Source organism: Carassius auratus, unplaced genomic scaffold (assembly GCF_003368295.1).
Source record: "Carassius auratus strain Wakin unplaced genomic scaffold, ASM336829v1 scaf_tig00215270, whole genome shotgun sequence".
Classification (NCBI taxonomy): domain Eukaryota; kingdom Metazoa; phylum Chordata; class Actinopteri; order Cypriniformes; family Cyprinidae; genus Carassius; species Carassius auratus.
Window position 1 is genome coordinate 168,486 of NW_020528018.1, and position 144,179 is coordinate 312,664.

At 36.7% G+C, this 144,179-nt stretch overlaps 4 protein-coding genes and 2 pseudogenes across 6 annotated transcripts; 3 read left to right on the forward strand and 3 right to left on the reverse strand.

The window, feature by feature from the left end:
• Nucleotides 1–3,189: 3,189 nt before the first annotated feature.
• On the forward strand, nt 3,190–32,062 carry LOC113094179 (regulator of telomere elongation helicase 1-like; annotated as a pseudogene).
• Nucleotides 31,988–68,543, forward strand: LOC113094187 (cytoplasmic polyadenylation element-binding protein 1-like). 3 transcript variants are annotated; one of them, XM_026259889.1, is made up of 12 exons: nt 31,988–32,120; nt 50,415–50,520; nt 51,203–51,400; nt 53,839–54,041; nt 54,179–54,452; nt 57,713–57,826; nt 57,910–57,999; nt 59,194–59,318; nt 59,391–59,589; nt 60,414–60,508; nt 60,595–60,675; nt 68,172–68,543. In XM_026259889.1, the coding sequence occupies exons 1-12, from the start codon at nt 32,076–32,078 to the stop codon at nt 68,316–68,318; spliced, it is 1,677 nt and encodes a 558-aa protein (XP_026115674.1). In that variant the 5' UTR covers nt 31,988–32,075; the 3' UTR covers nt 68,319–68,543. The 3 variants fall into 3 exon arrangements, with proteins under 3 accessions (XP_026115674.1, XP_026115675.1, XP_026115676.1); XM_026259890.1 differs by lacking the exon at nt 31,988–32,120 and adding an exon at nt 48,318–48,697; XM_026259891.1 differs by lacking the exon at nt 31,988–32,120 and adding an exon at nt 49,699–49,911.
• On the forward strand, nt 35,436–40,804 carry LOC113094186 (uncharacterized). Its single transcript, XM_026259888.1, has 14 exons — nt 35,436–35,846; nt 36,375–36,473; nt 36,564–36,647; nt 36,768–36,830; nt 36,910–37,050; nt 37,133–37,469; nt 37,581–37,866; nt 38,361–38,594; nt 38,749–38,834; nt 39,011–39,115; nt 39,458–39,651; nt 39,801–39,965; nt 40,047–40,291; nt 40,602–40,804. Exons 1-14 carry the CDS (start codon nt 35,614–35,616, stop codon nt 40,622–40,624), a joined length of 2,295 nt encoding a protein of 764 aa, XP_026115673.1. The 5' UTR covers nt 35,436–35,613; the 3' UTR covers nt 40,625–40,804.
• Nucleotides 40,927–43,293, reverse strand: LOC113094189 (uncharacterized). Its single transcript, XM_026259892.1, has 3 exons — nt 42,756–43,293; nt 41,726–41,980; nt 40,927–41,563 (listed from the first exon to the last, which is right to left on the reverse strand). The coding sequence occupies exons 1-3, from the start codon at nt 42,789–42,791 to the stop codon at nt 41,054–41,056; spliced, it is 801 nt and encodes a 266-aa protein (XP_026115677.1). The 5' UTR covers nt 42,792–43,293; the 3' UTR covers nt 40,927–41,053.
• Nucleotides 68,544–68,704: 161 nt separating the features above from the next.
• LOC113094194 (synaptic vesicle glycoprotein 2C-like) lies at nt 68,705–70,304 on the reverse strand. The gene is made up of 5 exons (XM_026259895.1): nt 70,137–70,304; nt 69,719–69,843; nt 69,441–69,536; nt 69,150–69,309; nt 68,705–68,858 (listed from the first exon to the last, which is right to left on the reverse strand). The coding sequence occupies exons 1-5, from the start codon at nt 70,247–70,249 to the stop codon at nt 68,705–68,707; spliced, it is 648 nt and encodes a 215-aa protein (XP_026115680.1). The 5' UTR covers nt 70,250–70,304.
• On the reverse strand, nt 70,296–72,232 carry LOC113094180 (synaptic vesicle glycoprotein 2C-like; annotated as a pseudogene).
• Between the last annotated feature and the right edge of the window lie 71,947 nt (nt 72,233–144,179).

Below are 144,179 nucleotides of genomic sequence, written 5' to 3' on the forward strand. Positions count from 1 at the left end.
CTGCAGCAAAGTCAGATTGTGCAGAAGAATCATCTGTTTCCTGTGGTCTTGTCCTGGTGTTCCTCTGAGACAAGGTCTTTACAGGGGATCTGTATCTGGGGCTCTAGTCTACTATACACAGTAGTCAGAGCAAGAGATACATTAGATTTCTTTTGCATGTCTGACAGAGTAACATTTAGCAGAAGTATTTCAAAAGAGTTAAACCTGTATCCTGTTTTCTGGGTAACATTGAGAATATCACTATATATTGTTGCAACACCCCCGCCACGACCAGTCTGACGGGGCTCATGCTTATAGCAGTAGTTTGGTGGAGTAGACTCATTTAGACCAAAATAATCATTTGGTTTTAGCCAGGTTTCAGTCAAGCAGAGTAAATCAAAACTATTATCTGTGATCATTTAATTTACAATAACTGCTTTTGGTGTGAGTGATCTAATATTTATGAGCCCAAACTTTAAAAATTGTTTTTGTTCATTTACTTTACATTTTTCTGGTTTAATTACGATAAGATTTTTTCTAGATCCTACATTATATTTATATTTTGACCTCACTATTCGGGGAACAGACACAGTCTTAATAGTTTTTACAGCGCAAGTACTTTTATCATTTAAGCGGGTGGAACAAAACTCATCACAATGGTTATTTGAGAATTGTCTTACTAGTCACATGGAGCGAAGTGTCCTGGAGATGTTGTCAGAGAGAAGCTCCGCTCCGATTTTGCTGGGGTGTAATCCATCAGCGCGAAACAGTCTAGGACGCTCCCAGAAAAGATTCCAGTTATTAACAAATAGCAGTTTCTGTTATTTACACCATGACAACAACCATTCATTTAAAGCAAAAAGTCTACTGAACCTTTCGTGTCCTCGTCGATACGTGGGCAGTGGTCCTGACACGACGATCGTCGCCGTGGTCGTCGTGCTGCGAACCGTCTCGATCAGGCTCCTGAAGTCCCTCTTCAGCGTCTCTGTCTGCTGCAGCGTGGTGTCGTTAACCCCGGCGTGAAGCACGACTGCTCTGGGGCTCTCGTCATCCTTCAGGATCGCGGGTATCTGCGCAGAAACATCGAGAACACGAGCACCAGGCAAACAGTGAATGTGCACTTTACCTCCGGCTAACGTAGCACTTACGTGTCGGACGATGGAGTCTCCGATGATCACAGCGTCGCGTCCTGTCTCGCGGAGGGGAGCGAAGCGGTTCTGGATGGAGATCTCGAAGGCAGGAGGGGGAGAAGCCGTCGCCCGGGACCCGATTTTTAAAGGGGTCATGAAATGAGAAACCAAATTTGCCTTGATCTTTTGGAATATAAGAGGTCTTTGTACCATTAAAACGTCCTGCAAGTTTCATAGCTTAAGACGTCCTCCCCATTATAAACGAGCCATTTATTTAATCAAGCTCTAAATACAGCTCGTTCTGGATCCATGGTAAGAAGTGACGTCACGGTGCGAAGTGACGTTCCAACCATTTGCATATGACCGCCTCCAGCACAAGACAACTACGCTCATTTCGGATCGTTGTCGCGCTGCGCGCCTCACAAGTGTTCAGTCGACGGTGTGTACAGGAAAATTACAATGCCACGCAGATGTGCTGTTCCTGGCTGTGGACAAACAACATCTTTGAATACGCTGCCGAAAGATCCTGACGTCAGGGAAAAATGGATGCAGTTTATTTGTATAAGAGAATCTTGAAAATATGTCGCCTTTTCTAGTAGGCCTACATGTAATAGAAGATTAAAAATGTTGCCTTATCAATGCTGCATCTTCAAATATGGCCTGTGCATGCATTTTTGTCCGCAGTACACATCATTTCATTGAAATTAGGTAAATAATGTTGAACTGTTAGCATATTAAACTATAGAATAATTATGCAACAATAAACCGTTTTCAAGTGTCTCGGGTTACAATTTTTTTATTAATTCAAAATAGTTTCACTTTCCATGTGGACACGGGCTGATCCAGTCTTCGTTGTTGTGGTGATGGTTCATTTTCCTCTGATTCCTCATCTGATTCCGGCTCAAACATATAAGGTTTTATCATTGCAAGAGCCATCGCTTCGAATGCATCACTCGCTACTAAACAGTTACGCTCAATCCGCAAATGTTCCGTCAAATGTCGTTAGCCAATCATAACAGTGGGCGTTAACACTGAACTCTTAAAGGGGAAACAACCCAAAACAGACTGTTTGAATCAAAGGATGAGAAACAGGGTGGGAAAATGTCATAATTCACTACATTTTAAAAGTTTTTTTTTTTTTAACTATAGTAATACTATAATTGCACCTAGGGGACCATAATAATAAAATAAAAAAACCCATGTCATGACCCCTTTAAGTTAAAAATAGTCAATGAAAGGAATATGGTGACGGAGCTCAAACGCAGTACAGCCGTCAACAACAAATAAGTAGATCTCATCATAAGGAGCAAGTGAGTTTAAAAATAACTAAAATAATAAGTCGTACCTGCTTTACCTGGCCAACTGACTTTTCTGTAGTCTGCCTTCAGGATCTGGCAGCATAGCTGAATTAAACAACACACTTACGGTTCGTTACCATTGAACACAGCGTGGAGCACAGATGATCGATGTTGCAGTGACGTCAGATGGCGCTACGGAGCATGGAAGTGTCCACACCCTGGTGTGTGGCCATTGTGTTGTGTTGCACTGCACAAACATATTCATCATTATAGAGGTTTTTGCCCTAGACAGAAAAAAAATCCCAGATGATAGCAATCCCTAGCAAAATAGTCCCATTTGTCGACGTCAATGCCATTTCCTACGACTGCTGTGGATGCTTTTGTTGAAGCAGTCGTGCACGTTGCTGAGCAGGCGTAGTCAGGCCAAAACTGAAAGTAGAAGACCCTTCTTCAAGTCCTGAAATATGGGCAGAACAAGAAGAACCTCATTTATCAAATACATGTGGGTCTGGAATACTTGCCATAAATGCTTTCGTCAACTTGTTTCATCTGTGGTTCACATCGCTGTATTCATCAGGCAGGCAGGAGAGTTGTCTGTTGTCCATCATACGGCCACACCCTGCCGACAATGTTACACCTGTACCTGGAACATACAGGGGAACTACAAAAGGACATGACTGAATAAGTATGAAACTCACTCCCCGTTATGTGTCCCCCTAATAGCTTCAGTCAGGACCATAGAAATAATTGGGTTACGTTTTGAAGCGTTCTTTGCCACGAACATGTGGGATGTACATCTCATCTTTAGAATAACTGGAGCATTACACTCATTGGACTCTATGCTAGGAGGATGAGAGACCTCAAGAATACTGTTAAACACAAACAATACATTCTCTTATTGACAATATATCATTGAACTAAAAATACACGTCTGAACAGACACTACATAGAATAGGTACTGCCTCCTGGTTCAACTTCTGCAGCCCCTGGATCACTGGCTTAACGTCACAGTTAACGCTTCATTTACACATGTGGCTGATGCTGTGCCTCTCTCAACCCCAAACACCATCTTTCATCAGTTTTTTGCACTCTTCTCTTTAATTTCGGCAGTCTATAGAACTAGAAATGGTTCAATGGCACTGTTTACGTTCAGTGCCTCCAAAATGGCCGATGATGTGTGGTGAAAACCCTCTATAAACAAACATGGCCGCACTCATTTACTTTGAGCGAGTCATTGGCGGCCAACATTTCTAATAGCGGCTGGTGGATTTTGGCTCACTTCTCTGCGAAAAATAAAGAAAACATCTGGAATATACAGCGGGGAGAGTGTTCATCTCTACGGTTCGAACGAGTTCAGTGCTTAATGAACTCCGATGTAAAGGCTTTACGCATTATTTGTGAAAGTTTGTATCATCATTTGACTCTTATTCTTGTTTTCATGTGGCACACCAAGGCCAGATTATTTTGTTTACATTCGTTTCTGATGACAATTTCTAGTTCGTTAAAGTTTATTTTTAAAGTATACATTTATTTTTGTTTAGCTTAAAGTTGCTCAAAGCGTTTTTTAAAACATTTATTGTCACATGCAGCAAACATCTCCTCACTGTCCACTAGCTAACTTACCTGTCCCCGGAACACGCTGTTAAAAGACGCAGTCATAACAAATTGTTCCAGCCAATAACCACAAGAAGGATTTGGGGGTGTGGTTAGTGTGCGGATGAGGAGGAGGGAAGGTCTAGCTAGCCTCTGGATTTTTTTTATTTTTTTACAACAAACGTAAAGAAGAAGTGACGTCAATTAGAGTACCTTTAAGAGTGTTTTGGTGCTGCTCTTTACATGTGAGTGATCAGTGTGTTTTGGTTGATAATTCCTCATATTAAGCTCAGAGGAGTCAATGTGGACTTTCCCTTCACTCCATACTCGTGCCAGGAGGAGTACATGAGAAAAGTAATCGAGTGCCTGCAGAATGTAAGAATCTCAGTCAATCAATCAATCAATCACTTTTATTTATATAGCGCTTTAAACAAAATACATTGCGTCAAAGCACTGAACAACATTCATTTGGAAAACAGTGTCTCAATAATGCAAAATGATAGTTAAAGGCAGTTCATCATTGAATTCAGTTATGTCATCTCTGTTCAGTATAAATAGTGTCTGTGCATTTATTTGCAATCAAGTCAATGATATCGCTGTAGATGAAGTGACCCCAACTAAGCAAGCCAGAGGCGACAGTGGCAAGGAACCGAAACTCCATCGGTGACAGAATGGAGAAAAAAACCTTGGGAGAAACCAGGCTCATTTGGGTGGGCCAGTTCTCCTCTGACCAGACAAAACCAGTAGTTCAATTCCAGGCTGCAGCAAAGTCAGATTGTGCAGAAGAATCCTCTGTTTCCTGTGGTCTTGTCCTGGTGCTCCTCTGAGACAAGGTCTTTACAGGGGATCTGTATCTGGGGCTCTAGTTGTCCTGGTCTCCGCTGTCTTTCAGGCATGTAGAGGTCCTTTCTAGGTGCTGATCCACCATCTGGTCTGGATACATACTGGATCCGGGTGACTGCAGTGACCCTCTGATCTGGATACAGACTGGATCTGGTGGCCACGGTGACCTCCGAACAAGAGAGAAACAGACAAATATTAGCGTAGATGCCATTCTTCTAATGATGTAGCAAGTACATAGGGTGTTATGTGAAGTGTTTCCGGTTCCGGTTTACCTAATTAATGCAGCCTAAAAATCCAACGGATTTGGATATTAAAAGCATATTATTATGTTATGTGTATGCCAGGTTAAAGAGATGGGTCTTCAATCTAGATTTAAACTGCAAGAGTGTGTCTGCCTCCCGAACAATGTTAGGTAGGTTATTCGCCAAATTTAGGCGCCAAATAGGAAAAGGATCTGCCGCCCGCAGTTGATTTTGATATTCTAGGTATTATCAAATTGCCTGAGTTTTGAGAACGTAGCGGACGTAGAGGAGTATAATGTAAAAGGAGCTCATTCAAATACTGAGGTGCTAAACCATTCAGGGCTTTATAAGTAATAAGCAATATTTTAAAATCTATACGATGTTTGATAGGGAGCCAGTGCAGCGATGACAGGACCGGGCTAATATGGTCATACTTCCTGGTTCTAGTAAGAACTCTTGCTGCTGCATTTTGGACTAGCTGTAGTTTGTTTACTAAGCGTGCAGAACAATCACCCAATAAGGCATTACAATAATCTAACCTTAAAGTCATAAATGCATGGATTAACATTTCCGCATTTGACATTGAGAGCATAGGCCGTAATTTAGATATATTTTTGAGATGGAAAAATGCAGCTTTACAAATGCTAGAAACGTGGCTTTCTAAGGAAAGATTGCGATCAAATAGCACACCTAGGTTCCTAACTGATGACGAAGAATTGACAGAGCAACCATCAAGTCTTAGACAGTGTTCTAGGTTATTACAAGCAGACTTTTTAGGTCCTATAATTAACACCTCTTTTTTCTGAATTTAGCAGTAAGAAATTACTCGTCATCCAATTTTTTATATCGACTATGCATTCCATTAGTTTTTCAAATTGGTGTGTTTCACCGGGCCGCGAAGAAATCTAGAGCTGAGTATCATCAGCATAACAGTGAAAGCTAACACCATGTTTCCAGATGATATCTCCCAAGGGTAACATATAAAGCGTGAAGAGTAGCGGCCCTAGCACTGAGCCTTGAGGTACTCCATACTGCACTTGTGATCGATATGATACTTGATATCTTCATTCACTGCTACGAACTGATGGCGGTCATATAAGTACGATTTAAACCATGCTAATGCACTTCCACTGATGCCAACAAAGTGTCAATTCTATGCAAAAGAATGCTGTGGTCAATTGTGTCAAACGCAGCACTAAGATCCAATAAAACTAATAGAGAGATACACCCACAATCAGATGATAAGAGCAAATCATTTGTAACTCTAAGGAGAGCAGTCTCAGTACTATGATACGGTCTAAATCCTGACTGGAAATCCTCACAGATACCATTTTTCTCTAAGAAGGAATATAATTGTGAGGATACCACCTTTTCTAGTATCTTGGACAGAAAAGGGAGATTCGAGATTGGTCTATAATTAACTAGTTCTTTGGGGTCAAGTTGTGGTTTTTCGATGAGCGACTTAATAACAGCCAGTTTGAAGGTTTTGGGGACATATCCTAATGACAATGAGGAATTAATGATAGTCAGAAGAGGATCTATGACTTCTGGAAGCACCTCTTTAGGAGCTTAATGGTATAGGGTCTAACATACATGTTGTTGGTTTAGATGATTTAACAAGTTTATACAATTCTTCCTCTCCTATAGTAGAGAATGAGTGGAACTGTTCCTCAGGGGGTCTATAGTGCACTGTCTGATGTGATACTGTAGCTGACGGCTGAATGGTTGCAATTTTATCTCTAATAGTATCGATTTTAGATGTAAAGTAGTTCATAAAGTCATTACTGCTGTGGTGTTGGGAAATGTCAACACTTGTTGAGGCTTTATTTTTCATTACTTTAGCCACTGTATTGAATAAATACCTGGGGTTATGTTTGTTTTCTTCTAAAAGAGAAGAAAAGTAATCAGATCTAGCAGTTTTTAATGCTTTTCTGTAGGATATGTTACTTTCCCGCCAAGCAATACGAAATACCTCTAGTTATGTTTTCCTCCAGCTGCGCTCCATTTTTTGGGCTGCTCTCTTTAGGGTGCGAGTATGCTCATTATACCATGGTGTCAAACTGTTTTCCTTAACCTTCCTTAAGCTTAAAGGAGCAACTGTATTTAAAGTGCTAGAAAAGAGAGAGTCCATAGTTTCTGTTACATCATCAAGTTGTTCTGAGGTTTTGGATATGCTAAGGAATTTGGATACATCAGGAAGATAACTTAAAAAGCAATTTTTTGTGGTAGAAGTGATGGTTCTTTGATACTTGTAACAAGAAGTAGAATTTACAATTTTGGCTATATGAAGTTTGCACAGAACTAAATGATCTGAGATATCATCACTTGGCTGAATAATTTCAACACTATCAACATCAATTTCATGTGACAGTATTAAATCTAGAGTATGATTTCGACAATGAGTAGGTCCTGAAACATGTTGTCTAACACTAATAGAGTTCAGAATGTCTATAAATGCTGATCCCAATGCATCTTTTTCATTATCGACATGGATATTAAAATCACCAAACTCTTTAATAAAGTCTGTATGGTGCCCTGGTGGCCTGTATATGGTAGCCAGTACAAACATAACAGGGGATTTATCATTAACATTTGTTTGTCACCACAGTGTGCAACCCTGCATGCACTGCAATGCAAGCAACATTTATTGATAGTCTTAGAAATACTCAACGCCTGTTAAATGTTCTGCCTTAAATTAATACATTATTTGGTAACTGTAAATGTGTATATGTACATTTCTGAAATGCATAACTGATAACTGAATTGTATGCATTTTCTGCAAAGCTCCTTTGAAACGATATGCATTGTGAAAAGCACTATACAAATACATTTTAATTTAATTTAATTAATTGAAAATAAATACCCTCAAAAACTTTAAAAGATTCACCCTCAAAATTAAAACAAAACCCCTACTTTTACTACTAAGGTTATAGCCAAAAAAGACAAAAGTCTGCCACTTTTTGTTGTTTCCAAAAAGTTAAATCACTTTTTCCATCAGAGATAAAATGTAATGGCAGAATGACATTCTATTGAAGGTAGAATTACATTTTGTTTTACTTGCCCTTTGCTTGTGTATAATATGAAGGCTGTAGTGCTTTAATCTAATGCAATAAATATTTGAAAGTCTTCCTGTAAGGTCACACATGTTCTATTATTTTTCTATTAATAAGAATGACATGCACTTGTACTCTACCAGAAAGTCAATGGTGTTCTTGAAAGTCCCACTGGCACTGGTAAAACGCTCTGTCTGCTGTGTTAGCGCTGGGCTGGAGAGAGAACTTAAAAGACAAAATCTCTGACTGCAAGATAGCCGAGAGAATGGACGGTGTGGAGCTGTTCCCTGACAAACCAATGTCATCGAGGGGAACAGCAGTCACCAACAAAGACACTCCAAGTACTGTCCTTCATTTATTGATTCAAAATTGATACGATTTATTTTCATTAACATTTCTAAACATTGCTTGTGTTTTCAAAAGTTACATTGTTGTCGAAATTATAAACCAAATCATAGTGACAGTTGACATTACGGACAACCATATGAATTATATTTTAAGAACCAAGTTTCAATATCATGAGTTTTGTCTTGTCTTTGATTTTTTACTTTAGCTTATGACACGGACATCCCTAAGATCATATATGCTTCCAGGACCCATTCCCAGCTAGCACAGGTCATAAATGAGCTCAAGAACACATCCTACAGGTCAGCTATCTGAGTTAACATCACATATTTAAAGGGATAGTTCACAGAAAGATGAAAATTCTGTAAGTATTTACTCACCCTCAAGTTGTTCCAAACCTGTTCAAGTTTCTTTCCTCTGCTGAGCACAAATGAAGATATTTGGAAGAATGTTGGTAACCAAACAGTTGACAACATCTATCGACTTCCATAGTAGAGGAAAGTCAATGGGTGCTGTCAACTGTCTGGTTATCATAAAAGTTATAACTGATTTCTATAAATAATTATTATGTTCTCTGCATTCATAAATTATTATGTTTGTAAGTGTCCTTTTTGTGTGTGTGTGTGTGTAAAAACAGTTGACCACAAACAAAGAAATTCTTCTAATATGCTGATTTGCCAGGACACTCTTGAAAAAGAGATTTTCAATCTCAATTAAAAGAGTCTCTTCCTGGTTAAATAAAGGTTTAAAAAAAAGTTTGGTGCTCAGGAAACATTTCGTTTTAATATCATAATGTTAATATTTGTCTAAATTGTGATCTTTTTTTTTTTTCTCCAGGATTATTTAATCAATAGAAAAAAGAACAGCATATTCATTTGAAATGAAAAAATAAATTATAAAAATGTCTTGACTGTCATTTTTGAGCATTCATCCTTGCTGATTAAAAGTATTAATTTCTTTAAAAATATTATTAACAGATGGTACTGTTCTTTATTATAGGCCAAATATTTGTGTTTTGGGATCTAGAGAACAGCTGTGCATAGACCAGGAAGTGATGCGTCAAGAGAGTAACCACTTTAAGGTATGCTGATCAGTACCTCACTGTGAGTATGTGTGACGACAGACAGTTAAAATACCAGAGGCTGTATCTCAACACCAAATTAATGAAGGCATTTTGCCTTAGTTCAAGGTCCACATGTACAGGGCAAATGAGACTATGAGACTAACATTGGTGGCCTGTCAATAGAGATTTGTGATTGTATTAGAGACAATTTTTTCAATTATAATGGTTTTAGTTTGTTAATGTACGACTACGAGAAATAGCTGACTATGTTTTTGGGTTTGGGTCTTTATTTAGAGAAAAGCACTTACAAAGAAATCATGAATACTATCATGGATGTGGAGGATCTTGTGAAAACATGAAAAAGGAAAGGTGAGACAATATCCTTGCCTTGACTGAAGCACTGAAAGAAATAGTGGTGTCCTTCAAACTGCTGATGCTGCATCTGAATTAATTCCAATGGGAGTGTTTGTAAATAGTGACATTGCTCAGACTGTTTGTTCCCACAGAGTTTGTCCATACTACCTGTCACGGTCACTCAAACAACACGCTGATGTCATCTTCATGCCTTACAACTACCTGCTTGACCCAAATATTAATATATTTTTAATATATTTCAAAATATAAGTCCTGTGATCAAAGCTTGGTGTGTTGATGGCGTGGTGATGCCGCAGTGGATAAGACACATGCCTTTGGTGTGAGAGACCTGGCTTCGAATCCACTCTGACACACCAATGTGTCCCTGAGCAAGACACTTAACCTCTATTTGCTCCAGAGGCGTGTGACCTCTGACATATATAGCAATTGTAAGTCGCTTTGGATAAAAGCATCAGCTAAATGAATAATGTAATGTAAAAAACTGAATTTTCAGCATCATTACTCTAGTCTTCAGTGTCACATGATCCTTCGGAATCATTCTAATATGATGATCAAGAAACCTTTATGATTATTGTCAGTGTTGAAAACAGTTGTGCTGCTTAATATTTTTGTGTAAAGCGTGATACAAGCAACAAGCGCAACGTTGGGGGTTCGTATCCCAGGGAACACATGTTAGGAAAAAATTGTTAGCCTAAATGCAATGTAAGTCGCTTTTGGATAATTTATTTATTTACTGACATTTTAATGACATTGTATATTTAGTTTATATTTTAATTATTATTAGTTTTGATTTGCTATGTATAGTTCTAGGATAAAGTTTTTTATTTTAAGTGTTCCTGTAGCTCAAGTGGTAGAGCATTGCGTTAACAAGCGCAATGTTGGGGGTTCGTATCCCAGGGAACACATGTTAGGAAAAAATTGTTAGCCTGAATGCAATGTAAGTCGCTTTTGGATAAAAGCTTCTGCTAAATGGATTCATTTCATTTAGTTTATTTTATTTTAATTTAATTTAATTTAAATAAAAACACAACATTGAGCTGAAAGGAGCTGTGGTTATTTTTGACGAGGCTCATAATATTGTAAGTGTTTCGATTGTTGTTTGAGACATCATAGCTGTTCTATATTTTTGTTTGTTTTATATTCTATCTACTGTTTGTGTACATTTTTAGGAGAAGATGTGTGAAGAGTCCACCTCTTTTGACCTTTCCCCTCACGACCTGATTTCTGCCATATATTTTAAACATTATATATACAAGTGGTTTATATATTTGTGTGTATGGGTGTGTATATATTAGGGCTGTCACTTTTAGTTCGAAAATCGATTGCACAATCGATCGGACCAACCAAAAAAAGTTTCGAAAATGAAAATAGGGAATCGATTTTAACCAAATATGTACACTATTAATTTTAAAATAATTAAACAATTAAAAAATCTAAATGTAACAAAACTCAGAAACAAGCAGAAAAAGAAAATAAAGAATTTCCGAAAGTGCAGTATGCGTTGCGAAAGCTAGACAGAAAATACCAGCAATTTTACGCACTTATAAGACCAAGTGACGTTGAAAGTGACCTCTTATGCTGCCTTCACACCAAACGCGAATAGAGCGTCTGGCGTGAATGATTTCAATGTTAAGTCAATGTTAAGTAAAGTAGCGTTTACGTGCGTCTGGAGGTCTCGCGGCGCGGTAGACGCGAATTCGCCTCATTCGAGCATCTAGTTACAGATTCTGAGTTATGAAAAAGACCATTGCAAGCTGACAGCGACCGGCTTCTGTGGTGGAGAATTGGCAGTAATACCCCCACCTTGCGCAGCTGTACCTGAGTTGTACCTGAGTGGCTTGCTTAGTTGGGGTCACTTCATCTACAGCGATATCATTGACTTGATTGCAAATAAATGCACAGACACTATTTAAACTGAACAGAGATGACATAACTGAATTCAATGATGAACTGCCTTTAACTATCATTTTGCATTATTGAGACACTGTTTTCCAAATGAATGTTGTTCAGTGCTTTGACGCAATGTATTTTGTTTAAAGCACTATATAAATAAAGGTGATTGATTGATTGATTGATTGAGTGTCCCTGGGACATCAGTGCGGTTGGAGCGCGTCTTCTCAACAGCTGGACATATAGTGAATAAAAAACGCTCTGCTTCGCCTAGCCTAAGTGTCGGTTACGCTCAATAAAAAAAAGCACATGGCCTGTTCTCAAGTCCATTTAAAGTTTCATTTTTTTGAACAGTTGTTTGAAATGGATTGAATCATTATTTAAAATAATCTTAATTTTAATTGCCTAAATCATAAATGCAGCCGGGTTGAAGCCTTCAGTGATGTTTTTCTTTTGTTATGGCAGCTGTCCACTCTGCAAATATATTTGTTAGGGAATGTTGCACTCCTTTTGGTATTTGTTATTCTGCACGAAACTTCATGCCAATAAATAAGGATATATATTTATTGGATATATATATATATATATCCAATAAATAACTCCATTATTTTTATCCTTTGTTATTTCACAAGATTAAAACTGGACATCACCACAATTGCAAAAATAAAACGTAGGTTACTCTTCAAAAATGGAAATGTATATATTTTATTACCAAATTGAATTTATGAAGTTATTTGGAATACTTTTTTTCAGTAATGAAAATCATTTTTGCTGAGAACTTAATAATCTTACAGAAATTTTAATGGATCTGGGATCTTCCATTAATAGTTTTGAGATGCCAGCAAATAATCAAGGAATCACCAAGCCCGGCAGGTGAGTGGAGCCTCACTGAACCGGCGATCTGATTCAGTTTAGTGCTGGGATAGGTATTAGTGACCTTGATATATTGACTACAAAATCACCAATTTTAGATGCACAACAGCTAAACTGAACTGGTCATTTTCTTTCTCTTCCTCTTTTGAAGCTTCATATTTGAGCTTTTTCAAACGGCTAATGTAAACTTTGAGAATAAAACATCTATAGTGGAAGCCATGGAGCAGATTACAGGATATATAGCAGGGAGTGAGTATTTCTCAACTGATCCTCCAATATAATCTCACTTTCTGTTTATCGGTTCAACATTGACCCATATATGTGTATTTTATTTTATTTTTTGCAGGGCCTGGTGTCTTTCTGAACACCAGCGGACTACAGAAAGTAGCAGATATTATCCAGGTAAGAAGTGTAGACCGTGTTAAAAAGATAAGTGGACAATTTTCTGTATGTTTAATGTTTTTGTCCTGAATAAGTTGGTGTTTGGGGCTAAACCTACAGAGGACAGCAAGACATCACAGATGGGAAACGGCATGAAGGAATTTAAGGTTTGCTCTGACTGATTTTCACATTCATGGAGTTTTCTTTGTTAAATATTTGCAGACATCAGGTTTTAGTTGGAGTGAGTGATAATGTGATGTTGCAAATTTTATAATAAAAAGGAAATCAATTAAAAGGGTACATTTTAAGATGTAAAGACATTTATAATGCAGACCTGCCAACATGTACGCATTTTTCGTACTCTGCATGCATTTTGACCCATAAGTACGCTTGTACGATTCGCTGCTCTCTAGGTATGCGTCTCACATTTTTTGTTGCGTTTTGTTGCGTCTCGCATTTCGCCGATTTCAGTTTCTATGCTTGGGAGTATGACACTGATTCTGCTGTTGATCCACAGCATGTAAGTGGAGTGAAAAGCTGTCGGCCAATCAGAGCGGTGCATGTTAACCTGCCGCCCACCTGCCCCTCCTATCCACAAGCTTAGTTCGTTGGCAGTTAGAAAAGTGGTGGAATGGCTTGAAATCTAGAAGGTTTAAGATAGGCCAGGTGCTGATTAACGTAAATTAAAGGTAACAGTTAGGCTATGTTTAGCCTAATTGAATTTATGAATATTAAAAGTGACCTTGACATCATAACAAGCAGTCCAGCTGTGACTAGCTCAGTTCAGTTCACGCGTTCTTGTAGGCTAACATGTAAGGGTGGTGCTGCCCATAACGCTCGTAAAAGCTGTCACAAAGAACCGGCAAAAGTAATGATTATGAATATTTAATGAATATAATTAATAATAAACAAGTGTTTTCTGTATCAGTGTCGTGTCGACTGCAAAGATAAAGTTGACGATTCTGTCTCGCGATCTTTGCAGTAATGAACGCGCTAGAGAAATGCACATTCCATACGGATTAATGTTACATAAGCAGAGAGCAGTCTGTTTTCTTTCATTTTGAATTGTTCTGTTCAACCCTCTTAAGTCGGTTAACGCGTATACCCGTTATGAGTCATTTTCTCCTGATAACCCCGAAAAGAACTTAAATTACACTTTCAGATTTGATCGTACAGATAAGAGCAAAATCGAATCTGTAAAGGGTCTACTTTTATTTGTATACAGACATAATAACAACAAAACTTTGTGCACTTATAAAATAAAGATAAACTAGGTGTGCTGTCTGCCTTGTAACTGTAACTCCGTGAATACTCAACGAAGAGACATGAGAGAGATATCTATAGAAAGCTTGACATGTCTACTTTTAAACTAAAATATAAATATTCTGTGATAAAGTAATCCATATGAAAACAACACGATGTCCGTTTTTCACGTCTCCTTTCATTATCTTCTATTGTAACCACGCCCCCGCGCTGAACGCGCTATTCAGATTCTAATGTTAAATAAAGTTTTTATTTTTATTTTACTGTTTGCTTCGCGATGAGAGGAATAAGATATAATTCACCCCAAAATGTGATTTGGTTGAGTATTTGAGATTTGGATTTCCAAATGAAGCACTTTATTCAGCAGAGTAAAGGCGCGGTCACACTAGACTTTAAACGTGCGAAATTATTTCGGACGCCGCTGCGAATATGGGTGGGAGCAAGATAAAACGGTCTCTCCTCAATTATCACAACATGGATTAATATGTGCTTGTACTGTGTCTTTTGCGACGGCGACGAAAGCGTCTTATTATATTGTACTCTCTGTATCTCTCTCTATATAAATATATACACCCTAAGCAATAAAAAATTATAAAACGTCCTCATTCAAATGTATCATCTGTTCCGGTTGACACTACAAACCATGCAGATTCTTTTTTATTTTATTTTTTATAATCTTTTAAATATGTATTATATAAAATAGGACGCTGCGCTACAGCTAAAGTTATAGCGCTTCCTTCATTTTTGAATTTCTGTACAGAGGTCACGCAGTGACGTATCGATCTTCTACTGGTCCCACATTTTCACGTGATGCGAATTCGCAGGTCAGAGTTCACCAAATTTGAACTTTGGAACGCAGCGGAATGCGAAATTTTTCGCATAAGCTTGCGTTTCTGGTCTGACGCATTTGCATGCGTATGAATGGAAGTCAGTGGAGAGAAAAGTGCAGTGTGACCGCCCCATAAGTCTCTTATTATTTATTTACATACGTGTACTAGTTTTCACATAACGTGTGAACATTTTACTAGTTAGACTTTTTCCAAACTATAATTCCTGACTAAATGTATAATCAAGTGAAACATTATGAAGTTTCAATGACAATATACAATACTATACCATTCAAAAGCTTGATGTAAATAATATAAATGTAACAAATAAATGTAACTGTAACAAATGTAACAAACAATGCTGTTCTTTCAATTTATTCCACCGAAAAAAACCTGAAAAAAAAATATTCTCTGCTCTTTTCAACATTAATAATAATCTATTAATATGACTACAGAGATGTTTAGTTCTCTGGTGACGAGAAAAGTCATGATTGCCTCCAAAGGCAGCATTTGTTACTGTTGTGGAAATTCTAATTCAATAACAATTTGTAGAGGCTGAGAATGAAAAACCAAACAGACTTTTGTCTTTGTATTGCTTTAATTCTCTGCAGAGAATGATCTGGTTTACACACAGTTTCCGAGTCTGTATGCATAGAGATAACACACAGACTTACAGCCCACTTTTTATAGAATGTAAAAAGATACATTGAAGGACAGACTAGGACCTTTGAGCCAATCATGTTGCTCAGTGCACAATCACATCATAACACATGCACATCTCATGCACATCTCATAGTAGATGCCTGGTTACTCTCAAAAACTGCCCATCCCTGGTACACAGTTTCCCCTTAAATGTTGACATTCAACCTAAAGCAGTTATGTGCACAAGTTACATAAAATAACTTCATGTCCCTATGGACTATATATACTAACTTATTCATTGTATGTTTAAAAAGATACTTAAATGAGATTAATGCAATCAATGTCAAATTAACAAAACTAAACATTTCCGTAACACTCCTCCCTTTTGATCATTATTGATCACTTATACTGATTAAATGGATACATTTGTGAGCACATTACCCTTATAGTTTACATCAATCATGTAAATTCAAGATTTAAAACAACATTACTCTCATAAGGGTGAAAAAAAGCATTTGCATTGTTTTTTTATGGAACATAGTCATTCCTAACATATAAGCAAGCTATAAATAAAATAATAACTCTTATATTTGATTATATGTACAAATCTTAGTGTGATATTCAAACAGAAGAAACTTTCTTAACTTTCCTTCCGGTTGCATCATCTCATAACACGGACAATGACCTGCTTTAGACCCGCTTTATTCTACAGCATGTCATGCTTACTACTCTTCTTCTGTAGAGCTGCTGCAGGTGTCAGATTTTAGCATCTCATTGTCTTCATCATTTACATCAGAAGCACTCACATATACAAGTCATTGTACATTAACATCTGATGAACTACTAAAGATTTCATGATTGAATTTACAGCTTTTCTAATCATTCCCACTACACAAGGCCACATACACAGCAAATATAAATTCATGGCCAGTGCTGAGATGGCAATTAACCAAATGTATTCTTCTTTTTGTCATAAACCCTTAAACCAATTCCATTCCCAATCATCATTGGCATTTACTTCTCTAGCTGTTAACCTGTGAATTGAAGTAGTCATGTTTTGAATACAGTTCCCACAAGCACAAACACATCTCTGCCAGGAGATGCAGAGAGCTGGTTCAGGACAAATCTTGCAGTGCAGTCGGCCTCAGTCCTCGTGGTTCCTTCTTGATTCCAAGTGCCGGAATTACAGCATGGAAGAACTTCTCAGCTCCATTCCACAGTAGGGTTGTAACGTTATACCGGTATGACGATATACCGCGATATAAACATGTACGATTATCATACCGTGTACATTTGCTTATCTACAATATTGAGAGAAAATAACAAACACAGAATCTCACCTGCGCCTAGGCAACAACGTTCCACCTAAGGGGCAGTTCATATATCGCGCCTAAAACACGTGGAAAACGTTAGACAAGCTGCTTTCTAATTTTTTCACAAAGCCTTCTGGCACTAGCGCTCTTGAGGCGTCTGCCGTTGCTAAGCAACAATGACCCGCTCTCTCCATGAAGAAGTGGAAATTTCAGCCATGGATAAATGAATTTGCAACACTAAGAATCGCTTGCAGTAGCTCTGCTACTTGATTTATTTAAAAATGGCAATCCACATACAGCTATGATCAGCTGTTCCTTCATCTTGGCTGAGCTTTCAACGTTGTTAAGGGAAAGGTGAGGAACATGACCTGCGGTGTGCTCGCGGCATTATGAAAAGTTGAGATGTTTTTAACTCGATGCAGTACAGAGGCGCCTGGAAAAAACTAGCTCGTTTGCTACATTTGAAATAACGAACTTGAGTGCACAAAGGAGGCAATACGTGAACGGCCTTTTAACTGTTCTCTTGCTTCACCCACACATACAGCGGAGACAACATCAGAGACAGAGGCTGTTATCTCTAATCTCGATCCCACGTCAAACTATGAGTTAAAATTGGCACTAGTAGGCCTATGGGAATACTTTTTGTATAGAAAAGACGAATGCTTATTTGTCCTTGAAGGTAGACACAGTTTGCAAAAACTGTGGTCGGAAAGCGGCTGCAAAATGAGCAAACGCATCGAACATGTTTACCTATTCAGAAAATCATCATCCCGTGCAGATACAGCTATGTCCCATTTATAATTTAAGGTTAATGCGTTATGATTTCTGTGATGCGGAGTGAAGCAAAGAATCCAGACATGACAATGAATTTACAGCTAGCTAATTATTATTTTATTTATTAATGATAAATATAAGTTATTAAACTAATAAATAATCAGTGGTAAAATTTTCTTGTTTTTGATTAATGAAATTTGAATAAAAACATGCTTTCAAATAATTGTCGATAAGAGATTGATCGATTAAGGCTGAAAAAGGTTGGGCTGGGTGCGGCTCATGCACAGAACACGTGCGAGCGGCTGTGAGTTACATTGACCGTATCATCATTCATTCACAGTGTATTAATTAAGCTTTTAATGTGATTTAAAACTTTAAAAAACTTTAACTTTAAAATTACATTATAATAGAAAGAACACAAAAGTCATTCAACATGAAAAGCAAAAGAAATGTAGTCATTTCATCAGATAACTGCACTCTGCAGGGCTGCGGGACATAGGACAGATAGACTATTCATTCCTACAACTTGTTAATTAGTTTCTACTACTTATTAATTTGTGGCAATTGTCCATGTTTCGTTAATTTTGTTCCCTAAATAACCCATGATTTAACTGAAATAAGGGAACAAATTAATAAATCGAACGCATTATTAATTCATGAAATCTTTAATTTCCCTTCCCATGTTTACCACACACAGCAGCCTAAGAGATGCGATTAAAAGTGAAAGATAATAAAATAAACCTGAGAAATTAGAAAATTTAAGAAAAGAAACCGGTAAAAAAGAAAAAAATTAAGCCACATTAATGAAGGCTATATCTCGAACGGCAGAGGCATGGTCATCTATCATTTTCCTAACCCTGTGTTTTTTTTTTCTCTCTCTGTCTCAGCTGTTTCGATCTCGTTGGAGCCTGGAGCACACGTATATTCAGGCGATTCAAACTTACATCGCAGTCTGTTCATTATCAAAATAAAATACAGTCAACTAAACATTTAAAATGTTACACTGGTCAGTTTAAATAGACCGTACACCAGTCCTCTCTGCTGTTCCAATGATGTTTTTGCTCATATGAAGAGGATCGTCTTTTCTGTGTATGTGCAAGTAGTTTACATTATAAATAATAGTTTAACATTCAGATACATTGCAATTATGGAAACATTTGGATTTGTGCCGAATGAGACATGAGCAGTAATCTCCAAATAAATCTAGTCAAAGCCGCGCTCGCTCGTCCTCGTCTACACGCACGCGCTGTCATGACCTAATGCACTGTATGCTTCATTTGGGATCATTTTATTTTAAATGCCATAATGTCAGTTGAAAACATTGTAATTGTGTTTTAAAATACAACAACGAGCACCACAATACCATTTAAAGAGGCACGTTCAGCGGTCTCTGTGCGGGATAGGAAAGTCAACAAAGTAAATTGATCTCAAATGTATGGCGCTCTCTCTTCATTTTATAAAATAATCCTAATCACATCTGTTCATTTTATAATCCTTGTACTAGCATTTTATTCAGACTAAAGCCCCCCTCAAGTCCCTCGCTGTCATCCGTTGGCCCAAACTGACCTCAGATCACCCGCACACAGTGATGTTGCTGCGTGTTCAGCTCCCATACACCACTGTATGTTTGTTCACCTAAGTCAGCCAGACGTCCCCCTTGGCACGGGGCAGCTGGTCAATCACTTTACTGAGCTGTAGCCCTCTGGTGGCACTCGAACGTTCCTGCAGTGACTTTCATGTAGCCATGTAGCTCCTTCTGCCACTTTAACCTCGGTGTTATCAGCAAGACCTGACATCATGCAAGACTCCTTCCGCTGGCTTGGGCAGAGCATCCTTGACCTGCTAAGATATCTGACAGAGAACAAGAGACAACTTTCTGCTACACTTCAGCATGTCATCTTCACACAAGGCTGTAGAGGACAGTGGTTGTGATTCCAGTCCTACTCCACTGAAAGTTGGCCTGCCAAACAAAATATCAAATGTACTCAAGTTAGACTGTTCTTTTTGTCATTCTCATATACATTAACACAATGGGGAGTGCTTTTACCCAAGACAATCCTGTTTGCTCACAACACTTCATTAATTTGTTCTTTTATGTCACACCTGACTGATATTTTCATTTGCAAAAGGTGTGCTATTATCACTCATACATTATTATCAATTTGCTGATTTGGAAGTGGGTGTGCTGTTTGTGGCATCATTTGCCCTCTGTCCACTTTGCTCGTGGAACACATCATACATGATTGACAATACCTGTCTACAAAGAAAGGGAATCCCTTTGTTAACCAATATTGATTTAGCAAATCAAACATTCCCCCTTTACTCGTGATCTAGGCCATGTACAAGTTATGCATAGTGTGGGAAAAAGTGTTTTGGCAGACATGGTCTGTCTTCAGTACTCGGCCTGTTTTCAGTTTGCACTCTGCCTTCACCCATTGTTTCTTGTCCTCTGCTGTGGCAAAAGCTTGCATAGCTGTAAGATAATCAGAAGGGAGTGTGAATTAATCATTGTTAAATGTTACACAGGTAAAAGAAGGTTCTGTTCTCATAGCTGTGTCCTTCGCCGTGGTATCAGCTTACTTGTTACCTAAAATCACAAAACCATAACTTTTGGAATGTGTGACGCATTTGCAGATAGCAACTAACTTTGGTAGCAAAATTGCTTCAAACAATGCTGCTATTATCATGGTTTAAATCAGGCTTACCATCACACTTTAGAAATTTCCTGTGTTTCCACAATGCCCCAAAATCATAACAAACCCCAAAAGAATAACAATAATTTGTGTAAATGGTAACTGTTTGTCCATCAGCAATTTTGCAAGCCTCCGTCAATGATACTAACTCAGTCGCTTGCGCAGAGCAATGCGCGTGGAGCGGTCCAGATCTTATTGTTGCATATGCAGTGGTTGCAGCTTAACTTGCTCTGTTTTTGCCAATTATTTGGGTCTCTAGATGCTAAACCATCAATGAATAGAATTAAGTCTAAGGGGGGTTCTTTTAAATCTGGTCTTGGTGTACAGACCTGTTCAAGTGTGGCAACACAATCATGTTCTTTCCCCATCCTGCTTTGTAGGGAGCAATGTAGCTGGATTTAACACTGTGCATCTTTTAATTGTGATGTTTGGCATTTCTAATAGAATTGCATTGTACCTGAGCCACCTGGCCATTGACAAATGCAATGTTTTCTGTTCCAACAGGATCAGAGACACTGTGTGTGGCAATAGCAAAGTCACATCAGAGTACCCCACAATTTCCCTTAAAGCTAAAATACCTTTTTCTGCAGATGCAACAGCTCTCAGGCATTTTTGGCATGCCTGCTGCTACCGGATCGAGCTTACTCGAAAAATAGGCCACAGGTCTCCCCCATGATCCTGTAACAGAACAGAAGTCAGAAACCCATTTTCTCATCAACATTTTGTACAAAATTTCTTTCTGGGTCTTGGAGTCCCAGTGTTGGTGATGTTTGTAGCAATAATATATTCTCAAATGCACTCTCTTCTTCTGGAATCCAGATTAAGATTTGCCATTTTTAGTGGTGATGACCTAAAAATGTCACCTCCCTTTTTACAAACTGCAGTTTTGACAAACTGGCTCATGACCCTCAGCAGCCAAAAGTTCTTAAAGTTTTACAGTGTCTTTTTTGTATGTTTCTTCATCTTTTTAACAGGGAAAATAGGTGTACGCACAGGAGAATTTTCACAGAGCTCAATTACCCCAACTGCTCTTAATGATTCAAAAACTGGTGTTCACAGAGTCAGTAATCAGACTTTGGAGTGACTTGAACTGGTTCCCAATTTTTAACCAGCCCCAAGTCAAATTTAGATAAAGCCCAAAGTGTTTTAGGGAATTCTTTGAACACTGGGTGAGTCTCTACTTCCTCTTTATGAGAGAAAGGTTGTTGTCATCGTGTGATCAATTACACAGACTGTACGTACAGGGGTGTATTCCAGAAAGCAGGGTTAACTTACCGTGAACTAAACCCTAGACTCTCGGTTGATTAACCCCAAACCTTGCTTACTCGAGGTATGTGGTTCCAAAAACGCTACCGGGAGTAAGTTCATTCAACTCAGAGTATGTTACTGGTTAAGACTCAAGACATTCTCAACAGAGTGACGAATCGACGAGTCACTATAGAAACGGACGCTAAGAAAAAGCGCGCCAAGCTGTTTCTTTCTTCTTCTTTTGTTAATTAGTTGTTTACATTCTTAGTGCATATCGCCAACTAATTGATGGATGTGCAATCATTTTTATTTTTATTTCCATTTAATCTTTAATCCTTGAGAATGTAAATTATATTGTTTGTTTTATACTAATTATACATTAAGTCATATCAGATATGTATTTTGATTTAGAATTTAGACATTATAGAAAATACCACTCCATGTGTGAGATATTACCATAAATAAAATATATAAATATATATAAGTTAAACATGACCTTGTCATTGTGTTTTATAATTTATGCATACGTCTTAATACATAATTTATAGATAACTCTTATATATCCCAATAAAAGAAATAATCATATTAGAATAATATATTACCTTATTTATTACTTATATTAGCGCTTCCTCATTAACATATCATATATATATATATATATATATATATATATATATATATATATATATATATATATAAAATAGGCTATATTACATATTGTAATATTATATAATGTTTTGTAATATAATATAATGTTCTGTCACGCCCACTGATGGCTCGCTGAAGTGATCTAACCCTGGAACATAACCTGCTCCGGAGCAGGTTAAGTTCAGAGAGTGAGTTGCTATGACTACTAACATACCCTGGAAGTTACCTCCGTTTTTGGAACCGAAATTTGAGGTTATCCGCTTACTTAATCTTAAACATACCCGGGTATGTCACATAACCTGCTTTCTGGAATACCCCCCAGCTTTAACAGCAGTCCCGTGCAAACACATTCGGTATGCAGACAGTGTTGGATTGTGTTCAACCTTTTCCTCTGCTGTCTCCACCCAATTCACATGAAAAATACAAATTTTTACAAATAAACCAATGTCTTTCCTATGTTCTTTTTGGACAATGAGACATGTGGAAGAGAATCAAACAACATTTGCTGTTCATTTCTCAAATCAACAGCAACAGCGCATCTATTTTATGTCTCGATTAACCATTTCAGGTCTGTTGTTTCTATACATGAAACCATTTTTGTTCTAAAATTTAATGTTTTCCCAATAATATATGTGCTGAGCAATGTAAATCAGAGAATGGCATAATTCAGAACTAGGTGAAACTGTCTTTTGCAGCCTTGACAAGCTTTTCACATAATTCATCATCTTTCAGTTTACACTGGTAAATATACAACTGCCATTGTTGGATTTTGGCTAAATTTTGAATTTGGAACTGGACCACTTCCCAGTTTCACATTAAATCTATTTCTCACAAATTTTGAAGGCAGTTTTCTGACAGTAGTAAGCACTGCTTAAAGTACATGCAATTCTAATCTTTACACCTCACCTCAATGGTACGGAGAAATTTTCTCTGACCGTATAACCAGATGCAGTAGTAGACCAAACTAAATTTCCACTTAATTTTGGAATTGTATCTATTTCATCCTTTCTAATTACTGAGTTGCCAGCCCTTTCAATTCCATTAAGCCATAATCTATGTGGCATTTGTTTATAAGCTAATTTATGTGCCTAGGATGGCTTAGTGGAAGGATGGCTCAAGCCCTTGGCAAGAGACCACCACCCGCTACAGGGAAACAACCGCGCTCGGAATCACAAATCAATTCCGATAAGAAAAGGAGCCGAACCAGAGTAAACATCGGCACTGCTTTCAATCGCTGGAGACAACTGATGGACCTGAAAGAAATGAGGTTCGACTCCGAACTTGCAACATTTCTTTTGGATTGGTAAGTTAGATGCTGTTATTATTTCGCTAGAAGTTTGTTTTTATATGTTTGTGTATTTTTTTCGGGAAGTTATAACATAGAAATTTATCGAAGGCTGTTCGATAAACGTGCTAATGTTAACGATGGCTAACCGTAGCTGAGTTTGATAATTACCCATTTTTTTATATCATAACTAACCTGCTCTGTCTAGTCTGTTGGTCTCCGTGTCCTCTTGCTTCGTGGTTTTTCTGTGCGTGAGAAAATTGATGTGTGGCGTGAAAGCGTGTGAAAAGAGTCAATTGTGTGTGTCTCACGGTGAATGCTTGAGAGTTGGCAGCTCTGGTTACGTTGGTTGGCGCTAGCTTGGTCAACATCAGCTGTCTGATGTTGACAGAATGTTGTCTGTCAAATTAATTTAATTCAAATAATTTGTATATACATCTCAAAATGTAATATGAACAAAACGAATAGGAACATATTCACTGGTAAAGGTGAAGGGGAGTAGCTTGAAGATGTCATGTTTCAAAATCACTTGACATCACCCATCGTTCCTCTGGAGGCAAAACGACCTCTTATGGGCCTTTCACACAGGACGTGGTCTGCGCGGCGCTTGCCGCTGGGTTCAGCGTTGCCCTTCAGATACAACGCGATTTGCGCTGTGCTGCGCTATGGCGTAGGCGGAGTTTTAAAAACTTTTAGCGGGAGCTCTTTCATAGTCTGTTGTTCCTCCTTTCGGTCGGCAGCAAACATGTATCTGTCCAGTTGTAAGAATAGCGCTAGTCCTGCTGATGAGAATTAAGAGAGAAGCAAGGAAGAAGAGGCTGTGGGTACGACCTCAAACTTGTATCGTACAGCTCAGGAAATTCTGACACACAGACAGTACTAGCCATAGATGATGTCTGTGGTACTGGCCGTTCATCCATTTTGATTTCCGTGCTTGTTTGGATCCCCCGATTCTATTTGTCGCGCTGGTAATAGTCACAGAGCGCAGAGGCAAAAGTTGAACTATTTTGAACTTTGACCGCGGCGTGCGCGCAAGCACGCAAATGATGCGCACCGCTGCGCTTGCGCTTTGGTCGACGCAGCAACAAAACGTCCTTGCGTGGCGCAAGCCATTGAGATGAATGGGTTTTATAGCGCAGCGCCGCGCATACCGCGTCCTGTGTGAAAGGCCCATTAGGCTTCGGCTATGGCTGTAGGGTTGTTGTGAAGGTAGGGGTGGAGCATAGAGACTATGCCGTTTCTCGTTTGTTACTCTAGAGTACACCAATTCACTTTATTGAGGCATACTGCCCCCATCTGGTATGGAATGTGGAGTATGACTTGATTTTTTTGCCAGACATGACAGATGGCACCTTTAAATGTTGTCATTCAACCTAAAGCAGTTATGTGCACAAGTTACATAAAATAACTTAATGTCCCTATGGACTATATATACTAACTTATTCATTGTATGTTTAAAAAGATGCTTAAATGAGATTAATGAAATCAATGCCAAATTAACAAAACTAAACATTTCCATAACATTACAAAGAGACTTTCACTGATGCACTACTTAAAAAAGCCAAATCTGCAACTTTTAACAACTTAAACAATGCAAAAGTTTAAACACTATGCGTGGAAAATTATTTGAAAAAATTTTTATATTGATAACTGCTGGTTTTGCACATTTATTTAATATTTGATTAATTTATTTAGAAATAATTTTTTTCAGTTTACTTTTATATATTATGGAGTAACTAATAAATCTTAATTGGTGAAAGGATATTATGTGTATAATATGTTTTATATTGTTAGGTATCTCATAGTTTTCTCAAAGGTGTGTGTGCAACGGTGGAGCATACATTGGCGGTGGGCTGTCAGGTTCTCGCGTGCGTTTGGGGGGGTTGTAGTACTCATAAAATTTCTTCAAGGTTGGCAGGTATGATAATGTTACAAAATATTTTTTATTCAAATAAATGCAATCAAAATCAAAGAATCCTGAAAAAGGATTTCCATCCACATATTATTATAATAACTGTAAACATTGATCATAAATCATCATATTTTCATGATTTCAGAAGGATCATGTGACACTGAAGACTGGAGTAATGATGCTGAAAATTCAGCTTTGATCACAGGAATAATTACTGGATTAATGTCTGTTTAAAATAAACGCATTGAAATGTGCTTTTCTACTGTGTTTTTTGATCAAATAAATGCAGCCTTGTTTAACAAAAGACTTACTGACCCTAAAAAAATCTTACTGACCCTAAACTTGTGCATGTTGTAGTGTATGTCAGACGATAGTTCCTTTAATACTCGTCTGTCATCCACCCCGCCCCACTTGCTTCTGAATAACAAATTTGTGTCTGAAATCAGGTCCACATTCATCCAGTCACCAACAACTTCAAGACTAAACAGCAGACTGATTTATGTGCTTCCTCTTCTACAAAGAAACAAGGTTTGAGACTCTTATTCAACACTTTGCTACACCTCATGTGTTTTGCTATTCATTGCTATTGACTGGAGCACACATTCTGGGTGTTTTTATGTAATTTTTCAGTCATGGAGAATCTGAAATGTATTCCCCTGGTTTCACAGTCAAGGCTTAAGCCTAATCCCAGACTATAATGCATATTTGAGCTATTTAAACAGAAAGCAACTTGTCAGTGCTGTTGTTCTTGTCTCAAAATGCACATGCACCATATTATATTTAATTGTATTTAATTATAATATATTAAATATTTAATTTAATTTAATCAATCAGTAATACTTTTGATCAGCCTTACCAAATGTGGATGTTTTTTCCACTAGAATCAAACCTTGTTTTGTTATTTTCATTTAATACTGTGAAGCTGCTTTGATACAATCTGTTTTGTGAAAAGCGCTATACAAATATACTGGACTTGATTTGACCAATTCCTTACTGTAAATGTCTTGAAAAAATCTAAGACCTAATCATGGCTTAATCTGAGCCCTCTCTGCAAACCCAGGCTATAATGTGTATTATTGCTTCAATATTACATGTTTGGTCTCCTTGGTGGTGCACATGAAAACGCCTTCCACAGTGAAATGCTGAAAAAAAATTGATATTGCTCGTCAAACTTGTATGCCAAAGCAAGGAAAGATTGAAATGGTATGAGTATATTTTATAGGGAATGTGCTGAGTTACTGGTGTTTTTCTCCGGGGTTCAGCATGCAGGAGCTGCTCGGACAGGGAGTACGCAGCATCATTCTGACCAGTGGAACTCTCTCGCCGCTCTCATCCTTCACCTGTGAAATGAAAATGTTCGTGCTCTTCTCTTCTAGCTGTCCCTGCCGAGGTTTATGAGTTGATGCAGGTAGGATACTAATTCTCTGCTGATTTTCTGCAGTCATTTCCCTGTATCCTTGGAGAATCTTCATGTCATCCAGCCTGATCAGATTTCCGCCAGTATCATTGAAAAAGGTCCGGACGGCGTGAAGTTGAGAACAGCCTTTGACAGGAGGTGAGTGTTTCAAGTAGTGTAGTGTATCAAGGGCTGTTTAGTCACATCAACACCCTCTGTTTTATACTGTCATTTATTATTCACCCACTTTCTATTTCAAACCCAGGTGCTATTATATTAAATTTAATTTATATTTGACCATAGGCTGTCAAGGTCCAAAAAGTACCATAGAAGAAGTTTATATCAGTGGTTCTCTACTGCTTTGGCCATGGGATCCACGTTCTCCCATGGTCATTAAACCCGTGACCCAATTTTTGTAAGAATTTTACATAAAAAAAATTCCATCAGACTTTACTTAACCTGCACATTAATTTTAAGGATATGACTAATACTGATGAATAAAAAGTAGCCTATAAGGTAAGGCTGTTTAATAGCAGTTTTAAAATAGTTTTTGTTAAAGGGTTATTTCACCCCAAATTTTTTAATTATGTCATTGCTCACCCTCATGTCAATGCAAACCTGGAAGGCTTTCGTTCATTCTTGGAACACATGAAGTGAACACAAATGATCTTAATGAAAAACGTTAATAAAGAGATCGTAAAACTAATCCATATGAATTAAGTGTTTAAGTTCAAATTTTCTGAGGAGACTTGATCGTTTTATATGATGAACAGATTGAATTAGTCTTTTATTCACATATAAACATTGATCAACAGAACATAAACAGAACCTCAACTGAACCTGCTTGACGTGCAAGAACAAACCTCATTGGTTCTAGTAGAAGCTCAAACGTGCTGCGTAACACATGAGAATGAACCTCATTGGTTCTCACGTCAAGTGAACATGCTCAAGCTTCTGTTTACCATATCTGATGTGTGATGAATGTTTGTATGTGAATTAAAGCCAATATTCAATCTGTTCATCAAATTAAGCTATTGAGTCTCTTCAGAAAATCTGGCCACTCAATTCATATGGATTAAAAAGTGGAAGTTGTTTAGACTTGTCAATGGATGGACATAAATCTCAAAATCAAAAAAGATCTCATTTGTGTTCTGAAGATGAACAAAACTCTTATGGCTTTAGAACGACATGAGGGTGAGTAATGATAGAATGTTCAGTTTTGGGGGAACCATCCCTTAAATACAATAAAGTTAGTAAGTTGGTGTGAGCCACCACAGTCATTTAGCAATATACACAATGACACAAAGTAGAAAATAAAGTGGCATTTTGGGGTTACAGAAACAACAGTTACCATAATAAAAATACAAAAATAGCATAAACTAGCCTAAACTGTTAATGAAATGGAAACTGCTCCTGGTTAATAGAATGAACATCATAGCTGCATGCAAATCCTTCCCAGCTAACACAAGTACCAGTTACGGAATTTACTGGTACTTTTTGGTAATTTTTGTGCTTTATTTATAACCAAGTGATGTATAGTGTGTGCCACCGCAGTGCACCCTAAGAATGCAGTGTAATGGCTGACAGGACAGGAAAGTAATTTTTTCTGAGGTTCAAAACAAGTCAGAAAAATGGCTCTGACATACAGTAGCCTGACAACAGATACTGAAGCAGGACAACAAGTTTTTCTCAGACACGCTTTATTTAAACTGCGTCTGACAGAAGAGTCATCAGCTTTTATGCACGTCTTTCAAAATAAGTCTTGCAACAGAAAAACTAAATTACATTTCTTGTTGTTTATTTGACTGCACATCCCCACAACCTACTCACTCAGTCTTGCGACCCACGGTTTATATGACTCGGGAAAGATTAAATGTGAGCCGTTAGGAGGCTTGTAAACTGCTCTTTTGTTTTTGAAGGTTTGTTCCTGAAAACATGTCGTCTATGGGAAACACTCTTGGTAAGACTAGCACAGCAGCTGATCTTAAACTCTTATCAAGAATGATCTGATGATCAGCATGATGATATTCATATGATTGGGTTTGCAGTCAATCTGACACGGCTGGTCCCTCATGGACTGCTGGTGTTCTTCCCCTCGTATCCGGTGATGGATAAGACTCTGGAGTTCTGGAGGGTAAGTGTGTTCGGTCTGACCGTGTTAAAGATATACAGTATGTTGCTGGCGCTGACTGACCAGTTCAAATTGGAGATGATCATTTTAAGTGACGAGTTGTGATTTTGATTCAGACTGATTTCGAGAAAAAAAAAATCATGATGATTTATTGAACAGAACTAAAACAATGATTTGTTTAAAAGTTAGACAGCATGTTTCTTACTCTTGCTAGGTTTTAAAATGAATGAAATACTTTTTCTTTTCTTTTTTTTAAGTTTCTTTGTAAATTTCTGTACCTTGTTCATCTTTTGCCAACTTTAGAATTGAATTTACTATGCACCAATCGTCTTCACTCTCTCAGGCTAGTGGACATGCAGGTCGCATTGAGAAAGTGAAGCCCATGTTTGTTGAACCGAGGGGTAAAGGCACTTTTACTGAGGTAACCACTCAGTATTATTTGATATACAGAAGATACTAACAAAATGCTAGCATAGCTTGATGTGTACAAGCCCTCAGTCAGTTCTGCTCTAAAATTGGATTCTCTTGCAGGTGATTGATGGCTATTATGCCAAGCTGAAAGACCCAAACTCCGGCGGAGGAAGCTTCTTCGCTGTATGTAGAGGAAAGGTGAGACTATACATATTTGATGCAATAAAATTACTTTTATGAACCGACACCAGTAATATCAACACATTTCTTGTTTTCCATCTTTCCCCAAGGCAAGCGAAGGGTTGGATTTTGCTGACACGTACTGTCGAGGTGTTGTTGTCACTGGACTCCCCTTCCCCCCGATGATGGACCCGAGGGTGATGGACCCGAGTGAAGGTACCTGCTCTTCAAAATGCTCAACTGTGTTTCTTTTATGGAATGCAGATATTGTACCCATGTACCATTTTATGTTTCTGTTTTCATCCTTGTTTGCAAATAAAAGTTGTGGGCAGTAAATGCAAATAAATCCATAAATCACAAAATCTTAAAATCTTTTTTCAAAAGCAATGGTTTTATCAAATATGATATAATAGAAAGGAAGTCTCTTATCAGATAAAACATTTTAATAGATATTGTACAACTCCCCAATACATAGTGATTTTTATGTATTAATAATTCATTGAAAAAACAAAAAATATAACATGATCTTCAAATATTTTTACAAATATTTTACTAAATAAATATTCTTATTAGTATTATTTATTTTTTTTATTTTTTTTTGATGATCTTAATGATGACTAAGATCATGATGTAAAGGTTCTTATGGTCTGTGTTGTTGTTCAGTATCTGTAAGTTGTAATTTGGTCTTATTCTGAGACTGTTGAACCCAGCTGAACAAATGAAACATTGACATAAGATAATGCTTGGAGCTTATTCTATCATTTAACGGAAACAGAGCCTTAATTTTGAACTTATTGAACCAAGTCAGCAAAAGTGATTGTGTTGTTTTAGAGTCAGAAGAGCAGTCTGGAAGTGATGGGGATGCCCAAATGTTCATTCAATATGAGATGGACATTGACAGAAAACCAGTCAGCCTGCTGGACGTCCCTGATGACACAACCAACAAAGTGAGGGAAGACACCATGGTTGGGGAAGAAAGGGTAAGACAAGAATTACATCGCGAAAGAGATTTTCTTAGGCCCTGTTTACAGCTGGTGCGTTTTGGTCGATCGGATCACAAGTGGATGAGGCTAAATACAGGTCTAAATGGGGTCTAAAACTTTTGGCCTTGTCCACTTTCAAACACTTTTTTTCCGAACCAGTGTTACTTTCTCTCTACTGTTTATCATCTAATGAGATGTAATATAGAATGTCAGAGGAGCTCTTTTCCTAATGATGCTAATGTATACTGCCATGGTCCAAAAAAAAGTATAAAAAAGTAGTTCCATGCGAAGTTTGCTCCATTTTCCAGATCTTCTGAATTCAAGATAGCTTACTGTGAGAAAGACTTGTATAGGCACAAGACATCACATTTCTCTGAGGATTTTTTGCTGAATAAATGAGATGTATAAAACATTACCTCACAAATCATGATCAGGGACACTTTTGATCTGTTACTCAAATCTTTCTACTTTCTTCAGATAAGCTCATTGTGCAGGTCTGTAAGATTTATCACATGCTGTAACATAACTATGTGCTAATTTTCCCTTTATCTCATTTGTCTGTAACCCTGGAGGCGAGTCACTTCTCTTCTCATTCCCTCCAGCATGACAAACGTCTGGATCGTGAATCGAGAGTTGGAAAACAGAAAATTAAAGTGGTTCAACACAGGTAAGGCATCCTAACTGAAGTTTTGTGAGCTGTGTGATTTTTAGTTCCATTTGTGTATGTAGACCTCAATATGCTGTCAATAACATGACTATACAGCAACTGGATTATTTTAACAGATATTCATATTAAAAATGCATATTATTTTACAATATCAGAATGTACTATAAATATCTGTCTATATCTATCATTTATCTAATATATATATATATATATATATATATATATATATATATATATATATACAAACAATCTATTATTATCATTTAAAGTATTTTATTCATGTGATAGCAAAAATAAAGATTCAGCATCATTACTCCAGTCTTCAGAATGATTCATTAATTAAAAAAAAATAATAATAATAATAATAATCCCCTTTGATTGATAGTGCTTACCTTCTAATTTAGTTAGATTATCACAATAAATGGATTTGGACATTAAAAGGAACAGGCCATGTTTATTGAAGTAAATGTATTCTGTCTTCTGCTTTTTCAGAAAACAACGAATTCATGTACTGAAAAAACAGGCAATGCTATCATTGTGGAGCTGAGACGATGCCTGAGTAATGAGAACTTTAAGATCATCATGGAGGCGTTACAGTGGTACAAGACAACCGATGACCTGAGTAACTTTCTAGTTAATGTGGTTGAACCGCTCCTTCGAGACACATACGGATTGCTCAGAGGTGTGGAATCTCATCTTATCCTTATTATTTTCCGCATGTTCTCTCTGTACTTATGATTCTTTACAGCCTTTAACCACTGCCTACAATGGGCTGGATTGTTCACTGGAATCCGAAAGTAACTCACTCCCGCTAAACATTTACTCTTTGAATTATTACACCCGGGAGGGAACAATACAAGTTTACACCATTATGACTAAAAGTTTACTAAATAGTATTAGGTGCAAGGTGCTTTTTGACTCTGGTCAAGCGTAACCATAGCAGAATGGTGGGAGTGGCCTTAGATGGCAACATGCCTAGTGCATTATGGGATTTGAAGGTTTCCTACCTATTTGGCTAAAGGGAAGACAACAGAATTTTTTATTTTGTTAATCTAGTAGTATCTAGTTTTATCTTTTATCTTATTTAGCACCAATTAAAAAAAAAAATCCTTTTTTTTCTACTGCACAGTACAACTTATAATAATATATCTACTAACATACTTTTAAATACCTTCAATTATATTTAATTGTGACTGTATAAAAAAAAAGGCAGTTAAAGGCAGGGTAGGCAGGTTTTTTTCCCCAAATTTGTTTAAACTGTCTTTATATACCAATACATAATTAAAATGTTAGTACTCTGAAAAGGAGAGTATAAAAATCGTGTGTCTGTAGTCCTCTCGGGGCTGCAATTAAACACAGCTACTAAATATGATTGGCTGGGCGACTGTCCCTCTCTCTCGCTACCATGGCTACCACCCCTGCTGCTACAGGAGCTGCCCACATGCGCGCATCCACAAGAGGGGAAGAGGCACACAAGCTAGGAAGAAAGTAACTAAAAGTAAAGCTAAATAGTTTATAATTGTTAATTATAACTTGCAATTATAATATAATAATTCTACAGAATTTCTTTTTTTTTTTTTTACATATAAATGTTCAAGCAATATGCAAACTATCAAGTAAGACATTTATACATTTTTCGAAATACATAACATTTCAAAGAATCTTTACAGAAAGACATACTGTTGTGTTTATATGGTCAAAAACATCACTGTTTTAATAGTTGGTGCTAAATGCTTTAGTCTTCATACATAGAGCAAGCAAGCCAAAGGAAACAGTGGGAAATAAAGAAAAATCTGTAAGATGCCGATACTGGAGTAAAAATACCTTTGGAGAAACCAGACTAACCAAAAACACAGAGGACCAGTTCTCGTATATTCAGTCTAAACATTTGGTACAATGTCAATGGTAGTTAACAGTGTTACTGCATTGATTCAGCTGTAAGATTCAAAGCTGTAACATTGTTTTCTCCTGTGGCCCAGGTGATGCAGGCAGTGTTAGTGTGACTAGTGTTTTAGCACATCTGATCTCTTCTGGAAGCTGATTCCAACTGCGGGCAGCATAGTAACTAAAGGAGGACTCCCCTTGTTTTGTGTGAACCCTTGGTATTTCTAACTGACTCGATCCTAGTAATCCGAGTGGTCTGTTTATATTCAGTGAGCATATCTTTTTTTTTGGATGTAGTTTTTTTTTTTTTTTTTTTTTACTAATTCTATTTCTGTTATCCCACAATCTTCTGAATTTGTGGGGTAAACGGGTTGTAGTCATCACAACTGAATTATTATTATTTTATAACTGGAAAAAATATCAGGCACTTAAAACAGCTACTGCCTTGGTCCTACGCGGACCTGATTTCAACCTGACCCCCACCTGCTGTTAGCATTCCATTGACTCCCATTCATTTTGGCGTCACTTTGACATCGAACAACTTTACATCTGAGGCGTTTAAAAATTGACTAATGACTGCGTCATAACCTGCGACTCTCTGTTGCACAGTAGAGAAATTACTGTATGGACAGGAGGAGAAGCTCGCAGACAATCTTTTACTGTCTATGAGGCGATCGGGGGGACGTGGAGGCATAAAGTCAATTGAGATAATTAATCAGAATACTTCTAATTGACTTCACTTGTCTCCGTTGATTCCAATGGGGTCACTGTGTCCATTTCTTTTAATGTCTAAGGATTTTGCGAGGGGACTCGACTTCTCATCACACTGGAAGTAAGAATTCAACACAATTTCTCCATTGAAAGTTGGGGTATAAGCAGAGAATGTCTAATATGGTGAGAAGTTTCACTCTCACTACACTTCCGGCTTCAGAACTGGTTGCAGTTCCACTCTGATTCCATATGAGGGCGCTCACAGGATAAGTGCAGAATGAATGGAGGTCAATGGCGGTATACCCCTCAAAATCCACTTTTCTCAGGATATAATTTTTTGTCTAGTAATTTTAATGTTGTATTTGAAAGGAGATGCAAAGAAATTACACATTTCCGGATGTTAGATTTTTTAGAGTCACTTAATTTGCTTTAAAAAGTCTTTCAAAATGTCAATGACGTCATACACATCTTACGACCAGAGATACTGCTTTACAGCAATCCTTCAGTAACTTTGGTGCTTTCAGAGAATGTCTATGGGGCTTTCCAGAGCCGTTGGGTAACTCCTAAAAAACCCATTCAGTCTGTGGAAGGTGAATCAGTGAAGTAGTTAAAATAGAAACAAAACAATTTGTATGTAGCAATCGAGTAAGGGAAGAGTCCCCCTCCCAACAACACGTATTGTTATGCTGTTTGGTAGCCCGTTCAACCTGGCTGATTTTGGACATTAGCCAACTTGGCATTTGGCCAGCTTTCCCTCCCACGTGAACCACAGTAAATTCAGGTAGGCTTTGATAATTAACACAGTCCACATGGGTTAACTTTTTTTCGTCCTTGGGAAAGGAGAAATAGGACATCCCTTGCCCACTATTAGAACAATTTAAGTTTTGCACACCTGCAAGGCTTTTTTTTCCTTTAAAATTTTGTATTGATATTTAGCACTATTGAGCGTGACATTTATTTGTGCTTTTTTAAGGTGGCAATACTATACCATATGTATCCGGTATTTCTTAACACAAGAATAAAACAACAAGTACTCAAATTCAATTTATTTTCAGTGTAAATTTCACAGTACATACATTACAATAGGCATATAAGAGTGCCAGCAACCAAAAAAAAGTTGCTGCGTTGAAAAGAAAAACAGTCAGGTGAAAGGGACAAATTTAGCTGTCTAGCCCCATAGACTCCCATTCATTTTGCACTCATGGCGATCGCCCTCAGTGGAACTATGGTGGAACTGCAACCAAAATTCGGTACAATAGGACTTAAAGGCAGGGTAGGTAAAAAATGTATAAACAACTTTCTTCCAAATTTGTTTAAACTTTCTATATATATCAATGCATAATTAAAATGTAAGTACTCTGATAAAAAGAGTATAAAAATCGAGTGACTCTAGGCCGTTTAATCTGTATTAAACACAGCTCATTATTTCCATTCGGCACGAAACATAGGATTGGCTTAGGCGACTGTCACTCTCTCGCAACCATGGCAACCACCCTTTTGCCACACATGACCTGCCCACTTGCGCGCGCACGTTTGATTTGAGAAATTCAAGAGGCACGGATCCTAGGAATACCAAAACAATGGCAGAGCAAGCAAAATTCACAGTACCTTCCTATGCAGTTACTGAAGGCAAACCAGGCAAAAAAAGGAAGACCGTACCAGTACAAGAAAAGGCAATGAACAAAAAGTCTTTGGATAAACAAAGAAATAAAACGCGAGTTAATATCGGCGTGGCTTTCCAGCGATGGCGAGAACTGAGGGAACTCAAGGGGCTGAAAAGTGACTCCTTGATGGCTTTATTTCTGCTGGACAGGTAAATCTTTCTTTTTGTATTTTGATCATACATATTTTTTTGTTTATTTTTTCATGAAGCATAGCTAACATAAAATTACTTGGTGAGCCGTAGTAGAGACGATAAATAATCTCTAGGCCTAGCTCAAGATGATAGCTATAGTGTTGAATTGTGCATAATTTTGCTTTAGATAACTAAATACATGTTTAACAGATAGTAGGCCTAACGTTACTCCGCATCTAGGAACTTTTCTTAGAACTATATTTACCCTCTGTCTAACTCTTTTACCATGTTCACCTGTAAGTTTACCTGTAGGTTTTTTTTCGCCTTTGTTTTGTTTTTATATTCTGTACCTATGTTCACTGCTGTCTTTATCTTGTATCTGTGTGTGTCGTACACACTTTGTTGTATGTGTGTGTTATTATTTTGTGTCTGCAATGCAGTTGTGAGTTGATATTTGAGTGTATGTTACTCTGTTTATCTGTAATCAAGACATTTTATAAATGTGATGTAATTGTTGTGTTGATTTGTATAATTTTTTTTTATTAGTTATGAGAAAGACATATCAACGTCCACACCATCGAAAAGTGGATTTACAATGGCACCACCACCTGTATCCACTATTGTCTCGGAGTCGCTTTCTGACCGGTGAGACTTGTATGTTGTGTCGTTCAGTGAACGAGTGACAGTTTTTATAACAATCAACATATTTATCTGTTTTTATTGTCATTTTTCCAGAGATGATGACTTCTCAGTCCCTGGAGTTGAAGAGTTGGATAGTAGCAGCGTACAGGATAAAAACATTCAGGAATTAGATGCAAGGTATTGATTAGTGAGACATTTGTATACATTTTTTATCAAACTTCACTTTATAGTTATTGTCTCCATCATTACTTCAACCAGTGATGGTGACCTAAGATCTTATTTTTTATCTCTCTTTAGTATGTCATCACTGGATCTGGATGTCATCAGTGAAGATGAATTTAACAACATTAAAAACTCAGTGTAAGTTGTTGTGTTGACTGAATAGATGTTTTAAATTATATTGTTAGATTGAATATAATTTTCCAATTTAACTACATAGTATCGATTGGGAAGATGACACCTGGTGTCCTGATATGGAGACAAAGTCTGTGTCATCATTTGAAGAAGACGAAACAAAGGAAATAGATACAGACTATGATGACAGTGATGATGAGGACTATATCGCACATATTTGTGTGCGGTAGGTTCAATAATGTATGACTATTATATTGAAGTTATTCATATGTTTGCTAGATATTTTTAAAATATTTGTGTTACAACAGGACTGGCGGTGCACTGAAGACTCCGATTTGTCTGAATTCCCTTCAAACAATTAGTATGGAGGACACTGTGCACGATGCTGAAGACAACTCCCAAGACCCTACTATTGCAGACATACATCCAATCCCAGAGACTACTAAAATCATGGTTGAGGATGACATAATTGGCCAGCCAGCATCTATAACATACCACAGTTGTCTGAAGCTGCTTGCCGAATATCTTGTTCTACCTGTGAACATGTGTACTGCTAAGGACACAAACACAAATGCAGAGTGTGGGGCACATAAACCATTTGAGGTCAACATCCATTCCAGGGGTACAGCTGCAATTGTGGAATGGGTGAGTCTGAACTTTGTGTGACTGTATTGATAACATGTTTTGAACAATTTCAAATGTTTTAGATGTGTAATATAGGTTAAATATATATATTTAATTGTCTTTCTTTTTCAGATATGTTGTAATGGTCACACTGTTTGGAAATGGTCTTCACAGCCCAATTTTAAATATGGAATGCTTGCTGGGGACTTTATGTTGGCGTGTAACATACTGCTGTCTGGCAACAACTATGCCAAGATTTCACTTCTCTTTAAATTTATGAATATGAGGATGGTGGAGAAGTCATCTTTTTTCCGAATACAAGACTCATACTGTGTGGACACCATAAAGGAATTCTGGAAGGAGAAGAGAGCTGAAATCATTGCCCAACTACAGTCCAAAGGGCCTATTGTGGCCTTAGGTAAATTCACATACACACACAAATAAACAGGATATCTATTAAAAGAGAGTACAGAATATTTCAAAAGATGGTCGTTGATCTACCATGCATTTACAAGAGGCAAGGTGTGAATGATGACTAAACCTCATAGAATGTGATCCTCAGATTTGTATGTATAACCCTCTTTTTACACCTTGCCTCATGTGACCCTATTGACTCTAAGGATGGCAGTGTGGGTCAACGACAATCAGCACCACTGTCAAGGTGACAACCCCACTATAGGTGAAATATCAGTAACTAAACATCACTTGGTAAAATGGAAACAGACACTTTGATGTATAAATGTTTGTGTTGTTTGTTTTACAAAATCTTCAATTAGTAAAAGATACCGGCCTTATACAGAGCTAATCTCATCTACGGTTGCCCAGTGATTTTATGCAGTTATATACTGTATGTATAAAATGAGTATGTCATTGTTGAACAGTATTTAGTTCTTTTGCATTCCCTTATAAAAGGTGATGCTCGGATGGACAGTCCTGGATTCTGTGCACAGTATTGCACATATTCAACAATGGAAAATGAAACTAAACATATAATCAGTATGGTCAACATCGACAAGAGGGAGACCATGAGGAACTCTGTTGTAATGGAGAAAGAGGCCTTTCAACAGACCTTCGAGGCACTCCGTCAAGAAATAAACTTGACTGAAATTTGTACCGATGCTCATTCTCAAATATCAGCTCTCTTCAGTAAGTATCTTTACTATAGTCTTTATGGTTTTTGTAAAGCACCCCAAATTTCTGCACTCATTACAGACAAAATACATCACTCTGATTATGACATGATATTGTTTTGGGTTATTTTGGGTGAGTATGCATTAAATTCCTAGCTTTTGTCCTCCAGACAAAGGGAAATACAGAGACAGCGGAGTCCACCACACTCTGGACGTCTGGCATGGGTCCAAAAACTTGAGCAAAAAAATTCATGCAGTAAGTATAATAAATCCGCATCAGTAATCACATTTCATCTGATCACAATAAAAACTTACATAACAGCACCCTTCCATACCTTTTTATTTCTATTTTAAATATATTATTGTTTTTTTAATCCTGTTGACATAATCATAGTTTACCTAATACAAAAGAATAATTGTTTATGCATCCAGGCAGGGCAGCAAAAGGGGTGTGCCATTCTCCAGATGTGGAATAAAGACATCTGCAACCACTTCTGGTACTGCTGTAAGACGGCCGATACCTATGAAGAGTTTATTGTGAGTTTTTTCTTCTTTGATATATTTTTCATTTTCATTATTTAGAAAGAGCAGAAATTGAAGCATCTGTTTTCATAAACTAATCTAACTTATATAATCACCCGTTTTGGTTTATAGGTTTAAAAATGAAATAACTGATATAGTGGGTATTTATTGTACAAATGTTGTGACATATTATGTGTATTTGTTATTACTTTTGGCATTCAATTACATATATAATGCTTTAGTCCATCACTTTTTAAATCTAAAAATTACAAGTTTTTATGCTGTTTGTGTAAAATCTTGTTGTGACTTGTTTATGCAATTAGAATTTGAAATCTGTTTGTAAATGTTTTACCACAGGACATGTGGGTGGGAGTCCTGCACCATGTCACAGGAGAACACACGTGGGCTCTTGGTGAGTGTAAACATGGCCCCTTGCTGGACGACAGAGATAAAGAATTGATTGAGAGTGGTTCAGTGGCACATGAGAGGCTGGCTGAAATTATTCTCGATGAACGCTGGCTGAAGGTCGTCCCCAAGTATCTGAATTTCAGGTACATAAGCAACTTTATATAGCTCTATATTGTAAATGGTCAAATCAACTATGTGAAAGACATTTTACTGTAATTGACGTCGATATTACATGAACAAGATTATTATAAAAAAAACATATTGTATGTATTTTTATCTAATGTGCACTCAGGTCAACTGCAGATTTGGAGTCGTTTCACAACCACATACTGATGTACGCCAGCAAGCGCTTCAGCTTTTCCCCACCAGTTTATGCTGCTCGTACCATGCTGGCTGGCCTCGATTACAACCATCATCTCCATAGACCAGCCAGGAGAAAAGCTGATGGCACAATTCAGTAAGTTTTGAATTCTTTTTATAAAATAAATGTTACATTGTACACTTTTCACTAAGCTGATACACTTCTCTATATTGTCAGGTATGGCAAGGTGTACAACAAAAAGTCCAGGAAGTGGAGGTTATACTCATTGAAGGTGGAGAAGGACTACAGCTACATCTCTGACCTACAGCGTGCCATCCTCCTTCGACGGATATCAGCTAATAAGGGGATTCCTAGAAGCAGAACCAGGAGACCTGATGATCCCCGTCAACATGGTGTACTGTCTGGTGCACCTGCTCCATCAACACAGGAGCTATTGCAAATTCAAGTCAGCAGAGGGTTAGGTGAGTTCTTTAAATACTGGTACCTCTAGTAGTACCAGCTGTTTTATGAGCTATATGGATTTATTGGAAAAAAAATTAAACTTTATTATCCAAGACAAATGTAGTAGTAAATATGATTTTGGCATACTAAGTAAAAAAAAAAAAAGGTGTATAATAACGATCATTTATGGCCAAGCTAAACACACAATCAAATAAAACTGTTCTCCCATAATAGATTATATATATAACGTTATAATATTTAACAGTAATGTCTTTGTTTTTGAAATGTGGTAATCATGTCAGAGAGATAATTATTATATTCTTTGTATAGGTCAATCGCTGCCGAAACAATGAATAATCTCCACAGGACCATAGCTGATGTGATGCTACGTCCCAAGTCTGACCCATCTACCAGTCAAGATACCTCTGGAAACCCAATGTCTTATGTGTTATTGTTGATTGTGCTAATGTTTTTTATATTTGTGATTATAGTTTCTAGCTTTAGTAATACAGAAATAAAAAAGTGACATTCTACATTTGGTTGTCGTTATTGCAGAAATAATACATAAATTTAGTTTTGTAATCAAATGTGGTTTCTATTGCAAGTGTAAAAAAGAATTAATTTATCATTTTCAGTATTTTTTTTTATTTAAAAATAAACGAAGAAAACAGTATACCAAACAAAATAAATAATTTTAATATTGTACAATGTAAAACACAGAAACTATGTACATGTATTCATCCACACAATAGATGGACAGTTCTCTAAAGCACTCTAGACTCTTAGACTCTACTAGGAATAAAACCTCTGTACTGTTGCAGTGGATCAGGATAATGATCGCGTATCTTCCAGACGCAGCAACTTGGTATCATGACTCTGTGACCCTGTCCCAATGCTCCATACTGCCACACTACAAATTGCCTGTATGCTGCATGATGAAACTGTCTATTACTTTGTCCTGGTTCTGGATTATCAGTCAATGCTCGAATGTCATTCCAGATACGTCTGGCAAGGCGCAGAACACCCTCTTCCAAAATGTAGGCTTCCATGTGTGGCAGTATGGAAATACAATAATCGGGATGTTGTCCACAGCACTTTTGTTCTACAAATGTGGCCATTCCTCTGCACCGCTGGCAGACACACCAAGGGGGTTGCCCTGACACAAGAGGGCCTGGTGGAGGAGCATTTTCTGACATCCTTTCCAGAACATCAAACATAAGACTTGGGTCACGCGTCAGGCAGAGCTCCAGGACTTGATGTGCTTGTTCCAGGCTCAGTCCTCGAATTCTGGCCTGCAATGGAATATATAATTACAAATTATATAAAAAAATGTAAATATTGGTGTGATTACACAGAACATTTGTCAACATGATTCAATTTTTTATTTTATTTTTATATAGCTTCGTGTTCTCTGAGATGACTTGTGTGCACATTACACTCCAGATCATATATACCTGTTCACATGCCCTTGTTTGAGCTTGAAGATCCAAAACTCGACGCAGGTCCTCTTGTCCAAGAAGTGCTCCTTGCCCTGCACTTCGACCACCCCGTCCTCGGCCTCTACTTCCTCGGACCCTAGTTGCACGGCCTCTTGCACGACCTCCTCTGCTTCGCCCTCGACCCCGGACCTGTCCTCGAGCTGACGATGCGGTACTTGTCTCTGGAGTGTAGTCTTCATCAGAGTCAACAATGCTTTCATCATGGAAACTCTTACATGCAGAACAACGTATATGTTATGAATCTTACACGAAATTCATCTTCATCACAGTGTAAATGATGGTAATGGAAAAACGTGTATCATGCAACCTGTTTGTAGCTTTGCCTTATAGATAACTAGCTCGTTAGCGAATCAAAAAATATATATTTTAAACTTTACCAATATCAATATGCTAGCTTGATAGTGAGTACTAAAATACATCTTGTTTGTTTATCTTCATAATTATAAAGTTATTTTTATTACATGTGATTCTGACATGATGTCACTACATGCACTGTGCTCCTTCCTCTCCGCTCGTCTCAGGTAAATAATGCGTCTTCCAGCTCAGTGGTCGGAGTCGCGCGTTCATGTGTTTTGGGGGCGTGGCTTTGGAAGGAGCCCAGAAGGGAGGGGGTGGAGTGAATGGAAATAATGAGCTGTCTTTAAAACAGTCGTGAGAGGTCTACAGACACTCGATTTTTATACTTTCTTTTTCAGAGTACTTACATTTTAATTATGTATTGATATATATATAAAGTTTAAACTAATTTGGAAAAAAAGTTTTTTATACATTTTTTACCTACCCTGCCTTTAATAGGGAGTGGGAAGACTCGCTACTTCTGCTACTTCCTTAGCAGCAAGGCACGCAGTAATGGCGGCTCTGCTTTACTTCCGTGTTTCGCCGGATTACTGTATAAAGTCTGAGGTATAAATCTCAATCTGTTACTCGAGAGGAAAATGACATGCTTTTGTCCAAAGCTCTGTCTAATCCAGAGTAACCCTGTTACCGTTGATGTAGCCCACATGTCCTCTGTAGTACACATTCTGGCCTGCCGCCCTGGCCTACTCCATCTTCGGCCATGCAGCTGCACCTTTCGTTGAAGTTGGAAAAAAAATTAGGATATTTTATCAATTTTGGACAAAATATTATCCCGTGGCCAACAATAATAATATCATAAAATTATGATAATAGATTATGAGCAAGGTAACAGAATCTACAGTTTAAGGCAGTGACTTGTAAGCACACAGCACAAGACGCTTGTATGTAAAATCAACCAAGACTTTATTGAACTACTCTAATACACACAAACTAAACTAACGAAAACACACAAACATTAATTCAAACAGTGACAGAGAAAAGTGATTTTATTAATGGAGGGTGAATGGAGTCCCAAGCGTCTAGCGTTAGACACTATTTCTTGACCGCAGCCTGAGAGAATCAATCTACTAGCACTTCAATCTTTGTTTTCTTAAAGGGGGGGTGAAATGCTCGTTTTCACTCAATATCCTGTTAATCTTGAGTACCTATAGAGTAGTACTGAATCCTTCATAACTCCAAAAAGTCTTTAGTTTTATTATATTTATAAGAGAAAGATAGTCTGTACCGTTTTTTCCCGGAAAAATACGAGCGGCAGGAGGCGTGACGTGTGGGCGGAGCTAAAGAATCACAAGCGCGAGTAGGCTTTTGCGTTGAGAGCATCTGGAAACTGTGACATTACCGTGAGGAAAGAAAACATCATCCAAAACAAACCATGGCTAACAGTCAGATTCAGCCGTATATTTATGATCCAGAATCAGATCCAGAGGCTGAAATTTAACAAGAGCAGCAGCAGCAACGACTACAGCAGGACGTCTCTATGTAGTATGTATTGAAACTGTATATATTTGCTTAGCGGTTTTGGAAAATGACTAAGTTCCACTTTATGTCGTCTTTTTTTTTAAGGTGTACATGTGGAAAGTGCAGTTTGATGCCAACATCGCATGTTGTTTACTTGATAAGCTTAAGCGCCGATAGCTAAGTTAACAACACAGAGATATTTGAAGCAGTTTTACTCACCGCCTGCGGTTCCAACACACGATCGTGACCCTTTTTCGTTGGGACTGCATTATCCTTAAGAAATAAACGATATGCAAATCCGGCGTCAAACTGGGCCTTGTTTGTAAAACAAGCATCTTCGAAATGCAGGGAACAAACAAAAACACTTGCACAACTCCGTTGACGCTCTGTAAAAATAAACTCCATCCACTGGTCCCTTAATGCTGTTTTTTTTTTTTTGGTAATCTGTGCAGGGTTGTCTTGCCCTGGCAACCAAAAACACACTTCTTTTGTGACATTTCGCTCTCGCTCTGATCGGTGAATGTCTCTGCTCTGCTCTACGGGCACGCGCGCGCTCTTCCGGGAGAAGTTCCCTTAGGACCCATATAAGGAAATTCCGCTCCATCTAACGTCACACAGACCCATACTCGAAAAAAACTTTCCGAAACTTGTGACAAACCGGATTTTTGTTCCAAAAATACTCCTTCAAACATACAACTTAATTTTTGAAACTTTGTCCATGTTTAGCATGGGAAACCAACTCTTTAACAGTGTAAAAAACTCAGTATGCATGAAATAGCATTTCACCCCCCCCCCTTTAATAAGATTTGCACCAGTTTCATCTAGAATTAGGAGATATTGTGTACTTGCATTTAGATGCTCCTGTGGGCGCATTGCAATCTAAATGATCCCCCTTACCCAACGAGACTTAGGTCTCTGCAGAGCAAAAGTGGGCGTTTATCACCATATGGGTGTTTTCAAACTGCTGGGTGTTTCTAAATCATGCAGTCTAAATGATCCCCCTTACCCAACCCCACCCCTAAAGCTAACATCACTATTACATCAACCAATCATGTATCATGGTGTAAAAACACCCTGATCTGGTAACTCCCATTACATTCCTGCAGAGACCTATACTTGGCTGGAGACGGAATCTCTGGCACTGATTGGCTGGCAGTCGGTCAATGACCCGTTCTGAGGGACAGCACTCTTTTGGGATTGGTTGGTTGGCTTTGCTGGGTGGCACTTCATTTGCGAGACTTCCTGGATTGTGGGTTGCAATGCAACAGAGTTTCTGAAAAGTCTGGAGCGACTCTGAGAGGGTTTTCTTTGACGAAGTTCAGTGAATGATCTTACGGAAGAGTTGATGAGTTTTGAGTGAGCTCTTGGTGGTTTAAAGAGTACACGCTGGACGATGGAAAGGTCAGCACAAAACATTGGCAAGAGCCAAAGTCACTGCAAGCAGGGCAAAAAGCAAAGCAAAAACTGCTTGTCATTGGGTTATAAGTGTGTCCATCTGACCCGTCCTTCTTAGTGTGGCAGCCAATCAGATATTGTCTTGGGCGGGACCTACACTCCGTTCACTGGTTTTTGCATGTAATTAGCTTAATGTCCACGTGATCGCGTGTGCCCAAACTCCTGAGAGTTTATTTAAAAGCTTTAATAAGCAAACTTAATAGTTTAAATATGGTGCATCCTACACACATCTACTTTATATCCAAATTCTAGAAATCATTTACCCATCAAGTAGGTACCAAAATACATATACTTCCCATAGTTGAGGTGGAAGTAAATAAGGATTTAGCCGTGAAGTTTTTAACACACAAAATTAACTTGAGTAATATAAAGCATGCATAATACAGAGAATACACATGTATGAGGCAACTTCTGGTGATTAGTTCCTATAACTGAGGTAGAAAACCCTATGAATAGGCTGTAATGAAAGTCAAACACACAGAAAGAATTCCATGGGTTATATAAAACATACATGATACTTAAGATATATGTGAGGTAAATACTGGTAATCAATTCAGCTTATTGGAAGCAATTTTGAGACCGTTGTTTATATTAAACCACAAGTGGGTTAAATTCAGTCTATTGGTTTTGGAGACACAAGTCTCTGGAATTTGTAGCTTCAGAAAAAGGGGTGTTCCCTTGTTTAAGGTTTGTGATGATCCTGGGCCCTGGGCCTTCGTTTTTCTGATAAGGCTGTGGATTTATGCGTTGGGGTCACCACAGGGTTTCTTGACCATTTGGTCTTAAGTTTGGGGAACAAAGAGAAATCTTTTCCTGCTGTCCTGGCGTAGCTGGTATGAGATTAGACAGGCACAGAAAGGAAAGGGGGGGGTGACATCTCCTTTAGCCATCTCGGCACCATGACTGTTTTATGACACAAAAATGGTTCGATGGAGAATCGTTCAGATCTGTGGAATGCGGTGTTGGGTTCATTTAATGAAATGGACTGTTCAAGTATAATCCTACAGGGAGAATAATCCTACAAAGAGAAATCTTTTCCTGCTGTCCTGGCGTAGCTGGTATGAGATTAGACAGGCACAGAAAGGAAAGGGGGGGGTGACATCTCCTTTAGCCATCTCGGCACCATGACTGTTTTATGACACAAAAATGGTTCGATGGAGAATCGTTCAGATCTGTGGAATGCGGTGTTGGGTTCATTTAATGAAATGGACTGTTCAAGTATAATCCTACAGGGAACTTTTTCTCTTTGTCTCATTCATCAATGGTAACAATGGTCTGTGTTTGCTTGGCCTGAGGTAGCGCCTGATTTAACGTCTGACTTTCCGCTTGGCATTTTCGGTTAAAACTTCGATTGGGCTATAAATGTCTGGAATAAAGTGTTTCAACCCCTTATTTAAAAGTTCAGTTTACTGTTTTTTTAACCTTTAAACCAATCACATTTAATTTTGAGGTAAGAATTCTGGGGCATGTGAATGAGAGCTCAGAAAGTGCTGCTTGCCCGTTCCGCCATCTTGCCGAATCCCCTCGTTAGCCTATTTTTACAATAAACTGCTTCTACGGGGCCACAACATAAGATACAAGGTAATGGGGCCTTTTATACATTTTCGTGTTTCTTTAGAAATAATGAATGGACAAATGGAGTCTTTAAAGCTTCAGATGTAAATTCGCTGTAAAAGTGACGCCAAAATGAATGGGAGTCAATGGAATGCTAACAGCAGGTGGGGGTCCGCTAGCCAATGGCGGCACCCAGGGATGCTTCAATAAAATACAACTGTGCACAACCGGAGGCTGCAGTTTTAGCACCCCGGCCATAGGACCCTAGTTTTTTGTGACAGCACGATCTACCGAACTGGATGATATAGAAACAGTTGCAGTTTCAGGACCGCAGTTATAAGACCCAGGTGGTTTAGTTTGTACATACATAATTTGAAATACAGTTAATCTCATGAGTATTTTTATTAGATTTTATAAAATGTGTTTTTTATTCAAAATACATCAGAGGTTAAATTTAAAAAAATTACATATATATACATTTACAATATATATACATTTTTAAACATCTGAAATAGTGAAGTCTTAGTTTCTTGAATTATACTGACTATATTGATTAACCTCCTTAAGTTTAACTAATTTGCTTGTTATCAGGTAAAATAAAATTGGAATCAGAGTATGCAGTCACTAAATGATATAGCCAGATATTGTAATGGTTGTAGAGAGGCAAGACAAAACTGGAGAATCATTAAAGAATGAATTTATTGACATTTATATAGAGAGTTTAACATGTTCAACTGAAAGATATATCTCTGATTTAACACTTATGAAATGTTTTTGAGCTTTTTCACATTTGGCTCCCAAACTCTGGAATAGTCGTCCTGATAAAGTTCAGGGTTCAGACACATTCTCTCTGTTTAAATTTAGATTAAAAACACATCTCTTTCGCCAAGCATTCAAATAATGCATCTCATAATTTGTGACTGCAGTTGTATCTAAACAAATGCGCTTTCTTATTCTTTCGCTTGAGTTAAATGGGTTAATTTTACTTTGTTGGAGCAGCAGCTATGCTAATGATGTCTCTATTTGTTTCTCTGTTTCTGCTGGGATCTTCATCCCGTGGTAACTAGGATTTACACAAGCTCCAGTCTGGATCCAGAACACCTGAGAAGAGATGATGCTGACCCTCAGAGGACCTCAGATGATGCTAACCCTGAGTCAACAAACAGAACTAGCAAATATTGCTACAAGTGTGACTGCATCATATAATAATTGCTGTTAATAATGTTCATCGTCTGGCTGACTACGTCTTGTATTGATTTTTCTGAAAAGTCGTGTCATATGCACATAAACTGACAGTAACCAATTTTAAGCTACTACTAAATATTGTAGAAACATAATTTTCTTTAAAGTTGCTTTGTAACAGTTTGTATTGTAAAAAGCACTATACAAATAAAATTGAATTGAATTGAATTGTTCCGTGAGTTATTCATTACTGTGATTGATAACTGTAGCGATAAATGGAACAAAACATCTGCAAAGCCAATGCCAAAACAGCATTAAGTATATCTTTGCATCAGAACATCGTACAGATATGGGGGTCGGTTTATATTGGCAAGCAGCCTTGGAAGTATCATCAGTGGCAGCTTCCAAGCCACTCCCTAGCAGCAAAACAGAGTACCTTAGCAACCATTTAGTAAGTCTTATTTCTTTGCAACAGTAAATCCTATAACAGGAATTCCAATATGTTAGTCATACTAGTAGTGAATAGCTACATGCATTGGATTCCGTGATCACAGAATCACAGAAATTCCGTGGAGGGACTGGTATTAGTTATACTTTAGAGGAATTCAAATGTTCATTATATTTAATGTAGGTTTGAATAAAAGTAAAACTCATTAATTCTTCGCTTTTCTGCCTTTATTTCTGACCTGTGATCTTTTGAAACCTCAGTACACCACCTCCTCCTCCTTCCGTTCCTGTTCGCAAGTAAAACAGTCAGCAGCAGTCGTCTAGTGCTGGTCACCGTGACTACGAAGGAATGCGGCGGAGCTCCGCTGACGGTGAACCGTGAGAAGATGGTGATGCATCAGTTTTAATTTAGAAGCTTGTTAGGATATACAGTACATGGCTGAAAGTTTTTGGAAACCACCTTGTAATCCACAAGTCAGTAACCAGTTAATAAATCCATCTGCTCAGACTAATCATCTGAGTGAATAATTTGCTGCTTTCTTGATTTTCCTGAAATCAATAGAAACTCTGTGCAGTGTTTATCTTTCACATTTACTGAATATAATGTCTTACATCTGATGCCTGCCCACATCCACATGACGACTGTAGATTTGTTTCCAGAAACCGCTTCAAGCTGGTTTCGAAAACATGAACTTTGTTGAACAATCCTGAACATTTTCTTATTAGTTTTAGAACACAATCACTTTCTGTTGGTTTAGCAAAATCAAAAGCCAAGAACATCAGTATAAATTCACTGCTTTCATGTTGTAGCAACATCTCTTTTGACAGGAAATGTGTATTTTCTGTAATTGCGAATGTGTAACTACTGAATTGGGACTATGGAGTGGTGTATCTCCCAACATTCATCAGCTTCTTGTTCTCATGAAGCTCTCAGAAGAATACAGTATCTCACAATCCAGTTATTTTAGATATTTTAATGCAATCTGGAGCCATTCATGCTGTTGAATACACTGTTAGTAGTTTTTTAGACCATTTTATGATGTGCTTGATGGCATAAACCAGATATTCCTTCTCCTCTAGGTTAAAAATGAAATCCAGCTTTACCGACTCCTCTCTGTGTGACTGTGGGAAATCATGTGTTGTTTAAATATTATATCTCTATTTATTTATCATAAAGAGTTTTAAATGTCAATAAATCAGAAAGCACACTCAAATGAAGATGTCTTCTAATTTTTATTTAACTTTGATGTGTTTATATGGTTTGATATTTACACAGACAGGTGTGACCTGGGCAATTTATTTATGAAACGCAATTTCTTTTTTAGCGGTTACAAAGTAGCAAAGACTACTGGCTTTTTTCATGTTACAAACATTATACAGAAATAATTGTTATTAAAAAAAAATGTGTATGTTTAATTTATCCGTGTTTTTAGTTACTGAAATATAACCCTCGTGGCAACTTCCCGTGTGACAACTAGCCCCAGCCTCCACTGTCGTTTGGTCTGTGCGCGTGACCCTGAGTTTGATTCACTAATGCTGGTGTCACGCACCGGTTTAATCCAAAATTACTGAAACGTGTTCCGTTTTGTGTCCTGGAGCAGCGACGGCCTGACCTGTTTTAAAAAGTTAAATTAGCCTGTTTTTGTCTTTTTGAGCTGCATATAGACGCTCTCATGGATTTCTGCAGGGTAAGATACGGTCATGTTCTATGTGTTTGAAAGAGCTTTTACACACACTTTCACTTTTTTAACCTAATTTTGCGTCAACTCCAAACATTAGCAGCTTTTAGCTGTGTATGATGAAAATAGTACAAACACAATGTAGGCCAACACAAACCGAGACAAATAGCAAAAGGCGGTTTGCTGAAGAATTAACAAGATGATGAGCATTAAGTATTAAATAGAGAAAAAAAGGAGTATAATTAACGTCTAAATAGAGAGCTCACTAGGTTTTAAGACAGTGTCCCTTAACACTAAGTGGAGTTTTTCAAAGTTTGCTGTCTCAAAAGTGTTTATTCATAATTTTGAGGTATAGCCACACATCCTAGCAAGCTGAATATGCATGTGCAAAAAGTAAAGTACTAGTAATGTTTCACCTTAGTTAACTAGTTGCAAGTAGATCTAAAAGAAATGTTCAGCTAATATGGCAATTCAGTCACCCTCTTGTGCATGTGCACTGTTTCTTTTAACAGAGAGAGAGAAAACACGGCAAGGCCGCTTATGGAGATCATGGACCTCAAAGGGCCTTTGGGCTGTTCACAGGAGCCAACCCGCAGAACTATTGGAAACACATCCCAGGTGAGATATAAACACACACCAACACACACACCGATGCCATCAAGTGAATGTGACACTGAAACAGGCCATAATTGCCTAATTAATAGATGTTTCTGTTCTTATTCTGAACAGTACATCACTGCCAGTTATTCCTTCATCATCTTTAATCAAAGTCATATGTCCCATTGTCCCATGTCAAGATAAACTGACAATGAGCAAACATTGTTTGTTCATGTTAGCTCGGGTCCATTAAATAATACTGAAAAGTTGAATAATTAGTTAATGTTGAAGTTAACATGAAATAAGATTAATAAATGCTTTATTGTAAAATGTTATTACTGTACAGTAATAACATACTCTGAAGCTCTGATAGTCTGATGCTTTCCTCTTCTGCTGATGTCATTGAGCCCACACAGACTATTGGAAAATGTTAACCAGTCAGCAAAAAGGTATTTAAGAATTTCTTTAGCATCCTGGTATGTAACCCACACTATTCATTATCCTTTTGCTTAAAATCAAGACCCGACCTCAGTTTTTTTTCTCATTATGTGACAGAGTTCCGCTTTTACTCAGAAATATGTTGTATTACAAATGAAAAATTAGTTTTGAATGGCAAATGACATTTTCAAAAACATCTCAAAGAACAAAACATTTTTTTTTTAGTATAATGAACTTTTATGCAACATTTATAACTCTCTCATAGATGGTTCGGGCACAGCCTGCTCTCCGCTGGTCAGCAGAATGCGGTTTGCTCCAGAGCAGCAGGATCCTCTGGCTGCCGCGCCCAGTGCTGATGAGCTCATTCGGGGCCTGCTGTCTCTGAGCTTCCCTTCCTGGAACCAGCAGCCCTGGAGCCACCCAGAGTTCCAGTGGTCGACCCAGCCCTGCTCCCAAATGCCCCGTGAGTGAACCTGTGTGACGAGAGTGATGTTTAAATGTTGAATGGCCCACTCATGTCTGTCTGTTCAAGCTACTTTCAGACACTTTTTCAGAGCTTTGTCTCGATTATCTAGGAATATATATATATATATATATATATATATATATATATATATATATATATATATATATAAATAAAAAATAAAATATTTTATACTACAAATTAAAATATAAAACATAAAATATATAAACATCCCTTTAAACAAGATACATTTACTTTAGTTGAAAAACTTTTGCAGAGAAGAGAAATAATAATTGACTTGAATATTGTTTATATTGTTAATTTACAATCAGTGTATTTTTTATATAATTTATAAAATATATATGTAATGTATTATATACTTTTATATTGTTTATATGATTTGTATATTTACTTTAAAGTGCATCATGTAAATTGAATATTCTTCATTCAAATTCATTCGTTTAAACTTTTTTATGTAAATACTTAATCCTGCACCTATAGACAGTGTTTGTATTTATTTAAAAGTATTTTTTATTATATCATAATCCTCAGATAGTGTTGTTATATTATATGGGAAAACATTGAAAAGCAGGAGGGAAATGATTAAGAAATTGTTTTTGTATTTGGTTCAGATCTTTCAAGAGCAGTTTTGATGGATTTTTCTGGAAGGTCTGAACTGTAGTAATGTCTCATATCTTGATTTCTCACTCATAACTAATCATTTTCACACCTTTCACAGAGGAAAGAATGCTGGATTCATCAGCGTTGGCTTGCATTTCTTTTTGACTTTCCCTTTAGCTTCTCTATCTCAGATTACAAGCATAAATGCATGTCCATCCATGTTTTAAATGAAAGCCATGATGTGCCTTAGGTGTGTTCTGACCCAAATCCAGTAACAGAGAGATACACACACACACACACACACACACACAGACAGACAGACAGACCAAGCAGGTTTCTGATGTCTTGCTGTCTCATCCAGCACTTCTTTCATTCATTCAGTGTTTTCACAAGAGTAGTGTTATTTTCGGACAGAATTTCAGACAGATATACACAAATGATAAACATGCCACCATATTCACCGCACTGGTGTGCGAGAAGTTGGGCAGTTTTTAAAAAGTAGCTAATACTCATATTTTATTTTTATATTTATATTTCATAAATATTTTTGTATTATTTATTGGTTTAGACATGCTACATTTCAAAACTACTGACTGTAATTTATTATTTTGTTTCTTATGTTCATCATGGCTGCATTTATTTGACAAAAATACAGTGAAAACAGTATTATTGTCAAATAATTTTACAATTGAAAATAACTGTTGTCTATTTTAATATATTTTTATAAGGAATTTATTTCTGTGATGCACAGCTGTATTTTCAGCATCATTACTCCAGTCTTCAGTGTTACATGATCTTCAGAAATCATTCTAATCTGCTGTTTTGCTGCTCAAGAAACATTTCTGATTGTTATCAATGTCGAAAACATTTGTGCTGCCTGATATTTAGGGCTGCTCCGATCCAGATCGGCCGATCATTAATGCTCATCTCGTCAGTAAAGCCGGTTCTCTAATCAGCGGTAAATTCCATCAGGTTTGTGATTTCACATAGAGCAGTTGTTACTACACAGAGCCATTGTTAACTGAGAAGATGCGCAAATAAACGCTGAAAATGACTGTGGATTTGCGCAGCTTCTCATTTAACAACGGCTCTGTGTAGTAACAGCTGCTCTATGTGAAATCACACACCTGATGGAATTTACTGCTGATTAGAGAACCGGTGTCCTGACATTTTATCCTACCCTGTCAGATTTTCCTACCCGGGTTTACTGCGCACGTGCACATCAATATCGCATCCTTTTGTCTCTGTAAGGGTAGGTTTAGGGTTGGGGTAGGTGTAGACTTTAATAAAAACGCAATCTAATTGGTAGAAAATAATATTTATTGTTGGTTTCCTGAAGCTGTATCCCTTCTAGCTACAACCGCGAATATAACACATAATTACTGTATTTGCAGTACTGTAAGGGTATGATTAGGGTTGTGGTAGGTGTAGACGTTAATAAACCATAACTTTACAGTAGCAGTTTTCGTTGTGGAATTGTACTACCCACTGTTTTAGTGGGAGGTAGGAAAATCTGACAGCGTAGGACAAATCGACAGAACACCGGCTTTAATGACGAGATGCGCATTAACGATCGGCCGATCTGGATCGGCGCAACCCTACTAATATTGTTATGGAAACTGTGGTAATTTTTTTCTTAGGATTCTATAATGAATGTTATGCATATTTATGTATGTATGTTATATTTTTAAACACATTTTTGGCAATTATGTTTTCACCAAAATATGCAATTTTTAGGATAATTAAAATAAATATATAAAGTTGCTCAGTCAGTAAATAGCATGTCTCATAAAAATCACACTGATTCTCTCCTGCAGCGTTGGATGTCTTGGGTGCCTCAAAAGGCAGTGATTCGGGTCAGAAGCACACCTTCCAGGCCCTTGAGTCTGCATCAAGAAAACCACTGGAGCACTTCTCCAGCCTGAAGGTGGCGCTCGAACCTCACTCTCTGCTACACTCGGGATCCAGCAGCCCCATCAACTCAGAGAACTGCATGATCTCGTCTGGATCTGACCACCTGGTGAGCAACAGCATTCCCCTCTGATACCCAAAACCCTAAAGAGTGCAATGGATGATTTAGAAGATTCTGTTTCTATAGCGTTGGTGTCAGTTGTTCCAAAGTTACAGTAAAGTTGTATCTGTATCCGTGTCTTTTAGGGTTCTCTCAGAGTTTCTCCTCCATTGCCCCTGATGCTGCCTGGACTGCAGGTGGAGGGTGTGAAACTGGACACAGATGCCTGCTTAAAGCAGAACCCCCTGAACACCTTCACAAACGCTTCCAGTGCTCAGGTCGAGGGGCCACCTCAGGCCGAGGGGCCAGTGGTTGGGTGCTGGTCCACAGATCCTATCTGGCCCGGCTGGGACACTTTGGCCTTGAACAAACCCAAGTTCTGCATCGAGAGAGAGGCACAACTGCATAAACAAGCTGCAGGTACAGTGACATTAGCCACCCTGCTAAACAGAACAAGAGGCAGCATTACTCTTAAGTTGACTAAAACTTTTCTTTTAAAAAAACTGCTAGCCACAGCTCAGAAACTCAAAGCAGCTGTTCTGTGAAGCATTTTTGGAAGTTGAACAATTTTTGACTTGACATGCCATGTTATTGAAAATGTGATACAGTGTGAATGTAAATGACTAGCTGCATGTTTTCAGTATTTTACATCGTGTCAAATGAATCCTGTAAAGCCTACTGTATCATATTTATCATATGCAAATTTCTAAGGCTTCTAAATTATTAACATGATCAAAACTTTGCTGAAAAAAAACAATCTACTACATGTCTTCTGACATCCTATTGATATTTTATACCTTTTAAACATGTAAAACGCCTTTTAGTATGAGCTAAAAAAAATTATATTAGGTGATGGTTCATCTGCCTTTTTGATTTGAAATCTACTGATTTTTATGAAGTAAACATACAAATAATTCTAATAATGTTAGTAATATTTTAAGATGAACACTTGCTGGACTGAAACAACTTGGGTTTACTTCATTGTCTACCATATTAAAATGTATCAAATATGATCTATTAGATGCAATGTCTATTTGTTCATCTCAATCATCACTGTATATTGCATTGCATTATATGTTTTATCTCCATAGGAAAAAAAGCTTTGATCACAAAAAGAAGCATTTAATGTGATATTATTAAAACATATTATTTGGAAATATAGAGTGAAAACTGATATGAACATTTAGACAAACTATAAAAAGGAATGTGTAAAAAAGTATGTAAAAAATATGTTTGGTGTGATTGTTGCTCTGAAAATATTTTTATTTATATATATATATATATATATATATATATATATATATATATATATATATTAGGGGTGTAACGGTTCACAAAATTCACGGTTCGGTTCGATACGATTTACTGGTGTCTCGGTTCGGTTCGGTACGGTTCGGTATGTTTTAGATACAGCAAAAAGAAAAAATTGGCAGATACATTTCCTTGATTTAATTTTTTTTTTTTTTTATTAAAACTAACAAAGTATGTTTTTTTTTGTTTTTTTTTTTGTTTTTTTTTACATTGAACAATGATGGAGCTATTCTTTACCCATCTTCTATGGTGTTTTCTTAGCAGCATACTGTAAAGCAAAAACAGATCCTTATTAAAAAAAAATGAAAATATTATATTGTTGTAGTAGTTATGAACAAATACAAAGATTAAACTTTTTATGGAACTCTATAACTCTTTATATAGTGTGTTTTTACTCAATTGGTTCTCTATAGGGCTTATGTTTTTTGGAACAAAGCAGGAATTACAGTCTGGCTGAAATGGGCTCCTGAAGGAATATTGTAACGGGGCTCAATTACATTAAGCATGTTCTTAAAACCTGCATTTTCCACTACAGAGTAAGGCGCTCGCTCACTCAGTACGCGCTGAAGGCTCGTTGCAAAATGACTAAAGGGTCTTTCACACAGGACGCGGTATGCGCGGCGCTGGACCCTGGCTCAGCGTTGCCCTTCAGATACAACGCGATTTGCGCTGCACTATGCCAAGAGCAAAGTAGGTGGAGTTTTCAAAACTGCCCGTGCATACGTTCTATTTATAACAGTTCTTCTATCTAATAACGTGCAGGCCTGTTAATTGTATCGTACTGCTCAGGAAATTCCGACACAGTACAGTACTAGTCCATTTTGATTTCTGTGCTTGTTTGGATGCCCCGATCGATTGGTAAAGTGCACCCAAACACCAGACCTGTTGGTTACTGGAGGATCTTCTATTTCTGGTCTGTTAAACGCATTGGCCATTTTGCAACGAGCCTTCAGCGCGTGCTGAGTGAGCGAGCGCCTGACTGAGTAGCCTAACATAAACATATAAGTTGGTGTTTTTTTCTTCTTCGGGGGTGTCAGGGGCGTTGCCTGTTACGTCGTTTGGGTTATTGGGCTACTTTGTTGAACGCATATCATTATATTTAAAATTTTTTTATTTATTTTCCAAATATAATTAATTAGTCCAACGAACCGTTCGGTACATAATGCGTACCGCGTACCGAACCAAAAGCCTCGTACCAAACGGTTCAATACGAATACGCGTATCGTTACACCCCTAAGATATATATATATATATATAAATATATATAAATACTTTTTTTTTTTTTTTAGTACAGACCAAAAGTTTGGAAACATTACTATTTTTAATGTTTTTGAAAGAAGTTTCTTCTGCTCATCAAGCCTGCATTTATTTGATCAAAAATACAGAATTTTTTACAATATTGTGATATATTATTACAATTTAAAATAATTGTTTTTAAATGTATTATACTTGAAATTATTATTTATTTCTGTGATGAAAATCGGAATTTTTAGGATCATTATCACATGATCCTTTAGAAATCATTCTAATATGATGATTCATTATCAAAGTTGGAAACAGTTCTGCTGCTTAATATTTTTTCAGAACATGTGATACTTTTTTAGGATACTTTGATGAATAAAAAGTAAAAAAAAAAAAAAAAAAAAAGCTATGTTTTTAATATATAAATATTTTGTAATAACAATATACACTACTGGTCAGTAATTTGGGGTCAGTAATTTTTTTTTGTTTCTTCTTTTTAAATAAAATCAATACTTTTGTTCAGCAAGGATGTGTTAAATTGATAAAAAGTGATAGTAAAGAAAATATATTATTAGAATATATATTATTATAATTTATTTTTTATTTTGAATAAATGCAGTTCTTTTTACCCTTTTATTGATCAAATATATTAGACAGCAGAACTGTTTCCAACACTCATAATAAATCAGAATATTAGAATGATTTCTAAATGATCATGTGATAGACTGGATGTTATATGTGACACTGAAGGCTGGAGTAATAATGCTGAAAATTCGGCTTTGCATCACAGGAATAATTTTTTTTTAAGTATATTCAAATAGAAAACTATTATTTTAAGTTGTAATAATATTTCACAATATTACTGTTTTTTTCTGTATTTTTGATCAAATAAATGCAGGCTTGATGAGCAGAAAAAACTTCTTTCAAAAACATTAAAAATAGTAATGTTTCCAAACATTTGGTCTCTACTGTATATATATATATATATATATATATATATATATATATATATATATATCAGGCTTTAAAATGGTGGAACATTTAAAAAACACATCTTAAAAGCCGTGTGTTCTGTCTACAGCTGTTATTAATATTGTTGTGATTTTATGACTCACTGTTTCTCACAGCTGTAAATGAACCCACTTACACCTGGGAAGGAAGCCTTCCTCTACGCAACTACAAAAACCCTGTTTACTCCTGTAAAGTGTTTCTGGGAGGAGTGCCATGGGACATCACAGAGGGTGTGCTGACTGAAACTCACTTGAGATATAGCTTTTATTCTGTATTATGGTTCTGAACACAATCAACTTTTCTGTTTCTGTAGCTAGCCTGTTGAACACATTTAGTGTTTTTGGTCCATTGAAAGTGGATTGGCCTGGTAAAGATGGAAATCATCCACGTTTTGCGCCACAAGGTAACAGCAGAATTTATCACATAGTATTATATCTTATCTATAATTCAACAATATATGGACCAATATAGAAATATATTTGATGCTTGACCATATAAAGCTTTACGTATCATCTTCTGGTGTATTATTCATGCTTTTTCTTAGGAAACAGAAGGCTTTTAGAATCAGAATCAGAAAGAGCGTTATTGCGAAGTAGGCTTGCGCATACAAGGAATTTGTTTTAGTGAAATAAGCTTCCAGTGCACAGAGACAACAACACACAGAAAGAGAAAAAAGCTAATCATCATCACCATTTGTGTCAAACATATTTTTGCTGGGAAATTGTTGCTAAATTTTATAAAATAACAGCAAGTATAACTTAATTTTGTTACTAATATTTTGGAATCAGTATTAAGCACCTTTATACATAGTTTTTTGTTATTCTTTATATACTATTATAGATTTTATTAATATTTTTAAATTAGCTTTTTTGTAATTTTGTTATTCGCTTTTTTCATTATTATTATAATTTTTTATTAAGTTTTAATTCACTTTTACTTTTTATTTATTTCCAGTTATTAATTACATTTCAAGGTTTAGTAATTTAACGTCAGTTTAATTTATTTAATTAAAATTGTTTTAAAATTTCTTCAATAGTTTTAGATAACCATCATAACCCTACTTAAAATGCCTTTCATGATGACAATAAAATGATCATCAAACCATTTAATTATTAAATTATATAAAGTAAAAATGAGATTTTACCAAGAAACATTTAGTTTTTAACTGATATTTTATGAATATGATACACGCAGACTGCTTCCTAATTATTAAAATTAGATTTGATTAGCATTTTTAATTGTTCATAATAATTTAATTTATGCATATTAACATATTTGTGTATTTACATTTATAATATATTTATATTATTATTTTACCTAGTTTATTTGGTGCCATTGAAACTGTTTTTGATTACCATGAATCTAAATGAAAAGTCCCTTTAATTATTAAAGGATTTTAAATAATAGAAATTCTGCAGAGATTGTTAAAATACATAGATTGTAAAAATACAAAAATACATACAAAAAATATATACACACACAGTATGTACAGAATATAAATTATAAATAATGTGTGTGTGTGTATATATATATATGAACACACATATATACAGTATGTGTATAGTGCTTTGATTTGACGTCTTGTATGTTTTTGCAGGTTATATGTATCTGCTGTTTGACTGGGAGGAGTCAGTGAAGTCGCTCCTGCAGGCCTGTGCTCAGTCTGACGATAATCATGAGTTCTACTACAAACTTTCCAGCAGGCGGATCCACAGCAAAGATGTGAGAATAACATGCACTTAACTGTACCGACCCCTGACCTCTGACCCCGCTCTCTCACTCGCTGTACTGCAGGTGCAGGTCATGCCGTGGGTTATCTCAGACAGCAGTTTCATCCACCTCCCCATCCAGCATCGGTCCCGCAGTAAGACAGTGTTTGTGGGTGCTCTGCATGGGACGTTGAATGCAGAGAGTCTGGCCCACATCATGGAAGAGCTCTTCGGAGAGGTCATGTATGCAGGCATCAACATAGACAAGCACAAATATCCCATAGGTCTGTGCATTCTCCTCTTATCTACAGTGAAAAAATAGGTGTAGATTTTATACTGGCAACCAAAAGTTTGGCATAATTGGAATAATAATAATGCTTGGAATAGTCTTTTGTGTGTACCAAGATTGCAATTATTTGATCAAAAATAAGGTAAAAACTAATATTGTGAAATATTATTAGAATTTAAAGTTTTATATTTGAATATACTGAAAAAATGTTTCTATAATGCAAAGCTGAATTTTCAGGTTCATTACTTTAGTCTTCAGAAATGATGCTTCAGAAATCATTCTGTTACACTGATATGATGCTTAAGAAACATTTTGTATTATCATCAATGTTAAACACAGTTAATAATTCATAATATTACAATATCCTAATGGAAAATGTGATACACTACCATTCAAAAGGGGTATAAAAAAATAAAAAATAAATCAATACTTTTTTTCAGCAAGGATACATTAAACTGATCGGAAATAACAGTAAAGACATTTATAATTGTGTAATCATAACAGACATTTGTTATAGAAATCTGTTTCGATTGAATGCTGTTCTTTTGATCTATTTAGAATCCTGGAAATATATTTTTGTTTCCACAAAAACATTAAGCTGCAAAATCAATTTTTTACTGTATTTTTATTCAAATAAATACAGCCTTGGTGAGCATTAGATCAATTTCTCAATTATTCCAAACTTTTGGCCTCCAGTTTATTTTCATTCATAAATTGGTTGTATGTACACACACACACACACACACACACACATATATTCTACTTTTATATTACTGTTGCTTCAGCCATAGAGTGAATGTGTTGCGTTTGTTCATCTAGGGTCTGGCAGAGTGACGTTCAGAAGTCAGAGGAGCTATTTGAAAGCTGTGACTGCAGCGTTTGTGCAGATAAAAACCTTTAAGTTTACCAAGAAGGTACATTAGAGCAGAACTCAGATATACTATATGCTGTGGGATCAGCCCTGTGGATATTCCTCGCTTCCTTCCTGTTCCCTCTGTAGGTCCAGATTGACCCGTATCTGAGTGACTCCATGTGCCAAATATGTAACAGTCAGCCCGGCCCGTTCTTCTGTAGAGCTCAGGTAGGAATCAGATTCTGCACAGCATCATACCGAACGTTACAGCTCAGCTCCTAATTCTTTGGTCTCTGTTTAATTTGACTTTTGACAATAACATATCTGCATCATTAATGTGATGGTGAACAACCATTTTTAAGCAATGTTCTGCTTATTCATTTATTTTCTATTGTGGAAATTATTTATTTCAAGACAGGAATCTTTGGGTTGACAGCAAATTTATTTGATTATCAATTCGATTCACTGGGTTTTGATTAAATTCAAATGCAAGATTTGCAATTTCCAAACGATTCAATTCAGTACACACATACAAAAAAAAACTAATATATATATATATATATATATATATATATATATATATATATATATATATATGTGTGTGTGTGTGTGTGTGTGTGTGTGTGTGTATTTATAATTACATTTATCAATTAACTAGTTTTGATTTCAATTCGGTATACAGTCTCGATTAATTTGATTTTTAATTAGCATTTTAAATTAATTATAAATATACAGAGGATTTAATCGTTTTGGAAATTTAATTTTTTATATATATAAAATTTTCTATGTGAATATTTGTTATTTAACTATAAAACAAGCATTGCAATTTCTTATACACACATTTTACACATACAGTATCTATATACATTATTAGTTTTATTATTAGATTAAGTTTTTTTTATTAGGAGTGCAAAAACATTCAACATAGGGTGAACACAAAACATAACAAAAAAACACAAAACAACAATAAAACAGCAATGAAAAATAGTAGAAAGATTTAAATAGTAATAGCATGTATAATAATATTTATAATAATATTTTGTAAAGACGGCAACAGTGATAACAATAACAGTAGTAATAGTAATGCTAAAAGATGGTGATAATATTTTGTGTGGACGGAAATAGTGATATCAATAATAATAATAATAAAATGTATATCAATAATAGCAACAATAATAACAGCAATAATAATAACAATAGTAATACTAAATATGGTGATGATGATATTTTGTATTAACAGAAATAGTTATATCAATAATAATTTAATAACATTAATAATAACAGCAATAATATTAAAAACAATATCAATAACAAATGCTAATGATGGAAATGATGATAATATTTTGCGATTGCGGAAACAGTAATATCAATAATAACAGTAGTAATAATAATAATAATAATAATAATAATAATATAATAATGATAAAATGACAATAGAAATAGTAGTAATGAAATAATTACACATAACTAACACATACCACACCTCTCCTAGGTTCTGTGTCAGTGTTTTTCTTTTCTTTCCTCCTTCTCATTCACAGTACAGTTACTATTTGTATGTATGCCTAAGCTGAGGTGTTGCATTAAAAGAAGGGTGTGGTGCATTAGGGCTGTCACTTTTAGTTCGAAAATCGATTGCACAATCGATCTGACCAACCAAAAAAAGTTTCGAAAATGAAAATAGGGAATCGATTTTACCCAAGTATGTACACTATTAATTTTAAAAGAATTAAACAATTAAAAAATATATATGTAACAAAACTCACAAAAAAGCAGAAAAAGAAAATAAAGAATTCCGAAAGTGCAGTAGCTATGCGTTGCGAAAGCTAGACAGAAAATAGCAGCAATTTTACGCGCCTATAATGCTGTGTTCACATCAAACGCGAATAAAGCGTCTGGTGCGAATGATTTCAATGTTAAGTCAATGCAAAGGCACGTTTACGCGTGTCTGGAGGTCTCGCGGCGCGAATGAGGCGTTTAGCGCGGCGCGGAAAGCGTTACGGGAGATTCTGAGTTACGAAAAGGAACGTTGCAAGCTGACAGGGACAGGCTTTTGTGGTGGAGAATTGGCAGTAATACCCCAAAATTTGTAATGGTGTTACATTTCAATAAAAAAAAACACACATGGCCTGTTCTCAAGTCCATTTAAAGTTTCATTTTTTGAACAGTTGTTTGAAATGGATTGAATCATTATTTAAAATAATCTTGGAGATTTTTGAATTGCCTAAATCATAAATGCAGCCAGGTTGAAGCCTGCACTGATGTTTTTCTTTTGTTATGGCAGCCGTCCCCTCTGCACCACAGTTGCCAACTCTCGCGAGACAAATAAGCGACTAGAGCTTCAAAAACAAGCCCAAAACAAGCCCAATATTATTTGATTATTTATTTTCCGCATTATCATTTATTAACAATAAATGCGCCTGCAACATATTAAACTGAAACCACTGCTTTATTAGAAAAGGATAAACTGATTAGGAAAAAAAGGATAAAAATAAATAAAAATCAGGGAACTGCAACAAAGCGGAGAGAACGCACTTTCCTCATCTCCTGTGAGGCTGAATCGGATTGGAGAGAAGGAAAAGGACAAAAAGACAAGAAGGGAAAGACAAGAGCATTAAGGGTAGCTGTAACATATATTTAGCTTAATAAAATAAAATTCTCCCCTTCGTTGGAGGCATTGTTTGTAGAAATTGAAATATGTATATTTCTGTAGATCATAGAGCGTGCCGCCTGCACGTTGAACGTCATTTTACTCCAATAAGGGGGATAAGGGGGCGGATTCAGCTGAATGTTTTGACGAATGTTACGCCACAGCACTTATATGATTGCACTGATTTGGCTATATCTGTAAGCAGACAGTGTCAATCAATGTATCAGTATCAATGTACACCATAGACGTAAAGAAAACGAAGTTGCTTGTCAGATTTTCCTAACAAGCAACCATATGTTCTTTAATAAGCCCAAAAAAACGCAACCCGCAACCCGTGCTGTTTTAACGCGACTTACAAAAAAAATGCTCTGCACATATATTTTTTGCTGTTTGTTATTCTGTACGAAACTTTATGCCAATAAATAAAAATATTGCTGACTTGTGCGTCTCCAGCGCTCTTTATGTTCGTGCGTTATTTGACGTTGAAAAAAGAAATGTCTTTTTTTTAGACCCGATTTTACAGTCGATTCAATGAACACTTATGTCTTAAAAATCGAAAATGATTTTTTCACAAAAGTGACAGCCCTATGGTGCATTAAAATTAGCATTTGGTGCATTAAAACCATATGTGGTATATTTTAGGTGTAGATTTGATTACATTTATAATATAATTATTATTATTGTTAAAGATATTCATACATCCTTATATCAAGCAAAATATCATTCCATCAACATCATTATTACTGCTCAATGTTTCTATTATATTGATAATGTTAATAATAACAATAATGTCAATAATATTACTAATAATCAAAATAATAATAATGAAAATACTACTAATAAATTACTGATAGTATTACTAATACCTTGTGTATATATGTATAATAATAAATAAATGTATAATTAATTATGATGAGTGTGTCAAATTTGTAATAGTTGAATGAGGTCTGATCTGGAGTGTAGTGGTTATAACATTTCTGCAATCTATATAGCCTACTAGTCAACCATTTTTTTTTTAACAGTAAGATTTTTAATGTTTTTTAAAGAAGTCTCTTCTGCTCACCAAGCCTGCATTTATTTGATCCAAAATTCAGCAAAAGCAGTAATATTTTGAAATATTTATACTATATAAAATAACTGTTTTCTATTTGAATATATTTTAAATGTCATTTATCCCTGTGATCAAAGGTGAATTTTCAGCATCATTCTTCCAGTCTGCAGTGTCACATTAATCAGAAATCATTCTTAATATGCTAATATTTAAAACGGATGAATAATTTTTTTCAGCATTCTTTGATAAATAGAAGGATCCACAGATCAGCATTTATGTGAAATAAAAAGCTTTTGCAACATTATACATTAATATATATATATATATATATATATATATATATATATATATATATATATATATATATATATATATATATATATATATATATATATAAATTATAGAAATTAATACTTTTATTTAGCAAGGATTCTTTAAATTGATCAAAAGTGATGATAAAGACATCATTTTACAAGAGATATCTATTTCAGACAAATACTGCTCTTCTGAACTGTCTACTCATCAAAGAATCCTGAAAAAATTCTACTCCGCTGATTTCCACATTATCATAATAAGAGTTTTTTATTTTATTTTATTTTTTTATTTTTTTTTGCAGCAAATCAGTATATCAGAATTATTTCTTAAGGATCGTGTGACTGGAGTGGTGATGCAAAAAAAATTCAGCTTTGAAATCTCAATAAATATATATTTTTTAATATATTCAAATAGAAAACCGCTATTTTAAATAGGCTAGTAAAAATATTTCAAAATTTCACTGATTTGCAGTACTTGGATCAAATAAATGCAGGCTTGGTGAACAGAAGAGACTTCTTTAAAAAACTTTAACAAGCTTGCCGTTCAAAAACTTTTGCTGGTAGTGTATACTATAGGCAACTTTAAATTTTCTTTAATTTCTAGCTTTTAATTGGCTTAGAAATGTATAACTGCTGGACAATAACAATTAATAATGATTTGTTTATATACTACAACACTTTTTATCACGTAATGCAGAATAGTTTCTATACTGTAATAAATGCTATGTCAATTAGCACTGCATTGTTCATGTACTTTATTTATCACCTGCTGGAGATTTTTTTGGACATGGAAAAAACAAAACCGAAAACAACTGTTTTCATACAGCAATAGCTGGACGCTTTTGTCCATATTAGGAGTCTCCTGGTAGGACTTTCTGCACGAGAGCGCCCTCCGGCTTCGAGTATGAATGATACACACACTGCAGGAGAGTTTAGTGCTCCGTGAAGTTCATCTCGCCTTCTGGGTCCGAAAAGAACATCAGGTCATGCGCAGACTATCCTGTCTCTTTGAGTTTAAATCTATATTTATTCACACCAGCTCTTGAAAACCTCTATACCTGCCCGAAAAGAAGTGCGGAGGACGAATTTCCGTGATGATAAAAGTGTCCCCACACGTCCCCACACGGAGGCAGTGACGTCTTTCCAAAAGTGTTTAATGGGTGGGCAGTGCCATGTGGCGTGGATATATGTGTCCCGACAGTTTTGAGCAGTGTGAGCAAATTTTTGAAGTAATCCCATTTTAGACAGCCTTTCCCCAGTGTAGTGTGTTCTATGAAGTGTCTTATACTGTATGAGCTGAAGATTGGCGTTTTTAGTCTTGGAATAAATATTTTTACAAATTTGAGTCCAGAAGTCGGTACCAGGAGCAATCCAAAGGTCTTCTTCCCATTTGATTGTTGTTAAAGTTATGGTTTTATTTGAACTAGTTATAATCTTGTATATTTTGGAAAGTAATTTTTTTGGGAAGGATTATTTAACTAAATCTCCTAATGTGGAAGGAAGGTGAAGATTGATGGTTCTATTATATGATTATGATATATGATTTTGGATAAAACAGCTGATTTGAATTACAGATAATTCAAGAATTGATTGCTCCCGATACAGTTCTCCTGGACTAAGTAGGGAAATTAAACAAAGTTATTAGACTGAAAAATGGGATTGATATGTGTGATGCCCTTTTCTGCCCATTTATGGAAATTTAGTGTTTTTTTTGTTGCTTGTGAAATTAGAGTTGTTCCAGAGTGGGGTGAATTTAGATGGGGCCTGATTGGAGTTTGTGATTTGATGATATTTCCACCAGACTGTCAGAGCAGAGGTTATTGTAATTGCTTTGAAGCATGGGTGATGTTTAATGGATTGACTGAGAAATGGGATGTCTGATATGCGCTAGTTTTCGCAGAATGATTGTTCTATGTCTAGCCATATAATGTCTGACTGAGTGGGGTGAATCCATTTATATATGTATGTAAGTTGGTTGGCTAGTGAGTAAGAGTATAAATGTGGGGCTTCTAATCCCCCCAAAGATTTGGGTTTTTGTAAAGTGATACATTTTATCCGTGGTGGTTTATTTTTCCAATAGAATCGAGTAATGATGGAGTCTAAAGATTTGAACCAATTGAGAGAATGTTGGGTTGGGATCAATGAGAATAAGTAGTTTATTTTTGGAAGTACTGTCATTTTGATTATCGCTATTCTGCCCTGGATGGAAAGTGGTAAGTTGTGCCAGAGGTCAAGGTCGTCTTCAGTAAAGGAGTGAAGGAGTTTTCAGTAAAGTAGTGAAGTTGAGTCCAGTCAGCTCTGACAGCCTGGAAGAAACCTTAATAAATAAGTGATGTGGCCTGAGCATAGAGGAATGCTTGATACCTGGGCTACCACATCCCATTTGGTTGGTGGAAGAATTAAAGATTTATTCCAATTTATTGCTTAATCTGATATTGTAGAGTATAAATCAATGGTTTTAGTTATTTCTTGCAGAGATGATTGAGGATTTTGCAAAAATAGTAAAATGTCATCAGCATATAAACTAATCTTATGTTGTGTTTGGGGTGTGTGGATTCCTCTGATGAGTGGGTTCTGACGGATGGCTGCTGCTAAGGGTTCAATGAAGATGGTGAATAAAGAAGAGAGTGGGCATCCTTGCCTAGTCCCCCTGTGCAGTGTGAAGCTTTGTGATGTTAGTCCATTGGTGGTGACTGTGGCAGAAGGTGCTATGTATAAATTTTTTATCCAATTAATAAATGACTCCCCAAAGCCAATTTTTTGTAATGTGATGAATAAGAAGTCCCAACTGACTCCGTCTAAAGTTTTTTTCTGCATCTAAAGTGACTAGATGGTTTTTTCCTGTTGTAGTGATGAATAATGGATTAAATCGTATAGTCTGCGTGTGTTGTTGGATGCATGCCTACCTTTAATAAAACCAGTCTGATCTGGGTCGATTATGAATGGGATAATTTTTTCAATTCTATGTGCAAGAACTCTACTGATTATTTTGATGTCTACGTTGATGAGAGAAATAGGACGGTAGTTTTTGACGGAAGGGTTGGGTCTTTATTAGGTTTAGGGTTAAGTGAAATAGTGGCTGTGTTCATGTGCACTGGTAATCTTGAGTTTTCTTTTATTTCCGTTATTGCTCTGATGAATAATGGAGATAAAATGGACCAGAAGTGTTTATAGGACTCTGCAGAGAAGCCATCGGGTCCTGGTGCTTTATTTTTAGGCATTCGATTCAGGGCGATATGGAGTTATTTTTCTATTATTGGTTTGTCCAGTGCACTGATTTGTTCGGTGTTAATTTTTGGGAGTTGAATATTATCATAAAATAAATTAATATCATCTTGTCTTGTGTGATTATCAGATGAATAGTTTAGCATAGAAGTTTCTAAATATTGTATTTATTTCTTGTGGAGAGTTGGTAGGCTTCCCTGCTGAGTCTTTAATAGTTACAATTGTTACTTTTTCTCTATTTCTTTTAATCTGATTGGCCAAATATTTACTGGATTTGTGGCTATATATTATTAGATTAAGTTTAAAGTCATGTCTTAAGTATGTGTCAAAAATAATTTTCCAGTATTATTGAAAATGATGGTCTTGTGACATGCATACAAATTATACACCACCTATAAATGATTCAAAGCAATGTATTGATTAAAACTTGCAACACACCGCACCAAACTACCAAACTAAACTCTAATTTTTTCTTTCAACTCTTCAGGCATGTTTTAAATACTACTGTCAATCGTGCTGGTATTGGCAGCATTCTCTGGACGTGTTGAGCAGCCATCAGCCTCTCATGCGCAACCAGAAGGGCCTGAACCCAAATAAACCCACCGCTGCCGGCGTGGGGAAGAGTCTGGACTGAGTTTACCGTGAGACAAGAGAAACTCACTTGAGGAAGTTGTTTTATTGCGCTGCTATTGTTCATTAAGCTTCTATACACTCTAAAGGGTTCGTTGATGGTGACCCGTTTGCAGTTAACCAGACAGCCATGATCATGGAGATCTGATTTTAAGAGTTGTGTTTTAGATTTTGCATGCACAGGTGTGGTTATTTACAAACATTCAGATTGGACAAAATAAAGTGTTTGAAGGACTGAAACATTTGATGCTGAGTATTATTTTTGTTAGAAAAAAAAAACTCTCAAAAAAGAAACATTTAAGTTATCATTTAAGTATCCTCTGATTTCATTTATAAATTATTTTCATAAAAAAAAATGTTTTTATTCTTGATATAAACGAGAAATAATGACTATAATAGAGCTGTCAGTCCTCCTGCCAGCAGGAGTGTAGATAACATAAGCGGAGGTATGGCACAGTTTGAGCCCACCAGCTGCCCAAACACTACATTTCCCATAATGGCTGCCACACGACCCACTGCAGTGAAAACCCCCAGAGCTGATGAGCTAACAGAAACTGGAATTAATACAGTCATTCTTTCAATTCTTCTGTTCACAAAGGCTGCATTTATTTGATCAAAAATACAGTGAAATTGTGATATTACACCTGAGAATTAGTTCTATTTGAATACATGTTTAAATGTAATTTATTCCAGGGATGCAAACTGAATTTTCAATTTTTCAGCAATTTTCCTTTTGACCAGTAGTGTAAAATTATGTCTGTTTTGATTGTCTGACCTCTCTGCATTTAAGATCAGTACCAATATAACTTTATTACAAATTAATTTTGGGGTTCACCGTAGTTGTGTGGGGTAAAGTTCAGTTCCCAACACGTCTAGAGCGTTCCAGGAGATGACATAGACGCCGCTTAACACGCAAGACATGATCACACTCTGAGCTTTGGTCTTTACTACATAGATAATGAACACGCTCATGCTGGACGCCAACAAACTGACGTCTATCAGAGAAAAATCTGCATCATTATAATAATATAATAATAATTATAGCACTTTATTCTTGAATGTTTTGTTAAGTGTAGTAATTAAATATTTTGAGCTGTCATTCAAACACTGGAACTTATGTACTAACAAAGCAGGATTTTCCCAACAATTCTGTCCATGAACAGGATAGTGAAGATGTTTCCTGGCAAATTTGAAGCAGCTGTTATAAAACCCTCCATGTACACTATAAAAAACACATAAACACATGCAAACGACACGAAGCCTTGATAAAAAAAATACTTGAATATCATGACAACAAAATTCACTTCCTGATAGTAATAACTAACAAATGTCAAATTTTTTGTGCTTTTGCTGATGAGGAAAATATTGAGTGGTCTCATTCAGTCTGCTTTTAGTAACATTAACATGCAGTTTTAACTAGATCGCAGCTTTCATTTTCTGAGTTTTGGACTCGAGACACATTGGCGCTTGAATACCCATCCTCGGTTCTCTTAAAAAGCTCCGGATACCACATCCATAACCCATTATACCTGCAGGAGAGGATTACAACATTGAACATACATACTCATAATCTGAGTAACTTAATCATTTTTAAATTAAGTTAACTAATTATAACAGATCTTAAAGGTACAAGTGGCAAAAACAACCTGTCGTGTTCAACCAATCAGAACATAGTTTATTTACATATTGATGTTATGATGTAGCAGCAAAGAAAAACAGCTTGTTTTATTCTAAGATTCGACTTAACTATGACTGACTTTGGTCTTAAAACCTTGACTAACCTTAACCTTGAATATTTTGCCTTTTATAATTTGTTAAGTACCCAAATGAAATGCAGAAAAATATAATCAGCAGAACAACTCTTCTGAAAACCAACGTTCCAACAAACAGCTGTTTCATGGGGTCCAGAGCCTGTAGAAGAACCAGCAGGGCCATAAATAGCTGGGTAAGACTTCATGTTAGCATTAATAGCTTCTAAGAAAGCAGAAAAGAAGTGCGCTGAACCGGTTTGAGATGGTGGCTGAACTGCTGACATCTTGAGCCACTAGTGGGTCTGTTTTTTTACTTCATCATCTGATCTGATCACAAGACCTAGTACCTGTTTTATCAACTGACACACCAAAATAATGTAGTTTCCTTCATGAAAAGTGGTAAGGTTTGGCCTTTTAATTAAAAGCAAACATCACTAAGGTGGTACGGATAGGAAATGGTTTTGTGGCACATCTGTTGTTTAGTTTGAACATCGTCTGGAACACAGACAAAGCCTCTGCTTCACATCCGGCCTGTGGAAGAGAAACACATTGTGTAATAACGTGCAACCAAACATGCAGCCTGTAATGGACCTTAATACAGTACATAAATTCTAGAACTGTAACTTGTTCAGACACATGAAGTTGTAGAATTTACAGCCTATTAATTGAACTTTTATATCAGTCTCAAAAAAAAGTAAAGTATCAGTCAGTACACACCTCCATTAGAAACTTGGGGCTCTCTGGCATGAACAGTCTGAAAATCAGTGCTGATGACAGACTAAGGACGGAGGACTACAAAAAGATGCCAACTCTGAAAATTCAACCAGCCCCAATGAGCATTCAAAGATGTTCTGGGAATCACCAACCATGCCACACCTGGAAAAAACACAGAATGTGTATTCAAATCAATATTCATGCATCAATGTTTAGCACTTATGACAATAAATAACTACAGCCTCCTTATTACCTTTTTAGACTCTTTTTCTAAATAGCAGCACATTACATATTTGTATCTTTTTTATATTCTGCTTTATGCATTGTTATTTTATTTATTTATACATCTTTTATATTTTCATTTATTAATGGATACATATTTGGTTATTTACTTTTGTCTTATGCAGTTTTTATGTTTATTTTGAATTTTATTTTATATTTGTATTCATATATATTCTTATCTTTTTTTATTATTTATACTTGAGTATAGATCAAGTATGTGGCTAGAGTGCTGATCATTGCCCCCCTCCTCAAACGTGGCTGAAACTTCGAAAAATAGGAGAAGATGGCAGGAATGGAGCCGCAGACCCTGAGAGTGAGACACAAGACACAAATGCATTCATGTGTTTCTACGTTTCAAGATTCTGTCTGTTTATTTTCTATCCAAACCTTCAGAATGTGTCTGTGGAGGTAAAAACTCTTTTGGCATGTCATTACCCTGAAGAACAGCAGGAGCAAAAAGAGCCAGAACCTCGTGGCTAAACTGGCCACTGCCCCAAATACGCCATTCACTGCCAGAGAAATTACCGGAACGTTCCACCTCCACCTTACTCTGCGATCAGCCAGATACCCCTAACATAACCAACCACCATCATCCCTGTCAAAATAAGCAGCCGGTTGACACATTACGTCTTACTTAGCAGCATGATACTCAAATCACATGGTTATGTCAGCAGTTTGAATAACTGGTTCAGTTTTGTATTTCTTACGGAAAAAAAAACTGAAAACTATGAGCATGAGTTTGCTGTTTTCAGACATGTGATAAGGCAACCAAAGTTCAACCAAATAGGGAACAAACTTTTTTTTAAATTTTTTAAAAAATAACATGATTAGAAAATCAAATAAAAAAGAAAGCAGCACAGTTAATAACCAAGGAATATCGGCCAAGGTGAGATGGAGGTCACAGCGTGCCGTGGGCAAGAGGAACACACAGGATCTCCACCACATCGCTAGCGTTTGCCCACCCACAGACCACCAACAGCAACCAGTGGAAGAACCCGAACCCCACAGAAACATGAGGATCGCTGACCACTGCATCTGGACATAAGAAACTACATTTAGGACAAATTATTCTCCATATGAAATACACAAAGGTAAAATAAAGATGATTTTTAACCTGCTTTCTCAACAGCCTCTTCATATGAAGGTTTCTTTCTGCTGGACGCCTGGTCATCTAATGGAAACATTATATATACACAGTACAGAACAAAAGTCTGGACACACCTTCTCATTCAAAGAGTTTTCTTTATTTTCATGACTATGAAAATTTGTAGAGTCACACTGAAGGCATCAAAACTATTAATTAACACGTGGAATTATATACATAACAAAAAAGTGTGATACAATTAAATATGTCATATTGTAGGTTCTTCAAAGCAGCCAGCTTTTGCTTTGATTACTGCTTTGCACACTCTTGGCATTTTCTTGATGAGCTTCAAGAGGTAGTCACCTGAAATGGTTTTCACTTCACAGGTGTGCCCTGTCAGGTTTAATAAGTGTGATCTTTTTTCCTTATAAATGGGGTTGGGACCATCAGTTGTGTTGCGCAGAAGTCACATGGATACACAGCTGATAATCCTACTGAATAGATTGTTAGAATTTGTATTATGGCAAGAAAAAAGCAGCTAAGTACAAGAAAATGATTAGCCATCATTACTTTAAGAAATGAAGGTCAGTCAGTCTGAAAACTTTGAAAGTGTCCCCAAGTGCAGTCACAAAAACCATCAAGCACTACAAAGAAACTGGCTCACATGCGGACCACCCCAGGAAAGGAAGACCAAGAGTCACCTCTGCTGCGGAGGATAAGTTCATCCGAGTCACCAGCCTCAGAAATCGCAAGTTAACAGCTCTGGTTAACAGCAGCTCAGATTAGAGACCAGGTCAATGGAACACGGAGTTCTAGCAGCAGACACCTCTCTAGAACAACTGTTAAGAGGAGACTGTGTTAATCAGGCCTTCATGGTAGAATATCTGCTAGGAAACCCCCGCTAAAGAAAGGCAAGAAGCAGAAAAGACTTGTTTGGGCTTAAGAACACAAGGAATGGACATTAGACCAGTGGAAACCTGTGCTTTGGTCTGATGAGTCCAAATTTGAGATCTTTGGATCCAACCACCGTGTCTTTGTGCGACACAGAAAAGGTGAACGGATGGACTCTACATGCCTGGTTCCCACTGTGAAGCATGGAGGAGGTGGTGTGATGGTGTGGGAGTGCTTTGCTGGTGACACTGTTGGGGATTTATTCAAAATTGAAGGCATACTGAACCAGCAGCTTGCAGCGGCATGCTATTCCATCCGGTTTGCATTTCAGGTGACTACCTCTTGAAGCTCATCAAGAGAATGCCAAGAGTGTGCAAAGCAGTAATCAAAGCAAAAGGTGGCTACTTTGGAGAACCTAGAATATGACATTTTCAGTTGTTTCACACTTTTTTGTTATGTATATAATTCCACATGTGTTAATTCATAGTTTTGATGCCTTCAGTGTGAATCTACAATATTCATAGTCATGAAAATAAAGAAAACTCTTTGAATGAGAAGGTGTGTCCAAACTTTTGGTCTGAAGTGTATATGTATATATTTGTGTATATATAATATGCACTGGGGTTACGGGGGTCCTGACCCCCTCAAAAATCAGATCCAGCTAATATAACCCCCCCCCCCAATATCATCACATCATTAAGATTAAAATAAATATGAAATATTCTGAATACCTACTTTTGTTCGTTTTCTTTATTAATTTCATTTGCCAGCAAGAAAGATAGTATCATATTTTAAATAATCTGTAATGTACCCCGCACCTACTACTTGGTATTACCCAACCAGCTTTCTCTACCAAGTTTGTTCACTATTTTGCGCAGTCGCTGGGATGAATGGTTTGAGAAAGCTGACGGAAAGATGAAAAGGACACTGAAAGGCAGCCAGACGACGATTTTTCATTGTTCGTCGACAACAGGCAAAAAAATAAATAATAATAATCCTGACCAAACGGAGGAACCCCTATTGCTAATTTAGCTGTTAAGTTAGCTCTGCGTTTCTCAAAGTGTAGGGAATACAGACATGACAAGTGGGGCGCGACAAACCGGTTTTGTGCCCATCTTTTTAATTCCTTTATTTATTGACCATACACTCAGAACAAAACAAAGACACTTTTAAGTATCACGCCTTACTTAACCTTTTCACACGTAAGTTTAAAAGTTTTTCAAGGCGACCGTTATTGATCATAGTTTCACTTTTTGGTTCCCATGGAGACGCGTTATTCATTGCTTGTCACACAGCAGCCGCAAAAGCGCTGAATGACTGATGATCTGCTTTTATTTCCTTTTTTATTCAAAATTTCACACAAATTTGTTAGCTATGGCAGGATATATCTGATGTTCCAATTGTGAAATATGTGCAAGTGGGTGTGTTTTGTTGTTCAAACACTTTTATAACGATCGCGTTAGTTGAGCTGTATGCGCAATGTATTTTAGGTATCCATCTTATTAAAATACCTAAAAAAAATATATGTACATTATTAGGAATTTACCACATCCGGCTCAATTTGAGATTATTATTATTATTATTATTTATTTATTTATTTATTGTTCTTTTTTGCATGGAGTTTGTAAAGTTACAAAATGAATCAAAGCACAACGTCTTGGTTACGTATGTAACCCTCGTTCCCTGAAGGAGGGAACGGAGACGTTACGAATGGGATCTCGCCCGAGAGCCCAATCACCTTCGAGTGGTACAAAACGAGCCAATGGTACACAAAGTACCTTGGTCTGCGGAATTTGCTTCGCGAGCTCCGCCCCGCAGAGCGGGTATATAAGGAGCAACGCGAGCAACTCGCATTCAAGTCTTCGCTGAGGAGCCGAGCCAGTGACCCGGCCGTTCAGCGGAACAGCGATGTGGCAAGGGGACGTAACGTCTCCGTTCCCTCCTTCAGGGAACGAGGGTTACATACGTAACCAAGACGTTCCCTTTCAGTCGGTCACATTCGACGTTACGAATGGGGTCCCTTACAAAACGCCACATAGCTGTCTTCCAGCGACCCGTGTGAGTGATAGCACCCTGTCGTGAGGCCAGCACGAGTGAGGGCCTATACAGCTCGCACAGAATATGCTGGGTAGCATATTCCAGCTGGACATATGCTAGCAGGCTGCCTGCCCGTGGGAGGACTTACAGAAGCAGGTATCTACCAAGGTGGTGATACATAAGAACTCTGAGGTACCAGCCCGCAGGGTGGAATTTTCAACGACAGAGCTGGCAAGGGCTTGCCAAGGGAAAGACACATGCTGCGGAGAGACTTACTGTGGACATACACACGTGGGATTACCCAGAAGGGGAATCACGACACATGGAGGCACCTAGTTCCACACATGGCTGACCAAAGGGCATGTACGCAAGTGTTGGACATCAACAGAGCTGGAGGAACCCAGGGTTCTGACTGAGGAACTCACCTGAGGGGAATAACGCACGCATCCAGTCCGCGGAGTGGAATGGCGAAGCAAGCGGATTGACACCGAGCAGGGCCTTACTGGCCCGAAGGGGCGAGTATCCGGGAGGACACGGGCTCTACACGGAGATTATAAAATCTTGCGAATGTGTTAGGTGTCGCCCAGCCCGCAGTTTTACAGATGTCTGCTAGCGAGGCGCCATGCGCCAGCGCCCAGGAGGAAGCTACGCTCCTAGTTGAGTGAGCTCTCACCCCTAGGGGGCATGGCAGGTCTCGAGCCTGATAAGCCAGGACAATAGCATCCACTATCCAGTGGGATAACCTCTGCTTGGAGACAGCCTTTCCCTTCTGCTGGCCTCCGTAACAGACAAAGAGCTGGTCTGAGGTCCTAAGGCACCGAGTTCTGTCCACGTAGGTGCGGAGCGCACGTACTGGACAGAGCAGCGCCAGGGCTGGGTCTGCCTCCTCCAGGGGCAGCGCTTGCAAGTTCACCACCTGATCCCTAAAAGGAGTGGTGGGAACTTTGGGCACGTACCCAGGCCGGGGTCTCAAGATAACGTGAGAGTTAGCCGGCCCGAATTCCAGGCACGCTTCGTCAACTGAAAATGTCTGCAGGTCCCCGACCCTCTTCACCGAAGCCAAAGCCGTCAGGAGCGCAGTTTTCAAAGATAAAAACTTTAGCTCTACTGAGAGCAAGGGTTCGAAGGGAGCTCTCTGCAGTGCTGATAGAACCACTGCGAGGTCCCAAGAGGGGACTTGCTGAGGGCGAGGCGGATTGAGCCTCCTTGCTCCTCTCAGGAACCTGATGATCAGATCGTGCCTTCCAAGAGACTTACCTTCAACAGGGTCATGGTGAGCCGAAATGGCAGCCACATAGACCTTGAGGGTGGAAGGAGACAGCCTTCGTTCCAACCCCTCCTGAAGAAAGGAAAGCACTGACCCAATCGGGCACTTCCAGGGGTCCTCACGCCGTGAAGAACACCAAGTGACGAAGAGGTTCCACTTCAAAGCATAGGCATGTCTGGTGGACACGGCTCTAGCTGAAGTGATGGTAGCTGCCACCTGTGGTGGCAAGGTACCTAAACCTTCCGTGACCCGTCCAGAACCCACACATGTAGGTTCCATAGATCGGGACGTGGGTGCCAGAGGGTGCCCCGTCTCTGAGAAAGAAGGTCCCTCCTCAGAGGAATTGGCCAGGGAGGGGCTGTCGCGAGGAGTACAAGTTCGGGGAACCAGGTCCGGCCGGGCCAAAAAGGCGCAACCATGAGGACCTGCTCCTCGTCCTCCCTGATCTTGCACAACGTCTGTGCAAGAAGGCTCACTGGGGGAAACGCATACTTGCGCAGGCCCAGCGGCCAGCTGTGTGCCAGGGCGTCCGTGCCGAGGGTGCCCTCGGTCAGGGAGTAAAACAACTGGCAGTGGGAATTTTCTGGAGAGGCAAACAGGTCTACCTGGGCGTCTCCGAAGTGTTCCCAAATCAGCTGAACCGACTGGGGGTGGAGTCTCCATTCCCCGGGGCGAGACTGCTGTCGTGAGAGCTTGTCGGCTGCACGATTGAGCCTGCCTGGAATGTGAATGGCACGAAGCGACCTCAGATGCTTGTGACTCCACAGGAGGTGATGGCGAGCGAGTTGCGACATGCGGCGGGAGCGTAGACCACCCTGATGGTTGATGTACGCTACGGTCGCAGTGTTGTCCGTACGGACCAGAACGTGCTTGCCCTTCAGCAGGGCCCTGAAGCAGTGCAGAGCAAGACGTACTGCTAGCAACTCGAGGCAATTGACATGCCACTGAAGTCGGGGTCCTGGCCAGGAGCCTGACGCAGCATGCCCATTGCACATGGCACCCCAGCCCGTGGCAGAGGCATCTGTTGACACAACAACATGTCTGGACACCGGTTCTAAGGGCACGCCGGCCCGTAGAAACGAGGGGTCCAACCACGGGGTGAAGTATCGACGGCAGGCCAGAGTGATGGTCACTCGGAGCGTGCCCCGTTGCCATGCCCATCTCGGGACTCGGTCGTGAAGCCAGTGCTGAAGCGGTCTCATATGGAGTAGCCCGAGCGGTATGACTGCCGCCGCGGACGCCATATGCCCCAGGAGCCTCTGAAACAGTTTCAGTGGAACCGCTCTCTTGCCCTCGAATTGTCTCAGGCAACTCAGCAGTGACTGCGCGCGCTCGTTTGTAAGCTGCGCGAACATGGCGACTTAGTCTATTTCCATACCGAGAAAAGAGATCCTCTGCACAGGGGAGAGTTTGCTCTTTTCCCAGTTGACCTGAAGACCCAGTCGGGCGAGGTGTCTGAGCACCAGATCCCTGTGCTTGCACAACCGCTCTCGAGAGTGAGCTAGGATCAGCCAGTCGTCGAGGTAGTTGAGGATACGGACACCCTGTTCCCTGAGAGGAGCCAGGGCCCCCTCCGCAACCTTCGTAAAGACGCGGGGAGAGAGGGCCAACCCGAATGGGAGAACCTTGTACTGATATGCCTGCCCCTCGAAAGCAAACCGAAGAAACGGTCTGTGTCGAGGAAGAATGGAGACATGAAAGTACGCGTCCTTCAGGTCGATCGCTGCAAACCAATCCATCGGACGAATGCATTCGAAAATGCGCTTGGGCGTTAGCATCTTGAACGGGAGTCTGTGCAGAGCTCGGTTCAAGGCACGCAGGTCCAGGATTGGCCGTAACCCACCTGTCTTCTTGGGTACTATGAAGTAAGGGCTGTAAAAGCCGGACTTCATGTCGGCTGGAGGGACCGGCTCTATCGCGCCCTTTGCCAGCAGGGTCGCGACCTCCGCGCGCATGACAGGGGCATCTTTGCCCACCATCGTCGCGTGGACACCCCGAAACCTGGGGGGACGCCGGGCGAACTGAATCGCGTAGCCGAGCCTGAGCGTCCGGATGAGCCAGCGGGAAGGCCTGGGGAGCTCTAGCCAGGCTCCCAGGAACCGAACCAGCGGGGTCAAGGGGACTACAGGCGTACCCACAGTGGGGCAGCGTGGTGGAGCAGACAGCCCCGGCATGGGAGGCATAGCGTCCCTTAGCGGGGGCGGAGTGCGGGCACTCGTCTGACTCCAAGTGGCAAAGAGGGCATCAGGGCCAGTGGCAGAACAAAGGATTCTCCCCCAGCCCTCCTCCGGGGGAAGGAGTGGTCCTGCTACCATCTCCTGATGAGCTGACGTCTCCAACTCCAGGTCGCCCGTCTCAGGAACGCCGCTTGGCCTGGCGTTTGGCAGGTTTAGGGGCAGAGACGGGTTGCGCCGCCCTTCTGCGGCCATCTCCTCGCTGCGGCCGGGGTGAAGGCTGCTGCTGTGGCCGAGCGGGAGTGGAGGAGGCCGCAGGGGGGCGCCCTCGGCGACGAGCAGGCTGAGGTTGCGCCGGCGGCGGGGTGGAAGCAGCAGAGGGCCGCCGGGGCAGGATGTGTCTGAAGGCCTCAGACTGCTTCTGGGCGGCAGAGAACTGCTGGGCAAAGCTCTCTACCGCGTCACCGAAGAGGCCATCCTGGGAGACCGGGGAGTTGAGGAGCTGAGCCCAATCAGACTCCCTCATGTCTGCCAGGTTCAGCCATAGGTGGCGCTCCTGGACCACCAAAGTGGACATCACCTGACCCAAGGAGCGCGCAGTGACCTTCGTCGCCCGGAGAGCGAGGTCGGTTGCAGTGCGCGCCTCCTGCAAAACCCCTGGGTCAGCACTGCCCTCGTGCAGCTGCCGGAGCAGCTTGGCCTGATAGACCTGCAGAGAGACCATGGCATGCAGGGCAGAAGCGGCCTGGCCCGCAGCTCTGTAAGCCTTGGCCACAAGCGTGGATGAGAACTTACAGGCTTTGGAGGGCAGCTTGGGACCACCACGCCAAGCGGAGGCGCTCTGTGGACACAGTTGCATCGCAACAGAGCGCTCCACCGGGGGAATCCCAGCATACCCCTTGGCCGCCCCGCCATCGAGGGCAGTGAAGGCGGAGGAAGAACCAGAACGGTTTCGGGCAGTTAAAGGTGCCCTCCATGAACTAGTTACTTCCTGGTGCACTTCCGGGAAGAAAGGAACCAGAGGGGGGTGCTGGCGATCCGCATGAGCAGCCCCCAGGAACCAATCATCCAGCCTCGAGCGCTCAGGACAGGGTGGAGGATTCCACTCAAGCCCGATGCTCTCCGCTGCCCGGGAAAGCACGGCCGTCAGCTCGGGATCAGACTCGGACAACGCTGGCACTCCCGAGGGAGGCAACACAGCCGAACCCTCATCTCCCGAGGACTCAAGCCCGCCTTGTGATGCGGCGATCGACATACGGTCCTCTTCGCGAGCCCCGAATGAGATGTCAGGAGCCTGAGAGGGTCCAGCAAACTCATCCGGGAACTCAACCGGCTGCGGCATATGTGAGGGGGGTGTGGCCCGAGGAGGTTCGCTCGTCGGGGAAGCCCACACGGTAACCCTCAGATCACCCTGGCCACCAGCCGAAGTAGCTCTCTTACGAGAAGAAGAGCTAGAACGGGGTGTGGCAGAGGGGACTCTATAACTTTTAAGGTAATCGAGTCTCGATCTCAACGCCGAGATGGTCATGTCCCCGCAATGAGAACATGAGCCATCCACGAACGCAGTCTCAGCGTGCTGGAAGCCCAGACACGTGACACAGCGATCGTGACCGTCACGAGGAGCGATATATCGACCGCACCCAGAAACACACGGGCGAAATGACATCTTTAAAAAGACGCAAATCGCCCCCGTATCTCTTTTGTGAGAGAAATTTGTCTCTTTTAGAGGTGTTGAAGCGCTCAGGGGAACGCGGGAGCTGTCGCAGGAAACCCAGACGAACCGCTGAATCGCGCCGTCACGCCAACACCAGCTCTTGCTTGTAAACACTCCGGTGATTGCAGCAAGCGATGTGCTCGGCTCCGAAGCGAAAGCTTGAATGCGAGTTGCTCGCGTTGCTCCTTATATACCCGCTCTGCGGGGCGGAGCTCGCGATGCAAATTCCGCAGATCAAGGTACTTTGTGTACCATTGGCTCGTTTTGTACCACTCGAAGGTGATTGGGCTCTCGGGCGAGATCCCATTCGTAACGTCGAACGTGACCGACTGAAAGGGAACTAATGTTATCGTCCACACTTGTATTTTCTCAGTTTCTGAATTTGAGGTTATCAGAGGCTAAATGCAAACACAACTTTTTTAATCTACTTTTGAGACTTATTTCATGCAAAGTGATAAATAATTGCACGTTCATTTTCTATATTTCTATCAAGAAAAGTATTCAATAAATTAATTAATTAATAATAAATATGGCATGAGTTTAAACCCCCCAATGGTAGACCCAAAGTTACACCCTTGTGTATACATACATATATATATATATATATATATATGTATATATATATATATATATATATATATGTATATATATATATATATATATATATATATATATATATATATATATATATATATATATATATATATATATATCACTAAAATATACTCTGCGGTCTGGGGTGATGGGATGGGGGCTTCTGTGATATTAGACTGCGTAGCCTATAATACAAGATATGAATTTCAAACCTGAACGAAACATCTTTTTATTCAAACAACGGTCTGTCATTAGTCTTTAGTCTGCCACAAAAAACAACAATAAAATCATGAACTCAAGTGTCAGTGTGAAAAGAAATAAAAAAAACCTACAGTAAGTGGCCAGCCTATCTGGGGCTTACCGCCGTGCGTAGCCGCGGTGGTAACTGTAATTCAGTCGCATGTTAAAATCATTCGTGAAACTACCGCCAGGTGGCGCAAAGGGACGGATTGCGAAATGAATGTAATTGTAAAATGAGATAAAAGAAGGAAGTAAAACAACAATAACATTATGATATAACATTGTAACATTTAAAAAAAAAATGCCAGCGAATAAACATGTACAAACTGTGAATAGTTGCAGTATCAGTATTGAAAGAGAAGTGCTGGATTTTTTCGTTTTTTTTTTTTTGCTCCGCAACTCACTTGAAGAAGTTCAGATAAATGGAAACACCATACACTATGTAGCCTAACAATCCTTAATTGAAGAAATGTGGCAAAATATCTCAAGAGAGAACCTCATATTATTAAATTCAAAAGTGCTTTGCCTGCATCTTAAAGCCTCTGTCAAGCTTTCTGCGTCCGCGAGTCCGCTATGGACCGCTAGGTAGGCGTGACGTAAAGTCGTCATTGGAGAGTGTGTGCCGAGGCTCTGAGCAGACAACCGCGCGGACAGGTGCGCGTGGTCAGTAGGCTTCAAAAGCAAAATTGCACATGCAGGCAGAGTGAAGAAGCTCATTGCTACTCGAACCTGTGCAATCCGTCAATAAAAGAATATAAAGACAGTCAGATGTGCAATAATTCTGGGAAATTGCGGATCATCAGCCTGCGCATTCAGAAGTATAAATTGAAGAAGTCTGCGTCCGCGATGGCCGTGTACGCGTCCGGATTGCTCATGCGGAAAGGATAACACAGGCATTACAATCGCAACTTCTTTGTGTTACTCCTTTAAAGCTGAATCTCACAAAATTGGTCAGCTCCCGACAGCATCAGGTGTTTTATTTATGGGGAGTAGAATTGTTTATTTCAATGAATGTAATAGATTATATATCATAATAGTTAGGCTGTAATATTATAAATCAGGTTGGTTTGTATTGCTGACGTAATATGTAAATTATATGCGTAGACTTGCACTTAGACCATAGTGCGGCCCGCTGGGGAAAAAGGTTGAGAACCACTGATATAAAGTTTGCTGTCCCATTTTATACAGGAATTGTTCATTTAAAAAAATCTGATTATATTGTTAGTTCTTATTATATTGTTAAAACAAGTTCATTTAGAACTTTTTTTTTTACTTATAAACTCCTTGAGAATTTAAAGTTAGTTTAATAGTATTTAAATTCAAGTAAAAAAAAAAGGTTTTAATTGCTTAAATTATTTTTATTAATTAATAATATGTTATCATGTTTATTCTTTTAAAAAATATGTGTTTATTCTTTAGGAAAACAAGGGAAAAAATAAGGGACAATCCAAATATTTGTTTTGCTTTACCTATTTATGTAAGCTACAATTATTCAAATAATAATAATAATAATAATAAAATAATGTCATTAAAAAATACCATTGGCCTGAGTAATTTTGACCATTATAGAATTGCGACTTTAAAGATTAGTCATTTAGGTGGTAAAAATACTGTGAAATTAATAATGGCATGGATTTTAGAGCATAACAACTGAAGGTTTATGAAACATTAGCCAATAAAGCATTTTTTAAACAACGGAACTTAAAGTTGTGAACTAAAATATTATTTCAACCATACAGCATGTGAATAAATAAAATGCATAATTTTCATAACATTTAATTATTCATAAAATGCATAACGTTTCTGGTGTTTGGATTTGTACTTCAATATAATGAGCTCCAAATTTAAGAATAGTCCTAGACTTCTCTCTCTCAGCATTAGCTCAATGATATACGTCTTCCTTCCGTTAGACTTTTCCTGCCTTGCTAAATGTTGGGCTCATGATCAATAAGTTGTATTATCTGATTCAGTATCAAACCGCAGACAGTGAAGCCTCGGAGACCCGTAAGGCGGGAACAGAGGACTCCGCTTGGTCTTAAAGCCTCCCGCAAACATCCACGATCACAAACAACAATGATTTTCGTAAAATAATGATTAATTATTAATTGATGATTTGTTATTATCATTATGGTCTTGTGAAAATAATAATATGGGCTGCAAGAAAATTATGAATACAAATAGTAGCCTAGTGCTGCTGAGTGCAGGCATGTTTCAGCCCAGTAACACACCGTTCCTCAGAGCCAAAACACAGACCGAATTCTGTTCAGCTGGAGGGGGTTGGGTTTTGGATAGTTATTCATGGCTTGTGGGGGTCGAGATAAAGGTGTGAATTGCTCTTTCATATGGACATTAAAAATGCCAGCAGCTAAAACAGGTTAAGAATTCTAGCCAATTGACACCCTAGAGGGCACTCAAAGAAATACTATGATGCCAAGGTAGAACATTAATTCCTTTGATGGACTTTGTCCATTTAAGCACGTTTGCGTCTTTGTACACAATTACAAAGTGGATCCACATCTGTAATATTTCCCCCTAAAAACATTTTTAAAAAATGCCAGAAGTTGCAACAGATTTAGAATTCAAACCACTTGAGACCTTAGAGGGAACTCAAAGAAACACTATGATGCCAAGGTAGAACTTTAAATGCCTTTGATGGACTGTCCATTTAAGCACGTTTGCATCTTTGCACTCAATCACAAAGTGGATCCACATCCGTAATATTTCACCCTAAGAAAATAAAAATGCCAGCAGCTAAAACAGGTTAAGAATTCTAGCCAATTGACACCCTAGAGGGCACTCAAAGAAACACTATGATGCCAAGGTAGAACATTAAATGCCTTTGATGGACTTTGTCCATTTAAGCACGTTTGCGTCTTTGTACACAATTACAAAGTGGATCCACATCTGTAATATTTCCCCCTAAAAACAAGCCACAAATCGCTAGTAGATACAACAGACCTAGATATCAAGCCACTTCTATGTTAACTTGATCTAGATTTTTCTATTAATACAATTTCTTGGAGAGGAAAACTACTCAAAATTTTTACTCAAATCACTTCACGCATCACAATAAACACTGCAAGATTGTGTCTTTAGTGTCTGTTACAAAGTGGATACACCAATGTAATATTTCCCTCTAAAAACATTTTAAAAAAATGCCAGAAGTTGCAACAGATTTAGAATTCAAACCACTTGAGACCTTAGAAGGAACTCAAAGAAACACTATGATGCCAAGGTAGAACTTTAAATGCCTTTGATGGACTGTCCATTTAAGCACATTTGCATCTTTGCACTCAATTACAAAGTGGATCCACATCTGTAATATTTTCCCCTAAGAAAATAAAAATGCCAGCAGCTAAAACAGGTTAAGAATTCTAGCCAATGGACACCCTAGAGGGCACTCAAAGAAATACTATGATGCCAAGGTAGAACATTAATTCCTTTGATGGACTTTGTCCATTTAAGCACGTTTGCGTCTTTGTACACAATTACAAAGTGGATCCACATCTGTAATATTCCCCCTAAAAACAACCCACAAATCGCTAGTAGATACAACAGACCTAGATATCAAGCCACTTCTATGTTAACTTGATCTAGATTTTTCTATTAATACAATTTCTTGGAGAGGAAAAGTACTCAAAATTTTGACTCATATCGCTTCACGCATCACAATAAACACTGCTGGTTTGTGTCTTTACTGTCTGTTACAAAGTGGATCCACAAATGTAATATTTCCCCCTACAAACATTTGTAAAAAATGCCAGAAGTTGCAACAGATTTAGACCTTAGAGGGAACTCAAAGAAACACTATGATGCCAAGGTAGAACTTTAAATGCCTTTGATGGACTGTCCATTTAAGCACATTTGCATCTTTGCACTCAATTACAAAGTGGATCCACATCTGTAATATTTCCCCCTAAGAAAATAAAAATGCCAGCAGCTAAAACAGGTTAAGAATTCTAGCCAATTGACACCCTAGAGGGCACTCAAAGAAATACTATGATGCAAAGGTAGAACATTAAATGCCTTTGATGGACTTTGTCCATTTAAGCACGTTTGCGTCTTTGTACACAATTACAAAGTGGATCCACATCTGTAATATTTCCCCCTAAAAACAACCCACAAATCGCTAGTAGATACAACAGACCTAGATATCAAGCCACTTCTATGTTAACTTGATCTAGATTTTTCTATTAATACAATTTCTTGGAGAGGAAAACTACTCAAAATTTGGACTCATATCGCTTCACGCATCACAATAAACACTGCTGGTTTGTGTCTTTACTGTCTGTTACAAAGTGGATCCACCAATGTAATTTTTCCCCCTACAAACATTTTTAAAAAATGCCAGAAGTTGCAACAGATTTAGACCTTAGAGGGAACTCAAAGAAACACTATGATGCCAAAGACCCAAACTTGCAGTAGTTTTTATGGTCTGCGAAACAATAAAAAATAAGATTTTGAGTAATTTTGGTCTCCAAGAAATTGTTTTAAAAGAAAAATCTTAATCAATGTTATGTCATCTTAAGCTATGTTAATTTGATCTAGATTTTTATATGAACGTGCTTAAATGGATAGTCCATCAAAGGCATTTAAAGTTCTACCTTGGCATCATAGTGTTTCCTTGAGTTCCCTCTAAGGTCTCAACTGTCTTGAATTTTAAATCTGTTTTAGCTGCTGGCATTTTTATTTTTTTAGGATGAAATATTACGGATGTGGATCCACTCTGTAATTGAGTGCAAAGATGCAAACGTGCTTAAATGGACAGTCCATCAAATGCATTTAAAGTTCTACCTTGGCATCATAGTGTTTCTTTGAGTTCCCTCTAAGGTCTCAAGTGGTTTGAATTCTAATTCTGTTGCAACTTCTGGCATTTTTTAAAATGTTTTTAGGCGGAAATGTTACAGATGTGGATCCACTTTGTAATTGTGAACAAAGACGCAAACGTACTTAAATGGACAAAGTCCATCAAAGGCATTTAATGTTCTACCTTGGCATCATAGTGTTTCTTTGAGTGCCCTCTAGGTTCTCAATTGTCTTGAATTTTAAATCTGTTTTAGCTGCTGGCATTTTTATTTTTTTAGGGGGAAATATGACGGATGTGGAACCACTTTGTAATTGAGTGCAAAGACGCAAACGTGCTTAAATGGACAGTCAATCAAAGGCATTTAAAGTTCTACCTTGGCATCATAGTGTTTCTTTGAGTTCCCTCTAAGGTCTCAAGTGGTTTGAATTCTAAATCTGTTGCAATTTCTGGCATTTTTAAAAAATGTTTTTAGGGGGAAATATTACATTGGTGGATCCACTTTGTAACAGACAGTAAAGACACAAACCTGCAGTGTTTATTGTGATGTGTGAAGTGATATGAGTCAAAATTTTGAGTAGTTTTCTTCTCCAAGAAATTGTATTAATAGAAAAATCTAGATCAAGTTAACATAGAAGTGGCTTGATTTCTAGGTCTGTTGTATCTACTAGCGATTTGTGGGTTGTTTTTCGGCGGAAATATTACAGATTTGGATCCACTTTGTAATTGTGTATAAAGACACAAACGTGCTTAAATGGACAAAGTCCATCAAAGGCATTTAATGTTCTACCTTGGCATCATAGTGTTTCTTTGAGTGCCCTTTAGGGTGTCAATTGGCTTGAATTCTAAACCTGTTTTAGCTACTGGCGTTTTTATTTTTTTAGCAGTAAATATCGTGGATGTGGATCCACTTTGTAATTGAGTGCAAAGACGCAAACGTGCTTAAATGGACAGTCAATCAAAGGCATTTAAAGTTCTACCTTGGCATCATAGTGTTTCTTTGAGTTCCCTCTAAGGTCTCAAGTGGTTTGAATTCTAAATCTGTTGCAATTTCTGGCATTTTTTAAAAATGTTTTTAAGGGGAAATATTACATTGGTGGATCCACTTTGTAACAGACAGTAAAGACACAAACCTGCAGTGTTTATTGTGATGCGTGAAGTGATATGAGTCAAAATTTTGAGTAGTTTTCTTCTCCAAGAAATTGTATTAATAGAAAAATCTAGATCAAGTTAACATAGAAGTGGCTTGATATATAGGTCTGTTGTATCTACTAGCGATTTGTGAGTTGTTTTTCGGCGGAAATATTACAGATTTGGATCCACTTTGTAGTTGTGTATAAAGACACAAACGTGCTTAAATGGACAAAGTCCATCAAAGGCATTTAATGTTCTACCTTGGCATCATAGTGTTTCTTTGAGTGCCCTTTAGGGTGTCAATTGGCTTGAATTCTAAACCTGTTTTAGCTACTGGCGTTTTTATTTTTTTAGCAGTAAATATCGTGGATGTGGATCCACTTTGTAATTGAGTGCAAAGACGCAAACGTGCTTAAATGGACAGTCAATCAAAGGCATTTAAAGTTCTACCTTGGCATCATAGTGTTTCTTTAAGTTCCCTCTAAGGTCTCAAGTGGTTTGAATTCTTAATCTGTTGCAACTTCTGTCATTTTTTTAAAATGTTTTTAGGGGGAAATATAACATTTTTGGATCCACTTTGTAACAGAAAGTAAAGACACAATCTTGCAGTGTTTATTGTGATGCGTGAAGTGATATGAGTAAAAAAATTGAGTAGTTTTCCTCTCCAAGATATTGTATTAATATAAAAATCTAGATCAAGTTAACATAGCTTAAGATAACATAACATTGATTACATTTTTTCTTTTAAAACAATTTCTTGGAGACCAAAATTACTCAAAATCTTATTTTTTATTGTTTCACAGACCATAAAAACTACTGCAAGTTTGGGTCTTTGGCATCATAGTGTTTCTTTGATTTCCCTCCAAGGTCTCAAGTGGTTTAAATTCTTAATCTGTTGAAACTTCTGGCATTTAAAAAAAAATGTTTTTAGGGGGAAATATTACATTTGTGGATCCACTTTGTAACAGACAGTAAAGACACAATCTTGCAGTGTTTTTTGTGATGCGTGAAGTGATATGCGTAAAAATTTTGAGTAGTTTTCCTCTCCAAGATATTGTATTAATATAAAAATCTACATCAAGTTAACATAGCTTAAGATAACATAACATTGATTAAGATTTTTCTTTTAAAACAATTTCTTGGAGACCAAAATTACTCAAAATCGTATACTTTATTGTTTCGCAGACCATAAAAACTACTGCAAGTTTGGGTCTTTGGCATCATAGTGTTTCTTTGAGTTCCCTCTAAGGTCTAAATCTGTTGCAACTTCTGGCATTTTTTACAAATGTTTGTAGGGGGAAATATTGCATTTGTGGATCCACTTTGTAACAGACAGTACAGACACAATCCCGCAGTGTTTATTGTGATGCGTGAAGTGATATGAGTCAAAATTTTGAATAGTTTTCTTCTCCAAGAAATTGTATTAATAGAAAAATCTACATCAAATTAACATAGAAGTGTCTTGATTTCTAGGTCTGTTGTATCTAATAGCGATTTGTGGGTTGTTTTTAGGCGGAAATATTACAGATGTGGATCCACTTTGTAATTGTGTACGAAGACGCAAACGTGCTTAAATGGACAAAGTCCATCAAAGGCATTTAATGTTCTACCTTGGCATCATAGTGTTTCTTTGAGTGCCCTCTAGGGTGTCAATTGGCTTGAATTCTTAACCTGTTTTAGCTGCTGGCATTTTTATTTTTTTAGGGGGAAATATTACGGATGTGGATCCACTTTGTAATTGAGTGCAAAGATGCAAACGTGCTTAAATGGACAGTCCATCAAAGGCATTTAAAGTTCTACCTTGGCATCATAGTGTTTCTTTGAGTTCCCTCTAAGGTCTCAAGTGGTTTGAATTCTAAATCTGTTGCAACTACTTGCATTTTTTAAAAATGTTTTTAGGGTGAAATATTACATTGGTGGATCCACTTTGTAACAGAGAGTAAAGACACAAACCTGCAGTGTTTATTGTGATACGTGAAGTGATATGAATCAAAATTTTTAGTAGTTTTCTTCTCCAAGAAATTGTATTAACAGAAAAATCTAGGTGAAGTTAACATAGAAGTGGCTTGATTTCTAGGTCTGTTGTATCTACTAGTGATTTGTGGGTTGTTTTTAGGCGGAAATATTACGGATTTGGATCCACTTTGTGATTGTGGATTTAATGTTCTACCTTGGCATCATAGTGTTTCTTTGAGTGCCCTCTAGGTAGTCAATTGGCTTGAATTCTAAACCTGTTTTAGCTACTGCCGTTTTTATTTTTTTAGCGGTAAATATTATGGATTTGGATCCACTTTGTAATTGAGTGCAACGTGCTTAAATGGACAGTCCATCAAAGGCATTTAAAGTTCTACCTTGGCATCATAGTGTTTCTTTGAGTTCCCTCTAAGGTCTCAAGTGGTTTGAATTCTAAATCTGTTGCAACTTCTTGCATTTTTTACAAATGTTTGTAGGGGGAAATATTACATTTGTGGATCCACTTTGTAACAGACAGTACAGACACAATCCTGCAGTGTTTATTGTGATGCGTGAAGTGATATGAGTCAAAATTTTTAATAGTTTTCTTCTCCAAGAAATTGTATTAATAGAAAAATCTACATCAAATTAACATAGAAGTGTCTTGATTTATAGGTCTGTTGTATCTACTAGCGATTTGTGGGTTGTTTTTAGGCGGAAATATTTCAGATGTGGATCCACTTTGTAATTGTGTATGAAGACGCAAACGTGCTTAAATGGACAAAGTCCATCAAAGGCATTTAATGTTCTACCTTGGCATCATAGTGTTTCTTTTAGTGCCCTCTAGGGTCTCAATTGTCTTGAATTTTAAATCTGTTTTAGCTGCTGGCATTTTTATTTTTTTAGGGGTAAATATTACGGATGTGGATCCACTTTGTAATTGAGTGCAAAGATGCAAACGTGCTTAAATGGACAGTCCATCAAAGGCATTTAAAGTTCTACCTTGGCATCATAGTGTTTATTTGAGTTCCCTCTAAGGTCTCAAGTGGTTTGAATTCTAAATCTGTTGCAACTTCTGGCATTTTTTAAAAATGTTTTTAGGGTGAAATATTACATTGGTGGATCCACTTTGTAACAGAGAGTAAAGACACAAACCTGCAGTGTTTATTGTGATACGTGAAGTGATATGAATCAAAATTTTGAGTACTTTTCTTCTTCAAGAAATTGTATTAACAGAAAATTCTAGGTCAAGTTAACATAGAAGTGGCTTGATTTCTAGGTCTGTTGTATCTACTAGTGATTTGTGGGTTGTTTTTAGGCGGAAATATTACGGATGTGGATCCACTTTGTGATTGTGGATTTAATGTTCTACCTTGGCATCATAGTGTTTCTTTGAGTGCCCTCTAGGTAGTCAATTGGCTTGAATTCTAAACCTGTTTTAGCTACTGCTGTTTTTATTTTTTTAGCGGTAAATATTATGGATTTGGATCCACTTTGTGATTGAGTGCAACGTGCTTAAATGGACAGTCCATCAAAGGCATTTAAAGTTCTACCTTGGCATCATAGTGTTTCTTTGAGTTCCCTCTAAGGTCTCAAGTGGTTTGAATTCTAAATCTGTTGCAACTTCTGGCATTTAAAAAAAAATGTTTTTAGGGGGAAATATTACATTTGTGGATCCACTTTGTAACAGACAGTAAAGACACAATCTTGCAGTGTTTTTTGTGATGCGTGAAGTGATATGCGTAAAAATTTTGAGTAGTTTTCCTCTGCAAGATATTGTATTAATATAAAAATCTACATCAAGTTAACATAGCTTAAGATAACATAACATTGATTAAGATTTTTCTTTTAAAACAATTTCTTGGAGACCAAAATTACTCAAAATCTTATATTTTATTGTTTCGCAGACCATAAAAACTACTGCGAGTTTGGGTCTTTGGCATCATAGTGTTTCTTTGAGTTCCCTCTAAGGTCTAAATCTGTTGCAACTTCTGCCATTTTTTAAAAATGTTTTTGGGGGAAATATTACATTGGTGGATCCACTTTGTTACAGACAGTAAAGACACAAACCTGCAGTGTTTATTGTGATATGAGTCAAAATTTTGAGTAGTTTTCTTCTCCAAGAAATTGTATTAATAGAAAAATCTAGATCAAGTTAACATTGAAGTGGCTTGATTTCTAGGTCTGTTGTATCTACTAGCGATTCGTGGGTTGTTTTTAGGCGGAAATATTACAGATGTGGATCCACTTTGTAATTGTGTATGAAGACGCAAACGTGCTTAAATGGACAAACTCCATCAAAGGCATTTAATGTTCTACCTTGGCATCATAGTGTTTCTTTGAGTGCCCTCTAGGGTCTCAATTGTCTTGAATTTTAAATCTGTTTTAGCTGCTGGCATTTTTATTTTTTTAGGGTGAAATATTACGGATGTGGATCCACTTTGTGATTGAGTGCAAAGATGCAAACGTGCTTAAAAGGACAGTCCATCATAGGCATTTAAAGTTCTACCTTGGCATCATAGTGTTTCTTTGAGTGCCCTCTAGGTAGTCAATTGACTTGAATTCTAAACCTGTTTTAGCTACTGCCGTTTTTATTTTTTTAGCGGTAAATATTATGGATTTGGATCCACTTTGTAATTGAGTGCAACGTGCTTAAATGGACAGTCCATCAAAGGCATTTAAAGTTCTACCTTGGCATCATAGTGTTTCTTTGAGTTCCCTCTAAGGTCTCAAGTGGTTTGAATTCTAAATCTGTTGCAACTTCTGGCATTTTTTACAAATGTTTGTAGGCGGAAATATTACATTTGTGGATCCACTTTGTAACAGACAGTACAGACACAATCCTGCAGTGTTTATTGTGATGCGTGAAGTGATATGAGTCAAAATTTTGAATTGTTTTCTTCTCCAAGAAATTGTATTAATAGAAAAATCTACATCAAATTAACATAGAAGTGTCTTGATTTATAGGTCTGTTGTATCTACTAGCGATTTGTGGGTTGTTTTTAGGCGGAAATATTACAGATGTGGATCCACTTTGTAATTGTGTATGAAGACGCAAACGTGCTTAAATGGACAAAGTCCATCAAAGGCATTTAATGTTCTACCTTGGCATCATAGTGTTTCTTTTAGTGCCCTATAGGGTCTCAATTGTCTTGAATTTTAAATCTGTTTTAGCTGCTGGCATTTTTATTTTTTTAGGGTGAAATATTACGGATGTGGATCCACTTTGTGATTGAGTGCAAAGATGTAAACGTGCTTAAATGGACAGTCCATCATAGGCATTTAAAGTTCTACCTTGGCATCATAGTGTTTCTTTGAGTTCCCTCTAAGGTTTTAAGTGGTTTGAATTCTAAATCTGTTGCAACTTCTGGCATTTTTTACAAATGTTTGTAGGGGGAAATATTACATTTGTGGATCCACTTTGTAACAGACAGTACAGACACAATCCCGCAGTGTTTATTGTGATGCGTGAAGTGATATGAGTAAATATTTTGAATAGTTTTCTTCTCCAAGAAATTGTATTAATAGAAAAATCTACATCAAATTAACATAGAAGTGTCTTGATTTCTAGGTCTGTTGTATCTACTAGCGATTTGTGGGTTGTTTTTAGGCGGAAATATTACGGATGTGGATCCACTTTGTGATTGTGGATTTATTGTTCTACCTTGGCATCATAGTGTTTCTTTGAGTGCCCTCTAGGTAGTCAATTGGCTTGAATTCTAAACCTGTTTTAGCTACTGCCGTTTTTATTTTTTTAGCGGTAAATATTATGGATTTGGATCCACTTTGTAATTGAGTGCAACGTGCTTAAATGGACAGTCCATCAAAGGCATTTAAAGTTCTACCTTGGCATCATAGTGTTTCTTTGAGTTCCCTCTAAGGTCTCAAGTGGTTTGAATTCTAAATCTGTTGCAACTTCTGGCATTTTTTACAAATGTTTGTAGGGGGAAATATTACATTTGTGGATCCACTTTGTAACAGACAGTACAGACACAATCCTGCAGTGTTTATTGTGATGCATGAAGTGATATGAGTCAAAATTTTTAATAGTTTTCTTCTCCAAGAAATTGTATTAATAGAAAAATCTAGATCAAATTAACATAGAAGTGTCTTGATTTATAGGTCTGTGTTATCTACTAGCGATTTGTGGGTTGTTTTTAGGCGGGAATATTACAGATGTGGATCCACTTTGTAATTGTGTATGAAGACGCAAACGTGCTTAAATGGACAAAGTCCATCAAAGGCATTTAATGTTCTACCTTGGCATCATAGTGTTTCTTTGAGTTCCCTCTAAGGTCTCAATTGTCTTGAATTTTAAATCTGTTGTAGCTGCTGGCATTTTTATTTTTTTAGGGTGAAATATTACGGATGTGGATCCACTTTGTGATTGAGTGCAAAGATGCAAACGTGCTTAAATGGACAGTCCATCAAAGGCATTTAATGTTCTACCTTGGCATCATAGTGTTTCTTTGAGTTCCCTCTAAGGTCTCAAGTGGTTTGAATTCTAAATCTGTTGCAACTTCTGGCATTTTTTACAAATGTTTGTAGGGGGAAATATTACATTTGTGGATCCACTTTGTAACAGACAGTACAGACACAATCCTGCAGTGTTTATTGTGATGCGTGAAGTGATATGAGTCAAAATTTTGAATTGTTTTCTTCTCCAAGAAATTGTATTAATAGAAAAATCTACATCAAATTAGAATAGAAGTGTCTTGATTTCTAGGTCTGTTGTATCTACTAGCGATTTGTGGGTTGTTTTTAGGCGGAAATATTACAGATGTGGATCCACTTTGTAATTGTGTATGAAGACGCAAACGTGCTTAAATGGACAAAGTCCATCAAAGGCATTTAAAGTTCTACCTTGGCATCATAGTGTTTCTTTGAGTTCCCTCTAAGGTTTTAAGTGGTCTGAATTCTAAATCTGTTGCAACTTCTGGCATTTTTTACAAATGTTTGTAGGGGGAAATATTACATTTGTGGATCCACTTTGTAACAGACAGTACAGACACAATCCCGCAGTGTTTATTGTGATGCGTGAAGTGATATGAGTAAAAATTTTGAATAGTTTTCTTCTCCAAGAAATTGTATTAATAGAAAAATCTACATCAAATTAACATAGAAGTGTCTTGATTTCTAGGTCTGTTGTATCTACTAGCGATTTGTGGGTTGTTTTTAGGCGGAAATATTACGGATGTGGATCCACTTTGTGATTGTGGATTTAATGTTCTACCTTGGCATCATAGTGTTTCTTTGAGTGCCCTCTAGGTAGTCAATTGGCTTGAATTCTAAACCTGTTTTAGCTACTGCCGTTTTTATTTTTTTAGCGGTAAATATTATGGATTTGGATCCACTTTGTAATTGAGTGCAACGTGCTTAAATGGACAGTCCATCAAAGGCATTTAAAGTTCTACCTTGGCATCATAGTGTTTCTTTGAGTTCCCTCTAAGGTCTCAAGTGGTTTGAATTCTAAATCTGTTGCAACTTCTGGCATTTTTTACAAATGTTTGTAGGGGGAAATATTACATTTGTGGATCCACTTTGTAACAGACAGTACAGACACAATCCTGCAGTGTTTATTGTGATGCGTGAAGTGATATGAGTAAAAATTTTTAATAGTTTTCTTCTCCAAGAAATTGTATTAATAGAAAAATCTAGATCAAATTAACATAGAAGTGTCTTGATTTATAGGTCTGTGTTATCTACTAGCGATTTGTGGGTTGTTTTTAGGCGGGAATATTACAGATGTGGATCCACTTTGTAATTGTGTATGAAGACGCAAACGTGCTTAAATGGACAAAGTCCATCAAAGGCATTTAATGTTCTACCTTGGCATCATAGTGTTTCTTTGAGTTCCCTCTAAGGTCTCAATTGTCTTGAATTTTAAATCTGTTGTAGCTGCTGGCATTTTTATTTTTTTAGGGTGAAATATTACGGATGTGGATCCACTTTGTAATTGAGTGCAAAGATGCAAACGTGCTTAAATGGACAGTCCATCAAAGGCATTTAAAGTTCTACCTTGGCATCATAGTGTTTCTTTGAGTTCCCTCTAAGGTCTCAAGTGGTTTGAATTCTAAATCTGTTGCAACTTCTGTCATTTTTTAAAAATGTTTTTTGGGTGAAATATTACATTGGTGGATCCACTTTGTAACAGAGAGTAAAGACACAAACCTGCAGTGTTTATTGTGATACGTGAAGTGATATGAATCAAAATTTTGAGTAGTTTTCTTCTCCAAGAAATTGTATAAACAGAAAAATCTGGGTCAAGTTAACATAGAAGTGGCTTGATTTCTAGGTCTGTTGTATCTACTAGTGATTTGTGGGTTGTTTTTAGGCGGAAATATTACGGATGTGGATCCACTTTGTGATTGTGGATTTAATGTTCTATCTTGGCATCATAGTGTTTCTTTGAGTGCCCTCTAGGTAGTAAATTGGCTTGAATTCTAAACCTGTTTTAGCTACTGCTGTTTTTATTTTTTTAGCGGTAAATATTATGGATTTGGATCCACTTTGTAATAGAGTGCAACGTGCTTAAATGGACAGTCCATCAAAGGCATTTAAAGTTCTACCTTGGCATCATAGTGTTTCTTTGAGTTCCCTCTAAGGTCTCAAGTGGTTTGATTTCTAAATCTGTTGCAACTTCTGGCATTTTTTAAAAATGTTTTTAAGGGGAAATATAACATTCGTGGATCCACTTTGTAACAGACAGTAAAGACACAATCTCGCAGTGTTTATTGTGATGCGTGAAGTGATATGAGTAAAAATTTTGAGTAGTTTTCCTCTCCAAGATATTGTATTAATATAAAAATCTAGATCAAGTTAACATAGCTTAAGATAACATAACATTGATTAAATTTTTTCTTTTAAAACAATTTCTTGGAGACCAAAATTACTCAAAATCTTATTTTTTATTGTTTTGCAGACCATAAAAACTACTGCAAGTTTGGGTCTTTGGCATCATAGTGTTTCTTTGAGTTCCCTCCAAGGTCTCAAGTGGTTTAAATTCTAAATCTGTTGCAACTTCTGGCATTTAAAAAAAAATGTTTTTAGGGGGAAATTTTACATTTGTGGATCCACTTTGTAACAGACAGTAAAGACACAATCTTGCAGTGTTTTTTGTGATGCGTGAAGTGATATGCGTAAAAATTTTCAGTAGTTTTCCTCTCCAAGATATTGTATTAATATAAAAATCTAGATCAAGTTAACATAGCTTAAGATAACATAACATTGATTAAGACTTTTCTTTTAAAATAATATCTTGGAGACCAAAATTACTCAAAATCTTATATTTTATTGTTTCACAGACCATAAAAACTACTGCAAGTTTGGGTCTTTGGCATCATAGTGTTTCTTTGAGTTCCCTCTAAGGTCTAAATCTATTGCAACTTCTGGCATTTTTTAAAAATGTTTTTAGGGGGAAATAATACATTGGTGGATCCACTTTGTAACAGACAGTAAAGACACAAACCTGCAGTGTTTATTGTGATGCGTGAAGTGATATGAGTCAAAATTTTGAGTAGTTTTCTTCTCCAAGAAATTGTATTAATAGAAAAATCTAGATCAAGTTAACATAGCTTAAGATAACATAACATTGATTAAATTTTTTCTTTTAAAACAATTTCTTGGAGACCAAAATTACTCAAAATCTTATTTTTTATTGTTTCGCAGACCGTAAAAACTACTGCAAGTTTGGGTCTTTGGCATCATAGTGTTTCTTTGATTTCCCTCCAAGGTCTCAAGTGGTTTAAATTCTAAATCTGTTGCAACTTCTGGCATTTAAAAAAAAATGTTTTTAAGGGGAAATATTACATTTGTGGATCTACTTTGTAACAGACAGTAAAGACACAATCTTGCAGTGTTTTTTGTGATGCGTGAAGTGATATGCGTAAAAATTTTGAGTAGTTTTCCTCTCCAAGATATTGTATTAATATAAAAATCTACATCAAGTTAACATAGCTTAAGATAACATAACATTGATTAAGATTTTTCTTTTAAAACAATTTCTTGGAGACCAAAATTACTCAAAATCTTATATTTTATTGTTTCGCAGACCATAAAAACTACTGCAAGTTTGGGTCTTTGGCATCATAGTGTTTCTTTGAGTTCCCTCTAAGGTCTAAATCTGTTGCAACTTCTGCCATTTTTTTAAAATGTTTTTAGGGGGAAATATTACATTGGTGGATCCACTTTGTAACAGACAGTAAAGACACAAACCTGCAGTGTTTATTGTGATGCGTGAAGTGATATGAGTCAAAATTTTGAGTAGTTTTCTTCTCCAAGAAATTGTATTAATAGAAAAATCTACATCAAGTTAACATTGAAGTGGCTTGATTTCTAGGTCTGTTGTATCTACTTGCGATTCGTGGGTTGTTTTTAGGCGGAAATATTACAGATGTGGATCCACTTTGTAATTGTGTATGAAGACGCAAACGTGCTTAAATGGACAAAGTCCATCAAAGGCATTTAATGTTCTACCTTGGCATCATAGTGTTTCTTTGAGTGCCCTCTAGGGTCTCAATTGTCTTGAATTTTAAATCTGTTTTAGCTGCTGGCATTTTTATTTTTTTAGGGTGAAATATTACGGATGTGGATCCACTTTGTGATTGAGTGCAAAGATGCATACGTGCTTAAATGGACAGTCCATCATAGGCATTTAAAATTCTACCTTGGCATCATAGTGTTTCTTTGAGTTCCCTCTAAGGTCTCAAGTGGTGTGAATTCTAAATCTGTTGCAACTTCTGGCATTTTTTACAAATGTTTGTAGGGGGAAATATTACATTTTGGATCCACTTTGTAACAGACAGTACAGACACAATCCCGCAGTGTTTATTGTGATGCGTGAAGTGATATGAGTAAAAATTTTGAATAGTTTTCTTCTCCAAGAAATTGTATTAATAGAAAAATCTACATCAAATTAACATAGAAGTGTCTTGATTTCTAGGTCTGTTGTATCTACTAGCGATTTGTGGGTTGTTTTTAGGCGGAAATATTACAGATGTGGATCCACTTTGTAATTGTGTACGAAGACGCAAATGTGCTTAAATGGACAAAGTCCATCAAAGGCATTTAATGTTCTACCTTGGCATCACAGTGTTTCTTTGAGTGCCCTCTAGGGTGTCAATTGGCTTGAATTCTTAACCTGTTTTAGCTGCTGGCATTTTTATTTTTTAGGGGGAAATATTACGGATGTGGCAAACGTGCTTAAATGGACAGTCCATCAAAGGCATTTAAAGTTCTACCTTGGCATCATAGTGTTTATTTGAGTTCCCTCTAAGGTCTCAAGTGGTTTGAATTCTAAATCTGTTGCAACTTCTGGCATTTTTAAAAAATGTTTTTAGGGTGAAATATTACATTGGTGGATCCACTTTGTAACAGAGAGTAAAGACACAAACCTGCAGTGTTTATTGTGATACGTGAAGTGATATGAATCAAAATTTTGAGTACTTTTCTTCTCCAAGAAATTGTATTAACAGAAAAATCTAGGTCAAGTTAACATAGAAGTGGCTTGATTTCTAGGTCTGTTGTATCTACTAGTGATTTGTGGGTTGTTTTTAAGCGGAAATATTACGGATGTGGATCCACTTTGTGATTGTGGATTTAATGTTCTACCTTGGCATCATAGTGTTTCTTTGAGTGCCCTCTAGGTAGTCAATTGGCTTGAATTCTAAACCTGTTTTAGCTACTGCCGTTTTTATTTTTTTAGCGGTAAATATTATGGATTTGGATCCACTTTGTAATTGAGTGCAACGTGCTTAAATGGACAGTCCATCAAAGGCATTTAAAGTTCTACCTTGGCATCATAGTGTTTCTTTGAGTTCCCTCTAAGGTCTCAAGTGGTTTGAATTCTAAATCTGTTGCAACTTCTGGCATTTTTTACAAATGTTTGTAGGGGGAAATATTACATTTGTGGATCCACTTTGTAACAGACAGTACAGACACAATCCTGCAGTGTTTATTGTGATGCGTGAAGTGATATGAGTCAAAATTTTGAATTGTTTTCTTCTCCAAGAAATTGTATTAATAGAAAAATCTACATCAAATTAACATAGAAGTGTCTTGATTTATAGGTCTGTTGTATCTACTAGCGATTTGTGGGTTGTTTTTAGGCGGAAATATTACAGATGTGGATCCACTTTGTAATTGTGTATGAAGACGCAAACGTGCTTAAATGGACAAAGTCCATCAAAGGCATTTAATGTTCTACCTTGGCATCATAGTGTTTCTTTTAGTGCCCTATAGGGTCTCAATTGTCTTGAATTTTAAATCTGTTTTAGCTGCTGGCATTTTTATTTTTTTAGGGTGAAATATTACGGATGTGGATCCACTTTGTGATTGAGTGCAAAGATGCAAACGTGCTTAAATGGACAGTCCATCATAGGCATTTAAAGTTCTACCTTGGCATCATAGTGTTTCTTTGAGTTCCCTCTAAGGTTTTAAGTGGTTTGAATTCTAAATCTGTTGCAACTTCTGGCATTTTTTACAAATGTTTGTAGGGGGAAATATTACATTTGTGGATCCACTTTGTAACAGACAGTACAGACACAATCCCGCAGTGTTTATTGTGATGCGTGAAGTGATATGAGTAAAAATTTTGAATAGTTTTCTTCTCCAAGAAATTGTATTAATAGAAAAATCTACATCAAATTAACATAGAAGTGTCTTGATTTCTTGGTCTGTTGTATCTACTAGCGATTTGTGGGTTGTTTTTAGGCGGAAATATTACGGATGTGGATCCACTTTGTGATTGTGGATTTAATGTTCTACCTTGGCATCATAGTGTTTCTTTGAGTGCCCTCTAGGTAGTCAATTGGCTTGAATTCTAAACCTGTTTTAGCTACTGCCGTTTTTATTTTTTTAGCGGTAAATATTATGGATTTGGATCCACTTTGTAATTGAGTGCAACGTGCTTAAATGGACAGTCCATCAAAGGCATTTAAAGTTCTACCTTGGCATCATAGTGTTTCTTTGAGTTCCCTCTAAGGTCTCAAGTGGTTTGAATTCTAAATCTGTTGCAACTTCTGGCATTTTTTACAAATGTTTGTAGGGGGAAATATTACATTTGTGGATCCACTTTGTAACAGACAGTACAGACACAATCCTGCAGTGTTTATTGTGATGCGTGAAGTGATATGAGTCAAAATTTTTAATAGTTTTCTTCTCCAAGAAATTGTATTAATAGAAAAATCTAGATCAAATTAACATAGAAGTGTCTTGATTTATAGGTCTGTGTTATCTACTAGCGATTTGTGGGTTGTTTTTAGGCGGGAATATTACAGATGTGGATCCACTTTGTAATTGTGTATGAAGACGCAAACGTGCTTAAATGGACAAAGTCCATCAAAGGCATTTAATGTTCTACCTTGGCATCATAGTGTTTCTTTGAGTTCCCTCTAAGGTCTCAATTGTCTTGAATTTTAAATCTGTTGTAGCTGCTGGCATTTTTATTTTTTTAGGGTGAAATATTACGGATGTGGATCCACTTTGTGATTGAGTGCAAAGATGCAAACGTGCTTAAATGGACAGTCCATCATAGGCATTTAAAGTTCTACCTTGGCATCATAGTGTTTCTTTGAGTTCCCTCTAAGGTCTCAAGTGGTTTGAATTCTAAATCTGTTGCAACTTCTGGCATTTTTTACAAATGTTTGTAGGGGGAAATATTACATTTGTGGATCCACTTTGTAACAGACAGTACAGACACAATCCTGCAGTGTTTATTGTGATGCGTGAAGTGATATGAGTCAAAATTTTGAATTGTTTTCTTCTCCAAGAAATTGTATTAATAGAAAAATCTACATCAAATTAGAATAGAAGTGTCTTGATTTCTAGGTCTGTTGTATCTACTAGCGATTTGTGGGTTGTTTTTAGGCGGAAATATTACAGATGTGGATCCACTTTGTAATTGTGTATGAAGACGCAAACGTGCTTAAATGGACAAAGTCCATCAAAGGCATTTAAAGTTCTACCTTGGCATCATAGTGTTTCTTTGAGTTCCCTCTAAGGTTTTAAGTGGTTTGAATTCTAAATCTGTTGCAACTTCTGGCATTTTTTACAAATGTTTGTAGGGGGAAATATTACATTTGTGGATCCACTTTGTAACAGACAGTACAGACACAATCCCGCAGTGTTTATTGTGATGCGTGAAGTGATATGAGTAAAAATTTTGAATAGTTTTCTTCTCCAAGAAATTGTATTAATAGAAAAATCTACATCAAATTAACATAGAAGTGTCTTGATTTCTAGGTCTGTTGTATCTACTAGCGATTTGTGGGTTGTTTTTAGGCGGAAATATTACGGATGTGGATCCACTTTGTGATTGTGGATTTAATGTTCTACCTTGGCATCATAGTGTTTCTTTGAGTGCCCTCTAGGTAGTCAATTGGCTTGAATTCTAAACCTGTTTTAGCTACTGCCGTTTTTATTTTTTTAGCGGTAAATATTATGGATTTGGATCCACTTTGTAATTGAGTGCAACGTGCTTAAATGGACAGTCCATCAAAGGCATTTAAAGTTCTACCTTGGCATCATAGTGTTTCTTTGAGTTCCCTCTAAGGTCTCAAGTGGTTTGAATTCTAAATCTGTTGCAACTTCTGGCATTTTTTACAAATGTTTGTAGGCGGAAATATTACATTTGTGGATCCACTTTGTAACAGACAGTACAGACACAATCCTGCAGTGTTTATTGTGATGCGTGAAGTGATATGAGTCAAAATTTTTAATAGTTTTCTTCTCCAAGAAATTGTATTAATAGAAAAATTTAGATCAAATTAACATAGAAGTGTCTTGATTTATAGGTCTGTTGTATCTACTAGCGATTTGTGGGTTGTTTTTAGGCGGGAATATTACAGATGTGGATCCACTTTGTAATTGTGTATGAAGACGCAAATGTGCTTAAATGGACAAAGTCCATCAAAGGCATTTAATGTTCTACCTTGGCATCATAGTGTTTCTTTGAGTTCCCTCTAAGGTCTCAATTGTCTTGAATTTTAAATCTGTTGTAGCTGCTGGCATTTTTATTTTTTTAGGGTGAAATAGTACGGATGTGGATCCACTTTGTGATTGAGTGCAAAGATGCAAACGTGCTTAAATGGACAGTCCATCATAGGCATTTAAAGTTCTACCTTGGCATCATAGTGTTTCTTTGAGTTCCCTCTAAGGTCTCAAGTGGTTTGAATTCTAAATCTGTTGCAACTTCTGGCATTTTTTACAAATGTTTGTAGGGGGAAATATTACATTTGTGGATCCACTTTGTAACAGACAGTACAGACACAATCCTGCAGTGTTTATTGTGATGCGTGAAGTGATATGAGTCAAAATTTTTAATAGTTTTCTTCTCCAAGAAATTGTATTAATAGAAAAATCTAGATCAAATTAACATAGAAGTGTCTTGATTTATAGGTCTGTGTTATCTACTAGCGATTTGTGGGTTGTTTTTAGGCGGGAATATTACAGATGTGGATCTACTTTGTAATTGTGTATGAAGACGCAAACGCGCTTAAATGGACAAAGTCCATCAAAGGCATTTAATGTTCTACCTTGGCATCATAGTGTTTCTTTGAGTTCCCTCTAAGGTCTCAATTGTCTTGAATTTTAAATCTGTTGTAGCTGCTGGCATTTTTATTTTTTTAGGGTGAAATATTACGGATGTGGATCCACTTTGTGATTGAGTGCAAAGATGCAAACGTGCTTAAATGGACAGTCCATCATAGTCATTTAAAGTTCTACCTTGGCATCATAGTGTTTCTTTGAGTTCCCTCTAAGGTCTCAAGTGGTTTGAATTCTAAATCTGTTGCAACTTCTGGCATTTTTTACAAATGTTTGTAGGGGGAAATATTACATTTGTGGATCCACTTTGTAACAGACAGTACAGACACAATCCTGCAGTGTTTATTGTGATGCGTGAAGTGATATGAGTCAAAATTTTGAATTGTTTTCTTCTCCAAGAAATTGTATTAATAGAAAAATCTACATCAAATTAGAATAGAAGTGTCTTGATTTCTAGGTCTGTTGTATCTACTAGCGATTTGTGGGTTGTTTTTAGGCGGAAATATTACAGATGTGGATCCACTTTGTAATTGTGTATCAAGACGCAAACGTGCTTAAATGGACAAAGTCCATCAAACGCATTTAATGTTCTACCTTGGCATCATAGTGTTTCTTTGAGTGCCCTCTAGGGTGTCAATTGGCTTTAATTCTTAACCTGTTTTAGCTGCTGGCATTTTTATTTTTTTAGGGGTAAATATTACGGATGTGGATCCACTTTGTAATTGAGTGCAAAGATGCAAACGTGCTTAAATGGACAGTCCATCAAAGGCATTTAAAGTTCTACCTTGGCATCATAGTGTTTCTTTGAGTTCCCTCTAAGGTCTCAAGTGGTTTGAATTCTAAATCTGTTGCAACTTCTGGCATTTTTTAAAAATGTTTTTTGGGTGAAATATTACATTGGTGGATCCACTTTGTAACAGAGAGTAAAGACACAAACCTGCAGTGTTTATTGTGATACGTGAAGTGATATGAATCAAAATTTTGAGTAGTTTTCTTCTCCAAGAAATTGTATAAACAGAAAAATCTAGGTCAAGTTAACATAGAAGTGGCTTGATTTCTAGGTCTGTTGTATCTACTAGTGATTTGTGGGTTGTTTTTAGGCGGAAATATTACGGATGTGGATCCACTTTGTGATTGTGGATTTAATGTTCTACCTTGGCATCATAGTGTTTCTTTGAGTGCCCTCTAGGTAGTAAATTGGCTTGAATTCTAAACCTGTTTTAGCTACTGCTGTTTTTATTTTTTTAGCGGTAAATATTATGGATTTGGATCCACTTTGTAATAGAGTGCAACGTGCTTAAATGGACAGTCCATCAAAGGCATTTAAAGTTCTACCTTGGCATCATAGTGTTTCTTTGAGTTCCCTCTAAGGTCTCAAGTGGTTTGATTTCTAAATCTGTTGCAACTTCTGGCATTTTTTAAAAATGTTTTTAAGGGGAAATATAACTTTCGTGGATCCACTTTGTAACAGACAGTAAAGACACAATCTTGCAGTGTTTTTTGTGATGCGTGAAGTGATATGCGTAAAAATTTTGAGTAGTTTTCCTCTCCAAGATATTGTATTAATATAAAAATCTACATCAAGTTAACATAGCTTAAGATAACATAACATTGATTAAGATTTTTCTTTTAAAACAATTTCTTGGAGACCAAAATTACTCAAAATCTTATATTTTATTGTTTCGCAGACCATAAAAACTACTGCAAGTTTGGGTCTTTGGCATCATAGTGTTTCTTTGAGTTCCCTCTAAGGTCTAAATCTGTTGCAACTTCTGCCATTTTTTTAAAATGTTTTTAGGGGGAAATATTACATTGGTGGATCCACTTTGTAACAGACAGTAAAGACACAAACCTGCAGTGTTTATTGTGATGCGTGAAGTGATATGAGTCAAAATTTTGAGTAGTTTTCTTCTCCAAGAAATTGTATTAATAGAAAAATCTACATCAAGTTAACATTGAAGTGGCTTGATTTCTAGGTCTGTTGTATCTACTTGCGATTCGTGGGTTGTTTTTAGGCGGAAATATTACAGATGTGGATCCACTTTGTAATTGTGTATGAAGACGCAAACGTGCTTAAATGGACAAAGTCCATCAAAGGCATTTAATGTTCTACCTTGGCATCATAGTGTTTCTTTGAGTGCCCTCTAGGGTCTCAATTGTCTTGAATTTTAAATCTGTTTTAGCTGCTGGCATTTTTATTTTTTTAGGGTGAAATATTACGGATGTGGATCCACTTTGTGATTGAGTGCAAAGATGCATACGTGCTTAAATGGACAGTCCATCATAGGCATTTAAAATTCTACCTTGGCATCATAGTGTTTCTTTGAGTTCCCTCTAAGGTCTCAAGTGGTGTGAATTCTAAATCTGTTGCAACTTCTGGCATTTTTTACAAATGTTTGTAGGGGGAAATATTACATTTTGGATCCACTTTGTAACAGACAGTACAGACACAATCCCGCAGTGTTTATTGTGATGCGTGAAGTGATATGAGTAAAAATTTTGAATAGTTTTCTTCTCCAAGAAATTGTATTAATAGAAAAATCTACATCAAATTAACATAGAAGTGTCTTGATTTCTAGGTCTGTTGTATCTACTAGCGATTTGTGGGTTGTTTTTAGGCGGAAATATTACAGATGTGGATCCACTTTGTAATTGTGTACGAAGACGCAAATGTGCTTAAATGGACAAAGTCCATCAAAGGCATTTAATGTTCTACCTTGGCATCACAGTGTTTCTTTGAGTGCCCTCTAGGGTGTCAATTGGCTTGAATTCTTAACCTGTTTTAGCTGCTGGCATTTTTATTTTTTAGGGGGAAATATTACGGATGTGGCAAACGTGCTTAAATGGACAGTCCATCAAAGGCATTTAAAGTTCTACCTTGGCATCATAGTGTTTATTTGAGTTCCCTCTAAGGTCTCAAGTGGTTTGAATTCTAAATCTGTTGCAACTTCTGGCATTTTTAAAAAATGTTTTTAGGGTGAAATATTACATTGGTGGATCCACTTTGTAACAGAGAGTAAAGACACAAACCTGCAGTGTTTATTGTGATACGTGAAGTGATATGAATCAAAATTTTGAGTACTTTTCTTCTCCAAGAAATTGTATTAACAGAAAAATCTAGGTCAAGTTAACATAGAAGTGGCTTGATTTCTAGGTCTGTTGTATCTACTAGTGATTTGTGGGTTGTTTTTAAGCGGAAATATTACGGATGTGGATCCACTTTGTGATTGTGGATTTAATGTTCTACCTTGGCATCATAGTGTTTCTTTGAGTGCCCTCTAGGTAGTCAATTGGCTTGAATTCTAAACCTGTTTTAGCTACTGCCGTTTTTATTTTTTTAGCGGTAAATATTATGGATTTGGATCCACTTTGTAATTGAGTGCAACGTGCTTAAATGGACAGTCCATCAAAGGCATTTAAAGTTCTACCTTGGCATCATAGTGTTTCTTTGAGTTCCCTCTAAGGTCTCAAGTGGTTTGAATTCTAAATCTGTTGCAACTTCTGGCATTTTTTACAAATGTTTGTAGGGGGAAATATTACATTTGTGGATCCACTTTGTAACAGACAGTACAGACACAATCCTGCAGTGTTTATTGTGATGCGTGAAGTGATATGAGTCAAAATTTTTAATAGTTTTCTTCTCCAAGAAATTGTATTAATAGAAAAATTTAGATCAAATTAACATAGAAGTGTCTTGATTTATAGGTCTGTTGTATCTACTAGCGATTTGTGGGTTGTTTTTAGGCGGGAATATTACAGATGTGGATCCACTTTGTAATTGTGTATGAAGACGCAAACGTGCTTAAATGGACAAAGTCCATCAAAGGCATTTAATGTTCTACCTTGGCATCATAGTGTTTCTTTGAGTTCCCTCTAAGGTCTCAATTGTCTTGAATTTTAAATCTGTTGTAGCTGCTGGCATTTTTATTTTTTTAGGGTGAAATATTACGGATGTGGATCCACTTTGTGATTGAGTGCAAAGATGCAAACGTGCTTAAATGGACAGTCCATCATAGGCATTTAAAGTTCTACCTTGGCATCATAGTGTTTCTTTGAGTTCCCTCTAAGGTCTCAAGTGGTTTGAATTCTAAATCTGTTGCAACTTCTGGCATTTTTTACAAATGTTTGTAGGGGGAAATATTACATTTGTGGATCCACTTTGTAACAGACAGTACAGACACAATCCTGCAGTGTTTATTGTGATGCGTGAAGTGATATGAGTCAAAATTTTTAATAGTTTTCTTCTCCAAGAAATTGTATTAATAGAAAAATCTAGATCAAATTAACATAGAAGTGTCTTGATTTATAGGTCTGTGTTATCTACTAGCGATTTGTGGGTTGTTTTTAGGCGGGAATATTACAGATGTGGATCTACTTTGTAATTGTGTATGAAGACGCAAACGCGCTTAAATGGACAAAGTCCATCAAAGGCATTTAATGTTCTACCTTGGCATCATAGTGTTTCTTTGAGTTCCCTCTAAGGTCTCAAGTGGTGTGAATTCTAAATCTGTTGCAACTTCTGGCATTTTTTACAAATGTTTGTAGGGGGAAATATTACATTTTGGATCCACTTTGTAACAGACAGTACAGACACAATCCCGCAGTGTTTATTGTGATGCGTGAAGTGATATGAGTAAAAATTTTGAATAGTTTTCTTCTCCAAGAAATTGTATTAATAGAAAAATCTACATCAAATTAACATAGAAGTGTCTTGATTTCTAGGTCTGTTGTATCTACTAGCGATTTGTGGGTTGTTTTTAGGCGGAAATATTACAGATGTGGATCCACTTTGTAATTGTGTACGAAGACGCAAATGTGCTTAAATGGACAAAGTCCATCAAAGGCATTTAATGTTCTACCTTGGCATCACAGTGTTTCTTTGAGTGCCCTCTAGGGTGTCAATTGGCTTGAATTCTTAACCTGTTTTAGCTGCTGGCATTTTTATTTTTTAGGGGGAAATATTACGGATGTGGCAAACGTGCTTAAATGGACAGTCCATCAAAGGCATTTAAAGTTCTACCTTGGCATCATAGTGTTTATTTGAGTTCCCTCTAAGGTCTCAAGTGGTTTGAATTCTAAATCTGTTGCAACTTCTGGCATTTTTAAAAAATGTTTTTAGGGTGAAATATTACATTGGTGGATCCACTTTGTAACAGAGAGTAAAGACACAAACCTGCAGTGTTTATTGTGATACGTGAAGTGATATGAATCAAAATTTTGAGTACTTTTCTTCTCCAAGAAATTGTATTAACAGAAAAATCTAGGTCAAGTTAACATAGAAGTGGCTTGATTTCTAGGTCTGTTGTATCTACTAGTGATTTGTGGGTTGTTTTTAAGCGGAAATATTACGGATGTGGATCCACTTTGTGATTGTGGATTTAATGTTCTACCTTGGCATCATAGTGTTTCTTTGAGTGCCCTCTAGGTAGTCAATTGGCTTGAATTCTAAACCTGTTTTAGCTACTGCCGTTTTTATTTTTTTAGCGGTAAATATTATGGATTTGGATCCACTTTGTAATTGAGTGCAACGTGCTTAAATGGACAGTCCATCAAAGGCATTTAAAGTTCTACCTTGGCATCATAGTGTTTCTTTGAGTTCCCTCTAAGGTCTCAAGTGGTTTGAATTCTAAATCTGTTGCAACTTCTGGCATTTTTTACAAATGTTTGTAGGGGGAAATATTACATTTGTGGATCCACTTTGTAACAGACAGTACAGACACAATCCTGCAGTGTTTATTGTGATGCGTGAAGTGATATGAGTCAAAATTTTTAATAGTTTTCTTCTCCAAGAAATTGTATTAATAGAAAAATTTAGATCAAATTAACATAGAAGTGTCTTGATTTATAGGTCTGTTGTATCTACTAGCGATTTGTGGGTTGTTTTTAGGCGGGAATATTACAGATGTGGATCCACTTTGTAATTGTGTATGAAGACGCAAACGTGCTTAAATGGACAAAGTCCATCAAAGGCATTTAATGTTCTACCTTGGCATCATAGTGTTTCTTTGAGTTCCCTCTAAGGTCTCAATTGTCTTGAATTTTAAATCTGTTGTAGCTGCTGGCATTTTTATTTTTTTAGGGTGAAATATTACGGATGTGGATCCACTTTGTGATTGAGTGCAAAGATGCAAACGTGCTTAAATGGACAGTCCATCATAGGCATTTAAAGTTCTACCTTGGCATCATAGTGTTTCTTTGAGTTCCCTCTAAGGTCTCAAGTGGTTTGAATTCTAAATCTGTTGCAACTTCTGGCATTTTTTACAAATGTTTGTAGGGGGAAATATTACATTTGTGGATCCACTTTGTAACAGACAGTACAGACACAATCCTGCAGTGTTTATTGTGATGCGTGAAGTGATATGAGTCAAAATTTTGAATTGTTTTCTTCTCCAAGAAATTGTATTAATAGAAAAATCTACATCAAATTAACATAGAAGTGTCTTGATTTATAGGTCTGTTGTATCTACTAGCGATTTGTGGGTTGTTTTTAGGCGGAAATATTACAGATGTGGATCCACTTTGTAATTGTGTATGAAGACGCAAACGTGCTTAAATGGACAAAGTCCATCAAAGGCATTTAATGTTCTACCTTGGCATCATAGTGTTTCTTTTAGTGCCCTATAGGGTCTCAATTGTCTTGAATTTTAAATCTGTTTTAGCTGCTGGCATTTTTATTTTTTTAGGGTGAAATATTACGGATGTGGATCCACTTTGTGATTGAGTGCAAAGATGCAAACGTGCTTAAATGGACAGTCCATCATAGGCATTTAAAGTTCTACCTTGGCATCATAGTGTTTCTTTGAGTTCCCTCTAAGGTTTTAAGTGGTTTGAATTCTAAATCTGTTGCAACTTCTGGCATTTTTTACAAATGTTTGTAGGGGGAAATATTACATTTGTGGATCCACTTTGTAACAGACAGTACAGACACAATCCCGCAGTGTTTATTGTGATGCGTGAAGTGATATGAGTAAAAATTTTGAATAGTTTTCTTCTCCAAGAAATTGTATTAATAGAAAAATCTACATCAAATTAACATAGAAGTGTCTTGATTTCTTGGTCTGTTGTATCTACTAGCGATTTGTGGGTTGTTTTTAGGCGGAAATATTACGGATGTGGATCCACTTTGTGATTGTGGATTTAATGTTCTACCTTGGCATCATAGTGTTTCTTTGAGTGCCCTCTAGGTAGTCAATTGGCTTGAATTCTAAACCTGTTTTAGCTACTGCCGTTTTTATTTTTTTAGCGGTAAATATTATGGATTTGGATCCACTTTGTAATTGAGTGCAACGTGCTTAAATGGACAGTCCATCAAAGGCATTTAAAGTTCTACCTTGGCATCATAGTGTTTCTTTGAGTTCCCTCTAAGGTCTCAAGTGGTTTGAATTCTAAATCTGTTGCAACTTCTGGCATTTTTTACAAATGTTTGTAGGGGGAAATATTACATTTGTGGATCCACTTTGTAACAGACAGTACAGACACAATCCTGCAGTGTTTATTGTGATGCGTGAAGTGATATGAGTCAAAATTTTTAATAGTTTTCTTCTCCAAGAAATTGTATTAATAGAAAAATCTAGATCAAATTAACATAGAAGTGTCTTGATTTATAGGTCTGTGTTATCTACTAGCGATTTGTGGGTTGTTTTTAGGCGGGAATATTACAGATGTGGATCCACTTTGTAATTGTGTATGAAGACGCAAACGTGCTTAAATGGACAAAGTCCATCAAAGGCATTTAATGTTCTACCTTGGCATCATAGTGTTTCTTTGAGTTCCCTCTAAGGTCTCAATTGTCTTGAATTTTAAATCTGTTGTAGCTGCTGGCATTTTTATTTTTTTAGGGTGAAATATTACGGATGTGGATCCACTTTGTGATTGAGTGCAAAGATGCAAACGTGCTTAAATGGACAGTCCATCATAGGCATTTAAAGTTCTACCTTGGCATCATAGTGTTTCTTTGAGTTCCCTCTAAGGTCTCAAGTGGTTTGAATTCTAAATCTGTTGCAACTTCTGGCATTTTTTACAAATGTTTGTAGGGGGAAATATTACATTTGTGGATCCACTTTGTAACAGACAGTACAGACACAATCCTGCAGTGTTTATTGTGATGCGTGAAGTGATATGAGTCAAAATTTTGAATTGTTTTCTTCTCCAAGAAATTGTATTAATAGAAAAATCTACATCAAATTAGAATAGAAGTGTCTTGATTTCTAGGTCTGTTGTATCTACTAGCGATTTGTGGGTTGTTTTTAGGCGGAAATATTACAGATGTGGATCCACTTTGTAATTGTGTATGAAGACGCAAACGTGCTTAAATGGACAAAGTCCATCAAAGGCATTTAAAGTTCTACCTTGGCATCATAGTGTTTCTTTGAGTTCCCTCTAAGGTTTTAAGTGGTTTGAATTCTAAATCTGTTGCAACTTCTGGCATTTTTTACAAATGTTTGTAGGGGGAAATATTACATTTGTGGATCCACTTTGTAACAGACAGTACAGACACAATCCCGCAGTGTTTATTGTGATGCGTGAAGTGATATGAGTAAAAATTTTGAATAGTTTTCTTCTCCAAGAAATTGTATTAATAGAAAAATCTACATCAAATTAACATAGAAGTGTCTTGATTTCTAGGTCTGTTGTATCTACTAGCGATTTGTGGGTTGTTTTTAGGCGGAAATATTACGGATGTGGATCCACTTTGTGATTGTGGATTTAATGTTCTACCTTGGCATCATAGTGTTTCTTTGAGTGCCCTCTAGGTAGTCAATTGGCTTGAATTCTAAACCTGTTTTAGCTACTGCCGTTTTTATTTTTTTAGCGGTAAATATTATGGATTTGGATCCACTTTGTAATTGAGTGCAACGTGCTTAAATGGACAGTCCATCAAAGGCATTTAAAGTTCTACCTTGGCATCATAGTGTTTCTTTGAGTTCCCTCTAAGGTCTCAAGTGGTTTGAATTCTAAATCTGTTGCAACTTCTGGCATTTTTTACAAATGTTTGTAGGCGGAAATATTACATTTGTGGATCCACTTTGTAACAGACAGTACAGACACAATCCTGCAGTGTTTATTGTGATGCGTGAAGTGATATGAGTCAAAATTTTTAATAGTTTTCTTCTCCAAGAAATTGTATTAATAGAAAAATTTAGATCAAATTAACATAGAAGTGTCTTGATTTATAGGTCTGTTGTATCTACTAGCGATTTGTGGGTTGTTTTTAGGCGGGAATATTACAGATGTGGATCCACTTTGTAATTGTGTATGAAGACGCAAATGTGCTTAAATGGACAAAGTCCATCAAAGGCATTTAATGTTCTACCTTGGCATCATAGTGTTTCTTTGAGTTCCCTCTAAGGTCTCAATTGTCTTGAATTTTAAATCTGTTGTAGCTGCTGGCATTTTTATTTTTTTAGGGTGAAATAGTACGGATGTGGATCCACTTTGTGATTGAGTGCAAAGATGCAAACGTGCTTAAATGGACAGTCCATCATAGGCATTTAAAGTTCTACCTTGGCATCATAGTGTTTCTTTGAGTTCCCTCTAAGGTCTCAAGTGGTTTGAATTCTAAATCTGTTGCAACTTCTGGCATTTTTTACAAATGTTTGTAGGGGGAAATATTACATTTGTGGATCCACTTTGTAACAGACAGTACAGACACAATCCTGCAGTGTTTATTGTGATGCGTGAAGTGATATGAGTCAAAATTTTTAATAGTTTTCTTCTCCAAGAAATTGTATTAATAGAAAAATCTAGATCAAATTAACATAGAAGTGTCTTGATTTATAGGTCTGTGTTATCTACTAGCGATTTGTGGGTTGTTTTTAGGCGGGAATATTACAGATGTGGATCTACTTTGTAATTGTGTATGAAGACGCAAACGCGCTTAAATGGACAAAGTCCATCAAAGGCATTTAATGTTCTACCTTGGCATCATAGTGTTTCTTTGAGTTCCCTCTAAGGTCTCAATTGTCTTGAATTTTAAATCTGTTGTAGCTGCTGGCATTTTTATTTTTTTAGGGTGAAATATTACGGATGTGGATCCACTTTGTGATTGAGTGCAAAGATGCAAACGTGCTTAAATGGACAGTCCATCATAGTCATTTAAAGTTCTACCTTGGCATCATAGTGTTTCTTTGAGTTCCCTCTAAGGTCTCAAGTGGTTTGAATTCTAAATCTGTTGCAACTTCTGGCATTTTTTACAAATGTTTGTAGGGGGAAATATTACATTTGTGGATCCACTTTGTAACAGACAGTACAGACACAATCCTGCAGTGTTTATTGTGATGCGTGAAGTGATATGAGTCAAAATTTTGAATTGTTTTCTTCTCCAAGAAATTGTATTAATAGAAAAATCTACATCAAATTAGAATAGAAGTGTCTTGATTTCTAGGTCTGTTGTATCTACTAGCGATTTGTGGGTTGTTTTTAGGCGGAAATATTACAGATGTGGATCCACTTTGTAATTGTGTATCAAGACGCAAACGTGCTTAAATGGACAAAGTCCATCAAAGGCATTTAATGTTCTACCTTGGCATCATAGTGTTTCTTTGAGTGCCCTCTAGGGTGTCAATTGGCTTTAATTCTTAACCTGTTTTAGCTGCTGGCATTTTTATTTTTTTAGGGGTAAATATTACGGATGTGGATCCACTTTGTAATTGAGTGCAAAGATGCAAACGTGCTTAAATGGACAGTCCATCAAAGGCATTTAAAGTTCTACCTTGGCATCATAGTGTTTCTTTGAGTTCCCTCTAAGGTCTCAAGTGGTTTGAATTCTAAATCTGTTGCAACTTCTGGCATTTTTTAAAAATGTTTTTTGGGTGAAATATTACATTGGTGGATCCACTTTGTAACAGAGAGTAAAGACACAAACCTGCAGTGTTTATTGTGATACGTGAATTGATATGAATCAAAATTTTGAGTAGTTTTCTTCTCCAAGAAATTGTATAAACAGAAAAATCTAGGTCAAGTTAACATAGAAGTGGCTTGATTTCTAGGTCTGTTGTATCTACTAGTGATTTGTGGGTTGTTTTTAGGCGGAAATATTACGGATGTGGATCCACTTTGTGATTGTGGATTTAATGTTCTACCTTGGCATCATAGTGTTTCTTTGAGTGCCCTCTAGGTAGTAAATTGGCTTGAATTCTAAACCTGTTTTAGCTACTGCTGTTTTTATTTTTTTAGCGGTAAATATTATGGATTTGGATCCACTTTGTAATAGAGTGCAACGTGCTTAAATGGACAGTCCATCAAAGGCATTTAAAGTTCTACCTTGGCATCATAGTGTTTCTTTGAGTTCCCTCTAAGGTCTCAAGTGGTTTGATTTCTAAATCTGTTGCAACTTCTGGCATTTTTTAAAAATGTTTTTAAGGGGAAATATAACTTTCGTGGATCCACTTTGTAACAGACAGTAAAGACACAATCTCGCAGTGTTTATTGTGATGCGTGAAGTGATATGAGTAAAAATTTTGAGTAGTTTTCCTCTCCAAGATATTGTATTAATATAAAAATCTAGATCAAGTTAACATAGCTTAAGATAACATAACATTGATTAAATTTTTTCTTTTAAAACAATTTCTTGGAGACCAAAATTACTCAAAATCTTATTTTTTATTGTTTCGCAGACCGTAAAAACTACTGCAAGTTTGGGTCTTTGGCATCATAGTGTTTCTTTGATTTCCCTCCAAGGTCTCAAGTGGTTTAAATTCTAAATCTGTTGCAACTTCTGGCATTTAAAAAAAAAATGTTTTTAAGGGGAAATATTACATTTGTGGATCTACTTTGTAACAGACAGTAAAGACACAATCTTGCAGTGTTTTTTGTGATGCGTGAAGTGATATGCGTAAAAATTTTGAGTAGTTTTCCTCTCCAAGATATTGTATTAATATAAAAATCTACATCAAGTTAACATAGCTTAAGATAACATAACATTGATTAAGATTTTTCTTTTAAAACAATTTCTTGGAGACCAAAATTACTCAAAATCTTATATTTTATTGTTTCGCAGACCATAAAAACTACTGCAAGTTTGGGTCTTTGGCATCATAGTGTTTCTTTGAGTTCCCTCTAAGGTCTAAATCTGTTGCAACTTCTGCCATTTTTTAAAAATGTTTTTAGGGGGAAATATTACATTGGTGGATCCACTTTGTAACAGACAGTAAAGACACAAACCTGCAGTGTTTATTGTGATGCGTGAAGTGATATGAGTCAAAATTTTGAGTAGTTTTCTTCTCCAAGAAATTGTATTAATAGAAAAATCTACATCAAGTTTACATTGAAGTGGCTTGATTTCTAGGTCTGTTGTATCTACTTGCGATTCGTGGGTTGTTTTTAGGCGGAAATATTACAGATGTGGATCCACTTTGTAATTGTGTATGAAGACGCAAACGTGCTTAAATGGACAAAGTCCATCAAAGGCATTTAATGTTCTACCTTGGCATCATAGTGTTTCTTTGAGTGCCCTCTAGGGTCTCAATTGTCTTGAATTTTAAATCTGTTTTAGCTGCTGGCATTTTTATTTTTTTAGGGTGAAATATTACGGATGTGGATCCACTTTGTGATTGAGTGCAAAGATGCATACGTGCTTAAATGGACAGTCCATCATAGGCATTTAAAATTCTACCTTGGCATCATAGTGTTTCTTTGAGTTCCCTCTAAGGTCTCAAGTGGTGTGAATTCTAAATCTGTTGCAACTTCTGGCATTTTTTACAAATGTTTGTAGGGGGAAATATTACATTTTGGATCCACTTTGTAACAGACAGTACAGACACAATCCCGCAGTGTTTATTGTGATGCGTGAAGTGATATGAGTAAAAATTTTGAATAGTTTTCTTCTCCAAGAAATTGTATTAATAGAAAAATCTACATCAAATTAACATAGAAGTGTCTTGATTTCTAGGTCTGTTGTATCTACTAGCGATTTGTGGGTTGTTTTTAGGCGGAAATATTACAGATGTGGATCCACTTTGTAATTGTGTACGAAGACGCAAATGTGCTTAAATGGACAAAGTCCATCAAAGGCATTTAATGTTCTACCTTGGCATCACAGTGTTTCTTTGAGTGCCCTCTAGGGTGTCAATTGGCTTGAATTCTTAACCTGTTTTAGCTGCTGGCATTTTTATTTTTTAGGGGGAAATATTACGGATGTGGCAAACGTGCTTAAATGGACAGTCCATCAAAGGCATTTAAAGTTCTACCTTGGCATCATAGTGTTTATTTGAGTTCCCTCTAAGGTCTCAAGTGGTTTGAATTCTAAATCTGTTGCAACTTCTGGCATTTTTAAAAAAATGTTTTTAGGGTGAAATATTACATTGGTGGATCCACTTTGTAACAGAGAGTAAAGACACAAACCTGCAGTGTTTATTGTGATACGTGAAGTGATATGAATCAAAATTTTGAGTACTTTTCTTCTCCAAGAAATTGTATTAACAGAAAAATCTAGGTCAAGTTAACATAGAACTGGCTTGATTTCTAGGTCTGTTGTATCTACTAGTGATTTGTGGGTTGTTTTTAAGCGGAAATATTACGGATGTGGATCCACTTTGTGATTGTGGATTTAATGTTCTACCTTGGCATCATAGTGTTTCTTTGAGTGCCCTCTAGGTAGTCAATTGGCTTGAATTCTAAACCTGTTTTAGCTACTGCCGTTTTTATTTTTTTAGCGGTAAATATTATGGATTTGGATCCACTTTGTAATTGAGTGCAACGTGCTTAAATGGACAGTCCATCAAAGGCATTTAAAGTTCTACCTTGGCATCATAGTGTTTCTTTGAGTTCCCTCTAAGGTCTCAAGTGGTTTGAATTCTAAATCTGTTGCAACTTCTGGCATTTTTTACAAATGTTTGTAGGGGGAAATATTACATTTGTGGATCTACTTTGTAACAGACAGTACAGACACAATCCTGCAGTGTTTATTGTGATGCGTGAAGTGATATGAGTCAAAATTTTTAATAGTTTTCTTCTCCAAGAAATTGTATTAATAGAAAAATTTAGATCAAATTAACATAGAAGTGTCTTGATTTATAGGTCTGTTGTATCTACTAGCGATTTGTGGGTTGTTTTTAGGTGGGAATATTACAGATGTGGATCCACTTTGTAATTGTGTATGAAGACGCAAACGTGCTTAAATGGACAAAGTCCATCAAAGGCATTTAATGTTCTACCTTGGCATCATAGTGTTTCTTTGAGTTCCCTCTAAGGTCTCAATTGTCTTGAATTTTAAATCTGTTGTAGCTGCTGGCATTTTTATTTTTTTAGGGTGAAATATTACGGATGTGGATCCATTTTGTGATTGAGTGCAAAGATGCAAACGTGCTTAAATGGACAGTCCATCATAGGCATTTAAAGTTCTACCTTGGCATCATAGTGTTTCTTTGAGTTCCCTCTAAGGTCTCAAGTGGTTTGAATTCTAAATCTGTTGCAACTTCTGGCATTTTTTACAAATGTTTGTAGGGGGAAATATTACATTTGTGGATCCACTTTGTAACAGACAGTACAGACACAATCCTGCAGTGTTTATTGTGATGCGTGAAGTGATATGAGTCAAAATTTTGAATTGTTTTCTTCTCCAAGAAATTGTATTAATAGAAAAATCTACATCAAATTAACATAGAAGTGTCTTGATTTATAGGTCTGTTGTATCTACTAGCGATTTGTGGGTTGTTTTTAGGCGGAAATATTACAGATGTGGATCCACTTTGTAATTGTGTATGAAGACGCAAACGTGCTTAAATGGACAAAGTCCATCAAAGGCATTTAATGTTCTACCTTGGCATCATAGTGTTTCTTTTAGTGCCCTATAGGGTCTCAATTGTCTTGAATTTTAAATCTGTTTTAGCTGCTGGCATTTTTATTTTTTTAGGGTGAAATATTACGGATGTGGATCCACTTTGTGATTGAGTGCAAAGATGCAAACGTGCTTAAATGGACAGTCCATCATAGGCATTTAAAGTTCTACCTTGGCATCATAGTGTTTCTTTAAGTTCCCTCTAAGGTTTTAAGTGGTTTGAATTCTAAATCTGTTGCAACTTCTGGCATTTTTTACAAATGTTTGTAGGGGGAAATATTACATTTGTGGATCCACTTTGTAACAGACAGTACAGACACAATCCCGCAGTGTTTATTGTGATGCGTGAAGTGATATGAGTAAAAATTTTGAATAGTTTTCTTCTCCAAGAAATTGTATTAATAGAAAAATCTACATCAAATTAACATAGAAGTGTCTTGATTTCTAGGTCTGTTGTATCTACTAGCGATTTGTGGGTTGTTTTTAGGCGGAAATATTACGGATGTGGATCCACTTTGTGATTGTGGATTTAATGTTCTACCTTGGCATCATAGTGTTTCTTTGAGTGCCCTCTAGGTAGTCAATTGGCTTGAATTCTAAACCTGTTTTAGCTACTGCCGTTTTTATTTTTTTAGCGGTAAATATTATGGATTTGGATCCACTTTGTAATTGAGTGCAACGTGCTTAAATGGACAGTCCATCAAAGGCATTTAAAGTTCTACCTTGGCATCATAGTGTTTCTTTGAGTTCCCTCTAAGGTCTCAAGTGGTTTGAATTCTAAATCTGTTGCAACTTCTGGCATTTTTTACAAATGTTTGTAGGGGGAAATATTACATTTGTGGATCCACTTTGTAACAGACAGTACAGACACAATCCTGCAGTGTTTATTGTGATGCGTGAAGTGATATGAGTAAAAATTTTTAATAGTTTTCTTCTCCAAGAAATTGTATTAATAGAAAAATCTAGATCAAATTAACATAGAAGTGTCTTGATTTATAGGTCTGTGTTATCTACTAGCGATTTGTGGGTTGTTTTTAGGCGGGAATATTACAGATGTGGATCCACTTTGTAATTGTGTATGAAGACGCAAACGTGCTTAAATGGACAAAGTCCATCAAAGGCATTTAATGTTCTACCTTGGCATCATAGTGTTTCTTTGAGTTCCCTCTAAGGTCTCAATTGTCTTGAATTTTAAATCTGTTGTAGCTGCTGGCATTTTTATTTTTTTAGGGTGAAATATTACGGATGTGGATCCACTTTGTGATTGAGTGCAAAGATGCAAACGTGCTTAAATGGACAGTCCATCATAGGCATTTAAAGTTCTACCTTGGCATCATAGTGTTTCTTTGAGTTCCCTCTAAGGTCTCAAGTGGTTTGAATTCTAAATCTGTTGCAACTTCTGGCATTTTTTACAAATGTTTGTAGGGGGAAATATTACATTTGTGGATCCACTTTGTAACAGACAGTACAGACACAATCCTGCAGTGTTTATTGTGATGCGTGAAGTGATATGAGTCAAAATTTTGAATTGTTTTCTTCTCCAAGAAATTGTATTAATAGAAAAATCTACATCAAATTAGAATAGAAGTGTCTTGATTTCTAGGTCTGTTGTATCTACTAGCGATTTGTGGGTTGTTTTTAGGCGGAAATATTACAGATGTGGATCCACTTTGTAATTGTGTATGAAGACGCAAACGTGCTTAAATGGACAAAGTCCATCAAAGGCATTTAATGTTCTACCTTGGCATCATAGTGTTTCTTTGAGTGCCCTCTAGGGTGTCAATTGGCTTTAATTCTTAACCTGTTTTAGCTGCTGGCATTTTTATTTTTTTAGGGGTAAATATTACGGATGTGGATCCACTTTGTAATTGAGTGCAAAGATGCAAACGTGCTTAAATGGACAGTCCATCAAAGGCATTTAAAGTTCTACCTTGGCATCATAGTGTTTCTTTGAGTTCCCTCTAAGGTCTCAAGTGGTTTGAATTCTAAATCTGTTGCAACTTCTGGCATTTTTTAAAAATGTTTTTTGGGTGAAATATTACATTGGTGGATCCACTTTGTAACAGACAGTAAAGACACAAACCTGCAGTGTTTATTGTGATACGTGAAGTGTTATGAGTCAAAATTTTGAGTAGTTTTCTTCTCCAAGAAATTGTATTAATAAAAAAATCTAGATCAAGTTAACATAGCTTAAGATAACATAACATTGATTAAATTTTTTCTTTTAAAACAATTTCTTGGAGACCAAAATTACTCAAAATCTTATTTTTTATTGTTTCGCAGACCGTAAAAACTACTGCAAGTTTGGGTCTTTGGCATCATAGTGTTTCTTTGATTTCCCCTCCAAGGTCTCAAGTGGTTTAAATTCTAAATCTGTTGCAACTTCTGGCATTTAAAAAAAAATGTTTTTAAGGGGAAATATTACATTTGTGGATCTACTTTGTAACAGACAGTAAAGACACAATCTTGCAGTGTTTTTTGTGATGCGTGAAGTGATATGCGTAAAAATTTTGAGTAGTTTTCCTCTCCAAGATATTGTATTAATATAAAAATCTACATCAAGTTAACATAGCTTAAGATAACATAACATTGATTAAGATTTTTCTTTTAAAACAATTTCTTGGAGACCAAAATTACTCAAAATCTTATATTTTATTGTTTCGCAGACCATAAAAACTACTGCAAGTTTGGGTCTTTGGCATCATAGTGTTTCTTTGAGTTCCCTCTAAGGTCTAAATCTGTTGCAACTTCTGCCATTTTTTAAAAATGTTTTTAGGGGGAAATATTACATTGGTGGATCCACTTTGTAACAGACAGTAAAGACACAAACCTGCAGTGTTTATTGTGATGCGTGAAGTGATATGAGTCAAAATTTTGAGTAGTTTTCTTCTCCAAGAAATTGTATTAATAGAAAAATCTACATCAAGTTAACATTGAAGTGGCTTGATTTCTAGGTCTGTTGTATCTACTAGCGATTCGTGGGTTGTTTTTAGGCGGAAATATTACAGATGTGGATCCACTTTGTAATTGTGTATGAAGACGCAAACGTGCTTAAATGGACAAAGTCCATCAAAGGCATTTAATGTTCTACCTTGGCATCATAGTGTTTCTTTGAGTGCCCTCTAGGGTCTCAATTGTCTTGAATTTTAAATCTGTTTTAGCTGCTGGCATTTTTATTTTTTTAGGGTGAAATATTACGGATGTGGATCCACTTTGTGATTGAGTGCAAAGATGCATACGTGCTTAAATGGACAGTCCATCATAGGCATTTAAAATTCTACCTTGGCATCATAGTGTTTCTTTGAGTTCCCTCTAAGGTCTCAAGTGGTGTGAATTCTAAATCTGTTGCAACTTCTGGCATTTTTTACAAATGTTTGTAGGGGGAAATATTACATTTGTGGATCCACTTTGTAACAGACAGTACAGACACAATCCCGCAGTGTTTATTGTGATGCGTGAAGTGATATGAGTCAAAATTTTGAGTAATTTTCTTCTCCAAGAAATTGTATTAACAGAAAAATCTAGGTGAAGTTAACCTAGAAGTGGCTTGATTTCTAGGTCTGTTGTATCTACTAGTGATTTGTGGGTTGTTTTTAGGCGGAAATATTACGGATGTGGATCCACTTTGTGATTGTGGATTTAATGTTCTACCTTGGCATCATAGTGTTTCTTTGAGTGCCCTCTAGGTAGTCAATTGGCTTGAATTCTAAACCTGTTTTAGCTACTGCCGTTTTTATTTTTTTAGAGGTAAATATTATGGATTTGGATCCACTTTGTAATTGAGTGCAACGTGCTTAAATGGACAGTCCATCAAAGGCATTTAAAGTTCTACCTTGGCATCATAGTGTTTCTTTGAGTTCCCTCTAAGGTCTCAAGTGGTTTGAATTCTAAATCTGTTGCAACTTCTTGCATTTTTTAGAAAATGTTTGTAGGGGGAAATATTACATTTGTGGATCCACTTTGTAACAGACAGTACAGACACAATCCTGCAGTGTTTATTGTGATGCGTGAAGTGATATGAGTCAAAATTTTGAATTGTTTTCTTCTCCAAGAAATTGTATTAATAGACAAATCTACATCAAATTAACATAGAAGTGTCTTGATTTATAGGTCTGTTGTATCTACTAGCGATTTGTGGGTTGTTTTTAGGCGGAAATATTACAGATGTGGATCCACTTTGTAATTGTGTATGAAGACGCAAACGTGCTTAAATGGACAAAGTCCATCAAAGGCATATAATGTTCTACCTTGGCATCATAGTGTTTCTTTTAGTGCCCTATAGGGTCTCAATTGTCTTGAATTTTAAATCTGTTTTAGCTGCTGGCGTTTTTATTTTTTTAGGGTGAAATATTACAGATGTGGATCCACTTTGTAATTGTGTATGAAGACGCAAACGTGCTTAAATGGACAAAGTCCATCAAAGGCATTTAAAGTTCTACCTTGGCATCATGGTGTTTCTTTGAGTTCCCTCTAAGGTTTTAAGTGGTTTGAATTCTAAATCTGTTGCAACTTCTGGCATTTTTTACAAATGTTTGTAGGGGGAAATATTACATTTGTGGATCCACTTTGTAACAGACAGTACAGACACAATCCCGCAGTGTTTATTGTGATGCGTGAAGTGATATGAGTAAAAATTTTGAATAGTTTTCTTCTCCAAGAAATTGTATTAATAGAAAAATCTACATCAAATTAACATAGAAGTGTCTTGATTTCTAGGTCTGTTGTATCTACTAGCGATTTGTGGGTTGTTTTTAGGCGGAAATATTACGGATGTGGATCCACTTTGTGATTGTGGATTTAATGTTCTACCTTGGCATCATAGTGTTTCTTTGAGTGCCCTCTAGGTAGTCAATTGGCTTGAATTCTAAACCTGTTTTAGCTACTGCCGTTTTTATTTTTTTAGCGGTAAATATTATGGATTTGGATCCACTTTGTAATTGAGTGCAACGTGCTTAAATGGACAGTCCATCAAAGGCATTTAAAGTTCTACCTTGGCATCATAGTGTTTCTTTGAGTTCCCTCTAAGGTCTCAAGTGGTTTGAATTCTAAATCTGTTGCAACTTCTGGCATTTTTTACAAATGTTTGTAGGGGGAAATATTACATTTGTGGATCCACTTTGTAACAGACAGTACAGACACAATCCTGCAGTGTTTATTGTGATGCGTGAAGTGATATGAGTCAAAATTTTTAATAGTTTTCTTCTCCAAGAAATTGTATTAATAGAAAAATCTAGATCAAATTAACATAGAAGTGTCTTGATTTATAGGTCTGTGTTATCTACTAGCGATTTGTGGGTTGTTTTTAGGCGGGAATATTACAGATGTGGATCCACTTTGTAATTGTGTATGAAGACGCAAACGTGCTTAAATGGACAAAGTCCATCAAAGGCATTTAATGTTCTACCTTGGCATCATAGTGTTTCTTTGAGTTCCCTCTAAGGTCTCAATTGTCTTGAATTTTAAATCTGTTGTAGCTGCTGGCATTTTTATTTTTTAGGGTGAAATATTACGGATGTGGATCCACTTTGTGATTGAGTGCAAAGATGCAAACGTGCTTAAATGGACAGTCCATCATAGGCATTTAAAGTTCTACCTTGGCATCATAGTGTTTCTTTGAGTTCCCTCTAAGGTCTCAAGTGGTTTGAATTCTAAATCTGTTGCAACTTCTGGCATTTTTTACAAATGTTTGTAGGGGGAAATATTACATTTGTGGATCCACTTTGTAACAGACAGTACAGACACAATCCTGCAGTGTTTATTGTGATGCGTGAAGTGATATGAGTCAAAATTTTTAATTGTTTTCTTCTCCAAGAAATTGTATTAATAGAAAAATCTACATCAAATTAGAATAGAAGTGTCTTGATTTCTAGGTCTGTTGTATCTACTAGCGATTTGTGGGTTGTTTTTAGGCGGAAATATTACAGATGTGGATCCACTTTGTAATTGTGTATGAAGACGCAAACGTGCTTAAATGGACAAAGTCCATCAAAGGCATTTAATGTTCTACCTTGGCATCATAGTGTTTCTTTGAGTGCCCTCTAGGGTGTCAATTGGCTTTAATTCTTAACCTGTTTTAGCTGCTGGCATTTTTATTTTTTTAGGGGTAAATATTACGGATGTGGATCCACTTTGTAATTGAGTGCAAAGATGCAAACGTGCTTAAATGGACAGTCCATCAAAGGCATTTAAAGTTCTACCTTGGCATCATAGTGTTTCTTTGAGTTCCCTCTAAGGTCTCAAGTGGTTTGAATTCTAAATCTGTTGCAACTTCTGGCATTTTTTAAAAATGTTTTTTGGGTGAAATATTACATTGGTGGATCCACTTTGTAACAGAGAGTAAAGACACAAACCTGCAGTGTTTATTGTGATACGTGAAGTGATATGAATCAAAATTTTGAGTAGTTTTCTTCTCAAGAAATTGTATAAAAATGGGTCAGAATTAAACATAGAAGTGGCTTGATTTCTAGGTCTGTTGTATCTACTAGTGATTTGTGGGTTGTTTTTAGGCGGAAATATTACGGATGTGGATCCACTTTGTGATTGTGGATTTAATGTTCTACCTTGGCATCATAGTGTTTCTTTGAGTGCCCTCTAGGTAGTAAATTGGCTTGAATTCTAAACCTGTTTTAGCTACTGCTGTTTTTATTTTTTTAGCGGTAAATATTATGGATTTGGATCCACTTTGTAATAGAGTCCAACGTGCTTAAATGCACAGTCCATCAAAGGCATTTAAAGTTCTACCTTGGCATCATAGTGTTTCTTTGAGTTCCCTCTAAGGTCTCAAGTGGTTTGATTTCTAAATCTGTTGCAACTTCTGGCATTTTTTAAAAATGTTTTTAAGGGGAAATATAACATTCGTGGATCCACTTTGTAACAGACAGTAAAGACACAATCTCGCAGTGTTTATTGTGATGCGTGAAGTGATATGAGTAAAAATTTTGAGTAGTTTTCCTCTCCAAGATATTGTATTAATATAAAAATCTAGATCAAGTTAACATAGCTTAAGATAACATAACATTGATTAAATTTTTTCTTTTAAAACAATTTCTTGGAGACCAAAATTACTCAAAATCTTATTTTTTATTGTTTTGCAGACCATAAAAACTACTGCAAGTTTGGGTCTTTGGCATCATAGTGTTTCTTTGAGTTCCCTCCAAGGTCTCAAGTGGTTTAAATTCTAAATCTGTTGCAACTTCTGGCATTTAAAAAAAAATGTTTTTAGGGGGAAATATTACATTTGTGGATCCACTTTGTAACAGACAGTAAAGACACAATCTTGCAGTGTTTTTTGTGATGCGTGAAGTGATATGCGGAAAAATTTTCAGTAGTTTTCCTCTCCAAGATATTGTATTAATATAAAAATCTAGATCAAGTTAACATAGCTTAAGATAACATAACATTGATTAAGACTTTTCTTTTAAAATAATATCTTGGAGACAAAATTACTCAAAATCTTATATTTTATTGTTTCACAGACCATAAAAACTACTGCAAGTTTGGGTCTTTGGCATCATAGTGTTTCTTTGAGTTCCCTCTAAGGTCTAAATCTATTGCAACTTCTGGCATTTTTTTAAAATGTTTTTAGGGGGAAATAATAAATTGGTGGATCCACTTTGTAACAGACAGTAAAGACACAAACCTGCAGTGTTTATTGTGATGCGTGAAGTGATATGAGTCAAAATTTTGAGTAGTTTTCTTCTCCAAGAAATTGTATTAATAGAAAAATCTAGATCAAGTTAACATAGCTTAAGATAACATAACATTGATTAAATTTTTTCTTTTAAGACAATTTCTTGGAGACCAAAATTACTCAAAATCTTATTTTTTATTGTTTCGCAGACCGTAAAAACTACTGCAAGTTTGGGTCTTTGGCATCATAGTGTTTCTTTGATTTCCCTCCAAGGTCTCAAGTGGTTTAAATTCTAAATCTGTTGCAACTTCTGGCATTTAAAAAAAAATGTTTTTAAGGGGAAATATTACATTTGTGGATCTACTTTGTAACAGACAGTAAAGACACAATCTTGCAGTGTTTTTTGTGATGCGTGAAGTGATATGCGTAAAAATTTTGAGTAGTTTTCCTCTCCAAGATATTGTATTAATATAAAAATCTACATCAAGTTAACATAGCTTAAGATAACATAACATTGATTAAGATTTTTCTTTTAAAACAATTTCTTGGAGACCAAAATTACTCAAAATCTTATATTTTATTGTTTCGCAGACCATAAAAACTACTGCAAGTTTGGGTCTTTGGCATCATAGTGTTTCTTTGAGTTCCCTCTAAGGTCTAAATCTGTTGCAACTTCTGCCATTTTTTAAAAATGTTTTTAGGGGGAAATATTACATTGGTGGATCCACTTTGTAACAGACAGTAAAGACACAAACCTGCAGTGTTTATTGTGATGCGTGAAGTGATATGAGTCAAAATTTTGAGTAGTTTTCTTCTCCAAGAAATTGTATTAATAGAAAAATCTACATCAAGTTAACATTGAAGTGGCTTGATTTCTAGGTCTGTTGTATCTACTAGCGATTCGTGGGTTGTTTTTAGGCGGAAATATTACAGATGTGGATCCACTTTGTAATTGTGTATGAAGACGCAAACGTGCTTAAATGGACAAAGTCCATCAAAGGCATTTAATGTTCTACCTTGGCATCATAGTGTTTCTTTGAGTGCCCTCTAGGGTCTCAATTGTCTTGAATTTTAAATCTGTTTTAGCTGCTGGCATTTTTATTTTTTTAGGGTGAAATATTACGGATGTGGATCCACTTTGTGATTGAGTGCAAAGATGCATACGTGCTTAAATGGACAGTCCATCATAGGCATTTAAAATTCTACCTTGGCATCATAGTGTTTCTTTGAGTTCCCTCTAAGGTCTCAAGTGGTGTGAATTCTAAATCTGTTGCAACTTCTGGCATTTTTTACAAATGTTTGTAGGGGGAAATATTACATTTGTGGATCCACTTTGTAACAGACAGTACAGACACAATCCCGCAGTGTTTATTGTGATGCGTGAAGTGATATGAGTCAAAATTTTGAGTAATTTTCTTCTCCAAGAAATTGTATTAACAGAAAAATCTAGGTGAAGTTAACCTAGAAGTGGCTTGATTTCTAGGTCTGTTGTATCTACTAGTGATTTGTGGGTTGTTTTTAGGCGGAAATATTACGGATGTGGATCCACTTTGTGATTGTGGATTTAATGTTCTACCTTGGCATCATAGTGTTTCTTTGAGTGCCCTCTAGGTAGTCAATTGGCTTGAATTCTAAACCTGTTTTAGCTACTGCCGTTTTTATTTTTTTAGCGGTAAATATTATGGATTTGGATCCACTTTGTAATTGAGTGCAACGTGCTTAAATGGACAGTCCATCAAAGGCATTTAAAGTTCTACCTTGGCATCATAGTGTTTCTTTGAGTTCCCTCTAAGGTCTCAAGTGGTTTGAATTCTAAATCTGTTGCAACTTCTTGCATTTTTTACAAATGTTTGTAGGGGGAAATATTACATTTGTGGATCCACTTTGTAACAGACAGTACAGACACAATCCTGCAGTGTTTATTGTGATGCGTGAAGTGATATGAGTCAAAATTTTGAATTGTTTTCTTCTCCAAGAAATTGTATTAATAGACAAATCTACATCAAATTAACATAGAAGTGTCTTGATTTATAGGTCTGTTGTATCTACTAGCGATTTGTGGGTTGTTTTTAGGCGGAAATATTACAGATGTGGATCCACTTTGTAATTGTGTATGAAGACGCAAACGTGCTTAAATGGACAAAGTCCATCAAAGGCATATAATGTTCTACCTTGGCATCATAGTGTTTCTTTTAGTGCCCTATAGGGTCTCAATTGTCTTGAATTTTAAATCTGTTTTAGCTGCTGGCATTTTTATTTTTTTAGGGTGAAATATTACGGATGTGGATCCACTTTGTGATTGAGTGCAAAGATGCAAACGTGCTTAAATGGACAGTCCATCAAAGGCATTTAAAGTTCTACCTTGGCATCATAGTGTTTCTTTGAATTCCCTCTAAGGTTTTAAGTGGTTTGAATTCTAAATCTGTTGCAACTTCTGGCATTTTTTACAAATGTTTGTAGGGGGAAATATTACATTTGTGGATCCACTTTGTAACAGACAGTACAGACACAATCCCGCAGTGTTTATTGTGATGCGTGAAGTGATATGAGTAAAAATTTTGAATAGTTTTCTTCTCCAAGAAATTGTATTAATAGAAAAATCTACATCAAATTAACATAGAAGTGTCTTGATTTCTAGGTCTGTTGTATCTACTAGCGATTTGTGGGTTGTTTTTAGGCGGAAATATTACGGATGTGGATCCACTTTGTGATTGTGGATTTAATGTTCTACCTTGGCATCATAGTGTTTCTTTGAGTGCCCTCTAGGTAGTCAATTGGCTTGAATTCTAAACCTGTTTTAGCTACTGCCGTTTTTATTTTTTTAGCGGTAAATATTATGGATTTGGATCCACTTTGTAATTGAGTGCAACGTGCTTAAATGGACAGTCCATCAAAGGCATTTAAAGTTCTACCTTGGCATCATAGTGTTTCTTTGAGTTCCCTCTAAGGTCTCAAGTGGTTTGAATTCTAAATCTGTTGCAACTTCTGGCATTTTTTACAAATGTTTGTAGGGGGAAATATTACATTTGTGGATCCACTTTGTAACAGACAGTACAGACACAATCCTGCAGTGTTTATTGTGATGCGTGAAGTGATATGAGTCAAAATTTTTAATAGTTTTCTTCCCCAAGAAATTGTATTAATAGAAAAATCTAGATCAAATTAACTTAGAAGTGTCTTGATTTATAGGTCTGTGTTATCTACTAGCGATTTGTGGGTTGTTTTTAGGCGGGAATATTACAGATGTGGATCCACTTTGTAATTGTGTATGAAGACGCAAACGTGCTTAAATGGACAAAGTCCATCAAAGGCATTTAATGTTCTACCTTGGCATCATAGTGTTTCTTTGAGTTCCCTCTAAGGTCTCAATTGTCTTGAATTTTAAATCTGTTGTAGCTGCTGGCATTTTTATTTTTTTAGGGTGAAATATTACGGATGTGGATCCACTTTGTGATTGAGTGCAAAGATGCAAACGTGCTTAAATGGACAGTCCATCATAGGCATTTAAAGTTCTACCTTGGCATCATAGTGTTTCTTTGAGTTCCCTCTAAGGTCTCAAGTGGTTTGAATTCTAAATCTGTTGCAACTTCTGGCATTTTTTACAAATGTTTGTAGGGGGAAATATTACATTTGTGGATCCACTTTGTAACAGACAGTACAGACACAATCCTGCAGTGTTTATTGTGATGCGTGAAGTGATATGAGTCAAAATTTTGAATTGTTTTCTTCTCCAAGAAATTGTATTAATAGAAAAATCTACATCAAATTAGAATAGAAGTGTCTTGATTTCTAGGTCTGTTGTATCTACTAGCGATTTGTGGGTTGTTTTTAGGCGGAAATATTACAGATGTGGATCCACTTTGTAATTGTGTATGAAGACGCAAACGTGCTTAAATGGACAAAGTCCATCAAAGGCATTTAAAGTTCTACCTTGGCATCATAGTGTTTCTTTGAGTTCCCTCTAAGGTTTTAAGTGGTTTGAATTCTAAATCTGTTGCAACTTCTGGCATTTTTTACAAATGTTTGTAGGGGGAAATATTACATTTGTGGATCCACTTTGTAACAGACAGTACAGACACAATCCCGCAGTGTTTATTGTGATGCGTGAAGTGATATGAGTAAAAATTTTGAATAGTTTTCTTCTCCAAGAAATTGTATTAATAGAAAAATCTACATCAAATTAACATAGAAGTGTCTTGATTTCTAGGTCTGTTGTATCTACTAGCGATTTGTGGGTTGTTTTTAGGCGGAAATATTACGGATGTGGATCCACTTTGTGATTGTGGATTTAATGTTCTACCTTGGCATCATAGTGTTTCTTTGAGTGCCCTCTAGGTAGTCAATTGGCTTGAATTCTAAACCTGTTTTAGCTACTGCCGTTTTTATTTTTTTAGCGGTAAATATTATGGATTTGGATCCACTTTGTAATTGAGTGCAACGTGCTTAAATGGACAGTCCATCAAAGGCATTTAAAGTTCTACCTTGGCATCATAGTGTTTCTTTGAGTTCCCTCTAAGGTCTCAAGTGGTTTGAATTCTAAATCTGTTGCAACTTCTGGCATTTTTTACAAATGTTTGTAGGGGGAAATATTACATTTTTGGATCCACTTTGTAACAGACAGTACAGACACAATCCTGCAGTGTTTAATGTGATGCGTGAAGTGATATGAGTCAAAATTTTTAATAGTTTTCTTCTCCAAGAAATTGTATTAATAGAAAAATCTAGATCAAATTAACATAGAAGTGTCTTGATTTATAGGTCTGTGTTATCTACTAGCGATTTGTGGGTTGTTTTTAGGCGGGAATATTACAGATGTGGATCCACTTTGTAATTGTGTATGAAGACGCAAACGTGCTTAAATGGACAAAGTCCATCAAAGGCATTTAATGTTCTACCTTGGCATCATAGTGTTTCTTTGAGTTCCCTCTAAGGTCTCAATTGTCTTGAATTTTAAATCTGTTGTAGCTGCTGGCATTTTTATTTTTTTAGGGTGAAATATTACGGATGTGGATCCACTTTGTGATTGAGTGCAAAGATGCAAACGTGCTTAAATGGACAGTCCATCATAGGCATTTAAAGTTCTACCTTGGCATCATAGTGTTTCTTTAAGTTCCCTCTAAGGTCTCAAGTGGTTTGAATTCTAAATCTGTTGCAACTTCTGGCATTTTTTACAAATGTTTGTAGGGGGAAATATTACATTTGTGGATCCACTTTGTAACAGACAGTACAGACACAATCCTGCAGTGTTTATTGTGATGCGTGAAGTGATATGAGTCAAAATTTTGAATTGTTTTCTTCTCCAAGAAATTGTATTAATAGAAAAATCTACATCAAATTAGAATAGAAGTGTCTTGATTTCTAGGTCTGTTGTATCTACTAGCGATTTGTGGGTTGTTTTTAGGCGGAAATATTACAGATGTGGATCCACTTTGTAATTGTGTATGAAGACGCAAACGTGCTTAAATGGACAAAGTCCATCAAAGGCATTTAATGTTCTACCTTGGCATCATAGTGTTTCTTTGAGTGCCCTCTAGGGTGTCAATTGGCTTTAATTCTTAACCTGTTTTAGCTGCTGGCATTTTTATTTTTTTAGGGGTAAATATTACGGATGTGGATCCACTTTGTAATTGAGTGCAAAGATGCAAACGTGCTTAAATGGACAGTCCATCAAAGGCATTTAAAGTTCTACCTTGGCATCATAGTGTTTCTTTGAGTTCCCTCTAAGGTCTCAAGTGGTGTGAATTCTAAATCTGTTGCAACTTCTGGCATTTTTTACAAATGTTTGTAGGGGGAAATATTACATTTGTGGATCCACTTTGTAACAGACAGTACAGACACAATCCCGCAGTGTTTATTGTGATGCGTGAAGTGATATGAGTCAAAATTTTGAGTAATTTTCTTCTCCAAGAAATTGTATTAACAGAAAAATCTAGGTGAAGTTAACCTAGAAGTGGCTTGATTTCTAGGTCTGTTGTATCTACTAGTGATTTGTGGGTTGTTTTTAGGCGGAAATATTACGGATGTGGATCCACTTTGTGATTGTGGATTTAATGTTCTACCTTGGCATCATAGTGTTTCTTTGAGTGCCCTCTAGGTAGTCAATTGGCTTGAATTCTAAACCTGTTTTAGCTACTGCCGTTTTTATTTTTTTAGCGGTAAATATTATGGATTTGGATCCACTTTGTAATTGAGTGCAACGTGCTTAAATGGACAGTCCATCAAAGGCATTTAAAGTTCTACCTTGGCATCATAGTGTTTCTTTGAGTTCCCTCTAAGGTCTCAAGTGGTTTGAATTCTAAATCTGTTGCAACTTCTTGCATTTTTTACAAATGTTTGTAGGGGGAAATATTACATTTGTGGATCCACTTTGTAACAGACAGTACAGACACAATCCTGCAGTGTTTATTGTGATGCGTGAAGTGATATGAGTCAAAATTTTGAATTGTTTTCTTCTCCAAGAAATTGTATTAATAGACAAATCTACATCAAATTAACATAGAAGTGTCTTGATTTATAGGTCTGTTGTATCTACTAGCGATTTGTGGGTTGTTTTTAGGCGGAAATATTACAGATGTGGATCCACTTTGTAATTGTGTATGAAGACGCAAACGTGCTTAAATGGACAAAGTCCATCAAAGGCATATAATGTTCTACCTTGGCATCATAGTGTTTCTTTTAGTGCCGTATAGGGTCTCAATTGTCTTGAATTTTAAATCTGTTTTAGCTGCTGGCATTTTTATTTTTTTAGGGTGAAATATTACGGATGTGGATCCACTTTGTGATTGAGTGCAAAGATGCAAACGTGCTTAAATGGACAGTCCATCAAAGGCATTTAAAGTTCTACCTTGGCATCATAGTGTTTCTTTGAATTCCCTCTAAGGTTTTAAGTGGTTTGAATTCTAAATCTGTTGCAACTTCTGGCATTTTTTACAAATGTTTGTAGGGGGAAATATTACATTTGTGGATCCACTTTGTAACAGACAGTACAGACACAATCCCGCAGTGTTTATTGTGATGCGTGAAGTGATATGAGTAAAAATTTTGAATAGTTTTCTTCTCCAAGAAATTGTATTAATAGAAAAATCTACATCAAATTAACATAGAAGTGTCTTGATTTCTAGGTCTGTTGTATCTACTAGCGATTTGTGGGTTGTTTTTAGGCGGAAATATTACGGATGTGGATCCACTTTGTGATTGTGGATTTAATGTTCTACCTTGGCATCATAGTGTTTCTTTGAGTGCCCTCTAGGTAGTCAATTGGCTTGAATTCTAAACCTGTTTTAGCTACTGCCGTTTTTATTTTTTTAGCGGTAAATATTATGGATTTGGATCCACTTTGTAATTGAGTGCAACGTGCTTAAATGGACAGTCCATCAAAGGCATTTAAAGTTCTACCTTGGCATCATAGTGTTTCTTTGAGTTCCCTCTAAGGTCTCAAGTGGTTTGAATTCTAAATCTGTTGCAACTTCTGGCATTTTTTACAAATGTTTGTAGGGGGAAATATTACATTTGTGGATCCACTTTGTAACAGACAGTACAGACACAATCCTGCAGTGTTTATTGTGATGCGTGAAGTGATATGAGTCAAAATTTTTAATAGTTTTCTTCCCCAAGAAATTGTATTAATAGAAAAATCTAGATCAAATTAACTTAGAAGTGTCTTGATTTATAGGTCTGTGTTATCTACTAGCGATTTGTGGGTTGTTTTTAGGCGGGAATATTACAGATGTGGATCCACTTTGTAATTGTGTATGAAGACGCAAACGTGCTTAAATGGACAAAGTCCATCAAAGGCATTTAATGTTCTACCTTGGCATCATAGTGTTTCTTTGAGTTCCCTCTAAGGTCTCAATTGTCTTGAATTTTAAATCTGTTGTAGCTGCTGGCATTTTTATTTTTTTAGGGTGAAATATTACGGATGTGGATCCACTTTGTGATTGAGTGCAAAGATGCAAACGTGCTTAAATGGACAGTCCATCATAGGCATTTAAAGTTCTACCTTGGCATCATAGTGTTTCTTTGAGTTCCCTCTAAGGTCTCAAGTGGTTTGAATTCTAAATCTGTTGCAACTTCTGGCATTTTTTACAAATGTTTGTAGGGGGAAATATTACATTTGTGGATCCACTTTGTAACAGACAGTACAGACACAATCCTGCAGTGTTTATTGTGATGCGTGAAGTGATATGAGTCAAAATTTTGAATTGTTTTCTTCTCCAAGAAATTGTATTAATAGAAAAATCTACATCAAATTAGAATAGAAGTGTCTTGATTTCTAGGTCTGTTGTATCTACTAGCGATTTGTGGGTTGTTTTTAGGCGGAAATATTACAGATGTGGATCCACTTTGTAATTGTGTATGAAGACGCAAACGTGCTTAAATGGACAAAGTCCATCAAAGGCATTTAAAGTTCTACCTTGGCATCATAGTGTTTCTTTGAGTTCCCTCTAAGGTTTTAAGTGGTTTGAATTCTAAATCTGTTGCAACTTCTGGCATTTTTTACAAATGTTTGTAGGGGGAAATATTACATTTGTGGATCCACTTTGTAACAGACAGTACAGACACAATCCCGCAGTGTTTATTGTGATGCGTGAAGTGATATGAGTAAAAATTTTGAATAGTTTTCTTCTCCAAGAAATTGTATTAATAGAAAAATCTACATCAAATTAACATAGAAGTGTCTTGATTTCTAGGTCTGTTGTATCTACTAGCGATTTGTGGGTTGTTTTTAGGCGGAAATATTACGGATGTGGATCCACTTTGTGATTGTGGATTTAATGTTCTACCTTGGCATCATAGTGTTTCTTTGAGTGCCCTCTAGGTAGTCAATTGGCTTGAATTCTAAACCTGTTTTAGCTACTGCCGTTTTTATTTTTTTAGCGGTAAATATTATGGATTTGGATCCACTTTGTAATTGAGTGCAACGTGCTTAAATGGACAGTCCATCAAAGGCATTTAAAGTTCTACCTTGGCATCATAGTGTTTCTTTGAGTTCCCTCTAAGGTCTCAAGTGGTTTGAATTCTAAATCTGTTGCAACTTCTGGCATTTTTTACAAATGTTTGTAGGGGGAAATATTACATTTTTGGATCCACTTTGTAACAGACAGTACAGACACAATCCTGCAGTGTTTAATGTGATGCGTGAAGTGATATGAGTCAAAATTTTTAATAGTTTTCTTCTCCAAGAAATTGTATTAATAGAAAAATCTAGATCAAATTAACATAGAAGTGTCTTGATTTATAGGTCTGTGTTATCTACTAGCGATTTGTGGGTTGTTTTTAGGCGGGAATATTACAGATGTGGATCCACTTTGTAATTGTGTATGAAGACGCAAACGTGCTTAAATGGACAAAGTCCATCAAAGGCATTTAATGTTCTACCTTGGCATCATAGTGTTTCTTTGAGTTCCCTCTAAGGTCTCAATTGTCTTGAATTTTAAATCTGTTGTAGCTGCTGGCATTTTTATTTTTTTAGGGTGAAATATTACGGATGTGGATCCACTTTGTGATTGAGTGCAAAGATGCAAACGTGCTTAAATGGACAGTCCATCATAGGCATTTAAAGTTCTACCTTGGCATCATAGTGTTTCTTTGAGTTCCCTCTAAGGTCTCAAGTGGTTTGAATTCTAAATCTGTTGCAACTTCTGGCATTTTTTACAAATGTTTGTAGGGGGAAATATTACATTTGTGGATCCACTTTGTAACAGACAGTACAGACACAATCCTGCAGTGTTTATTGTGATGCGTGAAGTGATATGAGTCAAAATTTTGAATTGTTTTCTTCTCCAAGAAATTGTATTAATAGAAAAATCTACATCAAATTAGAATAGAAGTGTCTTGATTTCTAGGTCTGTTGTATCTACTAGCGATTTGTGGGTTGTTTTTAGGCGGAAATATTACAGATGTGGATCCACTTTGTAATTGTGTATGAAGACGCAAACGTGCTTAAATGGACAAAGTCCATCAAAGGCATTTAATGTTCTACCTTGGCATCATAGTGTTTCTTTGAGTGCCCTCTAGGGTGTCAATTGGCTTTAATTCTTAACCTGTTTTAGCTGCTGGCATTTTTATTTTTTTAGGGGTAAATATTACGGATGTGGATCCACTTTGTAATTGAGTGCAAAGATGCAAACGTGCTTAAATGGACAGTCCATCAAAGGCATTTAAAGTTCTACCTTGGCATCATAGTGTTTCTTTGAGTTCCCTCTAAGGTCTCAAGTGGTTTGAATTCTAAATCTGTTGCAACTTCTGGCATTTTTTAAAAATGTTTTTTGGGTGAAATATTACATTGGTGGATCCACTTTGTAACAGAGAGTAAAGACACAAACCTGCAGTGTTTATTGTGATACGTGAAGTGATATGAATCAAAATTTTGAGTAGTTTTCTTCTCCAAGAAATTGTATAAACAGAAAAATCTGGGTCAAGTTAACATAGAAGTGGCTTGATTTCTAGGTCTGTTGTATCTACTAGTGATTTGTGGGTTGTTTTTAGGCGGAAATATTACGGATGTGGATCCACTTTGTGATTGTGGATTTAATGTTCTACCTTGGCATCATAGTGTTTCTTTGAGTGCCCTCTAGGTAGTAAATTGGCTTGAATTCTAAACCTGTTTTAGCTACTGCTGTTTTTATTTTTTTAGCGGTAAATATTATGGATTTGGATCCACTGTGTAATAGAGTCCAACGTGCTTAAATGCACAGTCCATCAAAGGCATTTAAAGTTCTACCTTGGCATCATAGTGTTTCTTTGAGTTCCCTCTAAGGTCTCAAGTGGTTTGATTTCTAAATCTGTTGCAACTTCTGGCATTTTTTAAAAATGTTTTTAAGGGGAAATATAACATTCGTGGATCCACTTTGTAACAGACAGTAAAGACACAATCTCGCAGTGTTTATTGTGATGCGTGAAGTGATATGAGTAAAAATTTTGAGTAGTTTTCCTCTCCAAGATATTGTATTAATATAAAAATCTAGATCAAGTTAACATAGCTTAAGATAACATAACATTGATTAAATTTTTTCTTTTAAAACAATTTCTTGGAGACCAAAATTACTCAAAATCTTATTTTTTATTGTTTTGCAGACCATAAAAACTACTGCAAGTTTGGGTCTTTGGCATCATAGTGTTTCTTTGAGTTCCCTCCAAGGTCTCAAGTGGTTTAAATTCTAAATCTGTTGCAACTTCTGGCATTTAAAAAAAAATGTTTTTAGGGGGAAATATTACATTTGTGGATCCACTTTGTAACAGACAGTAAAGACACAATCTTGCAGTGTTTTTTGTGATGCGTGAAGTGATATGCGGAAAAATTTTCAGTAGTTTTCCTCTCCAAGATATTGTATTAATATAAAAATCTAGATCAAGTTAACATAGCTTAAGATAACATAACATTGATTAAGACTTTTCTTTTAAAATAATATCTTGGAGACAAAATTACTCAAAATCTTATATTTTATTGTTTCACAGACCATAAAAACTACTGCAAGTTTGGGTCTTTGGCATCATAGTGTTTCTTTGAGTTCCCTCTAAGGTCTAAATCTATTGCAACTTCTGGCATTTTTTTAAAATGTTTTTAGGGGGAAAAAATACATTGGTGGATCCACTTTGTAACAGACAGTAAAGACACAAACCTGCAGTGTTTATTGTGATGCGTGAAGTGATATGAGTCAAAATTTTGAGTAGTTTTCTTCTCCAAGAAATTGTATTATTAGAAAAATCTAGATCAAGTTAACATAGCTTAAGATAACATAACATTGATTAAATTTTTTCTTTTAAAACAATTTCTTGGAGACCAAAATTACTCAAAATCTTATTTTTTATTGTTTCGCAGACCGTAAAAACTACTGCAAGTTTGGGTCTTTGGCATCATAGTGTTTCTTTGATTTCCCTCCAAGGTCTCAAGTGGTTTAAATTCTAAATCTGTTGCAACTTCTGGCATTTAAAAAAAAATGTTTTTAAGGGGAAATATTACATTTGTGGATCTACTTTGTAACAGACAGTAAAGACACAATCTTGCAGTGTTTTTTGTGATGCGTGAAGTGATATGCGTAAAAATTTTGAGTAGTTTTCCTCTCCAAGATATTGTATTAATATAAAAATCTACATCAAGTTAACATAGCTTAAGATAACATAACATTGATTAAGATTTTTCTTTTAAAACAATTTCTTGGAGACCAAAATTACTCAAAATCTTATATTTTATTGTTTCGCAGACCATAAAAACTACTGCAAGATTGGGTCTTTGGCATCATAGTGTTTCTTTGAGTTCCCTCTAAGGTCTAAATCTGTTGCAACTTCTGCCATTTATTAAAAATGTTTTTAGGGGGAAATATTACATTGGTGGATCCACTTTGTAACAGACAGTAAAGACACAAACCTGCAGTGTTTATTGTGATGCGTGAAGTGATATGAGTCAAAATTTTGAGTAGTTTTCTTCTCCAAGAAATTGTATTAATAGAAAAATCTACATCAAGTTAACATTGAAGTGGCTTGATTTCTAGGTCTGTTGTATCTACTAGCGATTCGTGGGTTGTTTTTAGGCGGAAATATTACAGATGTGGATCCACTTTGTAATTGTGTATGAAGACGCAAACGTGCTTAAATGGACAAAGTCCATCAAAGGCATTTAATGTTCTACCTTGGCATCATAGTGTTTCTTTGAGTGCCCTCTAGGGTCTCAATTGTCTTGAATTTTAAATCTGTTTTAGCTGCTGGCATTTTTATTTTTTTAGGGTGAAATATTACGGATGTGGATCCACTTTGTGATTGAGTGCAAAGATGCATACGTGCTTAAATGGACAGTCCATCATAGGCATTTAAAATTCTACCTTGGCATCATAGTGTTTCTTTGAGTTCCCTCTAAGGTCTCAAGTGGTGTGAATTCTAAATCTGTTGCAACTTCTGGCATTTTTTACAAATGTTTGTAGGGGGAAATATTACATTTGTGGATCCACTTTGTAACAGACAGTACAGACACAATCCCGCAGTGTTTATTGTGATGCGTGAAGTGATATGAGTCAAAATTTTGAGTAATTTTCTTCTCCAAGAAATTGTATTAACAGAAAAATCTAGGTGAAGTTAACCTAGAAGTGGCTTGATTTCTAGGTCTGTTGTATCTACTAGTGATTTGTGGGTTGTTTTTAGGCGGAAATATTACGGATGTGGATCCACTTTGTGATTGTGGATTTAATGTTCTACCTTGGCATCATAGTGTTTCTTTGAGTGCCCTCTAGGTAGTCAATTGGCTTGAATTCTAAACCTGTTTTAGCTACTGCCGTTTTTATTTTTTTAGCGGTAAATATTATGGATTTGGATCCACTTTGTAATTGAGTGCAACGTGCTTAAATGGACAGTCCATCAAAGGCATTTAAAGTTCTACCTTGGCATCATAGTGTTTCTTTGAGTTCCCTCTAAGGTCTCAAGTGGTTTGAATTCTAAATCTGTTGCAACTTCTGGCATTTTTTACAAATGTTTGTAGGGGGAAATATTACATTTGTGGATCCACTTTGTAACAGACAGTACAGACACAATCCTGCAGTGTTTATTGTGATGCGTGAAGTGATATGAGTCAAAATTTTTAATAGTTTTCTTCTCCAAGAAATTGTATTAATAGAAAAATCTAGATCAAATTAACATAGAAGTGTCTTGATTTATAGGTCTGTGTTATCTACTAGCGATTTGTGGGTTGTTTTTAGGCGGGAATATTACAGATGTGGATCCACTTTGTAATTGTGTATGAAGACGCAAACGTGCTTAAATGGACAAAGTCCATCAAAGGCATTTAATGTTCTACCTTGGCATCATAGTGTTTCTTTGAGTTCCCTCTAAGGTCTCAATTGTCTTGAATTTTAAATCTGTTGTAGCTGCTGGCATTTTTATTTTTTTAGGGTGAAATATTACGGATGTGGATCCACTTTGTGATTGAGTGCAAAGATGCAAACGTGCTTAAATGGACAGTCCATCATAGGCATTTAAAGTTCTACCTTGGCATCATAGTGTTTCTTTGAGTTCCCTCTAAGGTCTCAAGTGGTTTGAATTCTAAATCTGTTGCAACTTCTGGCATTTTTTACAAATGTTTGTAGGGGGAAATATTACATTTGTGGATCCACTTTGTAACAGACAGTACAGACACAATCCTGCAGTGTTTATTGTGATGCGTGAAGTGATATGAGTCAAAATTTTGAATTGTTTTCTTCTCCAAGAAATTGTATTAATAGAAAAATCTACATCAAATTAGAATAGAAGTGTCTTGATTTCTAGGTCTGTTGTATCTACTAGCGATTTGTGGGTTGTTTTTAGGCGGAAATATTACAGATGTGGATCCACTTTGTAATTGTGTATGAAGACGCAAACGTGCTTAAATGGACAAAGTCCATCAAAGGCATTTAATGTTCTACCTTGGCATCATAGTGTTTCTTTGAGTGCCCTCTAGGGTGTCAATTGGCTTTAATTCTTAACCTGTTTTAGCTGCTGGCATTTTTATTTTTTTAGGGGTAAATATTACGGATGTGGATCCACTTTGTAATTGAGTGCAAAGATGCAAACGTGCTTAAATGGACAGTCCATCAAAGGCATTTAAAGTTCTACCTTGGCATCATAGTGTTTCTTTGAGTTCCCTCTAAGGTCTCAAGTGGTTTGAATTCTAAATCTGTTGCAACTTCTGGCATTTTTTAAAAATGTTTTTTGGGTGAAATATTACATTGGTGGATCCACTTTGTAACAGAGAGTAAAGACACAAACCTGCAGTGTTTATTGTGATACGTGAAGTGATATGAATCAAAATTTTGAGTAGTTTTCTTCTCCAAGAAATTGTATAAACAGAAAAATCTGGGTCAAGTTAACATAGAAGTGGCTTGATTTCTAGGTCTGTTGTATCTACTAGTGATTTGTGGGTTGTTTTTAGGCGGAAATATTACGGATGTGGATCCACTTTGTGATTGTGGATTTAATGTTCTACCTTGGCATCATAGTGTTTCTTTGAGTGCCCTCTAGGTAGTAAATTGGCTTGAATTCTAAACCTGTTTTAGCTACTGCTGTTTTTATTTTTTTAGCGGTAAATATTATGGATTTGGATCCACTTTGTAATAGAGTCCAACGTGCTTAAATGCACAGTCCATCAAAGGCATTTAAAGTTCTACCTTGGCATCATAGTGTTTCTTTGAGTTCCCTCTAAGGTCTCAAGTGGTTTGATTTCTAAATCTGTTGCAACTTCTGGCATTTTTTAAAAATGTTTTTAAGGGGAAATATAACATTCGTGGATCCACTTTGTAACAGACAGTAAAGACACAATCTCGCAGTGTTTATTGTGATGCGTGAAGTGATATGAGTAAAAATTTTGAGTAGTTTTCCTCTCCAAGATATTGTATTAATATAAAAATCTAGATCAAGTTAACATAGCTTAAGATAACATAACATTGATTAAATTTTTTCTTTTAAAACAATTTCTTGGAGACCAAAATTACTCAAAATCTTATTTTTTATTGTTTTGCAGACCATAAAAACTACTGCAAGTTTGGGTCTTTGGAATCATAGTGTTTCTTTGAGTTCCCTCCAAGGTCTCAAGTGGTTTAAATTCTAAATCTGTTGCAACTTCTGGCATTTAAAAAAAAATGTTTTTAGGGGGAAATATTACATTTGTGGATCCACTTTGTAACAGACAGTAAAGACACAATCTTGCAGTGTTTTTTGTGATGCGTGAAGTGATATGCGGAAAAATTTTCAGTAGTTTTCCTCTCCAAGATATTGTATTAATATAAAAATCTAGATCAAGTTAACATAGCTTAAGATAACATAACATTGATTAAGACTTTTCTTTTAAAATAATATCTTGGAGACAAAATTACTCAAAATCTTATATTTTATTGTTTCACAGACCATAAAAACTACTGCAAGTTTGGGTCTTTGGCATCATAGTGTTTCTTTGAGTTCCCTCTAAGGTCTAAATCTATTGCAACTTCTGGCATTTTTTTAAAATGTTTTTAGGGGGAAATAATACATTGGTGGATCCACTTTGTAACAGACAGTAAAGACACAAACCTGCAGTGTTTATTGTGATGCGTGAAGTGATATGAGTCAAAATTTTGAGTAGTTTTCTTCTCCAAGAAATTGTATTAATAGAAAAATCTAGATCAAGTTAACATAGCTTAAGATAACATAACATTGATTAAATTTTTTCTTTTAAAACAATTTCTTGGAGACCAAAATTACTCAAAATCTTATTTTTTATTGTTTCGCAGACCGTAAAAACTACTGCAAGTTTGGGTCTTTGGCATCATAGTGTTTCTTTGATTTCCCTCCAAGGTCTCAAGTGGTTTAAATTCTAAATCTGTTGCAACTTCTGGCATTTAAAAAAAAATGTTTTTAAGGGGAAATATTACATTTGTGGATCTACTTTGTAACAGACAGTAAAGACACAATCTTGCAGTGTTTTTTGTGATGCGTGAAGTGATATGCGTAAAAATTTTGAGTAGTTTTCCTCTCCAAGATATTGTATTAATATAAAAATCTACATCAAGTTAACATAGCTTAAGATAACATAACATTGATTAAGATTTTTCTTTTAAAACAATTTCTTGGAGACCAAAATTACTCAAAATCTTATATTTTATTGTTTCGCAGACCATAAAAACTACTGCAAGTTTGGGTCTTTGGCATCATAGTGTTTCTTTGAGTTCCCTCTAAGGTCTAAATCTGTTGCAACTTCTGCCATTTTTTAAAAATGTTTTTAGGGGGAAATATTACATTGGTGGATCCACTTTGTAACAGACAGTAAAGACACAAACCTGCAGTGTTTATTGTGATGCGTGAAGTGATATGAGTCAAAATTTTGAGTAGTTTTCTTCTCCAAGAAATTGTATTAATAGAAAAATCTACATCAAGTTAACATTGAAGTGGCTTGATTTCTAGGTCTGTTGTATCTACTAGCGATTCGTGGGTTGTTTTTAGGCGGAAATATTACAGATGTGGATCCACTTTGTAATTGTGTATGAAGACGCAAACGTGCTTAAATGGACAAAGTCCATCAAAGGCATTTAATGTTCTACCTTGGCATCATAGTGTTTCTTTGAGTGCCCTCTAGGGTCTCAATTGTCTTGAATTTTAAATCTGTTTTAGCTGCTGGCATTTTTATTTTTTTAGGGTGAAATATTACGGATGTGGATCCACTTTGTGATTGAGTGCAAAGATGCATACGTGCTTAAATGGACAGTCCATCATAGGCATTTAAAATTCTACCTTGGCATCATAGTGTTTCTTTGAGTTCCCTCTAAGGTCTCAAGTGGTGTGAATTCTAAATCTGTTGCAACTTCTGGCATTTTTTACAAATGTTTGTAGGGGGAAATATTACATTTGTGGATCCACTTTGTAACAGACAGTACAGACACAATCCCGCAGTGTTTATTGTGATGCGTGAAGTGATATGAGTCAAAATTTTGAGTAATTTTCTTCTCCAAGAAATTGTATTAACAGAAAAATCTAGGTGAAGTTAACCTAGAAGTGGCTTGATTTCTAGGTCTGTTGTATCTACTAGTGATTTGTGGGTTGTTTTTAGGCGGAAATATTACGGATGTGGATCCACTTTGTGATTGTGGATTTAATGTTCTACCTTGGCATCATAGTGTTTCTTTGAGTGCCCTCTAGGTAGTCAATTGGCTTGAATTCTAAACCTGTTTTAGCTACTGCCGTTTTTATTTTTTTAGCGGTAAATATTATGGATTTGGATCCACTTTGTAATTGAGTGCAACGTGCTTAAATGGACAGTCCATCAAAGGCATTTAAAGTTCTACCTTGGCATCATAGTGTTTCTTTGAGTTCCCTCTAAGGTCTCAAGTGGTTTGAATTCTAAATCTGTTGCAACTTCTTGCATTTTTTACAAATGTTTGTAGGGGGAAATATTACATTTGTGGATCCACTTTGTAACAGACAGTACAGACACAATCCTGCAGTGTTTATTGTGATGCGTGAAGTGATATGAGTCAAAATTTTGAATTGTTTTCTTCTCCAAGAAATTGTATTAATAGACAAATCTACATCAAATTAACATAGAAGTGTCTTGATTTATAGGTCTGTTGTATCTACTAGCGATTTGTGGGTTGTTTTTAGGCGGAAATATTACAGATGTGGATCCACTTTGTAATTGTGTATGAAGACGCAAACGTGCTTAAATGGACAAAGTCCATCAAAGGCATTTAATGTTCTACCTTGGCATCATAGTGTTTCTTTGAGTTCCCTCTAAGGTCTCAATTGTCTTGAATTTTAAATCTGTTGTAGCTGCTGGCATTTTTATTTTTTTAGGGTGAAATATTACGGATGTGGATCCACTTTGTGATTGAGTGCAAAGATGCAAACGTGCTTAAATGGACAGTCCATCATAGGCATTTAAAGTTCTACCTTGGCATCATAGTGTTTCTTTGAGTTCCCTCTAAGGTCTCAAGTGGTTTGAATTCTAAATCTGTTGCAACTTCTGGCATTTTTTACAAATGTTTGTAGGGGGAAATATTACATTTGTGGATCCACTTTGTAACAGACAGTACAGACACAATCCTGCAGTGTTTATTGTGATGCGTGAAGTGATATGAGTCAAAATTTTGAATTGTTTTCTTCTCCAAGAAATTGTATTAATAGAAAAATCTACATCAAATTAGAATAGAAGTGTCTTGATTTCTAGGTCTGTTGTATCTACTAGCGATTTGTGGGTTGTTTTTAGGCGGAAATATTACAGATGTGGATCCACTTTGTAATTGTGTATGAAGACGCAAACGTGCTTAAATGGACAAAGTCCATCAAAGGCATTTAAAGTTCTACCTTGGCATCATAGTGTTTCTTTGAGTTCCCTCTAAGGTCTCAAGTGGTTTGAATTCTAAATCTGTTGCAACTTCTGGCATTTTTTACAAATATTTGTAGGGGGAAATATTACATTTGTGGATCCACTTTGTAACAGACAGTACAGACACAATCCCGCAGTGTTTATTGTGATGCGTGAAGTGATATGAGTAAAAATTTTGAATAGTTTTCTTCTCCAAGAAATTGTATTAATAGAAAAATCTACATCAAATTAACATAGAAGTGTCTTGATTTCTAGGTCTGTTGTATCTACTAGCGATTTGTGGGTTGTTTTTAGGCGGAAATATTACGGATGTGGATCCACTTTGTGATTGTGGATTTAATGTTCTACCTTGGCATCATAGTGTTTCTTTGAGTGCCCTCTAGGTAGTCAATTGGCTTGAATTCTAAACCTGTTTTAGCTACTGCCGTTTTTATTTTTTTAGCGGTAAATATTATGGATTTGGA

What these genes read in the sequence shown, in the direction of transcription:
- LOC113094187 (XM_026259889.1), top strand. Translation starts at nt 32,076, where the DNA reads ATGTGGTTGAACCGCTCCTTCGAGACACATACGGATTGCTCAGAG. An exon ending in TCCACGTTTTGCGCCACAAG is followed by an intron (nt 58,000 to 59,193) that starts GTAACAGCAGAA and finishes ATGTTTTTGCAG; the next exon opens with GTTATATGTATCTGCTGTTT. An exon ending in CCTTTAAGTTTACCAAGAAG is followed by an intron (nt 60,509 to 60,594) that starts GTACATTAGAGC and finishes TTCCCTCTGTAG; the next exon opens with GTCCAGATTGACCCGTATCT.
- LOC113094194 (XM_026259895.1), bottom strand. Translation starts at nt 70,249, where the DNA reads ATGGCCCTGCTGGTTCTTCTACAGGCTCTGGACCCCATGAAACAGCTG. An exon ending in CGATCTAGTTAAAACTGCAT is followed by an intron (nt 69,537 to 69,718) that starts GTTAATGTTACT and finishes TGTTTTTTATAG; the next exon opens with TGTACATGGAGGGTTTTATA. An exon ending in TGTTGGGAAAATCCTGCTTT is followed by an intron (nt 69,310 to 69,440) that starts GTTAGTACATAA and finishes TTTCTCTGATAG; the next exon opens with ACGTCAGTTTGTTGGCGTCC.
- LOC113094189 (XM_026259892.1), bottom strand. Translation starts at nt 42,791, where the DNA reads ATGTGTACTACAGAGGACATGTGGGCTACATCAACG. An exon ending in ACATGTGGGCTACATCAACG is followed by an intron (nt 41,981 to 42,755) that starts GTAACAGGGTTA and finishes TCTGCATGTAAG; the next exon opens with AGTTTCCATGATGAAAGCAT. An exon ending in AAACAAGGGCATGTGAACAG is followed by an intron (nt 41,564 to 41,725) that starts GTATATATGATC and finishes ATTCCATTGCAG; the next exon opens with GCCAGAATTCGAGGACTGAG.
- LOC113094186 (XM_026259888.1), top strand. Translation starts at nt 35,614, where the DNA reads ATGGCAGAGCAAGCAAAATTCACAGTACCTTCCTATGCAGTTACTGAA. An exon ending in TCAAATATCAGCTCTCTTCA is followed by an intron (nt 38,595 to 38,748) that starts GTAAGTATCTTT and finishes TTTGTCCTCCAG; the next exon opens with ACAAAGGGAAATACAGAGAC. An exon ending in CCCAAGTATCTGAATTTCAG is followed by an intron (nt 39,652 to 39,800) that starts GTACATAAGCAA and finishes ATGTGCACTCAG; the next exon opens with GTCAACTGCAGATTTGGAGT.